The 144,179-nt window shown below is 40.7% G+C and overlaps 2 protein-coding genes and 2 pseudogenes across 2 annotated transcripts; all 4 read left to right on the top strand.

Annotated features, from left to right (window-relative positions):
* Nucleotides 1–28,849: 28,849 nt before the first annotated feature.
* On the top strand, nt 28,850–35,639 carry LOC145802752 (protein AE7-like; the record flags this gene model as incomplete). The annotated part of the gene is made up of 4 exons (XM_082895520.1): nt 28,850–28,973; nt 34,539–34,644; nt 34,751–34,850; nt 35,598–35,639. Coding segments are annotated over exons 1-4 (372 nt in total), but the record flags the coding sequence as incomplete, so codon positions are not given.
* Nucleotide 35,640: 1 nt separating this feature from the next.
* On the top strand, nt 35,641–37,312 carry LOC114305787 (protein IWS1 homolog 1-like; annotated as a pseudogene).
* Nucleotides 37,313–58,112: 20,800 nt separating this feature from the next.
* On the top strand, nt 58,113–61,992 carry LOC145802751 (putative LRR receptor-like serine/threonine-protein kinase At3g47570; annotated as a pseudogene).
* Nucleotides 61,993–79,849: 17,857 nt separating this feature from the next.
* On the top strand, nt 79,850–88,340 carry LOC145802750 (putative LRR receptor-like serine/threonine-protein kinase At3g47570). Its single transcript, XM_082895518.1, has 3 exons — nt 79,850–80,070; nt 80,161–81,253; nt 88,107–88,340. Exons 1-3 carry the CDS (start codon nt 79,850–79,852, stop codon nt 88,338–88,340), a joined length of 1,548 nt encoding a protein of 515 aa, XP_082751644.1.
* Nucleotides 88,341–144,179: the final 55,839 nt, after the last annotated feature.

Genomic DNA, 144,179 nt, shown 5'->3' with positions numbered 1-144,179 from the left:
TAGGTTCCCACCATCTTCTACAGTATATGTTTGATATTCTTGTTGGCAGCCTCGATCGCTCCGTTGGTTTGCGGCCGGTATGTAGATGACTTATGGAAAGCCACATTGTATTTTTCCAACAAGTTTATCACTTCCTTCTTGAAGTGGGAACCATTATCTGAAATTATCTCGTTTGGCACCCCGTAGCGACAGATGATGTTGTTTTTGATGAACTTTGCGACGTGCGACGCCTTCAACACCGCGTACGATTGGGCCTCGACCCACTTTGTGAAATAATCTATCGCTACCAGGATAAACTCATGCCCGTTTGACCCCTTCGGGGTAACAGCTCCGATCACATCAATTCCCCAAACTGAAAAAGGCCATGGCGAAGTCATGTTGTACAGCTTTGACGGCGGGATGTTCATGCGGTTTGCATGAATTTGACACTTGTGGCATCGCCGAACAAAACTAATACAATCCTCCTCCATGGTTGACCAGTAGTAGCCCTGTCTGAGGATTTTTCTGGCCAGCATTACTCCATTCATGTGTGCACCGCACTCCCCTCCATGGATGGCCTCCATCAGGCGCTTCGACTCTTCAGCTTCTACACAGAGCTTATGCATTCCCAGATGACCCCTTTTGTACAGCTTACCCCCGCAGATGATAAACTGAGCAGCCATTCTTCTGATGGCCCTCTTATCCTTGGCATTTGCCCCTAGTGGATACGTCTCCTTTTCCAAGAAGTTCCAAATGTCGTAATACCAGGGGTTGCCGTCTTGAGCCTCATCTATGGCGGAAATCGACTCGTATGCTGGCGCAAACTTTTGATCAATAATGACTGGACGCATCCGGACTCCGGACGGGATGTCTATCATGGAAGATAGAGTTGCTAGTGAATCTGTGAACCTGTTGTTCTCTCTTACGAGGTGGGTGAAATTTAGCTTCTCAAACCGAGGAATTAACAAATCCAAGGTTTGGTGGTAAATTATCATCCTTTCCTCCTTGACTTTCCAATCTCCTTTTGCTTGAGATACAACAAGGTTTGAGTCCCCAATGACGTCCAACCGTCTTGCCCCTAGTTCTAGGGCTGCTTCCAGGCCAGCAATACATGCCTCATACTCTGCTTCATTGTTCGAGACTTTGAACCGGAGCTTGAATGCTAAAGGGATACGGGAATCGTCAGGCGCTATCAGCAACACCCCTATCCCATACCCATACTGGTTTGACGCACCGTCAAAGTACATCGTCCAAGTTTCATCTTCGATATGCAGAATGGCTTCATCTGGGAATAGGTACTCAACCGCTTCATCCCCCTCAACCGGGTGGTCGGCAAGGAACTCTGCTACCGCTCTTCCTTTTACTGACTTGCGCGTTACATACTTCAAATCAAATTCGGAGAGCAACAACAGCCAACGAGCTAGCCTACCCGTAAGTGCTGGTTTCTCGAAAAGATATTTGATGGGATCCAAACGTGAAACCAACATTACAGAGTGAGCTAACAGGTAGTGCCGCAGCTTCCTGGTAGCCCATACCAAGGCCAAACAAGCCTTCTCCAGCGGTGTATAGCGGGTCTCGTAATCCAGCATCTTTTTGCTCAGATAGTATATGGCCCTTTCCACTTTGTCTTCTGACTCCTGTGCGAGCATGCAGCCCATGGTAGTCTCAGTTACCGAAAGGTACAATATCAACGGTCTCCCTGGCTCTGGTGGTGACAACACGGGCGGGTTCTGTAGATACTCTTTGATCTGTTCAAAAGCTGCTTGGCATCGGCCGTCCCATTGGAACTTCTTTCCTTTCTTCAGGAGACCAAAAAGTGGTTCACAAGTCAAGGTTAATTTAGAGATAAACCGTCTTATGAATTGCACTTTACCTAGAAAGCCTCGCACCTCCTTTTCAGTCCTTGGTGGTGGCATTTCTAAGATGGCCTTGATTTTGGAAGGGTCGACCTCGATGCCCCTTTGTGTAATCAGAAACCCTAGCATCTTCCCTGCTGTAACACCAAAAGTACACTTCTAGGGATTCAACCGCAGCCGAAACTCTCTGATCCTTTGAAAGAATTTTTGTAAGGCGGTGTAGTGGCCTTCTCTTTCTTTGGACTTGACAATCATGTTGTCCACATACACCCCGACCTCTTTATGGATCATATCATGCAATATTGTAGTTGCTGCCCGTTGATAAGTAGCTCCAGCGTTTTTCAACCCGAATGGCATCACTCTATAACAATATGTACCCCACGGGGTAGTGAATGCAGTCTTCTCCCGGTCTTCGGGTGCCATTACTATCTGATTATAGCTTGAGAAACCATCCATAAATGAAAGCAAGGCGTGTCCTGCCGTGAAATCTACCAATTCATCAATGTGCGGCAAGGGAAAGTCGTCCTTCGGACTGGCCCTGTTCAAATCTCTGAAGTCTACACAGACGCGAATTCTGCCATCCTTCTTTGGCACCGGAACAATGTTGGCCAACCAAGTTGGGTATTCGGATAATAGCAGGAAACCTGCGTCAATTTGCTTGGTGACTTCTTCCTTAATCTTGAGGGCCCAGTTCGGGCGGATCCTTCTGAGTTTTTGTTTGACAGGTCGGGCCTCGGGATCAAGAGGGATCCGGTGCTGTACAATCTCAGGATCGATTCTAGGCATGTCTTCGTAGGACCACGCGAAAACATCTTTGAAGTCTTTTAATAAAGCGACTAAGCGCTCGCGTTCCTCCGAAGACAACGTGGACCCGATCTGGACCAGCCGCGGGTCCTTCTCAGTACCAACATTCACGGTAGTGATTTCATCCATTAAGGGTTTAACAAATCTTTCCTGCTCTTGATCAATTAATCGTTGCAAAACCGGAGGAATTTCTTCCTCGTCGTTTTCATCAAAATTTTGAAAATCCTGATTTAAGCAATAAATCAAAGGCACAGAAAAATACTCAGAAACCACATCCACGTCGTTCTCATTAAATACTTCCAAGCCGTCAGATTCCTCTGTTACAACAGACTCAAAAGAAAATGAAAATGACGACCTAGACAGGACTGTGGCATCTGGGTTATCACCCCCAGGAATATCGGACTCTGACTCAGTCGAGCTGGAACCTGATTCCGACGCACAAGATTCGGTGGAATCAGATTTCGGCTCACTAGCTGACCCGGTGCTGCTAGATAAAAAGCCTTCTTCATATTGCCAGATGAGAGAAGGTGCGATAGATGCATCCAAGATAGGCGCTGGAAAGCCCGCAACTATTTCATCTCCAATCATGGAAATCGAAGAGTTATCCCCCAAGCACTCTTGGTCGATCGGAGGATCTGAAAGTAGACATGCCAGTGCTACCCCCATTTCAAGCTCGGTGCTCTCAGAATCCACTGCTTTACACTGCTCAACCTCAGTCGGTGGGTCTGTCTGTGCTTCGGCAACGTCATCCCCAGGTAATTGTAAGTCGAAGAAGATTTCGAAACCAGGCACGCGCTTCCTCTCCGCGTTTAGCCATGGTTCTGGGAAGCCGCAGAATGGAAAGTCTTCCCCCTCCCGGACGAAGCGTCCGTTTAGGGTACCCCAGATGGGCCTATGCATTAACTCAAATGGCTTCCCAGCCTTCTTTGCTCTGGCTCTTCCGGCCATCTCTTTCCCCTTCCTCACCCAGTCTTCTTTGGTGGGCAGATAACCCAATCCAAAGGTGTGAGGGTTGTGTGGCACTTCGGCCAATACTGCGACGCCTTTCCGGCCGCTTCTTCCTAATCCCATTCCGGGGATATGTTGTAGCTTGTTCATGAGGTAGACAGATTGAGCACTGACGTACATACCCTCATTCACAGCCATGACATTCTGCACAATTCAGGCCTCTGCCAAAGTGAACCCCGATAAAAACACATCCTCCGTGCCGTGCTCGATCTCCAAGACAGGTGTGGACACTTCCGGCGGCGGATGGATTGATGAATTCCCAAAAACGATCGCTACCCCTTTCCCGTGAGGGTACTTTAGCATCTGATGTAGAGTGGAAGAGACTGCTTTGACCTGGTGCAACCACGGTCGCCCTAAAAGTAGGTTAAAGGTTGCAGGAACGTCCAAGATATGAAATTCAATGCTTTGTTGTCCTGGACCAACCTTGGTTTGAATTTTAACAGTCCCCATCACTTCTCTGCTGGTATTGTCGTATGCTCTGATTACTTGAGTGGTTGGGACGAAGTCCGCGGGCTTCAACCCGATTGCATACGCCGTTCTGGTCGGGCAGACATTAATAGCAGACCCGGTATCAACAAGTACCACCGGTATCCACTTATCTCTACATTCCACGGAAATATAGAGAGGTTTGTTATGATTTGTGCCCTCAGGCGGTAGTTCCTTGTCCGAAAAGGTTAATGTCGGGGAACCTCCTCCCGGAAAAACCAGCCCGACCAGCTGTTCAGGGGTGGTATCTATGGAGAGTTTGGACTTGTCCATAGCAGACAGGACAGCTTCTCTATGTACTCGCGATGCCATTAGCAGTCCCCAGATGGAGATGTCTGCTTGTATCTTCTTTAACTGTTTCAGCACAACTTCCTCCTCAATCTGCTTCTCCTTCTGCTTCCCCGCTTCTCTATCCTTCCCGGATGCCTCGGGTTGGTCTAGGTGTGGGGGTTTAAAGTACCGCCCACTTCTCGTCATATGGTCAACCTCATCGAGGTACCAAGTTTCATCCGGTTGATTATTTCCCCAATCTTCATCCGTGTGGGCAAGACATAAGTCATCGTCTTCCCACCACATTCCGTCGGCAGCCAACAGACACCTGTCTGGCTCCGGTTCAGTTGCACTCGCAGTACTCTCTGTCCACATGTTCGCAGCATTCTCTATCTTCGTGCACACAGCACTCTCAGTCCCCTCAGGGCCTTTAGCTTTCCTAATTCTCTCGGCGTCCTCAAACTTTTCTCGTTCCAGCTGCGTCAGTACAGTAGGTTGTTCAACAATTCCTGTATCCATAATGCCCAAGTCTCGAGCGGAATTCTTAGCACCGGCGCTCTCCGGCGATATAACTTGACTTCCGGCCCTTCCGGCCACAGCTGATACTCCTGCCCCTGCCGGGCTCTGTTCTGGTTGGGATTCCCCCACTTCATCTGGTTGATCCTCGAGCCATCCAGTGGCCTCCGCCGATTCCTCATAGTCGAACCAATTGATTGACGCATCCCCCAATTCCTGGTCATCGAAAAATTGCAGGTTGGCAAAGTCCTCCTCTACGGCTGTCAGATCATCTGCCCCCAGCCCAGATCCATCCCCCCAGATCATGCACAGCTCTCCTGTCTCTGGCAATTCTATACCTAGCCCAATCCGGCTCGTTGATAGGATGTACTCGCTTGGATCATAGGCTCCCCCAGCAAAACTCTGTTCAGCCCCAGATTCAACAATCTCATTCTCTCCTGAAGTTTGCTCTTCCCCATCTCCGATGGCCACCACTGTCGGCTCTGGTTGGGTTGTGGAGATGTCCAACACGCACAAAAAGTCAGTGGAGTCGGGGAGGAACACCTCCGGCTTGGGTAGGTGGGTGGGAGTAATATAGATGCTAGGATCGTAAGACACGACCCCAGTCTGGATAAAATTGATTCTATTGGGAGGGGGAGCTTGGTTATGTGGTGGGAGAGGGTTGGTTGTGACATTGGGTTTATCGGGAGGCGCGATCACCTGTTTGTCAATAAGATCCTGGATCTCATGACGCAATCTGAAACAACGGTCGGTGTCGTGACCGTGTTGTTGGTGATACGCGCAGTACTTTGCTGGGTCATGAGAGGGAGGGAGTGGGTTCGGTAGTGGCTTCGGCTCCAGGGGTTTCAAATGCTTTTTCCTGATCAATACCCCTAGAGCTTTGGACAGGGGCATGTATAATGGGGTGAAGGTTCTTTGGCCTCGAGGTTGGAATCTGGTGGTTTGTGTGTTGCTTCCGGACGCGCCGGAGAAGGGTGTGGCAGCCATGGGCCTTGGAGGGGGAGGGGGAATGGTGGTGACCATACTGACTTTCGAGGCTCTTGTATTTGCAGCGCCACTCAGGCCCGCATTGCTGTTACGGTTGAAAGTCCTCCTCAGTTGTTCCCTATCGTGGTCAAACAGACCTTGTTTCATTGCATCTTCGATTTGCACCCCCATCTCGTGTAAATCAGAGAAAGTAGGAAAGGGGATTACAATCATTCTCTGCATCAACTTTGGGTGGAGATTGCGCACAATCATCCGGATTTGGTCCTTATCCGTGGGCCTCAAAGTCATCATTGACGCCTTTGCCCTCCATCGGATTACAAAGTCTGAGAAAGTTTCCTTGGGCTCTTGCCTCGTCGTTTCGAGATCACGAGTTGTAATCTCGATCTGAGTGTTGTATGAATATTGCGCGACAAAGGCCTCAGCCATTTCATCCCAATTCTTCTTCACTTCATCCTCTAACTTTGCGTACCAGTTGGCGGCCACACCCAACAGGGTTCGGCCGAATAGTGAAAGCTTCTGTGGTCAAAGCGGTCAATTTGAGGCATTTTGAACCTATCGGGCAATGTTACGGCCACGTCGGTATATCAATCTCCGATATCCGGGATAGCCTTGACCCCTTGGGATTTCTTGAAGAGCTTCTCAAGTTTGCTCAATTTCAGATCTGTATGATCAACTTCGAACTCGAAGGGAGAGTCCGGGTGATTAGGTGTATGGATCTTGGACAGTTGTGGCGGAAGCGGGGGCGGAGCTGGCCCCGTTGGAAGATTCGTGTCCTCTTGTAAGTTTTGGAGATTTGGCACAGCGTTCTGGGTGTTAGGTAGAGTGTTCTGAACAGTAGGTGTTTGCTCAGGTAATGGTGCCCCTGCCGGTGGAGGAATTTGTTGTGAAGCAGATGCCGCATTCTACTATTGCAGTCTGGTAATCAGTTCGGCCTGCTGGGCCATGATCGTGGCCTGCTGTTTGGAGAACTCTGCTTGACGGCCGGCATCATCATGCATCTGTCTCATGCTCTCCTGCATCTGGCGCATTAGAGCCTCCATCCCTGATGTATTTTGCTAATCCATCTGACTAACTGGTATGTCTATTTCTACAGCAGTAATTGAGACCTCAGTCCTATAGTCCTCTGATGAAGTAACCCACTGCTCTAACAACCTCTGTTCTGACACACTGCGCTTTTTCGACTTTCTTCTGGTAACGGGGGGTAGAGAATGGAACACTGGCTGTCCGTCTATTAGATCCTCAGATCGATGGAGTCGACGACCTCGTGTCCAAAGTGCTTGGGGAATGCCTGCTGGGTTGGAAGCAATTGTGCTAGAACTGACCTAGCAAAAGATAAATAAAGCGAAAAGGAAATAAATAAACAGATAAACGGACAGCATAACAGCTTAAAATAAATGCATGACACACATCCTGGCATAACAATACACAGTTGATAAGCTGAATACACACTGTCCTCAAACACTGGTTATTATCCCTGAATCACTGTTCCCAAAAGTTGAATCTGATACCCGCAGATAACTGATTCTCAAATGCTGACTGATGCCCGCAGGCCTGATACCCACAATACTGAACTGATGCCCGCAGGCCTGATGCCCAAACTCATACACTGATACATGCATTCCTGTAGAGACGCACTCTAAAGCACATAACAGATAAGTGAGAGCCAAAACACCCCTATGTTGGGGTAGGGTTTCCCTGTCCTATTTTGTTAGGAGCTAGGGTTTCACTACGCACCCAGCGGTTTCAAACAACCTATAAACGGGTAAGCAACCTGTCCTAGTTTGGAATGGTCACTATGGATCCGAATATGCACTAGGTCGAATGCTCAAAGAGAGTGCCCCGGTAAAACCGGGGTTTGTGTTCCCATACTGGCAGAGCCCACAACCGGTCAGCCTTATGGTCATGCCTTGACAAGACAAGCCTCCGGCAAACCGTTCAGGAATAGCAGATGGCACACACGGTGTCCTAGGCGCACCAATGCAAATGCAATGCAAAGAATCACACAAGTGTAGTCAAAAACAGATATCACGAGTTCGAGTCAAGTTCTCTAAATCCCCAGCAGAGTCGCCAGAAACTGTAGACGTCCCCGAACGCCCCGGGAGGAACGAGCTCCCGTTCTGTTCATTTGGGGTCACTACAGCTCAGGACTCTCAAATTTGTCACGGTTCTAAATCTGAACCAAAGAGCCCAAATCCGGTAAATTGTTTTGAGAAAACAGATTTTGAAAGAAGTGCCAAACATGGACTGCTTTGCCAGATACAGAGTCGCCACCTAAATGTTTTTTAATGGGAAATTTAGGAAACCCTGACTCGGCGCCAAAGGCCACGTGTCCGTCATCACCAAAGTTGCCTCGGCTCGGGAACTTGGGTACGATTAGGGAAGGTCACTTCGTGAGCACCCCCGCTCGCCCGATCAAAGATCGGCCTCTACTAACCATGATATCTATTTTTGAAAACTTTGTGTATCCTTATTCCGGTTATTAGCCTAGGTTACTATGTGATGTACACAACATATAAGTATAGACCAGGTCGCCTGAATTGAAACAAAACATTTCATGTTTATTTTTGAAAGATGGTTTGCTACTCGCAAGTAGGCTTAAAATGCAGATTTTGCCACCTTCAGGTGGGCTTAGGAAAAGATGTTTTTGCCACTATCTAGTGGGCCTAAAACATTTGATGATTTATTCCAATTTAAGTAACCCACCTTTCACCCACAGGCATTCAGGCAGTTATATCACATAAGCAATTAGCCTCATAGTAAGCATGCTATTCATGGCAGTCACTCACATGCATGCAAGGATGCTAAAGCATAAAACTTACCGAGTACTCCAAGCCAAAAACAGAAAATACATTAGAAATCATGCATGATCCTAAGTATACAGAAATGCCCAATGCAGCGCATGCAAAATGCAAACTATAGCAGGCTCGGCTATTCTAAACATGGCATATGGAATGCTACAGCTAACACGTATTCAACTTTGAAATTGAAATACAATGCAGTTAGTATGATGCGCCAAGCCCGGTGCATGCAAAACAGATGAGTGATGCAAACATGCTGTCATACTGTATGCTAATTGAAATATGCCCTAATCTAACCATCATAAGCAGGTAAATAAAAGGGAAGAAAGACGTGGGGTTGGAAGACATACATCACACTCACCCACACTTATTACAATTATGCCCTCGCACAGAGGGTCCAAATAAATAATACAGTCTCGAATAAAAGAATATTACAGTCCAAATATTACAGTCCGAATAATATACAAATTCCTAATTAATTAATCAATTAACTAAGAAAACTGTAAAACTGGCGTGCAAGCCAGGGACTGCCTTGCTTCTGATGAATGATGCATGTCTGGCCTGCCTTGCGCCGAAATCCACTGGGATGCCCCGATTAGCCTCTGTTTTGTGATTTTTCTTGGAAAGCGCGCCAAACTCCGGAAGTTTGCTGATTCTTCATTTGCTGCAACAGAGAGCAGGAAAGGGGCATAGCAATGTATTTTCACAGATATATGCATGCCTCGATCCTCGTGCCACCAATCACGCATATCGATGCATGATGGCCGAGGGGTCGAAATGTGCAACTCAATATGGAATGAATGCACGTATAAACACAACAAAACCTAACTCCATCATGGGTAATCCGGAGTGTCGGTGACTGGGGAATTGAGACGCGTTCCGTCACTCGGAGTCCGAAACGCACCTCGTTTCCCGCGTCCGGGCTAACTCCTATTCCGAACGCAATGCAATATGCATGACATGCATGAATGCAACTAAGATACAGCCTAGTATGCACTATATTGTAAAAATGAGATGCCTCGAAATGCGTGCACACGGGCACGCAAACCGAGGCAATGGCATATGGAATGCAACATGGACTTATACTAACATGAGAGAGCCTCAGCCACACTCACATAAGAGGCCGATGGATGAAAATGAAGTGCCTCGAAATGCGTGCACACGGGCACGCAAACCGAGGCAATGACAAATGCAATGCAATGGCATGGAAGATGATATGCAAACATGCTAATGGAATTTCGGCACTGAAATGTGGCGGAAAACAGCCCCGAAATGAGGCGAAAACACACTCGATGCATGGAATAGTCCCGAAACATAGACTTTGGCACTCGAAATGGCCTATAGCTATACCAAACATGCACAATATGGACATGAAATGAATAGACAGTAGCAAGGCAGCCCCAAAATTAGCATTTTACTAGTACAAATCATGGCCAAACAGCAAGCAAAGATAGGGCAACAATGGCATGCAAAAATGGCCCTAAACATGAGATTATGAAGCAACTCACAGCTGCTGACTCCAAATGGGTTAGGGCCCTTCAAAAACATTGAAGAGGGGCCCAAAATATGCACATTTACAGAACTGTAAAAACCCTAAAAATAAACATAGATATGGCTAAGCTTTTATGCAAGAAAATGGGCCAAAAGGTGGCCAAAGAGGCAAGTGGTATATGCAAAGCCCAAACTGAAAAATTCCCTTCTACAACATTGAAGAGGGACCAAAAATATGAATATTTACAGAACTGTAAAAACCCCAAAACAGTATACAAACATGCTAGAAATGCAATGCAAAATGAGGCTCAAAAGTGGCTATAACACAAAGTCTACAAAATATTCCACAAACGGAAAAAGACCCTAAATGAAACATGAATAATGGGCCAAAATAAGACTATTTTTAGTACTGTAAAAAGGCCAAAAACCGAAGCATAATAGGCTACCAAAACATGCAAGAATGGGGACCAAAAGAGAGATATAACATGAAGTATATAAAATATACCTCAAATCATGAAAGGACCTTAATGAAACATGAATAATGGGCCAAAATAAGACTATTTTTAGTGCTGTAAAATGACCAAAAACCAAAGCACAATAGGCTGCCAAGACATGCAAAAATGGAACCAAAAAGGGAGTATAAAGGCAAGTATAGCATGGAGGTCCCAAACAGTGTTGAGCCCTTCTTCAATGTTGAAGAGGGGCTTAAAATAAGCCTATTTAGAGTTTACATCATGCTCCAAAACAAATCACACACAAGCTAAAAATACTACGCAAGATAACGGTATTTAAGAAGGGTATTGAAGCAAGTGCAATATGGGGGGCTCAAACAGTGTTGAGCCCTTAAGAAAAAGTGAAAATGAGATCAAAAGAAGGCCACTTTCAGTTAGGGCCGGAGCTCAAAACAGCAAGCATATATGGCTAAGAAATGTTGCAAAAATAAGCTCAAAAAGGGGGAAATGGCAACTCACCCTTGTAGACCAATCTTTGGTTGCTTCTTGGACCAAGTTGCAGCACCTTTAGCCTCTGAGAAGCCCTCCTTGTTGCTGGAAATGGAGTGGTGGTGATGGTGTTAGATGGTAGTGAAGAAAAGGGGATGAAACTTGGGTGTTTTAGGGTAGAAATGAGAGAAGGAGAGGGGAAGCAATGCAAGACTTGAAACAATTTTTTTTCTCACCCCTAATACCATTGCTTGCAGCTGGTTATAAGGACCAAAAGGAGGGGGAGCATGGAAGGAAAGGGTGGGGGAAAAGGACCAAGGCTTTCCCCCACAAAATATCCCCCGGATTGAGATATTTTCTGGGGGATACAGCTATACAGCTGTAAAGTGTGTATTGCAAGGAACATGGCCGGCCAGGTTTTGGAGCTGCAGGTGGTCGGCCGGCCACCCTCCCTAGCCGGCCGGCTAGGGGTCAAAAAGGTCAAGTTGAAATAGTGGCCGGCCACCACAAATTGCTGTCCTCCTACGTGTCCTCAACACAACCCTGTGGTTCAAAATTGGAAACTGTAAAACAGGAGGGGCAACAAGCCACTTTCAAGGGGGGGTCAAAAGGGTCAGATGGAATTAATGGCCGGCCACCAACTTTTAGGATCCTCCCATGTGTGTACAACACAGATATGTGGTTCAAAGTTCAAGAAAAAGGGGCTAGGTTGTTCAACATTAGCTCGGAAGTGAGGAAAAAGGGGCATCGGAGGGCGAAAATGGAATATAACTGGTTGCTAAGATAATTGCTGGCCTCCCACCCTCCAGTGACCTTCCCGGTGATGAAACAGAGGTACCTGCCAAAAATGAACGAAAACCTATGCAAAACGAATGCTCGGGGGCCAAAACACGCAGTTCGGGGTCCGGAAAATGGGCTGCCAAGCACCAAAAGTGGCGTTCGGCCACGAAGTGGGTTTCTCGGACCTCAGTGTCCCTCAAAAGGGAGAAAATAAGATGTATGCCAAAATTTAGAGCAAACGGAGATGGTTAGGCGGTCCCGAACCGAGGCACACGGCCAACGGTCCCGAAAAGCCGGAAACCGGACTCCGAAATGGGAAAAATGGCCTACAGCCACAAAATGTAGCCCACGGCCATTGAGAGATGGTCTACGAGACCTCTCCCTCCCCTCGGGAAAAGAAACAGAGAAAATCGAGTCTGGTTCTCAAACCGAGGCAAGGCACAGAAGAGGGTTCGGAAGTCCGTAGGCAGGGCTCACGGCCGCGACTCTGAAACTTCTGAACGAGCACATTATGCAACATCACCAAGCGCTTAATTGGTGACGTCTGAGTCTTAAGGTCGGTCAAAAATGGGGTGTCTACAGATGGTTCCTTGTTTTGAGCCAAACTTAGGCTTCCTTTTCGGCAGATTTCTCACCCTATAATAATTAGGTGACCTGGTTTCATGCAAGGGTCTCTTCCCCTTTGATTGCATCCTTGCGTTTGATGAACCAACCAAAGATGAGCACTGTCTGGGGCTAGTTGGATGTGGCCTTCTGTCATAGGTGCTGGCTGGTTTTTGGTCTTTCTACACATCTTTGTAATACTGCTTCCCATCAACTAGGAGCCCCTTCAACCATTTGTAACTCATTCTGCACCTGGGGCACATTCTCTGCACCACAGCTACTTCGAGGGAGTCATCATCAAGGATCTCTTCACTAGGGCCATCTCTCTGTCCTGCAAAGTTTTGTCCACTAGCTGGTGAACTTCTAGTATCCTTCTTGAAGGTAGCTTGGCTGGCCACATTCATCTGCATGTTAACCTCCTCAAATTCCTTCAAAGATAGATTTTGAAAATCTGGCATGCCAACATTGGCTGTAGCCTTCCCAATTTCTGGAAACGGGTTGGTGTCAATTTCCATGACTTTCTCAATCTTGGTTGGAAACTTTAACCTCCCCTTTCCAAATCTGTTCTTGGATCCTGTCTCGAAAAACAATATAGTTTTTAGTGGAATGAGACCAAGAATTGTGCCATTTACAGTACATTTTCCCTTTAAGTTCTTCAATAGTAGGGATCTTAATCCCTTTTGGTAACTTCAGGAAGTGTACTACAAGTAAATGATCAAAAATGTCATCTACCTTTGTTATGTCAAAAGAATACTTCCTGTAAAGGTCTTTCTTTTTAAATTGTTGGTCTATTCTACTGTCTTTCTGAATTAATGTCTTACATGTCATAGGCTCATTTCCTATAATCTCTGTTGCATCAATCTCATAGTTAGTGTCCCTATAGTAGTTTTTATAGGATGCATTATTTCGATCGTGTTCCTCTTCCAGCAAGGTTTCATATCTAGAGACTTTATAAGTTAACTCCATTAAGTCTCGAAATTCAGTTGCATCAAACTTCTTTCGAAGCCTAAATTCCAACCCATTTTGAGCAAATCTCAATAATTCAGGCTTAGGTAACATAACCCTGCATTTATTTCGTGCCCTTTTAAATCTGGCAATGAATTGAGCAGCCTTCTTTAGCCTAACTATCACGCCCCAAAATTTGGAAAATTAAATATTAAATTAAGACTAAACTCTAGTCAATATTCCATCATCCAAATCCTATGGGTGAAATAAAATCAAAACGTTTTCGTCTCCATAAGGTTTAAGTAAATCTCCATGCTCAAAAGATTACAAGGGATAAAAAAAAAAAAAAAAAAAACCTAACAAAACGCCAACCAAACCATCCACCATAATTTCATAACTATCCAATACCTTCAATATTAATATAACAACAAATAGTCAAAACAACTTAAATAATGTAAAGTTACAAACCATGCTAAATTATTATAATACTAAGATCAAAAAAAAAATAATAAATACATAAACTAATATCAACCTTAAGCTCAAGAAAACAAAAGAAGTCCAAACGACATGTCCAACAACTATAGTTATTTCTCATCACCACTGTAGCCCCAACTAATCCTGCAAAGGAAGCTCGGTTGCGCTCAAATAGAACGTACCCGAGATGCCAAGAGCCAAAACGGGTCAGTATACAAGTATACTGGTATGAGTACAAATATTTGACACCCACGTGTCCACCAAACACAAACAAAAGTACATTTAGTTCTTGTTATGGGACAAGACAAGTAGTTCGACCCGCACCGAGACGAAGGGATAGTTTCCCAAGATACGGTGGCATTTAGTTTCTTGCCCGTACACAACTAAATATAAATTGAGTTAAAAATAAATAAAATAAAATAAAAATATGGTGGATCAGTCCTGCATAAAAAGTTAGTAAGACCCACCATTTTGTAAAAAAATAAAGTTAGTATAATTTAATCATAAGTAACTTGCTGAAAAAAGTATAAAAATGCACCGTTTCATGATTAAATAATTCGAATTGAACAAAACCTCAAAGAACAAAAGTTGGACAAGATTAAATTTCCTAAAAGGTAACATGAACGAATTTAATAAAAACTGAATAGGTTGGGTGAAAAACTTGATAGAAGAACCCAGACGGAATTCAACCGAAAAATCTGAAGCTGAAAACGAAAAGAAACTTCCCTAAGATGATTTTTTTCGGAAAAGTTTAAAACACAAAAAGTGTTCAGATAATGTTTTACTTTGGTGCATGCAAAACCAATAAAAATGAGCTCCTTTCGTGGGTTAAAATATCATCTAAAATCTGCATTGCTAAAATGAATAAAAACTATTATAACCAAGAACATCTGATTACAAGTTCTAATCGATCTTTTTAGTACAAAGTTAAAATACAAAAGTTGTCTAGCATTACATATACATGCCTCAGCCCAAATTTCATAATTTATCAAGTGTCGTTTACTATTTTTCAAGATGTATAAATCAAAGCAATTCAAACCATACCAATAAGTTCATAATTAATTCTTTGTACCTTAACTCCACCACTCTTGCCTTTCACTTCCGGCCTACACATATATCTTATGTGCTTCCCGTATACCTAACACTGTTCTGAAGCCAAACTTGCATGGGGATATCGTCCCGAGTTTGACACACACTCCTTGGATGGTTAGCATATACGTACGCCCGTAAATCAAAGCACTTGTCTACTCTTGAGAACGAGGCAACAATATATATATATACACAATCTCTCATCTACTCATGAGAACAAACATAGCAATGCCAAGCCTAAAGCATTCAAATAAATTTCATAATCCTTACTCTTTTTATTTTTTATTTTTTTATACACTCTTTCTCACCAACACTAAAATAAAACAACAATTCATGGAGTCATGGTGGAGTGTAAGGAATTTATGTATGGTTTCTAAGTTTATTTTAATTTCATATAACCATGAGTGTGGTTACAACCACAAAATAAATATATACAAAAATCATAAACCTTGCATACACAACTAACTAAAATAATTAAAATCAAACCATCATTTTCATGCAAATACCATATCAAACTAACATCAATTAAATAAAAATAAATAAACATATATCAAGGGAAGTGGGTTTTGCACTCACAATATTTTTTTGAAGATCAAAGAATCACTTAGAGAATTAATGGAGCCACCAAAATAAAACTCTAACCCTTTTTTTCCCTTCACCTCTCTCTCTCTCCTACAGTCTCTCTCTCTCCGCTGCACTCTCTTTCTTTCTTTTCTTTTCTTGCTGATTACCTAATAACTATTCTAACCTAATTGATAGCCCCCTCATGATATAACACCCCTTTTTCTTTTTCTTTTTTTTTTCTTATATATATATATATATATATTATATTATATTACAAATACAATATAAATACAATATATATAAATTGAGTATAAAATAAACAAAATAAAAATAAAAATATGGTGGAGCAGTCCTGCATAAAAAGTTAGTAAGACCCACCATTCTGTAAAAAAAATAAAGTTAGTATAATTTAATCATAAGTAACTTGCTGAAAAAAGTATAAAAATGCACCGTTTCACGATTAAATAATTCGAATTGACCAAACCTCAAAGAACAAAAGTTGGACAGAATTAAATTTCCTAAAAGGTAACATGAACGAATTTAGTAAAAACTGAACAGGTTGGGTGAAAAACTTGATAGAAGAACCTAGACGAAATTCAATAGAAATATCTGAAGCTGAAAACGAAAAGAAACTTCCCTAAGATGATTTTTTTGGGAAAAGTTTAAAACACAAAAAGTGTTCAGAATAATGTTTTACTTCAATGTACGCAAAACCAATAAAAATGAGCTCGTTTCGTAAGTTAAAATAGCATCTAAAATCTGCATTACTAAAATGAATAAAAACTATTATAACCAAGATCATCCGATTACAAGTTCTAATCGATCTTTTTAGTACAAAGTTAAAATACAAAAGTTGTCTAGAATTTCATATATATGCCTCAACCCAAATTTCATAATTTATCAAGGTCGTTTACTATTTTTCGAGATGTACAAATCAAAGCAATTCAAACTATACCAATAAGTTCATAATTAATTATTTGTACCTCAACTCCGCCACTTCGGCCCTTCACTTCTGGCGTACACATATTATAGCGATCCCGGTTGTCTCTTTACTGTTCTGTTGTATTCCGGACTCGGTTCCGTGGAGTTGGTAGTTGTATCTATCTTGTTGTCGTCCTTTAATTCCATTTGTTTGAGTTTTAGGATGTGTTGGGCATGTTTCGAACAGGTGGGTTGAACCTTGGTCTAAAATCTTGTTGCCAGGTTTTTGGTCGTTCCGCTCGAGCGGGCCTTGTTGCGCTCGAGCGGAGATTGCACACTCCCAGTATTTCGTGTCCCTGCAAAACTTCTGCAGGTGTGATTTTTACGCTCGAGCGGGTTTCTTTACGCTTGAGCGGTCACGCTCGAGCGGATACTCTGGCGCTCGAGCGGGTAGTACTTTTTGGTGTAAGTTCTGGGAGGGGGAAATCTACGCTCGAGCGGACTGGTTTTCGCACTCGAGCGGATGTACTTTATTCTTGTGTCTTGGCGCTCGAGCGGGCCTTCTTGTGCTCGAGCGTACCTATTTTTTTATTCTTGACGCTCGAGCGTTGTGTTCTCCGCTCGAGCGGGAATGTCGTATATCAGTTGGCAGCTAGGCATTTTAAAATCACTATTTACATTCCCTCTCTCTCTCTTACTTTCTAAAACGATATTTTGAGAGGTCCTCTCTCTAGAAACTCCCTTCTCTCTAGGGTTTGATCTAGTTAGAGTGTCTCTCTATCCTTCGGCCTTTGTAAAAAGTGTGTTGATCGTCGAGGGCTCCATTTTGATCCGTGGATCTTTGAGTTTGGAGCATTTTGGTTTTCTTCAACTTTTCGATTTGAGCTCTAACTTCGAGGTAGGGATATCCTACTCCTTCTCATGAGTTTTGTCTTTGAATTTTAGTATTTTGATGAGTTGGGGGTTGTTGGGTAATTTTGAGAAAGTTTGGGCCTTTGTGTAATTTTATAAAAGTTGGGGTTTTGTTTATATAAACTTATATGCATGTTTGGCATAGAGAAATGAGATCAATATCGGTTTATTGATGAAAATGGAACCTTAGGGTTGTGATGTTAATTATGGGAAATGCTCTAATTACATTGATAAATTAATTGGTATAATTAATTTGAAGAAAAGAAGAATTAAATTGAGAATGTTGGAATTGGATGTGTATGGGATTAAAGGGTGTAGTTTGATTTGTTCATCGCTCACCTAGTTGAAATGTTGATTATATATCCATTTGGTGCATTTATTTTTAGCATAGAAATAACTGTTTTGGGCTATCGGTGGAGGATAGTCTTGATTGTTGTAGACACTACATGATGATTAGGCAAACTAAAACTAATCGATTGAGTATGCTATTGAATATAGCAATTGGAATAATACATTAATTCTATGTATTGATTGATTGTATATGATCTATGTTTATATACATGTGTTGTGTGGGAGGAGATGGGGGATGTACTCCACGGTTTAGGGGAAGATAGAGGATGGACCTCTAAACCGGATTTTGTGTGACATTGATACAGCACTACAATGTGTATCAAGTGTTGATTATGGAAGTGTTTGAATTGATTTGATATAGCACTAAAATGTATATCGTTATCAATTGTAAAGTATAGAAGTGATTCTATGTTATGTTGATACAGCACCGAAATGTGTATCTTTCGCAAAGTGTGGGAATGGTTTATGTGTTATTGATACAGCATTAAAATGTGTATCCCTCATAAATTTTGAAAGTGTTTTAAAGATGAGTCTAAATCTCATTAAGTTATTTGGCTAGGTGTTGAGCCTTGTTTTCAAACTCAAAGTTGGAAAGACATGGGAAATGAAATGTTACATGGACTTAATGTCATGAAATCGAAATGTGATATATGTGGATGTATCTGTGTTGACCATCTATCAACTGCTAATCTTTTAGTCATTGTTCATGGCTGGTTTAGTGTATTTCTACTGGGCTGTGGCTCACCCTTTATGGGACATTATTTTCAGGTACAGGTAGCATGCCACCTCCAAGGACATAGCTTGGGAGGCTAGAGGCAGACAGACTGTTTTGTTATTTGCTTTCTTTTGATGTATTACATGTAAATTCAAGCCAAGGGTTTAATATGTATTAAGTTAGTACTCTTCTTTTTGTAACCAAGTGTTAACTTGGAAAGCTGTAAGCCCGTAGAGCGTTTGCTTTTGTTGTTAACATGTAATACTTTTGTAAGAACTACTTAGATTAATGGAAAGATGGTTGGTTTCTTTCTATCAATGCATGTCTAAAGAGATGGGTTTTATGTATTGTTTTTGAAGGCGTTACAACTTGGTATCAGAGCGTACCGGGTTCGAATACTTTGGGTACGTGGGAAGTGATTAGTATCACAATGGGTTTGTCTCGCTTGTTAGAGACGTATGTGTGACATTATGTGTTTATTTGATAACATGTTTATGTGACTACTTGGGTATGAGATTTAGTTTCTAGGATGTTAATTGGATCCTTGGGTTTCTGTGAGTCTTGTTGGAAAAGCACTTGATCAATGCTGTTTCTAACCGGAACTCTAGTAACGCCTCGGGACTATCATTATCCAGAAATGAAATTCGTAAGTGCTTATGTGTTTATGTGCTTACGTGGAGTGAATTACAGTTGTCCATGTATTAGGACGCGAGTGTTTAGTTTTGGCACATTTATGAATGTGCTAACGCTCTTCGTTACCTTTATTAGGATGTTAGGATGAGGACGTGGTAGACGTGGCAGACGTGGTAGGCAGGAGATGCCTTTACCGGATGATATTCCGGTACAGCAGGAGGGGTTTGGTCAGGCCAATGTGGCCGAGCCAGCAGGTCAGGAGGCTATGGGCGCTTTAGCCCGAGGAATAGCCGATGCTTTGAGGGAGTCCATGGGAATTCTCAGAGCTGAGAATCCAGTTCAGGCTCTAGTTCAGGCCCAGGTTGTTGAGGCAGGGCCTTCCTTCTTGAAAAGGGAGTTTTTTCGGTCCAACCCAGACGAGTTTATTGGGGATCCAAAGGAGCCACTGAAGGCTGACGAGTGGTTAGAACAAATGAGTAAGACGCTCGAGATGCTTGGCATCAAGGACGGAGTGTTGAAAGTGACCTTGGCATCCTTCCAGCTTAAAGGGGGTGCGGGTCAGTGGTGGAAATACATGAGGGGTCGTATTGCTGGCACGTGGGAGGCTTTTGTGGAGGCCTTTCAGGAGAAGTATTTGTCTCCAGCCGTCAGGGAGAAGCTGAGAGACCAGTTCTGTCAGCTTTTGCAGTTGAGTTCTTCAGTAGCCGAGTATGAGGCTGCTTTCACTAGTTTGTCCAGGTTCGCACCTGAACTTGTGGCGTCCGAGGAACGCCGATGTATTGAGTTCGAGAAGAGTTGAGGCGCGGCCTCAAGATGAGAGTTGGAGGTTCGATGATCCGAGATTATGGGCGCTTGGTTGATGCTGCAACCCATATGGAGATCATGATGCAGGAAGAGGAGGGACAGAGAGGCTCCAAGAGGAGCCAAGATGGTCAGGGTGATGGCAGGAGACAGAGGGGTGCTAACCCTCAGCAGTCTTAGGGTGGTGTTGCTAGGTTGACCTTTCCAGTGCCGAGTGCAGGCTCGGGGAGAGGTAATCAGGGAGAGTTCACCTGTTACAAGTGTGGTCAGTTGGGCCACAAGGCTTCAGTTTGCCCACAAAGGGGAGGAGGTCAGAGAGCTGCTTCATCTTCAGCTAGACCGCAGAGCCAGAGTCAGGGCAGGGGTCAGCCCTTGTCTTGTTATCAGTGTGGTCAGCCTGGGCACCTAAAGAGGTTTTGCCCACAGTTGAGTGCCACTTCGAGCGCGTCTGGTTCTAGGCAGACGCAGGGTTTTCAGCCAGCTCAGTCTGTGCAGGCCTCGAGAGCCAATCTGGGAGCTTCGTCGTCCCAGTCAGTGCAGCAGTCGTTTGCTCTGAGGGGTGAGCAGTTGGATCAGGGGCTTACAGGGCGCGCGTATGCTATTACCGCGCAGGACCTAGTACCGGCTCCATCAGTAGTGAGAGGTACCTTTCTGTTTTGCAACTCGGTTGCTAGTGTATTGATTGATACGGGTGCATCTCATTCTTTTGTATCTGCTGTATTTGCATCTATTTTGGAATTGGAGTTGGCACAGTTAGCATCTCCTATATGTGTACTATCGCCTGTTGGTGGTGAGTTGATCTTGAAACAAGGTGTTAGAGGTTGTGATATAGAGGTCGTCGACCATAGGCTTCCTTTTCTTTTTGTTGTCATGCCCATGAAGGGTTTTGATGTTATTTTGGGTATGGACTGGCTATCGTCATACCGGGTTGTTATTGATTGCTACCGCCAGAGGGTCACAGTTTGTACCTTGAGCGGTGAGTGTTTCCATTTCTTGGGGGATCGGGTTGGTAGTGTGTTGCCACCGATGTATGATTCGCGTGGGCGAAATAAGCTTAATGGTCTACTTGCTAGCTTTTATGAGTGGTGAGTGTGATGAGACCCAAATTGTATTGCCGAGGGTGGTTTGTGAGTATTCGGATGTTTTTCCCGATGATCTCGTTAGCTTGCCACCTCACCGAGAAATAGAGTTCTCCATTGATTTAGTGCCCGGCACAGCGCCGATTTCTATGGTACCTTATCGTTTTGCCCCAGCCGAGTTGAGTGAGTTGAAGACTCAGCTCCAGGAATTGCTAGATAAGGGTTTTGTTCGCCCTAGTGTTTCGCCGTGGGGAGCACCGGCCCTCTTTGCTAAAAAGAAAGATGGTGCCTTGAGACTGTCTATAGACTACCGGAAGTTGAATCGGGCTACGGTCAAGAATAAGTACCCTATGCCCCGTATAGATGATCTGTTTGACCAGTTGAAGGGTTCCCGTTGTTTCTCTAAGATAGACTTGAGATCGGGTTACCACCAGTGGAGGGTCAGGGAGGAGGATATTCCGAAGACAGCATTCCGTACGCGGTATGGCCACTATGAGTTTCTGGTGATGCCGTTTGGGCTCACCAATGCACCGGAAGTATTTATGGATTTGATGAACCGGATCTTCCGGGAATTCTTAGACCGTTTTGTAGTCGTTTTCGTGGACGACATTCTGATTTATTCGCCTTCAGAGGAGGAGCACGAGGAACACTTGAGAGTGGTGCTTGAGTTGCTTAGAGCCCATAGGCTTTATGCCAAGTTTGAGAAGTATGAGTTCTGGCTAGGAGAGGTCAAATTCTTAGGCCATGTGGTATCCGGGGAAGGGGTGTCTGTTGATACATCCAAGGTAGAGGCAGTGCAAGATTGGGCACAGCTTAAGAGTGTGTTTGAGATCCGCAGTTTTCTGGGATTAGTTGGGTATTACCGTCGGTTTGTGAAAGATTTCTCCAGGCTAGCTTCGCCGTTGACTAGATTGACGTGAAAAGGGGTCAAGTTTGTGTGGAGTGAGACTTGCGAAAAGTCGTTCCAAGAGTTGAAGGTTAGATTGACCACCGCTCCGGTCTTGATTATTCCGGAGAGAGGGTTGGGTTATGCAGTTTATTGTGATGCCTCACGAGAGGGTTTGGGTTATGTGTTGATGCAAGAGGGGAAAGTGGTATCTTATGGCTCACGTCAGTTGAAAATACACGAGAAAAAATTACCCTACACACGACCTAGAGTTAGCAGCAGTGATCTTTGCCTTGAAGATTTGGAGGCACTACCTTTATGGTGAGAGGTTCGAGGTGTTCTCGGACCACAAGAGTTTGAAGTATCTGTTTACACAGAGGGACTTGAATTTGAGGCAGAGGAGATGGATGGAGTTCATTGAGGACTATGATTTTGAGTTGCACTATCACCCGGGGAAGGCCAATGTTGTGGCCGATGCCCTTAGTAGGAAATCCATTAGTGATGTAGCTTGTATAGCCATCCGGGAATGGGAGATGTTGGGTGCACTTGGCGAGTTTGATTTGCTTCTGGGCGAATCTGTTGAGGCTGCGGCCTTGTTTTTTGTTGTTGCGCAACCTACACTTGTGACCCGAGTATTAGAGGCACAGAGAGGTGACCTTAAGGTAGAGTCCTTCCGAGAGAAGATCTCCAGTGGGAAGGTTGAGAAGGGTTTGACGGTGTATCCCGACCAGAGTGTGAAATATCGAGACCGTTTGTTTGTGCCGGAGTCTTGCCGAGAGGAAGTACTCCGAGAGTTCCATCATTCACGCCTTGTGGTGCATTTCGGGAGGCACTAAGATGCATCGGGATTTGGGTCGCCAGTTTTGGCGGCGGGGTATGAAGAGAGATGTGGCTGTTTTTGTATCGAAGTGCCTTACTTGCCAGCAAGTGAAGGCCGAGCATCAAAGGCCAGCGGGTTTGTTGCAACCCTTGCCTATTGCCGAGTGGAAGTGGGAGCATGTCACTATGGACTTCGTTGTAGGTCTTTCGAGGACTCAACGGGGTAGGAATGCCATTTGGGTGGTTATAGACCGGTTAACTAAGTCGGCGCACTTCATTCCTATGCGCGTGAGAGATTCGGTAGATCATCTCGCCGACTTGTATATTCGGGACATAGTGAGATTGCACGGGGTCCTAGTGACGATCGTCTCAGATAAAGATCCTCGTTTTACTGCTAGGTTGTGGCAGAGTTTGCAGAGTGCCTTGGGCACTAAGTTGACCTTTAGTACGGCTTATCATCCTCAGACTGATGGGCAATCCGAGCGTACTATTCAAATCCTTAAGGATATGCTTCGAGGTTGTATCCTTGACTTTAGTGGGACGTGAGAGAGGCACTTGCCCTTGGTGGAGTTTGCCTACAATAACAGTTTTCAGTCTAGCATCGGTATGGCACCGTTTGAGGCCTTGTATGGCCGACTGTGTAGGTCTCCAGTGTGTTGGGCCGAGGTGGGTGATGCACCTTTGTTGGGTCCAGAGTTGGTTAGGGAGACGACGGAGAAAGTTGAGCTTATCCGTAGAAGGCTTGTTACAGCCCAGAGTCGCCAAAAGAGTTATGCCGACCGTAGGAGGAGGCCTTTGGCATTTGAGGTACGTGATCATGTCTTCTTGAAAATATCACCTAGGCAAGGTTTGATGAGGTTTGGGAAGAGTGGGAAGTTATCCCCTCGGTTTATCGGTCCCTTTGAGATCCTTGAGAGGATTGGGGAGGTCGCTTATCGTTTAGCTTTACCACCGCAGTTGTCCGGAGTGCATGACGTGTTTCATGTGAGTATGCTTCGGAAATATGAGCCGGATCCATCCCATGTGTTGGATTGGACTGACTTAGAGGTTGATGAGGATGCCTCATATGAAGAGAGACCGGTTCGGGTCTTGGATAGGAGGGATCAAGTCTTGCGAGGCAAGACCATTCCCTTGGTAAAAGTTTTGTGGAAACATCACGGAGTGGAGGAAGCCACTTGGGAACGTGAGGCAGATGTCCGTGAGAATTATCCGGACTTGTTTGTTTATGTGTAACCATGCATTGGTAATTTTGTAATATCGTTGAACTTTAAGAACATTATATATGTCTTAAGTTGTAAAGCATTGTGAATGTTTTGGTTAATGGAAGTTTGTTTTAACATTGCGTATGTTAAGTATATTGTGGAAATGCAAGCATGATATTAATGTTGCTTGTGTTAAGAAATTGTGGGAAACAGGTTGAAATTGGTAATTTTCAAAGGAATGCTTGTTGATAATGCAGGCTGTTATGTGTAATGTGAAATGTCTCTTGAAAGAGATGGGATTGACCGGTAATGGGTTGGATTGTTTAATATTATGTTGTAATATTGTTGAGAATGGAGAAAACCTGTTTTTGAAAAAAACTTGTGTTTAATTTCGGGGACGAAATTCTTTAAGGTGTGGAGGTTATAGCGATCCCGGTTGTCCCTTTACTGTTCTGTTGTATTCCGGACTCGGTTCCGTGGAGTTGGTAGTTGTATCTATCTTGTTGTTGTCCTTTAATTCCATTTGTTTGAGTTTTAGGATGTGTTGGGCATGTTTCGAACAGGTGGGTTGAACCTTGGTCTAAAATCTTGTTGCCAGGTTTTTGGTCGTTCCGCTCGAGCGGGCCTTGTTGTGCTCGAGCGGAGATTGCACACTCCCAGTATTTCGTGTCCCTGCAAAACTTCTGCAGGTGTGATTTTTACGCTCGAGCGGGTTTCTTTACGCTCGAGCGGTCGCGCTCGAGCGGGTAGTACTTTTTGGTGTAAGTTCTGGGAGGGGGAAATCTACGCTCGAGCGGACTGGTTTTCCCGCTCGAGCGGATGTACTTTATTCTTGTGTCTTGGCGCTCGAGCGGGCCTTCTTGCGCTCGAGCGTACCTAGTTTTTTGTTCTTGACGCTCGAGCGTTGTGTTCTCCGCTCGAGCGGGAATGTCGTATATCAGTTGGCAGCTGGGCATTTTAAAATCACTATTTACATTCTCTCTCTCTCTCTCTTACTTTCTAAAAAGATATTTTGAGAGCTCCTCTCTTTAGAAACTCCCTTCTCTCTAGGGTTTGATCTAGTTAAAGTGTCTCCCTATCCTCCGGCCTTTGTAAAAAGTGTGTTGATCGTCGAGGGCTCCATTTTGATCCGTGGATCTTTGAGTTTGGAGCATTTTGGTTTTCTTCAACTTCCCCGTTTGAGCTCTAACTTCGAGGTAGGGATATCCTACTCCTTCTCATGAGTTTTGTCTTTGAATTTTAGTATTTTGATGAGTTGGGGGTTGTTAGGTAATTTTGAGAAAGTTTGGGCCTTTGTGTAATTTTACAAAAGTTAGGGTTTTGTTTATATAAACTTATATGCATGTTTGGCATAGAGAAATGAGATCAATATTGGTTTATTGATGAAAATGGAACCTTAGGGTTGTGATGTTAATTATGGGAAATGCTCTAATTACATTGATAAATTAATTGGTATAATTAATTTGAAGAAAAGAAGAATTAAATTGAGAATGTTGGAATTGGATGTGTATGGGAGTAAAGGGTGTAGTTTGATTCGTTCGTCGCTCACCTAGTTGAAATGTTGATTATATATCCATTGGGTGCATTTATTTTCAGTATAGAAATAACTGCTTTGGGCTATTGGTGGAGGATAGTCTTGATTGTTGTAGACACTGCATGATGATTAGGCAAACTAAAACTAATCGATTGAGTATGCTATTGAATATAGCAACTGGAATAATACATTAATTCTATGTATTGATTGATTGTATATGATCTATGTTTATATACATGTGTTGTGTGGGAGGAGATGGGGGATGTACTCCACGGTTTAGGGGAAGATAGGGGATGGACCTCTAAATCGGATTTTGTGTGACATTGATACAACACTACAATGTGTATCAAGTGTTGATTATGGAAGTGTTTGAATTGATTTGATATAGCACTAAAATGTATATCGTTATCAATTGTAAAGTATAGAAGTGATTCTATGTTATGTTGATACAACACCGAAATGTGTATCTTTCGCAAAGTGTGGGAATGGTTTATGTGTTATTGATACAACATTAAAATGTGTATCCCTCATAAATTTTGAAAGTGTTTTAAAGATGAGTCTAAATCTCATTAAGTTATTTGGCTAGGTGTTGAGCCTTGTTTTCAAACTCAAAGTTGGAAAGACATGGGAAATGAAATGTAACATGGACTTAATGTCATGAAATAGAAATGTGATATATGTGGATGTATCTGTGTTGACCATCTATCAACTGCTAATCTTTTAGTCATTGTTCATGGCTGGTTTAGTGTATTTCTACTGGGCTGTGGCTCACCCTTTATGGGACATCATTTTCAGGTACAGGTAGCATGCCACCTCCAAGGACATAGCATGGGAGGCTAGAGGCAGACAGACTACTTTGTTATTTGCTTTCTTTTGATGTATTACATGTAAATTCAAGCCAAGGGCTTAATATGTATTGAGTTAGTACTCTTCTTTTTGTAACCAAGTGTTAACTTAGAAAGCTGTAAGCTCGTAGGGCATTTGCTTTTGTTGTTAACATGTAATACTTTTGTAAGAACTACTTAGATTAATGGAAAGATGGTTGGTTTCTTTGTATCAATGCATGTCTAAAGAGATGGGTTTTACGTACTTTTTTTGAGGGCGTTACACTTATAACCCATGTGCCTCCCGTTTACCTTACACCGCTCTGAAGCCAAACTTGCACGGGGATGTCGTCTCGAGTTTGACCCACACTCTCAATATTGGATAGTTATGAAATTATAGTGGATGGTTTGGTTGGTGTTTTGTTAGTTTTTTTTTATCCCTTTTATTCTTTTAAGCATGGAGATTTACTTAAACCTTATGGAGACGAGAATGTTTAGATTTTGTTTCACCTCTAGGATTTGGATGATGGAATATTGATTATGGTTTAGTCCTAATTTAATATTTAATTGTTCAAATTTTGAGGCCTTGCCAAGTCTGCCATGGAAACCTCCAGTTCCGTTTGGAAAAATTGGACATGAAATGCTTCCCCCATTTGTTGCCGCTTTGGATGGAGCCAGGTGTAAGGTTTATATACCATACGAAGGCTGCCCCAGTTAGAGAGTTTGGAAAAAGTCTCAGTTTTATATAATCATTATTAGCAAACTCACTAGACTGGCCTATAAGCCTAGCAATGTTTTCTATAGTTAACTGATTTCCATTTCCATAAAAGAGGGCGAAGTCTGGTATTCTAAACCCCTTTGGATATTCGTGTACCCTGTCTACCCATTATGGGTAAGGTTTTTTGTACACTAGAGTTTGTACACATTTCTCTAATGATGTCAACAATCTAGTCCCTATGAACCATATTTTGTGCTGGCTAAACCACTACTAAAGGAACAAACATAGGGTTTAGAGGAACTCCATGTGCTTGTGGGCCTCTTAGTCCATATATGGGTACATTTAGGGCTGGCTATCCCCGCTGTACTGGCTGCTGTTGAAGTTATGGCTGGCCTCTTGGGGCCTGCCTTGTGAAAGGTCTTGTGAAAAGTACCACAAGAGGAGAAGCAAGTGTTACTTCTCTTCTAACTTCAGGAAATCCTTCCAACCCCCCACGTGCAAACTCAAACACAGGGTTGGTGAAACCCCTTGTGTTAGGCTTGTTTTCAAACATAGGATTTGGAAATGCCCTTATGCCATTACCCTGGGTTAGCCTAGATCTACCAAATTGTATGGTTTCGCAGGAAGAGAATGGTACATTCTGAGTGGCCATTGGTCTTGAAGGAGTTTCATACCATGACTAAGGCACAGTACTGGTCTTTCATGGTTGTGACTACTAGTCTGACCATTAACGTGTCCATTATTTTGCATAGGCTGTTTATCTCGAGCCAATCATTGCTGAGGACTATTTACATTTTCTTCAGTTTGTCTTACAACAGTTGGTTGATTAGAATTCATTCTATCCAAAAAGGATGTTGCCCACCTTTCCATTGTATACATTAGTTGTTGTCCCATAGTATCTACTAAATCTCCCCACGAATTCAGTGGTTGGGCAGAAGGGACATTTGAGGGCCCAGTTTCTTGGCCCTGTCTAGTATGTTGGATGTGTGTTGCATACTTTGAAGTGCTAATCTGTTCGACCATTTGCGGAGGATTTGATGGGATGGGCATATCAATAGGATGGGACACTACAGTATCTTCTAGGTTAGATATTTCTACATCTCCTTTCACACCCTCTTCCAGGCGTTCATTTTCTCCTCTTACTCTACGTCTAGCCATTTTTAATAGTCCCACTGGGCGTGCCAAAAAATATTTGTTGGCTTTTTTTGGCTTTCGAGAGTTAATAATGTAAATTTAAGCATGCTAATAAGAATCAATCAGTCCTTATAGAATTTTAATTGCCAACCAATTATCAGTCGATTGTGTTGAAGTTCTTTCAGCCTCAATGAAGATGAATTTTAATTGCCAACCAATTATTAGACGATTGTGTTGAAATTCCTTACAATTGCTTCCCCTAATTTTTAAATGGACAAAATTAAAAACTTAGGTTTTTATTTTGTTACAAGAGTCAAACTCTGGGTTGCTTTTTGTAATTTCCCCATCGTTCTTTCTTCTTTTGCTTTTCTATGAGTTGATTATAGAAATCATTAGATATCCCTGCTTCAACGTGCTATTTTTTACAATTTGGGGTTAATGATGTATCGGTGGGTGATCATGTATTATAATAAAGGACGATTTGTTAAGCAGATTTAGGCTGTGAAGAATTTCAATCGGAATTGAATGTGTAATCTGCTGGTTTATTGTTATTCTTTTTCCTTTTGCATATCATCCTATGATTTATAACAAGGGGACAATAGTATTCAATGCTTATGCAATAATTCAATATCAATTTGGCTTCAACTTGGTCGCTTTTGAGCGTGGACCATAGTTTTTAATGTTTTTGATGTGAAGCTTCTGCAAACTGCATCAGGCTAACTGAGGAAAATGGTTTCCGATTTGATTAATGCCAATCCCATTGTCTATGAAAAAAAGGAGCGTCGAACTAGAATTGCACTAGATGATGTCGACGAGTATGCTGTGGAGCCCATTGACCGACTAGAAATTTTTTATATCCTTTGAGTTTGATTAATACATTTGATGCTCTATCATGTCCACTGTGTTTTGTCAGGTATATTATATATGTCACAAATCGTAGGTTTCTTTGCAAATCTTGGTGTTGAAATTAAAATTCACATGTATGTAAGTGTATTAGAAAAGAATATGTAGTTTAGATTTGTTGATCAAATCAAACTACATGGGTTAAAGCTCCTATTCAGAGAAGTTTTGCTGCTTGTTCATATCTCTTGCCCTAAGAGGCATAACGAAGGGAGCAGAAGCAATTGTAAGGAAGCGTGTGCTGCTATGTGGTCAAAACTTTATGAGTATGTAAAACTTCTGTAACAACTTTTGAATATTAATGACATGTTATAGAAATTATCTTGAAATGCATCTTAAATTTAATATAAAATTTAATAAATGTGTGGTGACTATCTCACCGCAACTAACATTTGCAATCAATATGCATTACATTTGATTGTGTCTATATACAAAAAGTAAAAGAATACATTTTTTGTTAAGGAATTGAAAATTTTGTCAAAGTGGAGGAGGAAAGTACAAAAGGAAGATATAGTACGATATTCACTGGGTAAAAGAAGGCTCTTTAACAAAGAAAAAAACAAGCACAAGAAAATAAAAGCTATACACTTGTCAAAGAATTAATGGAAAATTTCTAGGGAAGGTGCTACTCTCCTTGGAAGCAAAACTGTCAAGTTCCCATCAAACAAGTGTGTCTTTTCATTGTTAGCAAAACTATATTTTTTATGGCATCTAGTTATTCTTTCTCTTCATATCATTTTGTTTTGAACTTATTTATTGAATAGATTAGATACTAATTCTTAACATCCGAATATGACAGATATAGTTTTGTGACAACCCCATTCTATATTATGTTTCTAGTTCCTTAATTGTGTGTGTGTTTATGTGGTAAATGTGAAATTTTGTTGATAAAAGTGTTATTAGTATATTATTGGCTTTATATCTGTTGACCGTAGGAAAATCTGTTAAGAATTCTGCTTTAATCTGAAAATTGAAGGCCTTAATGGCATCAAAAACGAAATTGGTTAATTTATTGTGATCAACATAATTTTTGGAGGAAGTTTGATTAAGACTAAATTAATTAGAATTAATTAATAGAATTGAGTATGATTAATTAAATTTAAGTTAGATTAATTAACCCCAAGCTTGATTAATTAGTCATCACTAATCTAGTCTATATATGTATGTGTTATAATTAAGAATTAAGCTCATAAAAATCATATCTTGGCTGAGATTATAAGTTTAGAGAGAGAGGGAGCTCAAGTTTAGAGAGAGAAAGGCTTAACTCTTAAAGATTTGGCTTGGAGATTATGGAATTGTGAGGAAGAACTCAAGAATTGACTAGAGAAAGCTTAGTTCAAGGCCTTAGGTAAGTGTAACGCCCTCAAAATTGTAACATTAAACCCAACAATTAAGACATGCGTTGATATATAAACTAACCACATTCCTTTATTCATTAGAGTTCCATTACATTAGTATTACATGTTAACATCAAAACAAAATGCCCTACGGGCTTACAGCTTTCCAAGTCAACACTTGGTTACAACAAAGGAGTACTAACTCGTACACATTAAGCCCTTGGCTTGAAGTTACAAGTAATACACCAAAAAGTAAAACGACAAAACTGTGTCCGCCTCTAGCCTCCCAAGCTATGTCCTTGGAGGTGGCATGCTTCCTGCACCTGAAAATGATATTCCCATATAGGGTGAGCCACAGCCCAGTAGAAATACACTAAACCAACCATGAACAATGACTAAAATATTAGCAATTGATAGATGGTCAACACTGATACGTCCACATAAATTACACATTTATGTCATACAACTTATGAGTCTAAGTTACCTTTCATTTTTCCTTTTCAACAGATAAGCATGCTAGCTCTAGCATCATTTCCACATATATGTATAAAAACTATATCCCACATTCAGATAAGCATATAAGCTATATCCACATTCTACAACAGATATGTATAACAACAATATCCACAGATAAGCATAAAAGCTATATCCACATTCTACAACAGATATGTATAACAACAATATCCACAGATAAGCATATAAGCTATATCCACACATCACAAAGATAAGCATATGAGCTCTATCTTCACTTCTCTAGACAAGCATATGAGCTGTGTGTACGGAGTTCATCCCCTATCTTCTCCCAATACCTATCCGGTTTAGAGGTACATCCCCTATCTTCCCCTAAACCGCGGAGTACATCCCCTATCTCCTCCTCTACACATAACGTATACAAACACAATGGTTCTATATACAATCACTCAATACATATAATTAATGTATTCTATCAACAGTCAAGTGCCATGACACATTTCATTGATTAGTTTCAGTTTGCCTAATCATCATGCATTGTCTACAACAATCACGACTATCCTCCACCGATAGCCCCAAATAGATATTTCTAAACAGAAAATAAATGCACAATGGATATTCAATCAACATTTCATTTCCTCATTTCTCACAATTAATTATCCCAATTAATTAAACAATGTAATTAGGTCAATTCCCATAATTAACATTTCAACCCTTAGGTCCCATTTTCATCAATGATTTAACATTAATTCCATTTCTCTATGCCAAACATGCATCTAGGTTTATTATGAATAAAACCCCAACTTTTGTAAAATTGCACAAAAGCCCCAAACTTTCACAAAATTACCAAACCAAGCCCAACATCTCAAAATGCCAAAATTTAAAGACAAAACCCATAGAGAGGAGTAGGATATCCCTACCTCAAATTCGGAGTCCCAAAGGAGAAGACGACAAAACCCAACGTGCTCCAAAACCCGAGATTTTCAGATTAAAATGAAGCCCTCGACGATCAACAACTTTTTTGTAAAGGCCAAAGGTGAGTAAATCACTCCTACTAGATCAAAACCTAGAGAGAAGGTAGAGTCTAGAGTGAGAGGCTCAACAATGGTGATTTTGGAAAAGTAAGAGAGAGAAGAGAAAGTGAAAAAGTGATTTGAAGAGTCACAACTTCGGGACTTTAACCCAGGTCTCCGCTCGAGCGTAAAACACCCCGCTCGAGCGTCCACTCACAGACTTCCGCTCGAGCGGCCACCCTCCCGCTCGAGCGCAGAATGCACTCGCCCAGTACATTCGCAGAACCAGGCCTCCGCTCGAGCTGCCAACCCTACGCTCGAGCGTACAACACTGCACACCAAAATACTGGATGGGCGTATTCCCCGCTCGAGCGCCAACACCTCCGCTCGAGCGGACAGGCCAAAAATCTGGGCAACTAGTTTTGGTTTCTAAACTCAACCAACCTGGAACAAACCTGCCCAACACATCCTATAACTCAAATACAAAGTAAAAAGGATGTAAACGAGATGATAACCAACTACCAACATCTACGGACACATGTCCGGATCACTGTACAACAAGGGTAAACCCGGGATCGTTATAGTAAGAGTTTGAACCAAAATTCAAAATTTTAAATCATCTAATATGTGAATTCAAGGAGCTTATGTGGTTAAATGAAAGAATTGAGCTAGGATTGTTAGAATCAAAGTCAATTTGCACATGCATGTATAGTTTGATAGAGTTTCATGAGTTTGAACATGATACATGACATCTACGTTGAGTTTTGAAGCCATATTTTACATGCACTCGTGAATTATGAAGATTAATTGCATGGTTTCGAAGTTTTGAAGTTCAATTTTATGTTTTAAAAGCCAAGAAAAGGAATTTGGTACATGCATGAAAGTTAAAGTTTCAAATTGCTTTGACTATGAAGTTTCAAGTCCAAATTGTAAGTTAAAGGTTGTGATTGATGATGGTTCATGTCATCTAAGCTTGAATTGAAGATTAAATCATCCATGCATCCTTGATTCATGAAGTTTTGAAGTTAAATTCCATATTTTGAGCTTTGATCTCTTCAAATTGTTTATGTATTCATGTTTTTGGAAGATTTTCAAAATGTTTTCAAAGTGTTGTCAAGCCATGCAAGAATGGTGTTTGAAATTATAAGTTTTGAAACTCAACCTTGTTATGGAAATCCCTAAATTATGTCTCCTCGCTCGAGCGAACAATCCATCGCTCGAGTGCACTTTGCGAGCATCTAGTACTTTTATAGACATTTAGCCATTGGCTCGAATGACCAATTGTGCGATCAAGCGAACCCACTTTTGTTCTGCACTTGGCTCGAGCGACTATTGAGTGACCATCGAGTGTAAAAATCGAGAATCCAGTACTTTTGCAATCTTTATAGATGGCTTGAGTGACTAAGTGTGCGTTCAAGTGAAGACCCTGTTTTTAGCAAAATTTGGCCAACATATATAAGTGCATATTTGCATCCTCATACTCTCTTAAGCATTCTTTTGCACCATTTGAACATTTTAAGTGAATTAAAAGGATAGAATGAAGCCTAAGAGAATTGAAAGACTTAAATAACAATTCGGTTAAACAATGTGATTCAACGCGCGTACGTTACTGTTTATGTAGGACCATCCGCAAGGACAAGTTGACAACCGAATCACTGTGAGTAATATCTTAGTAAAGATATTTTCTTAATTACTCTATTTTCTGTATGTCCTATTGTGATAAACTTTCTGAAACTGTGAGTTTACAAAAGTGAATGAGTTTCTATCTATCTGATCATTATGAAAACTGTAAATGTGATCGATGAGACATAAATGTGCTTGATGGACCCAAGATCGCTCTGTATATTTGAATTTGACCTGAGGTCGTTCAGTACAATTGACAAGATGGACCCAAGGTCATTTCGAGCATCTGATAAGATTGACTTTCTGTTATGAGTTGATCAAATAATTATTATATAACTGTAAATGAATGGACCCAAGGATATTTCGTTATGATATGATCAACTCCACACTGTACATCTGATATCTGTTGGACTTGAGGTTGTTCCATCATCTGTTGGATCCAAGGTTGTTCCGTTATGAAATGCTTATGATACAGAAATACTTATATCATGTACTAGATCTCATTCACATAAATCCTTTACTCTTAAGTTATTCACCGGCCGTTAAGTTACTCTGTTTATATATATGTACGTCGGTGAGCAGTGGGATGTCCAACCCTAGCCTTAGTGAACCTGATAAGGATACCGAGTTTTGAGTAGTCTGTTATGAGCGCCTCACAAGCAAGGCTTTTGCTCTTTTGTCTTTTGGCTTTCTGTTTCTTTCTTTTGTCGGTCATACCTAACCATTTTTGTATATAAGTTTTGGCTATTATGGTAGTGATGTTCGGAAGATCTTGGACACATGGAATCTTATTATGTTTACATGAGTGTGAGTTATTAATGTTTGAAAAGTTTTCTATTTATGCCATTTATGCACAGCTCATTAGACAAAATTTTATAATTCTACTTCTGCTTCTGACCCCCTTATCATTAAATATGTCTGTAACTTGACTGAGGCCATGGGTAATCTTATGATTACTAGTCGGTTACGGTCAAAACCCTTAGGGGCGGGTTTGGATCGTGACAAGTTTTGTACCAAATTATACAAGAGAGCTAAGTAGTTTTGGAAACTCTGTACTTCTCTTAGCATTCTTACATCATCTTAGAGACATAAAAGATCCTAAGAATCACTATTCCTTGGAAGAGCTAAAAGTTATATCAGAAAATGCAATTAAAGTAGATGACAAGCATAACTGTGTGAGGTAGAGACAAATCCTTTTGTATTTGTGGAATTTTCAGTTCTTATACTGGTCTCATTCTCTAGTCATCTAAATAAAATATGTTTTTATTTATTTTTTATTTATTCAGGGTGACATTCACTCCAACAGTTGAACATTGTAGTATGGCAATGGTGATTGGTCTTTGCTTGCGAGTGAAACTCATGCGCAGCCTACTTATGCGGTATAACGTATGAGCTTTTGTTTGGTGATGGTACCTCTTTGTTTACAAATTACATATTCTATATGAATCTCATCATAGAGGATTGGAAGATGATATGGATGTGGTATGTTTCATTAATGTTTGTAGTGGATCCTATTGTGGATAAAATATTATATCTTCAATGGTTTCTTTAGTAAGGTCTGATGTCAAAAATGGATACATATTTAAGCCAAAATAGAAATTAAGAAATTGTAGCTACCTAAAATTTTAGAGACCATAAAGCATATCTAGGTTAATAATTGTAAACCATGGTTCTGAGAACTTCTTTGTTATGTTGATAATATGAAGGAATGGTCTTCACTATAACTCTGGTTATGAATTTCTACTGATCTCAGCAAGGTTGATGTCATTTTGAGATGAGTAATATAGATATAATGGGGAAGTTTTGGAAATGTTACTTCTAAACATGATTACTGAAGCCACTTTGAATTCCTTTTTTGTGAAGTGTTGGCTTTATCTCCCCGGATGTCGAGCTAATAATTGGTTTTAAAAAATGTTTCCTATTTATATTTGGTTATATATCATTAATTACATGTATAATCTGGTCGCACACCTCTCTTTGATTTAATGTGGAAGCACACTTCTACTTGAGGGGGGCTGAATTAAATTTGGTTTACTTGTGCTTCACTTCAATTAAAATATCTAACAATTGCTAGTGGTTGTGATTTAATTTTGTTGTCTTTCTATTTCTTGACATCTCTTGTTATTGTTACAGGTGGATATCAGGGTAGCGCCTGGAACTCATGTAACTGAAGCTGTATGGATTTGATAATGAACCACAGTCTCCTGGTGATGCTCCTCAGGTTAGGATTTCATCTTTCTTTGAAATTTATTATTGTGACAATTCCAATTGTGTCGGTTTCTTAATAATGACTATTAATATATATTTTTTTGAAGATTTACAAGATCTATCACAATTTTTCCAAGTAGAAAAGGGCAAAGACAATGAAGAAATCAATCTGCTCTTCTAGTCAGGCAAGGAAAAGAAGAACAGTGAGTAGAGATAACATTGCTTGTTGAAAATGTTATGACTGAGCTTGAAGTGGTGGCTGAAGAAGATGCAAAATTGAATAGACAGTCAAAACCTGCTATAAATAAACTCAAAATGCTACCTCTCCTTATAGAGGTTCTCTCAAAGTAAGATGATTTTCTCTCACTAGTTTCTTTGGCATCATGTTTCCATTTTATTATTTATGGTTCTTATCTTGTTTCCTACATCAACTGTTGATTGGTGCAGGAAACAACTTCATCACGGAGTATTAACTCTCCTAAAAACCCGACTCCAACCCCTTCCAGATGGAAGCTTATCGAATATAAACATCCATGGGGCAATATTGAGGATCTTAACTAATTTATAAAAAAACGTTTTCTTCATTTCTTTAAGTGAGATGAATGAAACTTATGTGTGTACTGATTATGTCTTGCACTTCATACAGTTTTCCATTGATTTAGAGCATTATGATAGGAGAGAGCAACTGAAGAAGAGTGGTCTTGGGAAGGTCAGGATTCTCTTTATGAGGCGACACTGACATATGAATAAGGTTATGGCTTGGCTGTGGAAGGAACAACTCTGCATATTAATTTTTTGTGTTATGTAAGTTATTATGTTTATGTCGAAGTCTGATGAGGAGACCACAGCCGACAGAAGAATGGCAAAAGACTAGGTTGATAAATGGGTAATGTTATTCATTTTTTTTGACTTTTGGCACTCATACATGTATTGATCACTCTTCATGGTTCCCCTTTGTACTTGGATAAATTTTATGGTATTTGTCTGCTAGAACATATAGTGTGAAAGTGCGTGTGGTGGATAGACTTCTTTCATGCTCAATGATCAACCCAAGATCTATTTTGAAGACGTTGATGAAAATTTGTCTTGAAAATCTAGATCCATTCCCGTTTCATTTTATTCTGTACTGAGCTATCTTCGCATGATGTTTGGTCATGGGGGATCTATTTACATTGATTAAATTTATGAGTTTTGAAGATGTGCTCTCTGATATTGTTTGTTCTCCCCTTCTAATATTGTTTGATTAGTATGTGAACCCTTGTATGTAGGTATTGTTTGGAACCTCGAGAGTTTTTTTATTTTATTTTTTATTACTGATATGGGTACATGGTTTCTATTCGTTCATATTAATATTTCCTTATCATTTAAAATTTGAAAATAAAATGCAGAGTCGACCAATATTCAATAAGAGCACACGGTTTGAGGACATGAGAGACTTTGATGATGAGAAGGTTCCATTTCGGAGGCCATCTGTGAAAAGGTATATATTATATTTGTTCAATTTGCTTACACATGTATTTTGAGCGATTTAGTCATCTTGACCTTGTTTCCATATTAATATTTCCTTATCATTTAAAAATTTGAAAATAAAGTGCAGAGTTGACCAATATTCAATAAGAGCACATGGTTTGAGGACATGAGAAACTTTGATGATGAGAAGGTTCCCTTTCGGAGGCCGTCTGTGAAAAGGCATATATTATCTTTGTTCAATTTGCTTACACATGTATTTTGAGCGATTTAGCCATCTTGACCTTGTTCCCATAAATATCTAGTCTTACTCATGCATGGAATGTCTTGTTTATTTTTCAATAGGCCAATGAATAAAGCTTCAGGAATGATGATCATGATTTGCCTGAATTTTCACAGTATGATGTCGTAACAGAATTAATCCATTGGGTCCTAGTCAGTCAGCCAAGTTTGATTTATTATATGGGTTATGTGCACCGTGTTTTGAATGTATATATTCAAACACTTCAATTTTATGAGGGATGTGCAGGGAATCGAAGTCTGGCCAGTCATCTTCTATGTGTCTTACTTAAAGGCCTCAAGTAATGCCAATGGATTTTCTGGTTTGCCCCCAATCCAAGATTGAACCAATTGAGGTTAGGGCCCGTGCTACAAAGGTTGTGCAAGATCAGCTCTGTCTAAAGGTTGGTCTTCCTCTCTTGGACATTTAAAAATGAAATAGATTACGATAACTATGACAAACTCTTAAATTTAACCATCTACTATTGCAATCAGTTTCTTTCATTCATAATATATATAAATATTATACATGTATAAATGTATGTATGTATGTATGTATGTATGTATGTATGTGTAGCTCGGCTTTTCGCGCCCCCTTTCGGAAGAATGAAATAGCCCTACAGTTCAGACTCCACTTGTGTTGGTTCTGAATTTGATTTCACTAGTGCAATGTGAAGCAGTGGAAACACAAAAAGAGTCCAAATCCGATAATTGTTTTTGGAAAATCGATATTTGAATCAAATGCCAAAATGGGCTACTTTGCCAGATTTCAGAGTCGCCACCTAAATGTTTATTTTGAAAAATTTAGGAAACCCGTGACTCGTGCCAAAGGCCATTAGTCCGTCGTTACCAAAGTGTCTTGGTTCGGGAACTTAGGTATGGGAGGGGAAGGTCAATAATGAGCACCCCACTCACCCGATCAAAGATCAGCCTCTACTAATTATGATGTGATTCTTATGTACAGTATATGTTCTTATTTTATCTTTAACATACAAGTATAGACTAATTTCATGAGTAGTTGGAACGTTTGATTTTATGTTTGTTTTGAAAAAGTGTTTTGAATATGTACTACTTGAAAAAGTGATCTCATAGATATATACATTAATCAAAGTATACCAATGTCAGTGAATAGCCTTCATCCACAGGCATTCAAACAGTTTATCATTTAACCAATTAGCCTCATGATAGTATGTTTGGTACGACAGCAATCACACTTATGCAATATGCTAAAGAATAAAAACTTACTTCGTACTCCAAGCCAAAAAAAGAACCGGTTAAAAAAAATGCATGATCCTAAATATGTATTATGACTAATGCAACACATACAATATGCAATTAATAAGCTCGGCTACTAGCATGGCATGCGAGTCAATTCAAGGCATGTGATAGTTCACGTATTCAAGTAAAGAGTTTGAATTTGACATTTGAATAATATGATGAGCCAAACTTTTATGCATGCAATACAAGTGGATGCAAACATGAGTATGCTAAATTAAACATGATGTCCCTATACTAACCATCATAAGCTGGTAAATAAAAGGGAGAAAGACGTGGGGTTAGAAGACATACAACTTATTACATATTTGTCCTCGCGAAGGAGGGTCCGAATGCCCAAGTGTCTGAATAAATAAATATTACAAATCCGAATGAATAATAATGAAGAGGGGCTGTCTAATTTATTACAACAAATAATATGTAATGATCGCACGATGCTCCTCAGGAAGTACTCTGTCTGCCTTGTTGAGATTTGTTCTGCTTCACCTTATCATTGCGTTCGAGCAAAAGTGTATTGTTTGCAATTTATTGGAGCCTTGTCGACCCAAAACAAGACTTGGTCGAGCCCCAAATAAATCCAAGCATACCTTGTTTTCTTTGCGGAAATCTGTTTTCTGTACCTGAAGTGAAACAGTGCAAACATGCAGACAGGGTATTCCTAGCCATGTTTGTCTTTCTACTCTTCTCTATCATGGAAAATACTCAAGGGATGAGTGAACTCGGTTCCCAAACCATCTATGGTTGCAAGTTGATTTGCATGATGATTTTGGACACGATATGACAAAGATCAATAAATTCAATGCATAACAACCACCCCTCCCTCCTATCATGAAGCAAATTCAAGAAGGGAAGTAAAGACGCTTCAAGATTCACCAAAGCATTATGGATTAATGTAAGACAAGCCTTGACACAATAAACTTGGTATAACATCCGACCGAATTCAATCGGTCATATTGGTTCTTTATGTTGGTTGATTCATTTTAAGCTCAATTTTATTAGCCTCTTTTATATTACATTCCTTTTTCTTTAATCCATTAAGTCCACAGTGATATTTACATCGACTAAGTCTAAAATACAGTAAAGGAAAATAAGTGTCGACTTAACCTGAATAAATTAACCTTATTTCTTCGGAGGAAATTACAAAGGAAGAGTCAAACTTATTTACAAGTTAGGGATTTCAAGTCAGACTCCGGATGCGCAACAAGAAATAGTCAAACTCAGAAGAGTGCTAATGACTTAGAAAAACCCATAGTGGGCGATAATGACTTGAAATCCAAACTTGATAATGAGTGATAATGACACTTTCCTTGGCGATTTCCAAGGGTCAATTAATCCCTTAACAGTAAACACACTGATGATAAATTCTTCGGGGGTAAATTACAAAGGAAGAGTCAAACTTATTTACAAGCGATAAGGCATTTCAAGTCAAACTCAATATGCGCAACAAGGACTAGTCAAGCTCCAAAACAGTCCCAAATCAGCCCCAAAAACAATGGCAAAAATGGACGAAAGCGAATGGGAAACACAAGGATTTAAGCTAGGAGTAAGGTTCAAGCAAGGGGGATTAACCCTTCCATCTTTGGGTAGCTTTGAATCACAAGTTTCAGCCCTCAAAATAGTCCAAAAATAATTTGAAAACATCAGAAAAAGATGAACAAAGATTGAAATAAAAGCAAGAAGGCTTTACCTCTTGTAGAGAAGGTGTTCTTGTTGTAAACCAAACTTGATTCTAAAGCACCCTCAAGTTTGAGTATGATTTTCAATTCTCAATTCCAGTTCAAGTTCAAGTTCTTGTATGGTATGAATGGATGATATGAGAGCTTCAAGGCTTGTCAAAGAACAAGAAGGGTGATAGCTTTGATCTTTTTTATCTCTTGAAATTTCTAACTCACTCTTGATATTTCTAACTCACTTGGTATTGAATTGATCTCTCTAACCAAATTCTATATGTGTTTTTCAACCTCTATACAGTAGTCTGAACCCTGCTATATATAGGCCCCGAGCAGGTTTGAGCAAAATATCTGCAGAATTGGGCAACTAGCAGTACATTGCTGAATCTGTGTGAAAAGTTAAGATGTTCGGCCGGATGTTGGTATATCCGGCTGAATATCACTTAGGTCCAGCCGGACTTCAATGTATTTCCACTATCTCTCACTTTCAAGTTCAATACAAGTTGATACAAGGTGCAATACTAAATTTTCGGAGTAGAAATACAGTGGGTATGGCAGGTTGGAATTGTCTAGAGCTCGAACTCAGATACTTTTATTGAGAATTTAAACCACTGACTCAATGTAATCGTCATCACCGAGTGCTCGGAATCAAGCGCCTATTAGGGTGTCTACAGTATGTATGTATGTATGTATGTATGTATGTATGTATGTATGTATGTATGTATATGTACATGGTAACGAAGAGAGTGCTGAAATGTCCATAGGATACATGTTCAAAATCTGGCTTCTATCTGTCAGAAGTCTTATTGATTTGAAGTTGATTTTTCCAATCCATTTGAACTCAAATGATGCTAGTTTAATTTTCATTTGAACATAACAAAGCTAAGAAGTGGAAGTATATGGAATTTAATTTAAATCATGTAAATGACCTTGATAAAATTTAATTTAAGCTGTTGTGGAATTTCAATTTTTATCTAATAATAATGATAAACAGATTTTTTTTTGATGGAGGCCTTTTCTCAAGCTTGCCGTAAAAGATTTTCGAATGTGCACAAGCTGTGTTGCTTTTGTTTGACCTATTATTTTGGGGACATGAATCCCCTAGGGTCAGAGCATATATATATATATATATATTTTATAAACCCCTTAGGGTCAGATCTCATGTCAACATGCAACTGCAATATGGTATGTACAACCTTTTCTCTTCTGTGAATCAAAAAAATAAACTAGAAGATAGTTTTTGGTTCACTGGAATGAAATTGAATGGTTATTGGATCAAAATATTCATTCTCATGTTTGGTTGATGGAAAAAATAACGAAAAATGCATAGCATATGAAATTGTCATTTAACATTGTATGGGAATGATCATTTTACCGACAAATCTAAAGAATGATCATTTCACTCCATCTTATTCCAATGAACCAAATAAGAGCAGATGAGTCCTAGGCCCTCTTTTAGAAAGGAGGAGACCAAAGAGCAAAACAAAGAGTGAGAAAGAGCTAGTTTCACAACTCACCCAGCCCCCCCCCCCCCCAAAAGGTATGCACTGTCACTCTGTTCGAGTCCACAAAGTTGGTGATAAAATGGTGTTTCATTGAATAAGCAAGAACCTTATATTGAATTCTGTTTCATAGTAGTAGCTAATTTTAGAAATTAGTCTGGCTAGCAGCGTTTATTTATTTCTAGTACTAGTATATTTGAACACCAAGTCATGCATCTACTCTTATTTATTAAAAAAAAAAAAAGAAAAAAAAAATTGTACTTACTACTCATAGTTTTACTTGATTATTCTTTTATTTTGTTATAAAACAAAATAGTTATTATACCATGTCCACTGCATTTTAACCTATTTTTGGCAGTGTGTTTTTGCTGTTTCTATAACTAAGAAGCACAGATACGTTATACGGAGCAGACATGGACACATGTAGTTGACATGTGTCGGACACATGTCTAGCCATGTGTTAATATATATATATATATATATATATAAAATAAAGCAGGATAGTTTTTGAATTTGTCCTATACACATTTGTCCTATTAAGACATTTGGACTGCTCAGATCTATTCAAATTGTAAAACAACTGCTGAGATATATTTTCCAAAAAATATCCTACATGCACATTTTCTATTTTCTCGCTTCTCTCTCTCTTGCTTTTTCCTTTTCTCATCCATCCTTCTATGATCCTATGATCCCACCTTCCTCTCTTTCTTTTTTTTTTCTTTTTTTTTTTTGTATTTTCTCCCATTTTGATTTTTCTCTCTATTTGTATATATATTTTTTTATTTTCTCCTTTTTGTTCACTTATTTTTATTCATATTATATGAAAAAGTCTGTGATCCGAGAATTAGGAGCCAGATTTTACTGTGTGTAGTGGAGCTTAAATTAATGAATTTTATAGTCCACAAATTAAATGAATTTGAACAATTAATTATTATTTTTAAATATATTGAATACCTGATAAACTTCATAAATTTAGACCTCATAAAAATCTTCAACATCTATATAATAAAGCAAGATGATGTTTTGAATTTATCTTATACACATTTGTTCTACTATGACATTTAAACGACTTAGATCTATTCAAATTATAAAACAACGGCTGAGATATATTTTTCAAAAAATATCATACACGTACATTTTCTATTTTCCCGCTTCTCTCTCTTACTTTTTCCTTTTCTCACCCATACTTGTATGATTCCACCTTCCGTTTTCTTTTCTTTTTATTTTTTTTATTTTCTCCCATTTTTATTTTTCTCTCTATTTGTTTATTTTTTTTATTTTCTCCTTTTTGTTCACTTATTTTTATTCATATTATATGGAAAAGTCTGTGATCCCAGAATTAGGAGCCAGATTTTACAGTGTGTAGTGGGGATTATATTAATGAATTTTTTGGTCCACAAATTAAATAAATTTGAACAATTAATTATTATTTTTAAATATATTGAATACCTGATAGACTTCATAAATTTAGATCTCATATGAATCTTCAACATATTTTTGTCCTATTAGGACATTTGGATGGTTCAGATCTGTTCAAATTATAAAACAATGATTGAGATATATTTTCCAAAAAATGTTCTACATATAAATTTTCTACTTTCCTGCTTCTCTCTCTCTTACTTTTCCCTTTTCTCACACCCCTCCTTCCATGATCCCATTATCCCTCCTTCCTCTCTCTATTCTTTTGATTTTTTGATTTTCTCCTTTTTGTTCAATATATTTTATACATATTTCCATACAATGTATGTATGCCCGTAATACACTAGGACATTACGGGCATACATACAATTTCCATATAATTATATAAGCAAAAGCAGTATTGTATGTATGCTCGTAAAAATTGTATGTATACTAGGCACATCTATCTATCTAGCTATATATTATATAAGCAGAAGAGAGTTTTCGTGAGGAGTTTTGTGAGAACTCCAAAATTTTATAATAAATTTGTGATTTTGTCAAATTAAAAAATAAATTTAAATACTGTTGGGATTATAATTATATTTTAATCATAATATTATTTACACCGTGCCTTCAGGCACAGGTATGTGCTAGTATATATATTTTTTAATTCTTTTCACTGGCCACATTATGGTTACGGATATGTCACACGTGTCCTATTTTTGGACACCCACCTGAAATGAAGGGTCAGACAATATTTTTGAAAATTTTTAATGAGGGGACAAATTAGAGAAAGGAAAACTTTTCTCCTTTTAGAAGAAATAACTTCTTTTGGCCACTTTCTTATCCCCATCATTCCCCTCCCCTCTCTTAGAATTATTAGTGAAGGCTATTTGAAAGTCAGGTCAAACCTGAGCCATGCCTATTTACCTGCTGAAGCAGAAGATGTCTTCTCGTAATAACTTTGGCTGTGTTAACCTAAGAGTTTTTTTTTTGTTAGCTATTGATGGGAGGGTATATGCTGGTATTTGTTAGTTTTTGCTGGTTTTTGATATTGTGTTGGGTTTGGCTGAGTTTAATCCCATTGGTTCCTTAACCATACTTCTGGTTTTTTTGTCTACTAGCTGATGTATTGCTCTGGCTTCTTGCTGCTCCAGAGTTGCTGCCCTTGAGACCTGATTGATCACCAGTTTGGAGTCACTAAATACCATAAGCTCTGATGCCTTCATCCGTAGAGCACTTTTTAGGCCGGCGAAGAGGGCCTCTTATTCCGCCTCATTGTTGGACACTAGAAACCCAAGCGTGATAGTATGCTCAATAGTTAGCCTATCCAGCGAGGTTAATACCACTTCTGGCCTGGCGCCATGTCTATTGGAGGCTCTATCGACAAAAAGTTTCCACACCTCACCAATGAACAATTTCCAGTAGTCAGAGGGGTTTTGAGAGTTTCTCAAATTCAAGGCATGGTCTGCTTTGTGCGCAGCTTACCCGCGTGCATCCTCGTTTGGTCGGTTGGTAAGTTGGCCTGCTCTTGTCCCGCCAGCTTGATGTTGTCTTGTCATTCTATTGCTTGTTCCTCCCCCCCATCTTTGTGTCATTGAAACCATAGGTCGTGCAAAGTCCGTACTACCTAAATCATTAGGACAAACAGGGTGAGTGCTAGGGGCAAATTCCACCACGAAGTCGGCAAGGGCTTGAGATTTGATAGTTGTGCGTTGTTGGAACTTGATGTCGTATTGCCCCAGCTTTACTACCCATTTCAAAATTCTACCCGTGAAATTCGCCTTCTCAAAGTGCACCTTAAGTTGAAATTCGGTTAGCACTACTATTATGTGGGCATGAAAATTGTGCGCTAACTTTCTAGAGACCATCATGAGAGCTAGAGCCAATTTTTCAAGCGGCAGATATTTCGATTCGGCCTGGACGGTGTCTTGCAGACTTAGAAAATAGGAAGGTGCTGAATCCCCTCAGCACGGATGAGAACTGCGCTTACCGCATGCTGAGAAACTACCAAGTAGAGATATAGCTCTTCGCCCTGCCATGGTGTGACCAGGATTGGGGCCGTGGAGAGATAAGCTTTTAGATCCGCCAACACGCAGTCGCACTCTGCATCCCAGAAAAACTTGGCTTTCAAAGTCTTGAAAAAGGGCCTGTAATGATCTGATAATCGGCTGATAAATCTGTTCAGTGCTGTCGCCATTCCAACGAGATATTACACGTCCTTTGTGGAGTTTGGCCGCTCTAGTTCTTGTATTGCCTTGATCTATGAAGGATCGACTTCGATTCCTTGGTTGGTGACCAAAAGATTTAGAAATTTTCCAGTTCCGACTCCGAAAGCACACTTGGAGACATTCAAGCGCAGCTTGTAGTCCTTGAGTACGGCAAACATCTTTGCTAGGTTGGCAAAATGTTAGGATTTATCCTTGCTCTTTACTACCATATCATCAATATAGGCCTCCATAGTGCGGCCAAGAAGAGTAGCGAACATTTTGGTCACTATCCTTTGAAAAGTTGCCCCGGCATTTTTAAGACCAAACGGCATGAACTTGTAGCAATACAAGCCTCTCAGAGTAGTGAATGAAGTGATCTCTCGGTCTGGTTCGTACATGGTGATTTGGTGGTAGCCGCGATATGTGTTTAGGAAGCTAAACCTTTGATGGCCGGCGGTAAAATCCACCAGCTGGTCGATTCTTGGGAAGGGGAAGCTATCCTTGGAACAAGCGTGGTTGACCATTTTGTAATCAACGTACACTCGCCATTTTTCATTTTTTTTCGGCACCACTACTGTGTTAGAAATCCCTTTGGGATAATGCACTTCTTCAATCGCCCTAGTCTCCAGCAAGTTTTTGACCTCCTCCGCCACCACCTCGGCATGGCGTAAGGCTGAGCGCCGAGTTCTTTGAATGACCGGCCCTGCGTTGGGAAAGACATTCAACTGGTGGCAAATGAAGCTAGGGTCGACACCAGGCATATCATAAGGCATCCACACAAAGACTTTAACGTTGGAGACCAGGAAGTTGACATAGTCCATCCGTTTAGTGCTGGACAATGATGAGCCCAAGAGAAAGAATTTGCATGGATCATTCTCATCAATCCGAACCTCCACCAAGTCTTTAACTAATTTCTCTTTGGCTTTTCTTCCCACATCTTCTAGAACTTCCTTTCCTTCTGGCCTTTCCATCATTTGGACAAAGCCTTTGGCAGCCCGACTGCTATTTTACTACGATGAAGCATTGCTTTGCCATCACTTGGTCCCTCCAAACCGCTTCAATTTGCCCGACTCGAGCAGGAAAGTGCATTACCTAGTGGTAAGTCGACGCTACTGCTTGCATGGCGTGCAACCAGCCTCTCCCCAAGATCAAGTTGTAGGTTGATGGAACCTTCAGCACCCAAAACTCCACTTGCTTCGTGACTGACCCAGCCTTGACCCACAATATGATCTTCCCGATCGGCCATTCTAGTTGAGAGTTGAAGCCGACCAAAGGAGACGTTGTTGGAGTCAGGTCTTTGTCCTCTAACTTTATCTGCTTGAATGCATCGTAGTACATGATCTCGACCAAGCTCCCTTGGTCGATCAGTATTCTTTTGATGTCGAAGTCCTTGATGTGAAGTGTCACAACTAAGGCATCATTGTGAGGTGTTTGAATTCTTTCCAAGTCCTTGCTCAAAAAGGTGAAGATGTCTTTTACCTCAGCCTTCCCTTTCTTCAAGGAGGGCTAAATAGAGAGTACTTCCCTCATGTGCTCGGCCTTCTTGATCATCCCCCTGAGTTCGCAAACCCGTGTCGGCTCGATAATATGTGAATAACATTGATGACTCCATGAGGTGTCACATCTAGGATGGCAAGGCTGCTCGGTTCGGCTTGTCCTTGCGGAGCGGCCCTCATGGCTCCATCTATGTACTGATCCAAGTGCCTAGCCACAACCAGCTCCTCCAAGTGTTGTTTCAACAGCACGTAGTCCTCCGTTCGGTGCCCCATTTCTTCATGGAAGGTGTAGCGGTACCTTGAGTTGAAGTCCCTCTGTGTATCTCCCAATTTTGCCGGCCAATAGATGTATGGCTCACCTCGAATTTCACTGAGGATGCGATAAATTGGGATCTTAAAGACTGTGGTGATGCCGATTCGTGCCTTCAACTTCCTCTTGGCATCTTCATCTTCATTGTGAGGAGCATTAGCTCAGTCATTCCCATGGCCTTTGTTTATGTCGTTGCGGTTTGAACTGCGATGTTGTTCTCTAGCTTGGTTATTAGGGCCGTTATCCTCCTACCCCACCGAGTGATCCTTTCCAGCCACACGTCTATCCAACGTAACCGGATTTGCCTTCTCGGTTGTGGTGGCATCATCTTCAACTAGAATGTGCTCGTTGATCCGCTGCATTAAGGATTTCATGGTTGTGGGCTAATGCATCATGAGCGAGTCTCGTAGCTTATACCCGACTGGTAGACCTCGCTTTTATTAGGCGATCGCCAAATTGGTGGGGCAATCGAGGATCTCATTGTAGGTCTCCCAATACTTGTTATTGTATGCCTTCAAAGAACCGCCCAACTCCATCTTGATGCTCAAGAGGTGGTTGATCTCTTTTGGTGATCGGGTATTGGTCTTGAACCTGGTGACAAAGGCCTCTGCTAGTTGTTGCCACCCCTCTATACTCCCCTCTGAGAGACTTTCGAACCACTTCAAGGCCAGTTCTCCCAAACTTGCTGGGAATATGAGACACATCAAGGTGTTGTTGCGCCGATGGCCAACCATTACTTGCCGATAATGACTAACGTGCATGTACGGACCCGTCTGGCCGTCATTCAGCATGAACTTAGGTTGGTGGAATCCGGCAGGGAGTGGTGTGCTCTCTATCTCTAGAGATAGTGGGGTAGTGGTAAGTCTTTCCAACTCTCTATCCATCAGTGCTGGAACCACCATTCTAGGCGCCGGCATGGCCACCTCCTTGCTGCAACGGATTTGGGGGCTCAGCCTTTGTAACGCTGACCATTGCTTCACGTGGATTTATCTCGTGTGTCTCTGGACTGCCCTTTAGAGGAGGTCTCCAGGCCCGCCATGGTCGAAATATCAGGAAGGCCATCTTTTCTTCAGACCGACTCTGGTGTGATGCCGTCGGCAATGGACAGCAGTGTTTTGTCGTTGTTTGCTGTGGAAAACAGTTGAAAAAGCTTGGAGAGCAAGGTTTGTCTGTCAAAGATTCCTACAGAAGGCGCCAATTATGCGGAGGAGAAATATTTGCCTCACTCCGTACCTCCTTGCTACCAACCTCGATTTACTCCGTTGGAACTCTGTGACACTGTGAACAGAACAAAGGTGAGCTACTCGGTGGGTGGGTTTGCCGAAAAACCCTTTCGACAGTCAAGTTAGCTTTCTGGGAGAAGAGAGAAGGCAAAGAGCACTGTAGAGAGAGAAACATAGTTAGAAATTCTTTCTAGTTGCTTACCTCTAACGTCTGCATGTTCCTCATTTTCAAGGTTAGCCATGCAGCCCCAAAGATTATGGGCGCACTACCTCTGTTGTCCTTCTCTGGGCAGGTGGCTGTGTTTGTCTTTACATTTCTTACACGTGTAGAGACCAAAACCTCCAAATAGTGTTTGTCGCACTGCCAAAAGGTATTGACGCGTAACAGGAATGGATTCCCCTCTTCTCGTCATTGGACCATGTGGAATGTCGAACTGAGCTATTACTTGGTAAACCATAGATTACATTAGACTGCGCAATGCCAAGCTTAACCAATCCGGTCCATCAGAACCGACCGAAGGTGAGCATGTCATACGACATCTTGGCTACTGACTGCAATCTTATGAACCATCTCTGCCCCCACTATTGTGGACCGAACTATCAATAGCCTGGTTATCAAGTGGTTCAGCTACCTAGAATCCCAATGCCAAGGCAGTTCTGCCCATCGACACCAACTTGGGTAGGTCTAGTAAGATATATCATTCAGTGTGAGTCCAGCTCGGCCCAATACCAGATGCCTCGTGGATGTAGCTCGACAAAATGCATCTCAAGTAACCTTAGTCCGGTTTGGAAATACATTTAGTGCAGACCTGGTTCTGCCAAATAGTGCGCTCTAGGTTCCCCTTACGCGACCCAACACCACATTCCGTGCCGGCGCAGCCCGGCCCACTGTTTAGCGCAAATCTCCCTCTCAATTCTCTTTGTTGGTCTCTCACCAACTAGGTGGTTGGAGCTTAAACTAGCTCCAAGCTCCTCTTTATTGATGTAATTTATCATACTTTGTACGTGTTTTTCATCAATAAAGTCTTTTATTTGCCGATCAAAAAAAAAAAAAAAAAGTGGACTTACATCAGCTTACTTTTTCTTGGGTCCTGCTTATTGTGGCTCTATACGCATCTTTGTGTGTTTAGACGTGTCTGTGTGGGCATATTTTGGAGGTATTAATATTATTTTTTCTAGACAAGCTCTGAGCAGTGCACTTGCTTCATTTGTCGACAGATACAAAAGAAGTTGTAACAATTAAAAGCTCCAAAAAAGAAGCAGCTTCAAGCTACAAAACTTAACGTGAAGGGTCATGGCATGGTCAAATACTTGTAGTTCTCTCCATGGGCGGAGCTATGCATGTCGTAGTGGGTTCAATTCAACCCACTTAACCTTGAATTTTTTTTAAGAATTATGTAGTATTATATAGAACTTTTGACAGGTTTTCATAAATTGTTCCAAAAAATATATTTACCAATTTTTTATTAAAAAAATGATTAATTCTATGTTTATCATATTTTTATATGTTTAGTGCGCATATAATTATTAATGGTTGAATCAATGAGGGTAGACAAACAACAATATACACACATATACAACTCATAACTACGGTGCCTTAGCATCCTACAGCACACCGATCAAAAACAAAAGCTTCACAACTTATAACGTAGATCTCTAAAACAAAAGTCCCTCTTAAGGGTGATACTACCGCGCTGGTTGAAAAGTCGACCCTCACAAAGCTCTCAAAGCCTGGCCTTTTTGGGTCTGGTATCGATATCGTCACTGACTGGACTGATGGAACAGAGTCCGACTAGATTCTGAAACACCCAAAGAATTTACACGCAAAGGGCAAAAACGTCGAACATGGCCCTGCTGACCAGAATTAAAACAAAAACCAGTCTCCCAACTCTGAACCTGATTTGGAGCCCTAACCTCACTGGATCCCTCAACAGGCGAGCTCGAAACCCTCGACGAAAACAAGGACCGAGTCTGGAAGTGGGCATGCGCTCGCTTCCACCTCTTACTAAGTCTAGAGTGCTTATGAACTGTAGGAGTTACCGAAGTGACCTCCTCCCCAACCTGACCAACACTGCTAACCAGGCCTCCACACGGGCAGCCGCCTCAACTAAAGCAAAATAATCCTTTCACATGGATCCAACCACCTTCTCCTGGATATCATCACATAACCGCCTCTCAAACTCATAACAACGGCTCTCCTCTGTTGCCACCAACTCTGGAGTAAACCTCGACAAACTAGTGAACCTCATCTCAAACTAAGCCAAAAGAGTAGCATCCTGGGGCCACTCAACAAACTGTTCCCTCAACCTTTCCCGAGCAGAAGGAGGGAAATACTTGTAGTGACCCTCATTCCCCACCTTAGCCTCGGGCATGAGCATTTGTATAATCTTGTTTTGCTAAGTTGCAGTAGTGAATTTTCTTGACTTGTCTTAACTAGAATGAGATTTTTGTCTTGGTTTGTACTTATGTGAAATTTACTTGTTGAGTCTTGTTCTTTTCTGGTGAGTCTAGCCGAGGTCACCTTAAAAGCCAGAACCATCTTGAAACCACTTTGGTTGACCTCTACCTTCGTCCTGGCATATTGGCCGAGATGTCATTTTCTAGGCCAAGGTGTATCATCAAGGCCGAGAGGTGTATCATCTAGGTCGAGATGTTATCCTTGAACCCAAGTGATCTTGTTCCGGATTGGTGCGACCTAGGCCGAGGTGTGGCACATCTAGGCCGAGGTGTGGCACAACTAGGCCAAGTGTTGTCCGTCCTAGCCGGGATCATAGATACCTCACCTACCAGAGCCGATGTTTTCACCCGATGTCAGTACCTTGTCAGAGTGCCATGCCGCTTTACTTGTTAAACACCCTTTCGCCATACCTTGTCTGATCTGTCAGCCACCTTTTCGGGGAGAACCAACCAGCCGTTGCCACGTGTCCGAGCTGAGTGTTAAATCAGCCGGCAGTGAGTAGAACCTATCATTTTGTATCATATCTTTGCCTTGAGAGAGAGAAGCTCTAGAGGGAAGAAGGAGTTTTAGAGTGAAGGAGTGGATCTTCGAGCTTGATTCTTAGGCCCCGTTTGTTTGGGGTTATAACAAGGGGATTAGGATTATTAATACCTTGGGACTAATATATGGAGTGTTTGTTTTGAGAGATAGGCTTAGGACTACTAATACCTTGGGACTAACTAATACCTTGGTATTACTAATACCTTGTTTGTTTTGAGAGATGGGGAGGGTACTACTAATACCTTGGTATTACTAATACCCTTGGGGAGGGGATTCATAGTGAGGAGGTAGAGATGGTATTAGAAAAATAGTGAGGGGATTAGAAATTTTTTTATTTTTTTATTTTTTATATATTGGGAATTTTTTTTAAAATATTAATGCTTAATTTTTTTATTTTTTTATTTGTTTTATTATTTTATATAAAAATAATTTAACAATTTCTCACTATTAATCCCCTCACTATCAATCCACTCACTATTAATCCCCTCACTATCAATCCCCTCACTAACAATCCCCTCACTATTAATCCCCTCACTATCAATCCCCTCCATTCTATCTCTGAAAACAAACGACCCTCACTAACAATCCCCTCACTATTAATCTCCTCACTATCAATCCCTTCCATTCTATCTCTGGAAACAAAAGGGGCCTTAGAGATCTAACCGTTAGATTCGTGTATTAAGGTTAGATTCTTGACCTACTCTTGTTGTTCTTGTTAATCATCTAGCTGCATTGCCTGATCGAACCTGATTTGCAAGCCATGCATTGATTGAAAGTTTGGTTTTAGAAAGAGAAAGTGGTATTCATGTGTTCTTGAATAAAAGCCTTGTTCGATCCGAAAGTTTGCATTAAGATTCATGCTTTTGTGTTTGTTTTCATAAGATCTTCGAGTATGGGTACCCAGGACCATGTTTTTAAATTCATAGCATGAAGTTCTAGATTTCGTAGTGACAAGTTAAGATTGAGCATTCTTGTGTTTCATGTTCTTCAGCAGAGGGAAACCCAGATTTTCCCGACTTCATTTCCTTGTGCGTGGCCACCGGGACCACACCTCGGCAAGAAGGTGTGGGACCTCGGCAATAGCCTGGTTGGTACCCAGCATGTTTTCCCCGAGAGGAGAAACAGTGTTTTGTCTTTGGTTCGACTTAGTTTTGAAGGAATGCCGAGATCATTTGCATCCATGTAAAGCTTGTTTGAAAGTGCATTCAATAGACTTTGCCATGTGTTTGTAGGACTTGGACTGTCGCTTGACCCCGACGTTGAAGAACTATGTGAGTGGTATTTTTGATAAATCTATGTTATAAAGTTTTGATAAAGTTTTGCTTTGTTTTGAAAAGTATTTGCTAAGCATGAATGACTATCCCTATTTGTGTATCAAGTATTAGCTTTGATCTTGACAACCTTGAAAGTCCGTACGTGCTAGGGGACTATAAGCATTTGTAGCACAATCTTGAAAGTCCGTACGTGCTAGGGGACTATAAGCATTTGTAGCACAACCTTGAAAGTCCGTACGTGCTAGGGGACTATAAGCATTTGTAGCACAATCTTGAAAGTCCGTACGTGTTAGGGGACTATAAGCATTTGTAGCACAATCTCGAAAGTCCGTACGTGCTAGGGGACTATAAGCATTTGTAGCGCAATTCTTGAAAGTCCGTACGTGCTAGGGGACTATAAGCATTTGTAGCAAACCTTGTTAATGTCACCCATGAAACTTGAAAGACTTTGATTGATGAAGCTCGATAGATTTGTTAGATGAACTCGATTTATCCCACGTTTGTCATAAGCTATGATTATGCATTGTTTTGTTAAAAATCTCGGATGTCATACATGCAAACCCTTTATTACTTGTACCATTCACTGAGTATCCAAGCTCACCCTCTCTATATATATGTAGGTGATGAGCAAGAAGGTGTTGAGGCCTAGATGTGTTGCCGATATGTTTTCAGATGCATTTGCCGACGTGTCTCGGATTCGTATTTTTGTAACATCTTGAAGATCGTGCTTCTCAGCTTATATTTCATTGTGTTTTGTATATGTCGGCTTGAGAAGCCTTTTAGTCAAGATGTATTTTATATTTCATTTCTTCTTGTACCCAAGTTGTAAGACCTTCTAAAGACGTATGCCATTTCATTTGACTCATGCACGGCTCTTATGGACTAATTAGATTTGTACATATACTGCTTCCGTACATGTTAGCCCCATATGTATTACTCTGATTGCGAGCAAATTTTGAAAGTTGGCCTTCGGTACACTCGGATTACTGGCCATCACGGCACCATTCTACTAGGGACGGAATGGGGTCGTGACAATACTTTGCCAAGAAAGCCTCGGTAAATGCAACCCACATGGCACCAACAGTACCCTACATATACTTCCACCAATAATTCACATCTCCCTTCAATTGGAAGGTCACCAAAGAAATCCGCAACCCCTCATCCTCGACTTTGAGCATATCAAGAGTCTTGGTAATCTGTTCCAACCATCTCTCCGCCTCTAGCGGCTTTGCCTCCCCCAAAAACTCCAGCGGATAGGAGCGAGAAAAACCCCTTAGTAAGCTTGAGGGTACGCCTGTTGTCTTCCTCATTGCGAGCTAGAGCATCTTGCACCCCTCTCACAATCTCGCATGCAACTTCCTCGCTGACAGTTGATGCTACAACGGTAGGTGGTAAGGGAACCGCCATGTCCCTACCGACGCTCCTACTACTCATTCATCCTCTATTCCCTTGTATGGACATCCTATAAAATCCCAAAACAAAATCAAACTTAGTGCACATCACGACAGCCTCCCTAAGCATATACTCACCACTACTAAGCAACAAAACACACTTAATTCCCAAAACATACAATTCCTAATACATATAAACAATTTAAACATCTAAACACATAATCGAATTAAGTCCACAAAGATAGCCACTCATCCCGAAACTCTCAAAGAATTCCTATTAGAAACCACGTTGATCAGGCTTGTTTCCAATAGGGCCCCAAAGCATGTTCACCAGCCACAAGTACTATCCAAGAAACTTAATCCCATGCTCACATAAATGCAACACATAAGTCCTAACACTTATCCCAACTATATGCAACGTCCTCGCCAAGCATAGCAAACCCCTTGTGGTAAAAACCACTTCCCACGAGCCCAAAGTATTCCAACCCGGCTCGCTCTGATACCAAGTTGTCACGCCCCACTTTTTATTACTCGGAATCCATTACCAAATTCATGAAGTTTGTTCAATTTCAGAGATAACATATGGAAACTCTTTACATCAAGTGTAAGAATAAATAAAGATTCTCTCATTCGAAACACAAATAAAATACAACATGTACAAAACTAAATAAATTGCCCGCAGGCTTACATCTTTAAAGTAAAAGAAATGGGTTTAACCCTTTTACATCAATGGCATTCTTCCCACAAATAAAAGGCCCCGTGGCCAACAGTTAAGGAAGATCCATGACCTTTAACACTTCTCGAGATACACCTGAAAAAGATTAACAACGTGGGATGAACATAAAGTTCAGTAGGGATCTCAACATGATCCTCAACAATAACAACCTACAGATAACTATGATCATGAATGCTTAGTCTCATACTGTATAAGTAATGTGAAAATTCATAACCGAAGTATACTTACATATATTTATACTTTTCTCAAAAACATTCATTTAATTCATTAATGTAGACAACTCACCTTTCCTTCCTCTTAACACCATTTTACCAAATTTCATATGACAAATAACAAATTCTTGAAAGAAAGACTTCCACTAAAAACCTTTTACATTTTATCACCCTTTTTAAACTTGCACTTGATTGATTTAAAAAAAAGAAAACATGTTTACGAGTATCCAATAACTTTCACATTTCTTACAATCCCAACACGTTACTCACGTCTACTACCCACACACCCACGCCCATGCAAGTATACTTTTAGTACGAAAGGAAACACGACTAGCATCCAACAATTACCTACTTGTACAATTTAAGCAATTTGACCTTCCAATAGCCACAAGCATATAATACATGACATACTCAAATACACTGAAGCAATAATAACAAATAAATTCTACTCTACCTGCCTCTAGCACGGTAAACCAATAATACATCTTTTCATAATGAAATGCCAATTTACCAGACACCGGCTGGAAGGTAATGGTACCTCTGCCAATTCTCCAGGCGCTAGCTGGAAGGTAATGGTACCTCTCATTCTCAGCACAGCCAATTCTCCAAGCGCTAGCTAGAAGGTAATGGTACCTCTCATTCTCAGCGCATTACTCATTTTCCAACCATCACTTCATACAACATTCACAGATAACACAAATACACTACAGACACATAATCGTTTCAACATTCACAATGTCATCCTCCACCGATGACCAAGGACAAAACCTTTAAGCAATATGTATTAAATGCACGAAATACAATCATCCAATTCTTATAAGGAGTTAGGTCCAACAACAACAATGATGTTCCACGATTTTCAACTTTTACCAAGGTTTTTTCTTAATTTGCAAAAGAGTCAATTTCCAAATTCAATTTCCAAACTCAATTTCCAATCTTCCAATTCACAATACATCAATTATATGTGTGTGTGTGTGTGTGTGTGTGTGTGTGTGTGTAAAATAAATGAGACTCACTTCATTCGTTTAACCAAAAACTTAACCCACGGATAACAAGCCATAATCCTCTCCGTTTCAACTCAACAAGGGTATTACTCAAAAATTCTAGTCCTATGATTAACTCCTCATTAACACTTAACAAATTATCCATCTGTTACATTCAAATATAATCAATCCAAGACAAGGTAATTACCAAAATCATAAGGTCCAATTTAATCTCAATTCAATTACCAACTCTTTATTAAATTCCTCCATTCATAACATGATTATTTATCAATTTCAACCCTTTTTATTTATTAGGTATTATATAAAAAGAAAATTTGGGCTTTATTTCTCTCCAAACGTGAATATATTAAACCACACCTCAAATTAACCCAAGAACAATTTATTTCACAAAATCTCAACCTCAACATCAAACCATAGATCGCCTATCATGATTTTCAAAGAAAAATCCATAACAATATGGTTTTTATGCAAATAAAACATACCACATGTCTATCTATAAAAGAGGTATTGAAAAAAGATCAAAGAAATCCCTACCTCAAGAGAGAAGAGGAGAAAGAGCTCAAAAATCAACTTCACCGGAATACGATCTCCACCGGTCAAGACGAAGTCCTAGACGAAGCCCTCAACATGCTCATCATTTTGATATAAAGAACTAGTACCAAAATCCCAATGGATTCTTAGAATCAAAACAAAATGCAAGGTTTTGAGGGTTTGGGTAGAGAGAGATGAGAGAAAAAGAGAGAAATATTGTATAGAGAGAGAGACATTCATCAAATGAAATGAAAAGGGGCAAGGAACAAAACATAGCTAAAAAGCACGAAATTCGAGACAATTCAGTTGCCTAGTCGCACGTGCGGCGCCCTCTCCCGCACGTGCAACTCTCACCCCCGCACGTGCGGTCCTCCCCCGCACCTCCTTCATGCACCTACATATATTGCAGTGTGCACATAGACTTCCCCCTGCTTCCCACATGTGCGGCCTGACCTCCCGACCCTCCAGCTCCGAAAATCCATGGCTTCTCTCCCAACGCACCGGAACTGACCTCGCACCCTCCAAAGTAAGTGGAAACTCAGAATTTAAGCAAACAAGAACGGAAATTTTTAAAGAGAAGTTTTCAAAAACAACAAATTCAACTGTTGGCAGGACCACACTTTGAAATCTGACATTTTGACGAAGGTAAATCCAACTTAACTCAAAAGAACAAGGCAAAATACGCACTGATCATCACACCTTACCAAACAACTCAACGCAATAAGGACAAATGTTGCCATACCTACCACAATGATGGCAAACAAAAATAGGTTTTACCTCTCGTTTGTTGATCTCACCCCCGTTAGGTAGATGAAGAGAGGGATCACCCTGGTGCACCTTCAGCTTTTCCTTTGCTTGAGTCTTCAGGTCATGTGATGTAGATGTCTGTCCCTTGTGAGTTGTCGCATTCCCATAGCCTGGCCCACTTTTGTCACAACCCATTTGTTGAGACCCAAGGATGTCTTCTAATGGCTTGGAACCTTTGTTCCACATGGCAATTATGGCTCTAACAATTCTGAGTTTTTCATCTTTATGATAGACCATCTCCTCCAATGTAGCTTGTGACATCTCAAGGCTTTCAATCTTCTCTTCATATGTGGAATATATTTTCAGGAGTTCATTCCTTTCAATCTCACAAGATAGAAGTTTCACACATAGGTCTTGCCTATCACTAGAGATCTTGATGACATTCTGCTTTGCTATTGCAAGTTCTCTTTTTAGCTTGACATTCTCGCTTTCACATGCTTTGAGCTTGAGAGTGAGTTTGTCATTGATCTTGGACAAATTCAGAAATTCATCGTAAAGCTTTTCGTAAGCTTGTTGTAGATCATCACCATCAATCTCATCATTGTCTTCTGATGTTTCATCATTTTCTTTTTTCTCCTCTTTCTCCCAGACCTCATCCAGTCAAGCAATTAAGGCAGGAAAGGTAATAGATGGTGGTAATGATGACTCTTCTCTTTCATGAAATTGGCTCAGAATGTCCTATGCGTCTTTGGCCTTTGTGCAGTGAGCAACCCGTTGCTGTTTTTCATCAGAAATTGCTTCACGAATAGTAATCAAAACTCTCTGATTACTTGGATTGTTAGTATTTTCAACATCCTCTTCAATGGCTTGCCGGCCTTCAAGGTCGAAAGCTCTCAGAAACACCCTCATTCTGATCTTCTAGTACAAATAATTACTCCCATCAAAGGTAGAAGCACGGTGCAGATTCTGACCACGAGAAAATTCCACTGGCTTCGGAAGAGGATGAGTGAAAGTCGACCAGAATGCTATGAAAGCACTATCTCCATCTTCACCGGATTCAGTTTCTTCGTGTTCTTGCTCCGACCCGCTTTCATCATCCCAAGTCACTGTATAGACTTTCTCCCGATTCTTTTTCGATGGACATTCAAGAGCAATATGTCCAAACCCTTGACATTCATAACACTTGACCCCTTACCCCTTTACAATCTTCTTTTTAGTTTTTAGAGCAAGTTTTGGTGGAAAAGTTTTGGGTTTATCATTACTCTTGTCTTTTGAAATAGGGTCTCTGAAATTCAGCTTCTTTTTCTTTGAATTTTTTTTGAATTGTTTAGTAAACATAGCCGTCATCTCGGACTCTAGATCAAACTCAGTCTTAGGAGTTTCTGCAGTCTCATGAGCACTAGTGAAAGCCACACTATGTTTTTTTTTTTCTTAAAAATCTGGTGGGCTTCATAAGTCTGTAAGTTTCCAACCAACCGATCAAGCTTGAGGGTATCAACATTTTGAGCCTCCTCAATGGCTGTCACTTTTGATTGGAACCTCTCGGGTAAAGACCTCAAAATTTTTCCAACCACCTTAGCTTCAAGGATTTTTTCACCGAGTGTGAAACAGGAATTCACGATGTCACTAAGTTTAGCATAGAAATCATCAAACGTCTCATCATTACACATAAAAAGGGTTTCCAAGGTAGAGGTGAGACGTTGAAGTTTTAACTTTTTAACAGAAGTAGTACCCTCGTGAATTGTTTCATGAATGTCCCAAGCCTCCTTTGCTACCTCACACGTGCAAATATGACGAAACTCTTCAGGTGTAACGGAGCAAAAAAGGGAATTGAGAGCCTTACTGTTCCAACTCAAGTTTTAATAATCGAATGCGTCCCATTTATCAAGGGGTTTGGGAATACCAACACCATCAATGGTGACAATACATTCACTCCACCCATAGATCACACAGTGCCAAACTTTCTCATCGATAGATTTTAAAAACGCTCTCATACGAGCTTTCCAATAGGAATAGTTTGTGCCATCAAGTAACGGAGGTCTATGGGTCGAGTTACCTTCGCGAATTGAATCCATATCACCGATCACACAAAATCACACTCCTATAGTTTTGATAAAAACAAAGAGTGACCTACTCTGATAACAATTGAAAAACCTAAGTGATTCGTGATTAGATCAAGATTTAGTTATTCTAATTCCAAATCAATTAAAACTCACAATCTAAATCATCAAGAACGTACGAAAGTGATTTAGATTGTTATTTTCGTAAAACAATAAATCGACACAAATGATTTTTATGTGGAAAAACCACAATTGAAGCACCTTCCAATGTGATCAAAAAACCACGGGTGAAATGTCATTAATCAATCCACTACTGAAGAAAGAAAGATTACAAAGATAACAAACAAATTACCAGAACCGCTTCCAATTTGTCTTCAAATCTTCTATATGTCTTTTACCTCAACCTTCATATGGAATTGATTAGCTTGATGTTGAATCCACAACATCTATTGTCGAATAAACGACTACACAACATCAAACTCCTTTGATTACTTTGTGCTTGAATCTTCGGATTCCACCAAAGAAGAATACTCTCAAAGAATGATCAAACAAACTCCTTGATGTGTGCTTATAAGAACATGAGTTAAAAAACTCAATCAAACATCAAGGAAAACCCAGAAAAATATCCCCAAAAGAAACCCTAAAACTCTTAAAGAAGATCTAGAAAAAGTAACCCTAGAGTTGGACCAACATGAGTTTTTATAGAGGTTGAGATCGCGAGGTCCGCTCGAGCGTGGGAATTGACGCTCGAGCGGGGACTCTATATCGTGTGTTTCAAACCAGGGTTCACGCTCGAGCGGAAGATCCCACGCTCGAGCGTAAAAACACATCACTCAGCATTTTTGCAGACACATAAAATACTGTGAGAGTGTAAACTCCACTTGAGCGCCACTTTGCCTGCTCAAACGAGAAGACCAAAAACTGAAAAATTACAACTCGATTTAAACCCAAGTTTGTCCATGGAATTTGATAACAAGTAGGGTCCTAACAAAAAATATTAGTGCCTTCTCAATTATTGGAAATAACAAACTTTGTGAAGGAATTAAAGCATTGCAATTGCCAGCATGTCCAACAAAAGTCTTAAAGGAAAGGAAACGAACATTCACCCCTAGAGTAATAGCTCTAGTAGCCACTCTCAGTGTTGTTTTATTGTTAGTGTGCTTTTTATCTATTCTTTATCGAACAAGAAGGTCCAGACAACAAGCCCCTTCAACTTTGGCCTTCCAAAATCAATTTTTACAACTCTCTTATAGAGAACTTTTTCAAGCAACCAATGGGTTCTTTGCAGCCAACTTAATAGGCAAGGGAGGATATGGTTCTGTTTATAAAGGTTTTCTCAACTCTGGTGAACAAATTGTCATTGTGAAGGTACTCAACCTTCATGAGCATGGAGCAACCAAGAGTTTCGTAGCTGAATGTGAAGCACTGAAGAACATTCGCCACTGAAATCTTGTCAAGATAATCATATCTTGCTCAACCATTCATTTTAGAGGCAATGATTTCAAGGCATTGGTCTTCGAGTTCATGGAAAATGGTTGTTTAGAGAGCTGGTTACACTCAAGTCTTTTAGAACAGCAGGAACCTAAGAAATTGAACTTTGTTCAAAGGCTAAACATTGCCATTGATGTGGCCTTTGCTATGGCCTTTGCTATGGATTGTCTTCATAACCATTGTGAAATGACTTTCATTCATTGTGATTTGAAGTCAAGTAATATTCTTCTTGATGGTGATTTGTGCGCCCATGTTAGTGATTTTGGCTTGGCCAAGATTTTTTTAGCAACGACCAGAATATCTAATCATCAACAATCAAGTTCAATTGGGATCAGAGGAACAATTGGCTATGTTGCCCCAGGTAATTGTTTATATTTATTGTTCTTTGCACTGAAATTGGTCAACAAATGTTATTTAAGTTTATTTATTAGTGTTTCTTTGTGGCAAACTAGAAACCAAGTACGAGTTTACATAGAAATCTAGTCACATATCAATGGTGATATAGATGATTCCCCTTCGCTTTACTATGTTGTGTGTTTTGCTACCACGGCAAACTAAATCAACACTAGTCATATATTTGTGCCATCCCAACATATACAATTGACTAGTTCAAATATCAAACCAAAATTAAAAATATTGGGCACTTCTTTCATTGTTTCATACTGCAGAGTATGATATGGGTGGAGAGGTATCCACACAAGGTGATATGTATAGCTATGGAGTGTTACTACTGGAAATGTTCAAAGGAAAAAAGACCAACTAGTAACATTTTTACGGGCAATGTAAATCTCCATAGCTACATAAAAATGTGTCATCCGGAGCAAGTAATGCAGATCGTTGATCCCCATATCATATTGGAAATGGAAGAGGAGCCAAGTAGGAGCAGGCAAAGTAGTACGACCAACATTTCTAATTTGGAAACTTGCCTTGTACAAGTCCTTCAAATTGGAGTTGCATGTTCTACTAAACTACCAAGTGAGAGAATGAATGCTAAAGATGTTCTTATGGAACTACACAAGATTAGAAATGCATTTCTGCAGGGTTAAGGGGACAAGGGCATCATAATGGGACAGGGAATGATGCTTAACTATAAAGCCCCACATGTGTAGCTCAATTAATTTGGTGTTGTAGAAATCTCCCTCCTCCTTTTGTTTTCTGAATTTGTAATTGGAAATATGTGAAATGGGTTTAGTGTGGTATTGTCACCAACATTCATAACTATTTCTGATTGCTTTATGTTATATATACCTTTTCCATCTCATTTTTTCGTTTCTTATATTTTTGTTTTCTACCCTCACATAGTTATATTATTAACCCAAAAGAAAAATGGGTATTGTAAGAGCTAAAAGGGCATACACACACACACACAAAAGAGAGAGAGAGAGAGAGAGAGAGAGAGAGAGAGAGAGAGAGAGAGAGAAGAAGAAGAAGAATAAGAAGAAGAAGAGGAAGAGGAGTTTATTTCACTCTCATCAGAAATTATTTCCACCCAGTTCTGGCCTAATGATGTCATGGTAATAGTAACACAACCTTATTAAGTCCAATGTATGGTCCTCTAATGGGGAAAACAAAAATTGACAAATACAAAGACTAAGATCACTCATGGCATGCCAATTTGGCTTAATTCATCCCAACAACAAGATCTGAGATAGATCTATTTTTAGACATAAACTCATAAAAATTGGAACTAAACTAATAGACCACTCAAACATAATATTCGTCACACGAGATTAGGATTTATTTGGAGTCCTAGCACAATGTGAACATTATTATATATTTATTTTTGGTTATTTACACATAAGTCTTAATTTATAACTTATACTCCATCAATTCCTAAGTAAAATTTTTTGGACTTTCAAGTCCCATTAAGTTTTTAATAGTTGGAATTACCCTTCAAACAATGATTGTTCATCATTTATGATTATTTATAAAGGAACATGATGATTTGGCATTTATTTTGATTTTCAAAACTTTAAAACATAAACTTTCAAATTGAAAAAACTAAAAATATATAAGTTTTTTTTTTTGAAAAATTTAAAAAAATTGAATTATTTTTTTGTGCAAAACTGAAAATTTTGTATATATAAAGGAGTATAATGATGGAATATTGATGCGCAAAAAACAAAAAACAAAAAAATTAAAAATTTAAAAAATTGATAATGTTCTTAGTTTTTAAATTGAAAAAAACTGATAATTTTCTCGGTTTTATTGGATAGCTGAATCAAACCAATAAGTAGAAGTTGAAAAACGTTTAATCTCATACTCTGTTTTTTTTTTATCAGTTAATGAAACAATTATTTTGAACATTACTATGCAAAATTGGTAATGTTCTTAATTTTAAAAATTAGAAAAAACTGATAATATTTTCAGTTTTAATAAATAAGATTTATTGGTTCAATCTTAGATAAGACCTGAGTTACCAATATTTTTAAATAGGATTTTTAAGTAATTAACTCTTTATTTTTAATGATATATTAAATATAGTTTCATTAATTTATTTTATTTCTCTATTTGTGTTTGGTGTTTGTGCAAACAAAAAAGAGCAAATAGCAATTAAGTGGATATTTTAAAAATTAATTACAAATTAGCAATAATCTATATAAATATTAATAATTAAAATTATAAAAAATTTCATGAATTTATAATAATTTTGTCAAACCACCACCGTGCGGTAATTTTCCCAACAAAAAAATGGAGGTACAAACTAATTCATCAATTTTTTTTAGCCAATTACTTACATGTCTATAGAATCTATGGGTAAAAAATCTAGTAGATTAATTTGTAGCAATAACAAAACTATTTACAGTTTGCACCCCACTCCCACCAACAAAATCAAGCTATGAGAGAGCAACCTGACATGTTTAGTGCCATTAAAACAATAATGTGACATTTTTTTGGTCTAAACTATTGACTTGGCTAATTTTTGGAGGGATAACATTTTTTTATTCGTATTTGGATTTTAGGATAGGATAATTCTATAAACCCAGAATTTTATCCAAAAATATGATGTGTGATTCACACTCACTCTGACAATGAGTCTCACAATGCATCAATTTAATTGTAATTACACACTATATTTCTTGGTTGTTTTCCCGGTGACAGTGACTTTTTGTTTAGGGTATGGTCCAAGAAGAATAGGTCAACAACATTAAGAAAAAAGATCTAGAAGGAGTTAAAATTATCCTTTGAACACATTTAAAATAATAATTAAAACAATCGATGTTGAGTTTCAATTTTATAAATTCAATTTTTTAGAAGTTGATTTTTTTATTTTGCGTATTTTTTTTTATTTTTGGTGAATATTTTTAAAATTTTAAGCAATTTTTTTACTTTTTTAAATGCATCTTACTTAAATTTATCTAAATAGTAAAATATTTGTGAAAAAATATTTTAAAAATTAATAAATATACAAAAATACGAAAAATGTACTAAATTTTTATTTTTATTTTTTGTATTTTTTGTATTTAGTGAATTTTTTAAAGATTTTTTCACAAATATTATACTTTTTAAGTGTATTTATGTTAGGTGTGTTTAAAAATTAAAAAAATTGCTTAAAATATTAAAAAAGATTAGTAAAAATAAAAAAATATGAAAAAAGTAAAATTTTTGAAAAAATAATTTATGAAAACCAAACAGAGTGAATACTCTCCATTCAATGATAATTGCGGCCAAATGAATTTCTGATCTATTTCATGCACTACTACAAAAATAGATAAAGATCACAATTTTTTTTGTGTGATGTATGTTATTTAATCACACCTTTTAAGTTTTATTAAAATGTGATCTTTGGGAGTGTGATTAAAAGGAGTCATTTTTAATCACACCTTTTAAGTGTAATTAATAACATTTAGATCACACTTTTTAAGTGTGATTAAAAATATTTAGATCACACCTTTTAAGTGTAATTAATAACATGTAGATAAAAAAAAAGTATTACACTCACTAACTTCTCATTTACTCTTGTGGAGATTCGAATCATCAACCCTCTCACACCATAAACCTTATGCAATACACTCTTTCCACTACACCTCTATAGCACCATATAATCATATATGCAACATATATTATTTATATAGTACATAGACCCGTATTCATATAAAAGTATATATATAAAGATAATTATTTTTTATTGAACATAATTTATGTAAAAATAAATTATTTACTAGAAAAAACAAAGAGACCACTTTTGCGACTAAACATAATTTTAGTCGCCAATTCTATACTTTTGGCTACTAATTATTTTTTAGTCGTTAAAAAATTTAATTCCCGGGCTAAAATTACCACTTTTGGCAACTAAACTTCTTTTTAGTCGCCAAAAAGTTTCACTTTTGGCTACTAAACATCTTTTTACTCGCCCAATGACTCAGTTTTGGCTACTAAATTTTTTTTAGTCGCCAAAAAATCTCACTTTTGGCCACTAAAATTTTTTTAGCCAGTAAAAGCCTCACTTTTGGCGACCAAACATCTTTTTAGTCACCCAATACCTCCCTTTTGGCTACTAATTTTTTTTAGTTGTCAAAAAGCCTTACTTCTGGCTACTAAAATTTTTTTAGTCGGTAGAAGCCATATATGGGCAGCCAAACAGATTTTTAGTCGCCAAAACCTATACTTTTCGCTACTAAATTTTTTTAGTCGCCAAAAATCTTTACTTTTGACTACTAATGCTTTTTTAGTCGCCAAGACTTATACTTTCAGCAATCAAATGTGCTTTTTTAGTCGCCAAAGATGTTTTTTCTTGTAGTAGAGTGTGATTAAAAAGTAGTAATGTATATATAATCACAATTTAATTAGAAGGTGTGATTAAAAAATATATAAATAATCACACTTTAATTAGAATGTGTAATTAAAATATACATACATATATATATATATATATATATAATCACACTTATTTAAAAAGTGTGATTAAAAAGTAGTAGTGTATATATAATCACACTTTAATTAGAATGTGTGATTAAAATATATATATATAATCACGCTTAATTGAAAAGTGACATAAAAAATGAATATTATCACACTCAATCAAATTAAGTGTGATTAAAATATCAATCTAATTTTTTTTATCACACTTCCAATAAAAGTGAGATATTTTTTTTGTCAAAGTGTGATCTTTAATTATTTTTATAGTAGTGATGGTGTGCCCACCAACAGTGCAAACAAACATATTGGGACACGAATAATAATAGTGATTATAAAAAAAATATATATCATAAAATGTTTCATAAATTTTTTTTATCTTCTGATTAGTGTGTAGTGTTTTATTATATTTGTAATTTAAGGGTGAATTTTTTTTTTTTTTTTATAATCATCTTCATAATATTTTTTCATGATCCCTAACATTACTCTTGGGACACCAAACAAAGGAGTAATTTGTTTAGTATTTAAATTAATTATGTAGTAAAAATTTTTATGAGTTGGATTTCATGATTTATCTTTATTAGGTAGTTAGGAGTATGAGAATAACTTATAGCATGTTATGATTTTTCATTGATCAAAAGTATAATACAAACAATCCCATATAATATTTTAAAAATATCTAATAATTTTTCATCAATAGAATACATTTTATTGGGCCTCATACAGATATGACTAGATAATATGTTTGATAAAATAAATGGTTTGTATATGTGGCAAAGTTGTAAAGAAGAAAATGGGGCTAGAAATACCGTCTACAATCTTTTTTTTTTTTTGGTCTCTCCTTGATACACTATTAATTATTGAATTATATAAAAATTTTGAAATATTAGAATCTTCCAATAATTAATATGTATTTAACCATAAAATTAAAGAGAAAATTATTAGATACTCTCAAAGTATCAATGTCATGTAACATTGGTTACGTGCTACAGCACATACTAAGTGTGTTATTCTTTGCTTTTCAGTTATCTAACAAACGTGAGTCAATATATTCCATATATAAATTGTTTTGCTACATTATTAGTTTGGAATACTACATTAATAGTACCACAGGATGGTCAAGAACTTCTGAATAATTAGTATAACAAATTAAATTTTTAGGAATAATTAAAATTTAGAGACAACATCACTTTTTGTCAAAAGTGTCATTGTTACATTTTTAGTGACAAAAGCGGAGATCTAATAATGAATTACTAATTTTTGGGGGGAGAAAACAACTTTGGGCATGAAATTATTTTATTCTTAAAAATGTATTTATTAGTAACATTTTTTAAAATTGTCACTAAAAGTTTTTTTTTTATAAATTTTCAGAATAACTTTTTTGTGACAATTCACACTACGACTAATTTTTTTTTTTTATGCAACAGTATTTTCACTTTTATGACTGAAAAAGTTTAGTTTGTAAAATCTTTAGATATCATAGTGAATTACTTTAAAAAAATTATTAAATAGGATCCTTGTGTGAAAAAGGTTTTACATTATTATATGAATTAGAGACGGGAGAGCAAGCAAGAGGGCAGAGTAAGCAACTCTCAATAAAATATTCTTTTGGGCGGCCAAAACGAATCTAAAGAAGAAAAAACATAAGTAATCATATTCACACTGGGCTGACCATGTCACCCTATATATATATATATATATATGTTTTTTGGTACATCGGAAAGTGAAAAAACAAGCAAAAGAAACAAACAGCAAAACAGACTAAGGTCCACTGGAACCCTTCCTATGGTAGCATTGCCCAATCATATCAGCCACAACTTAGCTTCGGATCCCAATCATATATCTATACTTGTGTACATAAATATGTGACATACATGTGCCTCTATTGGGTGTGTTATTACATTAGCCCATTTTCATTCATGTGTTTTTTATTTGACAACAAATGTCACAAATAGATATGTTTTCAACACAAACAAGATCACCTCTCTGTTCCATTTTTTTCTTCATTATGATCTCATTGGATCATCGAAAACTTTTCCCTCTCCCTTCACAAATGAAACAGACCGTCAGGCTTTGTTTTCAATCAAAGACATGATATCAGGAGATCCTCTTGGTATCCTCAACTCATGGAATCATTCTATCCACTTTTGCAATTGGCATGGAGTCTCATGCGTTCGTCGACATCAGCATGTGACCGATCTAAACCTGCCATCTCTGGGATTGGTGGGTCCTCTATCTCCTTTGAAAAATCTAGAAATTCCCTAGATGTTGATTTGTGATTATGTATTAATTTTAAGCAGTAAACAACAATCCCAATCAAACAATCAAGACAAATCAACACAACGATTTTAACGTGAAAAAATCACAATTGGACACCTCCAACTGTGATTAAAAAACCACGGGCAACAGCCACAAAACAATCCACTAAAAAGATTTAAAGGAATTACACAGGTATACTCTCAATTACCTAGCGAATCCACGCCTAATTGAACCAACCTCTATGTGCCTCTTCCAACCCTGTCTTTACCTCGGAATTGTCTTTACGATGAGCCACTCCAGAATCCACAAGAACTTCAGGCTCGAATTCTTCAGAATCTACCGAAGAACAACTCTCTCTCTCTCTTGAGTATAACAAACAAAACCTTTGATGTACTCTCTTTAAACCATGAGTTGAATACTCAATAAAACATCAAAGAAAACTAACAAAATATCCCCAGATATAAACCTTAAGAACCAAAAAGAAAATCTGGAGGAATTAAATAGTTTTGGGAGAAAACTAACTACTTATAGAAAATTCAAAAGTAATCCTAGTTTTGGAAGAAATCCAATTACTTATAGAAATCCAAAAGTAATCCTAGTTTTGGAAGAAAATCAACTTCTTAAAGAAATCCTTGTCAAACGGGATTGCTAATAATAAAACCTAACAATCTCCCCCTTTGGCAATGCCGTGACAAAACACACCTAACAAATAAAATCCTAATCACTCCAACCCATTACAACCAACAAACACAAACTTCTTTCTCAAGATTAAGATCTGCAAAACAGCTATTAGTGCCACAATCTCCAAAACAACTATTAGTCTCACAAGAGTATATGAAAAAACAATAAACATATGGCTAGATTATTTTGAAGCATTTGAAGCATGAGATGAAAAATATGAATAGATGCGACTTGGAGATTTTAAGAACATGTAATATGAAAACCTGAAAACTTTAAGAACATGTAGCATGAAAACCTGAAAACTAAGACACATACTTCCCCTTTTTTGTCACGAATTGACAAAGGAAGCGCAATCAACTAAAGTCATATCATAAACCACACAAGCAATGATATGATGATGTAAATATCAGGAGCATGCAAGAAGGAAATAATAAGCAAACAGTGCATAGCAACATGCAAAACAACTAAAGCCAATCTCCCTTACCAAACAAAACAAAGTGTTCGTGCTAACAAACTCTTGTAATGATAAACCAAAGTCCGCCTTACTAAAAACAATGAACAAGAAGAAAACGACAAAAAATAATATGGTGGAGCAAGCAAGAAATCTCAGATTTGTACCTTAAAACACACAAGATTATCCAAGAAGCACAATTACTAGTAAACACAATGTGCACAGTCTGTAGAATATTCCTCATGAAAGAAAGTGATGCATTATGTGAAAAGCATAGATCCCATAAGAAAAGTGTGTGTGTGACTCTTGAAGTTCGACAAACACTAGATTCAATCCTAGTAGTAATATGAAAGCTGGACCTCTGGCAAGAGAATCTAAGCACAACAAAGGAAAGTCAAGCCACTAGGAATCAAGGGGTATTTGGTGAGTAAAGGCGGAGGCTCCCCCTCAATCAATGAATCTTTTCTTTTTCTTTTTTTTCTTTCTTTTGCACATTTTTTCTTTCTTTTGCATATTTTTTCTTTTTCTTTTTCTTTTTCTTTTTCTATTTCTTTTTCTTTTGCACAATCATTGGCGGCTGACACGCTCAAGAGTATGGAAACCGAACCAGAGAAGCATGGATATAATAAGGATGGCCTGGTTAGTGACTCTGAGGTAGCCTTTTCCTCATGGCTAGACTGCAAAGAATTAAGGGGAAAGCCGTGGAGGTGCAGAAAGATGGAAGGTGGCTAAGAGACTCAACATCACCCATGATATGCTAGTATAGGTCAATTCCTCTAGAAACGCAAAAGATCAATGACAGAAGTCCATAGAGAAAAAATAATCACTAAGACAGAAGATTCCAAAATTTGCTAATCCAAGAGTGTGTACAGAATGAGACATACTAATAAAAAAACACACACTCCAAAACAAGTAATGACCACAGAAAGCACACATATATTAACATGTAATGGATATTCTCATCAAATCCAATATGCACCAAGGACCACTCAAAAATTTCAAGCTTGCAAAACCATACTAAGAAAATCTTTTTGGAATTTTTTTTTTTTTCAAAAATAAAGCAAGACAAAAAAACGAACAAGCACACATTTTTTTTTTCATTAAAAACAGCACACAAAAACCCAAAAGCTAAAATAAATAAACAAATTAACACAAGTCAAGTTTTCCCACCCAAACTGCTTTAGTACAAACAAAGTTGTGAGAATTGCAGTTCTTGGGTGGTGTCTTGACGTTGTAGTTCCTTTTCCCTGCAATGGGAACCCGTCTCGACTTGGCTTCCAACTTCCAATTTTTAGGTCTAGGCAAATACACTCTCCTATGCAACTTATAACAATAAGGGCGAATATGACCATGCATACCACAATGATGACAAATAAAAACAGGGTATACCTTCTTTTCTTTTACCTTACCAACTCTAGGAAGTTTGAGAAGTCCATCTTTATGTTGAATTTTTTGTTCTCCCTTCCTTGAGTTCTTGTATCATAAGATGTTGATGCACTCTGTTTTTGCTCTTTCTTACCACCAAAGCCAATGCCACTCTTGTCAGAATAGATTTGTTGAGACCCAATGATATTGTCCAAAGTCTTTGATCCTTTGTTCCAAAGACCAATGGTAACCATGGCACACTTGAGTTCTTCCTCTTTCTTGATCATTAGTTCTTCCAAAGCAACTTGAGACATCTCGAGAGTTTCAATTTTTTCTTCATATGTTGCATAGATTTGCTGTAGCTCATTCCTCTCTGTCTCACAAGTCAAGAGTTTTGCACACAGAGTTTGTCGATCATTAGAAATCTTGATGACTTCAATCCTAGCCTCGGAAATCTCCTCCTTTAGTTTGACATTCTCACTTTCACATGCTATAAGTTTCATAGTGAGTTTGTCATTCAATTTAGATAGCTTAAGAGATTCCTTATACAACTTTTCATAAGCTTGCTCAAGCTCTTCATCATCACTCTCCGAGGATACGTCAAGTAGGGGTGGTCGAACCATAGAATTTCCCTCATGAATTGAATCCATTATCACAAATCAATCAAGATCTCGTTCTAAAAGAATTTTTTTTAAAAAAATAGAATGACCTGCTCTGATACCAATTGAAAAATCTAGAAATCCCCTAGATGTTGATTTGTGATTATGTATCAATTTTAAGTAGTAAACAACAATCCCAATCAAACAATCAAGACAAATCAACACAACGATTTTAACGTGAAAAAACCACAATTGGACACCTCCAACTGTGATTAAAAAACCACGGGCAACAGCCACAAAACAATCCACTAAAAAGATTTAAAGGAATTACACAGGTATACTCTCAATTACCTAGCGAATCCACGCCTAATTGAACCAACCTCTATGTGCCTCTTCCAACCCTGTCTTCACCTCGGAATTTTCTTTGCGATGAGCCACTCCAGAATCCACCAAAACTTCGGGGTCGAATTCTTCAGAATCTACCGAAGAACAACTCTCTCTCTCTTGAGTATAACAAACAAAACCTTTGATGTACTCTCTTTAAACCATGAGTTGAATACTCAATAAAACATCAAAGAAAACTAACAAAATATCCCCAGATATAAACCTTAAGAACCAAAAAGAAGATCTGGAGGAATTAAATAGTTTTGGGAGAAAACTAACTACTTATAGAAAATCCAAAAGTAATCATAGTTTTGGAAGAAATCCAATTACTTAGAGAAATCCAAAAGTAATTCTAGTTTTGGAAGAAAATCAACTTCTTAAAGAAATCCTTGTCAAACGGGATTGCCAATAATAAAACCTAACATCCTTACATTGGAAACCTCACCTTTCTTAGGATGATTGATTTTAGTAACAACAGTGTGTTTGGTTTGACTTTTTTAAATTAAGTTTTTTGAAAATTGAGTTTTTTTGTTTTTTTATTTTTTGTTTTTAGTGAATATTTTTAAAATTTTAGACATTTTTTTAAAACTTTTCTAGATGCACCTTACTTAGATGTATCTAAAAAGTAAAAAATTTGTGAAAAAATATTTTAAAAAATTAATAAATACATAAAAATACAAAAAATATACTGAATTCTCGTATTTTTTTTTGTATTTTTGGTATATAGTGAATTTTTAAAAGGTTTTTTTCGCAATTTTTTTTACTTTTTTGGTATATTTATGTTAGGTATGTGTAAAAAGTAAAAAAAAAAAATTACTTAAAATATTAAAAAAATTCAATAAAAACAAAAAAACACGAAAACACAAGAAAGTAGAATTTTCTAAAAAGTGTTTTTGGAAAAACGGAACCAAGCAAAGTGCAATTCCACTAGAAATTGGCAAGTTGTTTCGTTTGCAATGTCTTCAACTTTTCATGAACACTTTTGAAGGTGAATTTCTTGCCAATTTGACTCATTGTTCAGACTTGAGAGTAATCAGCCTAGTTGATAACAATCTAGGAGGTAAAATTCCTGCTGAGTTGGGTTCTTTGTCCAACCTCATTAAATTTAGTGTTGCTAAAAATCATTTCACCGGACCTATCCCACTTTCGCTTGGAAACCTTTCCAATTGTCGGGCTTTCTCTATCGCACAATAATCTAGAGGGAAGCATTCCATTCAAACTTGCTCAACTCTCAAAGCTGCAAATTCTTATTCTGGGCTTTAACAATTTTTCCGGTATAGTTCCTATGTCTCTTTAGAATAATATTGTTAGAAAAATAGTACCAAACTATTGAAAAATATAATTTAAAAAATATGCAAACGATTTTTGGGCAAAACCAAAACTAAAATAAATCGACATACTAACTTGATAAAACTATAAATAGATTAAACCTGATCGAGTCGAGTGTGTGACACTCTCTCCTTAAGACAGATTCGTCCTCCCACCGGTGCTTAGGATTGAATGGGCATCTATCTCCCAGGATACAATGATCAATATCTTACACTAGCTGCACTACTATTGCAAGCCTAACGAACTTCGTTGTGCATATACTCTCTTTATAGGAAAATTAGACTCAGGAAATATGAAGAATAAATGCAAAGTGAAGAAGAAAATGAAAATTCTCTTTTTAAAATTGAAGTGAGGGAGATGGAATATATAGACTTCTATGTGACTCTTCAGAAATGTTGTGACCCTTCAAAAGGACACACCCTTCCATCTCAAGAGACACAACCATTGGAGTAAATTTAAATTCAAATTTTCCAAAAATCCCCCACATGAATGAAATTTACGGAAAGGACATGCAACAACATGCAGACAAAGAGAGAGTATATTAAGGAAATACCCTGCATCGGGATAGGTAGCTTTTGGCTTTGAACCTTCCCTAGTGAAAGCCTATCGGACTTACTAGCTAATCAATGGACGTGATGCCTTGAACTGTTCAGCCGTTTGTGTAAGCCAAGACAATAGAATTCACACAAAATATCTCCAGACACAGTTTAGTTCTCATGGTTGTGCCCGTTTTGGCCTTGGGCAAGTCCTGGTGTTTCATGAGTGCTTTAGAAAATTTAGCCTTATCAATTCTCATAGAAGCGGTCCCTTTCACACTCATATAGGTGATCCTTATTTCGAGTCTCTTAAATACTCCTCTTGAAAGATACCCATCTAAGGTTTTCAATATATAAGTGATCATTAAAAGTATAGCTTACCCCAAGTTCCCTGCATACAACACATGTTGCAGATATTACTCTTATCATAGGAATGGACAGGAGTTAAGACTCCTTTAGTGATTTCTGGCGAGCCACACATAACTTAGTTGTCCCTTTGAACTTAGTTCTTGGGATCTCTAGTCATCTAAGTAGGGTTACCATTATGATGACTCTAATGTAATAGGCTTTAATCACATTCCCCTCGATGAACTTTTTCTCATTTACTCTTTAGTCAAACCTTTTGTTTAGCGACTGCTATTTTTCTTTTGACCTTCTCAGTTACATATCATAGAGCAGTTAGTGAATCCATTATATTATCCTTAGACAATATTCACAACTGAAAGCAAATGTCCTACGGTATTAAGTCTTTGATTACATTGAGACTTACCATTATTCTATGTCACTCCCATTTTCAAATTTAAATAATAAACATAGAGTTGTTCCTTAGGAGTTGATGAAATCATTTTTGCTTCTACTCCAACTTTGTCCTACATAAAGAATTGAGATTCTTTGTGGACCTATTATCGGAACCGTTACTGTGGTAAAATTCTCCAAGCACCCCCACATTTTAAGCATTCCACGGAAACTTAATTTTTCTTGCTGGTGTATAATTACACAAAAATATTAATACACCCCCACAATTCTGAGATAAATCAGAATATATCATTAGTTAGCGTGCTTGAACTAAATAACAAGATGTAAATTGCTTTGTGAATATAATCACAATACTAATTTGTCTAAAAACAATTAGGCTTCATAACTTGCTTTTGCAGTACAGAGAAGAAATGACTAAAACCGGTTGTGGCCACAACATTTTGTCAAATAACATTTCTTTAGCCATGATTAATTTCTTTTTGATTATTGTAACCCTTAATTCCAATCTCAACATGGAATATAAATATCACTGTATAATTATATTTACATCTTATTTGTCTTATCCAGTATTGATGACTACATTGACAATTACCAAAGCGTCTTTCACCCATAAAATATTTTAACTCATATAATATTTCATTACGGAGTTATCGGTCACCATACCAATTTCACAGTCATTAATCCAAAGAATATTAAAATTCATCTTATGTCAAAATACATAAGTTTACATTTTTATTAACACTTTGATAAATAATTGACATCCATTAATAATACACCACATATCAAATTGATATATCAAACATATCAATTAATGACATCAAATTACATTCTGAAAATTTTCCCAAGTACATAACATATACTCTATATTTTCTTAAGTTTCAAGAATTCACAAATCAAAAATCAGACCAGATTTTAGTAATTAAAATCAGATCTTGATTTTAAAAACACATTCTTGAAAACTTCCACAAAAATATTTGTCAAATATTTGTGTCTTTCCTTAAGAAGAACTTGAGAAACTAACTTATAAACAAATATACATAATTGAAATTCTAACCATTATAAAAATTTAAACAAAACTTTCCAGAACTAGAAATACAGAAAAACAGTTTAAATTTCAGAACTGAAAAAATCAAAAAAATAAACTGTTCAAAATCAGTTTAACAATTTCCAGAATAAGAAAACAAATAAATAAACTGTTAAAACTACTCCACTTCACCTACTCCACAACTACTCTACTTCACCTACTCCACTACACAACTCCACCTACTCCACTACACCTATTCTCCACCCACATCTCCTATATAAAGGAGACCAACCATGTACATATCATCAATCATAATACATACAATTTATTCTCTCTCTATCAATTTATCTTACATGGTATCAAAGCTAGGTTAACAACCTAGTCATTCTGCTTCACCGGCGGACGGCAGTCTCGCCTTGGCCACCCGCCAGACCTCTACACATACCTTCACTCCGCTGCCACAAATTCCATAACTGAACTGAACTCTTGTCTCTCTGAGAAAAAAGAAAAGAAAAGAGGACTCCTCCTGTCTCTCTTTTTCTCTCGGTGTGCAGGGGAGGGAGAACAACTCATACAACACACACACAAGAGAGACTGATTACTCCTCCATCTCTCTCTAGCCTAAAGCCAACCCATCTCTCTCTTTCTCGTCGATTTTGACCTCACTCTCGGCACCTCCTCTTTCTCTCTCGGCATGCATCTCTCTCTATCTCTCATAGAGCTTTATACACACACACCACAACGCACACACACACAGGGGGGCTCTGAAATACATTTTCAGAGAGGTTCACAACCAAGAAGTGAGAAGAAAAGGGCAGTCGCTGCTCTTTCTCTCTTTCTACATAATTCTATCAACTCAGGGACAAAGTTTTCACTTTTTGAATAAAGCCACAACATTATACAAAACCAATTTTTTTATTCGTTTTATTATTATTATCATCATCATCATCATGTACCCCACTCTCTCTCTCTCTCTCATTTTTTCACTTTCCAACCCACCAGGGCACATGCTTTCGCCATTAATATATTATTATTATTATTATTATTAAACCAAAAAAAAAAAAATACCAAACACCATTGCAGGTTTTAACAAAACCGTGGGCCAAGAAACCCACGTGAACCAATCTCCTTTTTTCCCTCACTCTCTCGTTTTGATTTCAAATATATTATTATTATTTCTTTCTTTTTTTTATTTTTCTTTCACTTTATTTTTAATCTTTTTTCCATTATTATTTCTGCTCCGTATTATGTCATTCCTGCCATACGATTTGCACAAAAAAAACAAAAAAACAAAAAAACAAACAAAAACAAAACAACCACACCCACAGTGGGATTTTTCTTCTCTACTCTACTGCGGGTCTCTTCTTTTTGCTTTTCTCTTGGGTGTCCCTTACCGGCGCTGCCTCCGTACTTCCCAGTTCACCGAGCACGTTCCCTCCCCGCTGCTCCTCAAATGCCACATATGGCGGACCTCCAAATCGGAACATCACGGTAGCCTTCCGCTTCAGCTCCTTGTTTTCCGCTTTTAGCACACATATCTCTGCTCGCGCATCCTTATACATGCGCTGGAGCAGAGCCAGTTGGGCGTTTAACTGCTGCACCTCATTTGTCCTACTTTGAAGCCGGTGCGACAAGTTTGTGACCGCAGTCATGGTCTCCACACATGACTTCAATGTATACTGATTGACCTCAATATCCGATTGCACTGCCATTTTTTGCTCCACAGACCGCATCGGAAAGTTCAACGGAGCAAAACCAGAGGAGCTTGGTTGAGGTTCAAGGGCAACCGCACCGGTTATCTCTCTTGTGGACTCGTTGAGGTCGGGAAAGAGAGTGAGCAGACCACGGGAAAAAGAGGCCATGTTTTGGGTTGCTGAGTGTTTCAGATGTTACAGAGTGTTTCAGGGTTTGCAGCTCTTAGAGAAAAGCTCTCCGAGAACGAAGAGGTTTCAACTGGTTTGTTCTGCTTCCAAGCCTCAGGCTTCGCTTTGGTTTATATCGCCAATGCCGAAGAGGACGACACGACACTCTGTCGGTCACGTGCTTCGCCGCGTGTCCGGCGCCCCTTTTGATGGCTCGACGCTTTCCGTCGGGCACGACTTTTGATGAAGTGGGCGCGCCTTTTGAGGGCGCGCCTTTTGAGGGCTTGATATATATATATCCATGTATATATATATTTGGGCAGCCTATATATACCCTCATACAGTGTCTTCTACAACGGTCCGGAAACTGTCCCGACATTGATTCCGGTTAGCTTTTACAACGGTCCGGCATGACCCCATAAACTGTCCCAACATTGATTCCGGTTAGCTTCTACATCGGTCCGGTGTGACCTCGTAAACTGTCCAGACATTATCTTCTCCTACAACGGTCTGACATGACCATACCGTGTCTCCTATCCTATTTTATTTTATTTATCAGTTTACTTTCCTGTTTTGTTCCTCTCTCCAAACTCAAGTTGGTTAGTATTTATCCTCCTTGAGTTTGAGGGGGGTTGTTAAAACTACTCCACTTCACCTACTCCACAACTACTCCACTTCACCTACTCCACTACACAACTCCACCTACTCCACTACACCTACTCTCCACCCACATCTCCTATATAAAGGAGACCAACCATGTACATATCATCAATCATAATACATACAATTTATTCTCTCTCTATCAATTTATCTTACATAAACAGTTTTAAATAAACTAATCCAGCACCAAAGAAGACAAAACCCCACAAAATGCATTTGAAAGAAATTCAAAATTTGAAAGTCTGAACACCACGAACAAAGAGTCGCTTCTTCGTGTGTATTAACCATTGCCTACTATTCGTAAAAGCAGATCTTGTGGCTTTATACTTTGTTCATAGTTGTAAATCAACAATAGTCAAATCACTTACGACAAATAATTTAATCAGAAAAAGACTTGATCAATACACCATTAGAATGGTTTTTATTTTCTATTTATTATCATTATAAAGAGAATAATTTTTTATAGTATAAAATAATTAGAAATCTGTATAACAAATCACACAAATTGAAACCGAATAGTTCACAACAGATTAACAAAAATACAGAATACAAAGTCTATATAAATTCAACCCAGGACAAAACAGATTAAAACTTCTATATTAAACAGAATTAAAAAATAGTAAACAAAATTTGTTTCACTCTCTCATATCAGTAAACTATTGAATACCAGCATTGGAATAAATCAAGGATATCGCAATTAAAATTATGCATCAACCAACAAAAAAAAAACAATATATCTTCAAAGACAACAAATTGATTCGGAAAGAACAACAACCGAATTACTACGGTAGGTTGTCTTATTGGCCTATTGAACTTTTAGAAAAGAAAAGAAAGAATAGGGTCAAATATATAACATAATCATGTTATATCAGAAAGTTGCAGACAATCTCCTATCTACGTAATATGAAAGAAGAGTATCATATTCACAATAGACATGAACAGCATACCAAGACCTAGAATTTGACTCAATCACAGATTCAAGTAGGAAAAATATTTGAATTAGAATAGAAATGATAACAATAACAACCTTGAGATTCAAACGCCTGTAACAGACTTTAACTGTTATTGTTCATTATAGCCAGAAAACCCACTTACATAAACCATGTGAAAGTAGTAAAAACACAAATAATTCTATCTATCATTAATTAAACTACAATCTATCATATTCTATTCTGAATATAAAATAGAAACAGTTCTAATTTGTCATAACCCATTAGTCAAACCACAAATTCAAATATGATCCAATTAATAGAACATTGCAATTAATCAATTATATTTCCCGAAAAAAAAAAAGGGAATCTATCTTAAGATTGTTGGAAAAATAGTACCTAACTATTAGGAAAATATAATTTAAAAAATATGCAAATGATTTTTGGGCAAAACCAAAACTGAAATAAATCGACATAATAACGTGATAAAACTATAAATAGATAAAACCTGATCGAGTCGAGTGTGTGACACTCTCTCCTTAAGACAGATTCGTCCTCCCACCGGTGCTTACGATTCAATGGGTGTCTATCTCCCAAGATACAACGATCAATATCTTATACTAGCAGCACTACTATTGCAAGCCTAATGAACTTCGCTGTGTATGTACTTTCTTTATAGGAAAATTAGATTCAGGAAATATGAAGAATAAATGGAAAGTGAAGAAGAAAATGACAATTCTCTTTTTTAAATTGAAGTGAGGGAGATGAAATATATAGACTTCTATGTGACTTTTCAAAAATGTTGTGACCCTTCAAAAGGACACACCCTTCCATCTCAAGAGACACAACCATTGGAGTAAATTTAAATTCAAATTTTCCAACAAATATCTCATCCATTACTTACTTTTCTGTAAATGACGACCAATTGCATGGATACTTTCCCTCCAATTTGGGCTTGATCCTTCCAAAGCTACAAGCTTTTCCATGTCGGAAGCAATCAATTCTATGGGCCTATTCCCTCATCGATAGCCAATTCTTCGGGACTTGTAGAAATTGAGACTAGACAAAATTCTCTTACTGGAACCCTTTATGAGCTACAAAAGTTAAACAGTCACCCTTAGAGACTAGGAACGAGAGGAGATAGGAAGGGCAATGAGTTGATGGACTTTCTCACTTCTTTATCTAATTGTTCCAAGCTACTGCAGTTGGACATGGGTATAAATGGTTTCAAATGTTTATTGCCCGATACCATTGCAAATCTCTCCACCACAATCACTTGGTTAACTCTAGATGGCAACTATATATTTGGTAGCATACCTCTTGGTATTGGAAACCTTGTAAATTTGCGTACGCTCTATTTAAGTACCAACATGCTCGTTGGTAGTATTCCTGATTCCATTGGAAAACTCTTCCAACTTGGAAAAGTTGCTACGTCAAACAAATAACATATCTGGAGAAATTCCATCATCTATTGGAAACATTACTCGGCTTGGTATTCTTGACTTATCAATAAATATGATAGAGGGAAGCATACCAGTTTCTTTAGGTCATGGCACAAATCTAAAGGAATTTTGTCTTGGAGACAATCACCTCACTGGAGATATACCTCAAGAAATCTTTGGTCTTTCTTCTCTTACTATTCTAATCTTGAGTCAAAATTACCTAACGGGATCCTACCACAAGAAGTGGGTAACTTGAAAAATCTTGAAAGATTGGACATATCAGAAAACAAGCTGTTTGGAGAAATCCCTGCTACTCTCAGCAATTGTCAAGTTTTAGAATTCCTCTACATGAAGTGTAACCTTTTTGAAGGTACAATTCTGGAATCCTTCAAACAACTAAAAGGTATTCAAGTTCTTGATGTTTCTCGCAATAACTTGTCAAGACAAATTCCAAGCTTTTTAAGCGAGTTACCTTTTTTACTAAACCTCAATCTTTCTTACAATATGTTTGATGGCAAAATTCCAAATGGAGGAGTTTTCAGAAACATTAGTGCATTCTCAGTTGTTGAAAATAAAAAGCTCTATGGAGGAATTAAAGTATTACAATTGCCTACATGTCCTGCAAAAGACTTGAAGGAAAGGAGACGACCTTTTAAGCGTAGAGTAATAGTTGCAATAGTTACTCTCACTATTTTTCTATCAATAGTTTGCATTTCAGCTATTATTTTTATAATCAGAAGGTCCAGACAACAAGCCTCTTCAACCCTGCCTTTGCAAAACCAACTTTTACAACTCTCTTATAGAGAAATTTTTCATGCAACCAATGGATTCTCTTCAACCAACTTAATTGGTGAGGGAATATATGGTTTGGTTTATAAAGGGATTCTTAAATTCGGTGAATTAATTGTTGCTGTGAAAGTACTCAAACTTCATGAATGTAAAGTAATCAAGAGTTTCAAAACAGAATGTGAAGCACTGAAGAACATTTGCCATCGCAATCTAGTCAAGGTACTCACATCTTGCTCAAGCATTGATTTTAAAGGCAATGATTTTAAGGCATTGGTCTTCGAGTTCATGAAAAATGGGAGTTCAGAGAATTGGTTACATCCAATTAGTTTTTTAGAGAAACAGGACCCTAATTACTTGACCTTTGTTCAAAGGCTAAACATTGCTGTTAGGTTTTATTTCTTGGCAATCCCGTTTGACAAAACTTCTTTGAGTTGTAATTTTATTCGCATTTATATTTCAGTGAGGCTATGAGTTGTTAGAGGCGAATCCAACCCGAATCGTGCTTTGCAGAGAAGTTTGTGATGTCAATGTATACAAGTTTGCCACTTCGCTGATTATTACGGGGGTCGAGCTGCCCGGTCAGCTAGCGGCCCGAAGCAAAATGCAAAAATGCATTCAAAGTTGCCTGTCCGATCATGTTATATTTTTCCAGTTTTTCCAGTTTTGGCCTTCCCGCTCGAGCGGGGAAAAGGGCGCTCGAGCGGGGTTTACAAGCTCACAGTATATCTGCTATGCCTGAAAAAGTACTGGATGGTGTGATTCGACGCTCGAGCGTCAAAACCGACGCTCGAGCGTGGAGCCTGTATGAAATCACAGAATTTGAAGTCTCAGCTCGAGCGGGAAGACCCACGCTCGAGCGGACCTCGCGATCCCAGATTTCCAGATTTGTTAACGAGTTGGTTTTCTTCTGAAACTAGGATTGCTTTGGTTTTCTATAAATAGTTGGTTTTCTCCCAACACTAGAGGAACTTCTCCAAATCTTATTTTTGGATCTTAAGGTTTATATCTGGAGATATTTTGCTAGTTTCTTTGATGTTTTTATTGAGTATTCAACTCATGGTTTAAAGAGAGTACATCAAAGGTTTGGTTTGTTATACACAAAAGAGAGAGTTGTTCTTCGGTGGAGTCTGAAGAATTCGAGCCTGAAGCTTCGGTGGATCCTGGAGTGGCTCTTTGGAAAGACAATTCCGAGGTGAAGATGGGGTTAGAAGAGGCACATAGAGGTTGGTTCAATTAGGCGTTGTGGATTCGCTAGGTAATTGAGAGTATACCTGTGTAATTCTTTTAAATCTTCTTAGTGGATTGTTCTTGTGGCTGTTGCCCGTGGTTTTTTTATCACAGTTGGAGGTGTCCAATTGTGGTTTTTTCCACGTAAAATCGTTGTGTCTCTTTGTCTTGATTGTTTGATTGGGATTGTTATATTCTGCTTAAAATTGATACATAATCACAAATCAACATCTAGGGATTTCTAGATTTTTCAATTGGTATCAGAGCTTCCTTGTATCTTTCCTATCTCCTTCTTGGCTATAGAATTAATTTTGAGTTTATCTTTGCCTTTAGATTTATGAGAATGAGTAGATTCCAAAAGATTAGGATTCTTTTTCAAAAAAGATTTTTTAAATTGTTTAACAAAAGCAGCCGTAATCTTGGAATCTATATCACAACCCTCATCAGAATCCTCTCTAACTTTATGAGCACTACTAAAAGCAATATCTTTTTGTTTCGTTTTGAAATTCCTATGTGCCTCATGAGTTTGGAGATTTCCAACCAACTGATCCAGCTTGAGGTTGTCAACATCTTGAGCCTCCTCAATAGCCGTAACTTTTGGTTGGAACCAATCGGGCAAGGATCTCAAAATTTTTCCCACAACTTTGGATTCTGGAATTTTTTCACCTAAATTGAAGCTGGAATTTACAATGTCACTCAACTTCGTATAAAATTCATCAAAGGTCTCACTATCTTTCATTGAAAGGTTTTCGAAACTAGATGTGAGCCTTTGAAGTTTTGAGCGTTTAACAGAAGGAGTGCCCTCATGAATAGTTTGTAAGATATCCCAAGCCTCTTTTGCGACTTCACAATTACAAATACGACTAAACTCTTCAGGTGTGACAGCGCAAAAGAGAGAATTGATAGCTTTACTATTCCAGCTACTATTTTGGTAATCAATTGTGTCCCACTTATCAATTGGTTTGGGGATTGTAACTCCATCAACGGTAATTGTTGGTTCAGTCCACCCATTCATGACGGATTGTCAAACTTTTTCATCAATAGATTTTAAAAAAGATCTCATCCGAGCTTTCCAAAAAGGATAATTGGATCCGTCAAGTAGGGGTGGTCGAACCATAGAATTTCCTTCACGAATTGTATCCATTATCACAAATCAAACAAGATCTATCAAAAATCCCCTAGATGTTGATTTGTGATTATGTATCAATTTTAAGTAGAATATAACAATCTCAATCAAACAATCAAGAGAAATCAACACAACGATTTTAACGTGGAAAAAACCACAATTGGACACCTCCAACTGTGATTAAAAAAACCACGGGCAACAGCCACAAAACAATCCACTAAGAAGATTTAAAGGAATTACACAGGTATACTCTCAATTACCTAGCGAATCCACAATGCCTAATTGAACCAACCTCTATGTGCCTCTTCCAACCCCATTTTCACCTCGGAATTGTCTTTCCAAAGAGCCACTCCAGGATCCACCGAAGCTTCAGGCTCAAATTCTTCAAACTCCACCGAAGAACAACTCTCTCTTTTGTGTATAACAAACCAAACCTTTGATGTACTCTCTTTAAACCATGAGTTGAATACTCAATAAAAACATCAAAGAAACTAGCAAAATATCTCCAGAGCCATAATCTCCAAAACAACTATTAGTCCCACAAGAGTATATGAAAAAGTAATAGACATATGACACGATTAACTTGAAACATGAGATGAAAAATATGAATGGATGAAAACTAAGACTCATGAACAACAACTCTCAAACAACAAAAGCAAGATCATAAACCATACAAACAATGATATGACGATGTAAATATCAGGAGTATGCAAGAAGGAAATAATAAGCAAACAGTGCATAGCAACATGCAATACATATAGCCAATCTCTCTTTCCAAACATATCAAAGTGTTCATGCTAAACAACTCTTGCAATGAAAAACCAAACTCCCTTACCAATGCAAATCAAGATAAACCAAACTCCCCCTCACTAAAAGTAACCACAAACACTGAAAACAGTGAACAAGAAGAAAACAATAAAAATAATATGGTGGAGCAAGTAAGGAATTTCTGATTTGTACCTTGAAACACACAAGACTATCCAAGAAGCACCATTACAAGAAAACACAATGTGCACAGTCTGTAGAAGATTCCTCACGCAAGAAAGTGATGCATTATGTGAAAAGCATAGATCCCATGATAAAAAGTGTGTGTGTGACTCTTGGAGTTCAACAAACACTAGATTCAATCCTAGTAGTGATATGAAAGCCGGACCACCGACAAGAGAATCTTAAGCACGCCAAAGGAAAGTCAAACCACTAGGAATCAAGGGGTATTTGGTGAGTAAAGGCGGAGGCTCCCCCTCAATCAATGAATCTTTTTTTTTTTTTTCTTTTGCACATTTTTTTCTTTCTTTTGTATATTTTGTCTTCTTCTCTTTCACTTGGGATGATGAAAGACTCCAATGCTATGAATGCCAAGGATTTGGCCACTTTGCTCAAGAATGCCCCACTCGGTTGAGGAAGAAGAAAGCCCTCACTATCACTTGGGATGATGAATCAGAATCTGATAAAGATGAAAGTGACAATGAAGATCAAAGTGAAGAGGGACATAAACAATTTCTTGCTTTCATGGTGGCTTCAGAAGCTGAAGGACAAACAGATTCTCCGAAGATGTCAGTTGAGAATATCACTGATGATGAATCCTCGGAGAGTGATCATGAAGAGCTTGAGCAAGCTTATGAAAAGTTGTATAAGGAGTCTCTTAACTTATTCAAATTGAATGACAAACTCACAAAAAAACTCAAAGCATGTGAAAGTGAGAATGTCAAACTTAAGGAGGAGATTTCCGAGGCCAGGATTGATGCCATCAAGGTAGCTGATGATCGACAAGTTCTTTGTGCAAAACTGTTGGCTTGTGAGACAGAGAGGAATGAGCTACTGCAAACCCATGCCATGTATGAAGAAAAGATTGAATCTCTCGAGATATCACAAGTTGCTTTGGAAGAACTAATGATCAAGAAAGAGGAAGAGCTCAAGTGTGCTATGGCTACCATTGGTCTTTGGAACAAAGGATCAAAGACTTTGGAGGATATCATTGGGTCTCAACAAATGACTTGTGACAAGAGTGGCATTGGCTTTGGTGGTAAGAAAGAGCAAAAACAAAGTGCTTCAACATCTCATGATACAAGAACTCAAGGAAAGGGAGAACAAAAAATTCAACATAAGGATGGACTTCTCAAACTTCCTGGAGTTGGTAAGGTAAAAGAAAAAAAGGTACACCCTGTACACCTTGATTTTATTTGTCATCATTGTGGTATGCATGGTCATATTCGCCCTTATTGTTATAAGTTGCATGAGAGAGTGTCTCAAAAGGGTAGAAATTCGAATACTTTTTGGGTTAGGAGACAACCTTACATGTCCAGGCAGAATACCAAGATTCATGAGGGTGTTCACAATGCCATGACATTTACCAAGACCGCTAGACCTAATTTTGTGAAGATCAAAAAGATTTGGGTGAGGAAACTTGACTTGTGTTAAATTTTTTTTTTTTTTGTTTTAGCTTTTGGTTTTTTGTGTGTCGTTTTTAGTAAAAAAAAAAAAAAGGAAAAAAAAAATCCCAAAAAGATTTTCTTAGTATGGTTTTGCAAGCTTGAAATTTTTGTGTGGTCCTTGGTGCATATTGGATTTGATAAGAATATCCATTACATGTTAATATATGTGTGCTTTTTGTGGTCATTACTCGTTTTGGAGTGTGTGTTTTTTATTAGTATGTCTCATTCTGTACACACTCTTGGATTAGCAAATTTTGGAGTCTTCCGCCTTAGTGATTATTTTATTCTATGGACTTCTGTCATTGATCTTTTGCATTTCTAGAGGAATTGACCTATATTAGCATATCTTGGGTGATGTTGAGTCTCTTAACCACCTACCATCCTTTTGCATTTCCATGGCTTTCCCCTTAATTCTTTGCAGTCTAGCCATGAGGAAAAGGCTACCTCAGAGTCACCAACCAGGCCATCCTTATTATATCCATGCTTCTCTGGTTCGGTTTCCATACTCTTGAGCGTGTCAGCCACCAATGATTGTGCAAAAGAAAAAGAAAAATAAAACGGAAAAAAGGAAAAAGAAAAAGAAAGAGAATAAGACAAAATATGCAAAAGAAAGAAAAAAAAATGTGCAAAAGAAAAAAAGAGAGGAAAAGATTCATTGATTGAGGGGGAGCCTCCGCCTTTACTCACCAAATACCCCTTGATTCCTAGTGGTTTGACTTTCCTTTGTCGTGCTTAAGATTCTCTTGTCGGAGGTCCAGCTTTCATATTACTACTAGGATTGAATCTAGTGTTTGTCGAACTCCAAGTTTCACACACACACTTTTCTCATGGGATCTATGCTTTTCACATAATGCATCACTTTCTTTCATGAGGAATTTTCTACAGACTGTGCACATTATGTTTATTGGTAATTGTGCTTCTTGGATAATCTTGTGTGTTCTAAGGTACAAATCTGAGATTTTTTGCTTGCTCCACCATATTTTTTTTTATTTTTTATTTTGCACTGTTTTCAGTATTTGTGGTTGCTTTTAGTAAGGGGGAGTTTGGTTTATCCTTGTAAGAGTTTGTTAGCATGAACACTTTGATATGTTTGGTAAGGGAGATTGGCTTTAATTGTTTTGCAAGTTGCTATGCACTGTTTGCTAATTATTTCCTTCTTGTATGTTCCTGGTATTTACATCGTCATATCATTGCTTGTATGGTTTATGATCTTGCTTTTGTTGTTTGAGAGTTGTTGTTCATGAGTCTTAGTTTTCATCTATTCATGTTTTTCATCTCATGTTTCAAGAAAATCGTGCCATATGTCTATTGCTGTTTCTTATACTCTTGTGGGACTAATAGTTGTTTTAGAGATTGTGGCACTAATAACTGTTTTGCAGATCAAGACCTTGAGAAAGAAGTTGGCTTTTGTTGGCTGTAATGGGTTGGGGTGTTTAGGATTTTATTTGTTAGGTGTGTTTTGTCACGGCATTGCCAAAGGGGGAGATTGTTAGGTTTTATTTCTTGGCAATCTCGTTTGACAAAACTTCTTTGAGTTGTAATTTTATTCGAATTTATATTTCAGTGAGGCTATGAGTTGTTAGAGGCGAATCCAACCCGAATCGTGCTTTGCAGAGAAGTTTGTGATGTCAATGTATACAAGTTTTTCCAGTTTTGGCCTTCCCGCTCGAGCGGGGAAAAGGGCGCTCGAGCGGGGTTTACAAGCTCACAGTATATCTGCTATGCCTGAAAAAGTACTGGATGGTGTGATTCGACGCTCGAGCGTCAAAACCGACGCTCGAGCGTGGAGCCTGTATGAAATCACAAAATTTGAAGTCTCAGCTCGAGCGGGAAGACACACGCTCGAGCGGACCGCGCGATCCCAGATTTCCAGATTTGTTAAGGAGTTGGTTTTCTTCTGAAACTAGGATTGCTTTGGTTTTCTATAAATAGTTGGTTTTCTCCCAACACTAGAGGAACTTCTCCAGATCTTATTTTTGGATCTTAAGGTTTATATCTGGAGATATTTTGCTAGTTTCTTTGATGTTTTTATTGAGTATTCAACTCATGGTTTAAAGAGAGTACATCAAAGGTTTGGTTTGTTATACACAAAAGAGAGAGTTGTTCTTCGGTAGAGTCTGAAGAATTCGAGCCTGAAGCTTCGGTGGATCCTAGAGTGGCTCTTTGGAAAGACAATTCCGAGGTGAAGATGGGGTTGGAAGAGGCACATAGAGGTTGGTTCAATTAGGCGTTGTGGATTCGCTAGGTAATTGAGAGTATACCTGTGTAATTCCTTTAAATCTTCTTAGTGGATTGTTCTTGTGGCTGTTGCCCGTGGTTTTTTTATCACAGTTGGAGGTGTCCAATTGTGGTTTTTTCCACGTAAAATCGTTGTGTCTCTTTGTCTTGATTGTTTGATTGGGATTGTTATATTCTGCTTAAAATTGATACATAATCACAAATCAACATCTAGGGATTTCTAGATTTTTCAATTGCCATTGATGTGACCTCTGCGTTGGATTATCTTCATCATCATTGTGAAGTGGCTATCGTTCATTGTGATTTAAAGCCAAGTAATATTCTTCTTGATGATAATTTATGTGCCCATATTGGTGATTTTGACCTCACAAGGATTCTTTCAGCCACCACAGGTATATCCAATCATCATCGATCAAGTTCAATTGGGATTAGAGGAACAGTTGGATAAGTTGCCCCAGGTAATTGTCTATATTTATTGTTCATTCCATTACATTGATTAAGAAATGTTATTTTTATTTTGTTTTTATATTATTTATTTGTGGTGAACTACAAACTACGACAAGTTCATGTACAAATTAATCCTCGTTTAAGTTATGCTATAGATGAGTACTCCCCTTCACATCACCAAGCTGGGTGTTTATCTACTGTAACAAATTAATGTAACTCTTGTTATATCCATTGGCAATTTATATTTTTAAATATTAATGTTCTTTTACCAAAAGAAGGCATAAAAATAATTTGCTAGTTGAAAGATCATACCAGAATTTACTAATTTGGATTCTTCTTCATCATTTCATACTACAGAGTATAGTATGGGTGGAGAGGTATCAACCCAGGGTGACATGTTTAGCTTTGGAGTGTTATTACTGGAAATGTTCACAGGAAAAAGACCTACTGATAACATGTTCATTGATAATATCAACCTCCATATCTACGCAAAAAGGTCCCTTTCAGATCAAGTAATGGAGATTGTTGATCGCCGAATCATATTGGCAGAGGAAGAGGAGCCAAGTAGGACCCTGGCAAAGTAGCACAAACAACATTTCAAAATTGGAGGTCTGTCTTGCATTGGTCATTCAAATTGGAGTTTCTTGTTTTGTTGAACTGCCATATGAGAGAATGAATGCTAGAGATGCTCTTATGGAACTACAGAAGATTAGAAATGTATTTCTTGGGTTTAGGGAACAAAACTAAAGGCACACATGTAGCTTATTTTGATGTTCTTGTTCTCTACTACCAATTGGTTCCTATCTTGTGCTGTAAATATTTTTTTTTTATGGTGCCCAAACTTTGATCAGTTTTAGAGTTTTTTGGGATTTCAAATCTGGTTCAGATCTAGGATTTTTCATGCGATGTTTGAACTAATCTAATCCAAGATCAAATTGATTAATGTGAATTCAAAAACTTTCACTAGAACTTTGTGATTAGAATTTCCAATTACTTTGTCGGGCTTAACTTGTACATTGTGATCCAACAGAAGCTGGTTAGTTCTTGGACAGTTTCACTATAATGTATAGGAGTTTTAGGAATTAAAATTTTCCATCCTAAAATTAAATTTTTTTTTTTGGTTAGAAAAAACATTAAGAAATTAATTCTTGTTGTCATGTGAGTCGTCACTAAAAAACTAGCCCAAAAGGTATTAAAAAAAAGGACCTTTACTAACAAAATTTTGAAAATATAACTAATAAATGCATTTTTAAGAACAAAACAATTTTGTGATTTTTTTTTTTTTTAATCTTCTAAGTCCAAAAAAATTGGTCCTAAAAAGGACAATAATTCATCATTAAATGTTCAATGACAAAAATGCTTTTTTTAATAGTTAATATATTTCGTAAATAAAGTGATTTTGTTCCAAATTTTTTTTTTCTCTAAACCTTAAAAATTTTCTCTCTAAACCTTAATTTTTTGTAATGATGTCACAATATATTGATGAAAGAAAACTATCATAATAGGTTTATTGCAACGAAATAATTTTTTTTAATTTTTTTATGGGAAAAAAAATACAAAATGAAGTTTTCATCTTGACATATATAGTGAGAAAGGATCTTGATCTCTCCATTTCAAAGAAAATATTCCATTACATATTTAATCGTTTTAAAATATAATCATTTATTTGTTTATTTTACTTTGACAAGAGATTACAATAAATTTTTAGGCACTGGGTCCATAAATTTAAATTAATTTTTTTTTACCTAAAAGTCCACGTCTTAAAATATTTTATCCATGAGAACAAACTCATACAAAATGACCAAATTACCTATATATATATATATTTTATGCAGTCAAAATGCAAACCACCACCATACTCTCTCTCTCTCTTCATCTCCGACAATCATTCATGAGATCATGGAAGGATGTGTGAGAAAAGGAAAAGGTAAGAGAGAGAAGCAGGAAAGTAGAAAATGTACGTGTAGAATATTTTTTAAAAAATATATTTCAGCCATTGTTTTATAGTTTGAGCAAATTTGAGCTGTCCAATTGTGCTAGTAAGACAAAAATATATTAAAGATTTAAAAACTCTCCTGCTTTATTATATAAATATATATAAATTATATGTATTTTTTTGTTTCGGTAGTGGCACAAAATGAAAGAGACTGAGATGGGAATTGAGGATGCAACAACGGAGGCTCTCAAGATGGAATCTGTGGATTTGGGAATACTGCTGTGTTGAAGTGCACTTCTGTTGAATCCACTTTCATCACCAATAACCATGTTGCACTTGTGAATCTATGTAGGCAAGTCTCATTTGTGGATCTATATACATATATATAAGTTTTGTAAATATGAGATTTGAAAATCTGTTGAATCTAGTTTATATTCTTTGCTTTAATCAAAAGTTTGTATTTGAATATATATATATATATATATATATATATCTTTGGTGCTAGAAATCAATTGAACTGGATTTATTTATTTTTCGCTGGAATTGAATTGAATTGATTTTTATTTTTTATTTTTTGTGCAGGAAAGAATACTGATTGAAGCGGTTTTTCAGAATCAGAGATGTAATATAGAGGGACTCATAGCTGACGATGCTAAACGGAGGCTAGCCATTTTTGGGCATGGAAGCTGCCAAGGGCGAAAAGGGGGGGGGGGGGGGGGGGGGGGGGGGGGGGGTTGTGGCCCCTACAAAAGATTGAGAACCCCCTTATACATGTGTGGGGATATATTTTCTAAGTACCAACACGTGGCATGGTGACGCCGACGTGTCAGCCGAGGTGCCACGTGTCGTGGTAGTTATGCCGAGGTTATCTTTGGGGAGGCCGAGGTGATCTCCGAAGATATCAGAATCCGAGATAAGCGGATAAGGGACGAGAGTCCTAGAATAAAGAGAAGACTTAGCCAAGATAAGGATAAAACTCTTAGGGAGTTTATCTTTATCTCTTGAAAAGTCCAAAGTCAGTATTGAATTGGAGTCCATAAAAGTCAGGCTTCTAGTGGGACTAGGATTGAGTTGGCTATAAAAGAGAGGCACCCACGTGGGTCTAAGGTACGCAGTTTTATGCTTAAGCTTGTGAGTTTAGCACTTGATTATCTTTGAGAGATATACTGACTTGATCGTCGGAGTGCCCCCGGGTGGAAGAGCCACCGCCGGAGCCTTTTCTTTCTGTTACAGGTTTGCTAAAGCCATCTATTCTGCCGATGCTCTCCAGCTAATTACTAGGCGGGCAGTGTGGTCAGAAAATTATCCACACAATTTGGCGCCGTCTGTGGGAATCTTAGAAGAATAGATGGCCAGTAACGGACAGAAGGAAAACATTGGGGGCGACACTCCTGCTGGGAGTGGCAGACCAATTGACCTTGATGTTGAAGGAGACAACCACAATGCAGAAACTCATGACCAAGGCCACGTCGAGAAAGACGTCGGCCAGGAGGGCAACACTTCAAAGAAGACAGACCAAGGCAAGTACTATAACGAAGATAACCTTCAGGTATGGAGGGATAGGTGCCTACGGAGGGATGAGGAAGTAAAAGACTTGGCAAACAAGTTGGCGGACCTACAGTCGGTCGTCAACTTCATGATGCAAAATAATGTCATGTAGCCACCATACCCGCTGCAGGACACACCGATGCCAGCAACCAATGCCTAGAAGGGAGGAAGAAGAACAATCCCCGAAGTCCCTCAGCACACCAGGAGTGGAAGGCACTCTCACCGACCTTCCAAGGAAGGCGGACGAGTGGAGCCGAGGCGAGAAGAGTCCCGAAGGACGTCTCACACGAAGGATCCAGAGCCCAAAGAACATCGCCATGTTCAAGGGCAGGCGCTTTGCTTTGACACAACACATGGAGAGAGATCAAAACGAGCCCACTACGAGGCCGAAAGTAGTGTGCCGAAGAGATTGAAATCAAAAGATAGCTGAGCTCCAGGAAGGAGTAAAAGAAGACTTGAGAGATTACCTCAAGAGGAGGCAACAGAATGTTGAAGCCGAGGTAACTTCCCCAGTTAAGCCGAGGACACCATTTTCGGTGGAACTAGACAAATTTAAAGTGCCAAAGAGATTCAGTATGCCGAGGTTCCAAATTTATGATGGTAAGTCAGATCCCAACTTTCATGTTGGACTATACCTGAACTCAATGGCATTATACAATGGGAACGAGCCGTTGCTCTGCAAAGTATTTCCCTCATCCTTTGGGGAAATTACATCCGATTGGTTCCATAAACTACCGAAGGGAAGCGTAAAGACATGGGAAGGCCTAGCCGAGATGTTTGTGGCCAGGTTTGTAACGAACAAACTACAGCCCTTGAGGGTCGACGCCCTGATGGCTTTAAGAATCACCAAGGAAGAAGGCCTTAGGGCCTACGCGAAGAGGTACTACGAGGTGTTCAATCGAATACCCGAATGCAACCAAGAAGTGGCGGTCGTGTCTTTCAAGAACGGCTTGAAAGATGACTGCCCACTACGGAAGTCTTTGGCAAAAACATTGCCAAAAAGCATGGAGGAACTCATGGCGAGAATCGAGAAGTACGCCAGAGCTGAGGAAGATACGTCGGGAAACAAAGAGATGAAGCAGGAGAAGGGAAACGGCTCGCCGAAGCGAGGCTGAGGTAACAACGGGCCGACCAAACAAGAAACAAAATTGAAAGGTAAACAGGCAGTGACGACAGTGTTCCGAATCCCTATCCATAAAGTCCTGGATCAAATACGAAATCAACCCTATTTCAGGGCACCGGCAAGAGCACCAGGGGATTTATGAGAAGAAACGTTGGTAGGCGCTATGCTTACCACAATGAAGAAGGACACCCAACTCAGGGTTGCAGAGCCTTAAAAGCACACTTAGAAGACCTAGTAAGGCAAGGCCATTTGAGGGACCTTGTTGATGAGGCCAGGACAAGAGAAGAACAGGCAAGATTACCTCAAGCACCTGCAGCTCCGCCTCCCGCAGCATTACAACCATAGGCAGGAGGACCACGGGTGGTTAATGTCATTCACTCAAAGGTGAACGAAAACGACATTCGGGAAGAAACCCAAAGAGTAAAACACCTGCAGCACATGAACCAGGTCAGACACAAAAGACCTCAGCCTGAAGAATGCCAAAGACCGATGATAACCTTTACTGAAGCCGACTTAGAGATGGTCCAGCATCCGCATAATGATGCCTTGGTAGTATCCCTCCAGGTTGGAGAGTGCCAAGTAAAACGCATCCTAATAGATCAAGGCGGCTCTTGTGACATCATGTACGTCAGATGTTACAAGGAGCTGGGCCTTCATCCTGACGACCTGGAACAATCCAGCAACCCGATGGTCGGCTTCAATGGAACGCCGACATGGCCACTGGGCGCAGCAAGCGTGGAAGTACAAGCTGGTACTAAGAAGATCAAGACAGAATTTATGGTGATTGACACACCCTCGCCATATAACATTATCTTGGGAAGACCATGCTTGCATGCAATGGGGGCAGTTCCCTCAACATTGCATCAACTACTACGGTTCCCAACAGAGCATGGGATTGAAGAAGTCAGAGGAGATCAACTGCAGGCAAAAAGTTACTCCATGGCAGCAATAAAGTCTACTTGCAGCGTTCGAGAGCCAAAAGAGGCAGAAATTGAAAATGAGGACGTGGAAGTCCTAGAAGACGTCGGCAAAGAAGTAGCCGAGAAAAGCGAAGAGACACTAAAGAAAATCCTCATCCAGGAGGGCGACGAAGAGCGCTTCTTTCTTCTCGGCTCAGGCTTAGCCAAAGAAGAGGAAAGAGAACTGGAAGATTTTTTGAGAACAAACATAGAGGTGTTCACCTGGACACCTTACGAAATGCCTGGTATTGATCCCGAGGTCACTTGCCACAGACTGAATGTCGACAGGTAGGAAAAACCTGTGATTCAACGAGCCAGAAGACTGACGTTGATGCACGTTGAAGCAATAGAAGAAGAAGTAGATAGACTTCTGGAGGCCAGGGCCATCCGAGAAGTTCACTACCCAACATGGCTGTCCAACACAGTAGTGGTAAAGAAGAAGAATGGAAAATGGAGGGTTTGTGTAGACTTTACCAGCCTCAACAAAGCCTGCCCCAAAGACAGCTTTCATCTGTCCAAGATTGACCAGCTAGTAGATGCTACTTCAGGGCATGCAAGGATGAGTTTTTTGGATGCATACAGGGGGTACCACCAGATTGCCATGTACCCTCCAGACGAGGAGAAGACCGCGTTTATCACCCCTAAAGGCCTGTACTGTTACAAGGTAATGCCTTTCGGGTTGAAAAACGCAGGAGCAACTTACCAAAGGTTAGTAACAAAGATGTTCAAGCACCTGATTGGCAAAACGGTAGAAGTCTACATCGATGACATGGTCGTGAAGACCAAGGAATGAAAGGGTCATCTTGCCGACCTAAAAAAGGTCTTTGATATACTCAAAACATACCGGCACCGACTCAACGCATCAAAGTGCGCGTTTGATGTTGGATCAGGAAAGTTTTTAGGGTATTTGGTAACAAGAAAGGGCATTGAGGCCAGCCCAGACCAAATCAAGGCCATCCTAGAGCTGAAGAGCCCGACGTCGGCAAAACAGGTTCAGATGCTTACTGGAAGGGCCGCAGCCCTAAACAGATTCATCAGCAGAAGCTCAGATAACTGCAGACCCTTCTTCAACTTGGTGAAAAAAGCCACAGACTTTCTGTGGACAGAAGAATGCGAAGCCGCTTTGACCGACCTGAAGAAGTACTTGACCACAACTCTGGTTCTTTCCAATCCAGAACCAGGGGAGGAACTGTTTTTGTACTTGGCAGTTTTAGAACACGCTGTCAGTGCAGTACTAATCCGAGAAGAAAAAGGGGAGCAAAAGGCTGTTTACTATGTAAGCAAAACCTTGGCCGATACAGAAACAAGGTATCTACCACTAGAAAAATTAATGCTAGCCTTAATAATGGCTTCAAAGAAGTTGAACCATTACTTTCAGGCGCACAAGATTGTGGTCCTAACAGAGCACCCACTGAAGTCCTTGTTACAACAAGGAGACTTAACAGGAAGGATAGCAAGATGGGCAGTAGCCCTGGGCCAGTATGACCTGGAGTTCAAGCCGAGAACAGCAATTAAAGGCCAAGTTTTGGCAGACTTCGTGGCAGAATTCACGCCTGAAATCATCGAACATCGGGCTCCGTCGAGCCAGGATGAGCATTGTCCCAGCAAGCAAGGAGAATCCCAGCCTAGGGCAAAAGAGCAAAGGAAGGAAAAACTCAGACCCTGTAGCATCTACATCGGCAATTCATTCAGAATGTTCGTCGATGGAAGTTCGAACCGACAAGGAGCGGGGGCAGGAGTACTGCTGATATCTCCAGATGGAGAAATAATAGGACAGTCCATCCGTTTGGGGTTCAAGGCATCAAACAATGAAGTGGAATACGAAGCATTAATTGTAGGGCAAAAACTGGCAGCAGCAGCAGCAGTAGAAGCAGATGAGGTAATAGTTTTTTGTGATTCACAGCTTATTGTTAACCAGTCAACAGGAGAATTTGCAGCCAGGGACGAAAAGATGTCAGCATATGCAAAAGAGGTCATCAGATTGGCAGCCCTATTTCAAAACTGCCGACTACTCCAAGTTAGCCGAGATGACAACACCCACGCCGACGCGTTGGCTAACCTGGCAAGTTCAATACAGACTGGAAAAACAAGGACAATCATGATCGACTATATGTCGGGCCCGAGCATAGAACCACAGAGCACAGAGCAAGAAGCAATGTGCGTGGACTTGGGACCAAGATGGATGGATGCAATCGTTGTATTCCTAAAAGAGGGAAAGCTGCCAAAAGACCATAAGGAAGCACATAAAATCAGATTGAAGTCGGCCAGATTCAGTCTGACAGCAGAGGGCCATCTCTACAGAAGGTCCTTCACTGGACCCCTTTTAAGGTGCGTACACCTTTTGCAGGTTGAAGATTTTCTATACGAGATTCATGAAGGGATTTGTGGAAGCCACGCTGGGGGCAGATCATTAGCCCACAGGGCCATTACCCAGGGGTATCGGTGGCCCTACATATAAAAGGATGCTGAAGCCTACGTAAAGAAGTGCGAACAATGCCAAAGGTTTGCACCTTTGATATATCAGCTAGCTGCTGACCTGAACCTAGTATCCAGCCCTTGGCCGTTTGCCCAATGGGGGATGGATCTTGTTGGGCAACTTCCCCAGGCAACTGGGCAGAGAAAATACTTGTTGGTAGCAACAGATTACTTTACGAAGTGGATAGAGGCAGAACCTCTTGCCAAGATCCGAGATGTGGACGTCAAGAACTTTATATGGAGAAACATCATCACCAGATTTGGGATTCCAAGAGCAATAGTTGCCGACAACGGAACACAGTTTGACAGCAAACTCATCAAGAACTTTTGCGCGAAATTCAAGATCAAGAATTACTTTTCAACACCAAGTTTTCCCCAAAGCAATGGGCAAGCAGAAGCATCCAACAAAGCAATTTTGGATGGAATAAAGAAGAGGCTGCAGGCAGCAAAAGGAAAATGGGTAGACGAGTTGCCCAACGTACTTTGGGCATATCGGACTACGCCGAGAAGATCAACAAGGGAATCCCCCTTTGCCATGGCTTATGGCACAGAAGCAGTCATCCCATTGGAGATCGGCATCCCAGGGATCAGAACCCAGGGAGTAGAGAATGGCACCAATGACATACTCTTAGCCCGAGATCTGGATCTTTTGGAAGAACGAAGAGAGAAAGCTACAATTCAGCTCGCAGTATACCAGCAACAGCTTGCTAGAGCTTACAACAAGAAGGTCAATCCAAGAGATTTTCAAGTCGGCGATCTAGTCCTAAGAAAAGTCGTCGGCAACAAGAAGGATCCCAGAGAGGGCAAGCTTGGCCCAAACTGGGAAGGACCCTACATAATTACTTCGGTATTAGGCAATGGAGCTTATCGGCTTGAAGATAACGAGGGCAAAGCACTGCCAAGACCTTGGAACACTTGTAATTTAAAATTCTTCTATCATTAGATGTGCAGTATTATTGGCCGATGTCATCAATAAAATCTTTTCCCTTTTCTTTGAAACACATATGATTGATAAAGTTACATATTGGTGTATTTGGAGACATAAATAATGAGAACCCAAGTAGAACTCAGGTTCACATTGGGGGCAGAGAGAAGACAGAGACACTTAATTCACTTGTTGAAATTTGTAGCAATTTACAAGTTGGAGTTAAGCTGATTCCTTATCTTCACTTGTTGAAATTTGTAGCAATTTACAAGTCGAAGTTAAGCTGAGATTATTCCTTAATTCACTTGTTGAAATTTGTAGCAATTTACAAGTTGGAGTTAAGCTAATTCCTTATCTTCACTTGTTGAAATTTGTAGCAATTTACAAGTCGAAGTTAAGCCGAGATTATTCCTTAATTCACTTGTTAAAATTTGTAGCAATTTACAAGTTGGAGTTAAGCTGATTCCTTATCTTCACTTGTTGAAATTTGCAGCAATTTACAAGTTGAAGTTAAGCTGAGATGATTCCTTATCTTCACTTGTTGAAATTTGTAGCAATTTATAAGTTGAAGTTAAGCCGAGATTACTGTTTCTCTTCACTTGTTGAAATTTATAGCAATTTACAAGTCGAAGTAAAGCCGAGGTTATAATTTGCACACTTATAGCAATCTACAAATTGATCGAACCAAAGAAGATGCTTAACACTTGTTGAAATTTGTAGCAATTTACAAGATAATGTTAAGCCGACATGTGACCATCTGTTGAAATTTGCAGCAATTTGTAGGTTGAGGTAAAAGCAAAGTATATTGTTTAAACACTTGTTGAAATTTGTAGCAATTTACAAGTAGATCATTGCTTAAACACTTGTTATAACTTGAAAAAAATTTACAGTATATGATAACACTTGTTGAAATTGGTAGCAATTTACAAGTAGGTTAGAATAAGATCACTATCTAAACACCTGATTGAAACATTGAGAAATGTTCGCAAAGTTGACATTGAATAATATATGTTTTACACTTATTGAAATTTATGAAAAGTTTGCAGGTCAGTATCTTGCCAAAGTAAAACTTGTAGTTATTATGCCCGAGATATGTGACCACCGAGAAGATTGCACAAAGGTGGAAAGATATGAGAGGCATACAAAATATTCTAAGTATAGAACCACGCAGAAGCAAATCAAGAGAAATTAAAAGATTGAAGCATCAATAGAAAAACAGTTGCAGTTGTATACAAAAGAAGGCACATCGGCCATGAAAGGAAGCTTACATTGTCTAGAAAACAAAACAAAGTACAAGGGTGCAAAAGAAAAGACATGAAAGTTAAGACTTTTTAACATCAGCATCTGGCTGGATCTGAACCTCAGAAGTCTCCTGAAGAGATACCTCGGCTTCCTTATCTGCAGTAATTTCGACATCAATCTCGGCAAGGGTTTCGTCAATACTCTTGTTGACCTGAGGAACGTCGGACGAACCCTGCTCCGGGGTAGCTTCCTTAGCAACTGCATCACCATCATCATCTTGAGTCAGGTCCAAGACCCGCTCATTCAGAGAAGGAGATTTAGCCCCAACAGCCTCCCTGGATTTCCTTACCAGAACTTCAGCCTTATCCTCGTCCTCACCTCCATCTTCATCCTCAGATTCAGAGGCATCCTCAGGTTGACTTGGAGGTAGAGGTGGTGGGAAAGGAAGAGGGATAGCATCGGCATTGCGGAAGGGTGAATCAGCAGGAAGATCAAGTTTCTTTATCAGGGACATCTAACCAAGGGAGAAGCCCCTGTTGCATGCCTGCCTGACCTGAAGTTTGTATTCTTCAGTGACATCAGCCATACCCTGGGCGTATGCCTTTTCGTCGGCTTCCTTAATTTCAACATCCTTGGTGGCCAGGGCCTCCTGTAGTTCCTTTTCGGCTTGGGCCTTTCTGTCCTCGGCCTCTACCTTCTCTGCTTCGGCGACCTTCCTTATGGCCTCGGCTGATTCAACTTTTTCCTCGGCTATCTGTTGGGCCTTAGTTACAGCCTCGGCCTGGTCTTCCAGCTTCTTCATTTTTAGTTGAAGACCTTTGTTGATCTTCTGCAGCGTAGAAAACTCCTTCTTCATCTCGGTCATCCTTTCCCGGTTCTTAAAAGACTGCACTGAAAACGAATGAGCATGCTGGATGGCCTGAGAGAAAACAGAAGTGTTAGAAAATATTTTAAGTATGAAACAGAAAGAAAGTCAAAAAATAGGAACACTTACTTGAACGGAGTGCTGGAGCATTAAGGCGTAGTTCTCATACTCACTCATCTTGGCATTTCGCTCAAGATCGCCTGGGAGGAGTAGAGCAGTACTGAGTGCCACGCCAACGTTTATATCATCGGCGTTGTCGCTGGCAAGGACATGCTTATCTTCTAGAGTAATCTCAGGTGTCCAGGGGACTTTTGGTATTCTGGAACCCGAGGTCGTCGCAGACGATGACCTCGGCTTCTTTGACTGTGTGGACTCAGAGGGTTGGTGTAGACGTCCCCGAACGCCCCGGGAGGGTGAGCTCCCGTTCCGTTCATTTGGGGTCACTACAGCTCGGACTCTCAAATTGTCACGGTTCTAAGTCTGAACCAAAGAGTCCAAATCCGGCAAATCGTTTTGAGAAAAACAGATTTTGAAAGAAGTGCCAAACATGGACTGCTTTGCCAGATACAGAGTCGCCACCTAAATGTTTTTTAATGGGAAATTTAGGAAACCCTGACTCGGTGCCAAAGGCCACGTGTCCGTCATCACCAAAGTTGCCTCGGCTCGGGAACTTGGGTACGATTGGGGAAGGTCACTTCGTGAGCACCCCCGCTCGCCCGATCAAAGATCGGCCTCTACTAACCATGATATCTATTTTTGAAAACATTGTATGTTCTTATTCCGGTTATTAGCCTAGGTTGCTATGTGATGCGTACAGCATACAAGTATAGACCAGGTCGCCTGGATTGGAACAAAACATTTCATGTTTATTTTTGAAAGGTGGTTTGCTACTCGCAAGTAGGCTAAAAATGTAGATTTTGCCACCCTCGGGTGGGCTTAGAAAAGGTGGTTTTGCCACTATCTAGTGGGCTTAAAACAAATAGTTGATGATTTATTCCAATTCAAACAACCCAACCTTCACCCACAGGCATTCAGGCAGTTATATCATATAAGCACATAGCTTCATGGTAAGCATGCTATCATGGCATTCACTCACACGCATGCAAGGATGCTAAAGCATAAAGCTCACCGAGTACTCCAAGCCAAAAAAGGAAGCTAATTAGAAATCCATGCATGAATCCTAAGTATACAGCAATGCCTAATACAACACATGCAAAATGCAACTATAGCAGGCTCGGCTATTCTAAACATGGCATATGAGATGCTACAACTATCACGTATTCAATTTAGGATTGAAAAATACAATGCAGTTAGTATGATGCGCCGAGCCCGGTGCATGCAAAACAGATGAATGAATGCAAACATGCTATCATACTGTATGCTAATTGAAATATGGCCTAATCTAACCATCAAAAGCGGATAAATAAAAGGGAGAAAGACGTGGGGTTGGAAGACATACAACACACACACGCACACTTATTACAGTTATGCCCTCGCGCAGAGGGTCCAAATAAATATACAGTCCCCAAATGAAAGAATAATACAGTCCAAATATTACAGTCCGAATAATGTACAAATTCCTAATTAATTAATCAAATCAACCGAGAAAATAAATAAAACTGGCATGCAAGCCAGGGACTGCCTTGCTTTTGATGGATGATGCATGTCTGGGCTGCCTTGCGCGGAAATCCACCGGGATGCCCCAATCAGCCTCTGTTTGCACCTTTTCTTGGAAAGTGCGCCAAACTCCGGAAGTTTGCTGATTCTTCATTTTGCTGCAACAGAGAGCAGGAAAGGGGCATAGCAATGTATTTTCACAGATATATGCGTGCCTCGATCCTCGTGCCACCAATCACGCATATCGATGCATGATGGCAGAGGAGTCGAAATGTGCAACTCAATATAGAATGAATGCACATGAAAACACAACTAGAACCTAACTCCATCATGGATGATCCGGAGTGTCGGTGACTGGGGAATTGAGACACGTTCCATCACTCGGAGTACGAAACGCACCTCGTTTCCCGTGCCCGGGCTAACTCCTATTCCGAACACGATGCAATATGCATGACATGCATGAAATACGACTAAGATACAAACCTAACATACACAATGCTATGGAATGACATGCCTCGAAGTACGTGCACACGGGTACGCAAATCGAGAAAATGACATGAATGCGATCTAAGATACAACCTAGTATGCACTATGCTACGAAAATGAAATGCCTCGAAATGTGTGCACACGGGCACGCAAACCGAGGAAATGACATACGCAATGCAAATGATATGGAAATGCGATATGGGCTTACACTAACATGAGAGAGCCTCAGCCACACTCACATAAGAGGCCGATGGATGAAAATGAAGTGCCTCGAAATGCGTGCACACGGGCACGCAAACCGAGGCAATGACATATGCAATGTAATGGCATGGAAATGGCATATAATGCAACATGGAGTTATACTAACATGAGAGAGCCTCAGCCACACTCACATAGGATGCCGATGGATGAAAATGAAGTGCCTCGAAATGCGTGCACATGGGCACGCAAACCGAGGCAATGGCATATGCAATGCAATGGCATGGAAATGTGATATGGACTTATACTAACATGAGAGAGCCTCAGCTACACTCATATAAGAGGCCGATGGATGAAAAATGAAGTGCCTCGAAATGCGTGCACACGGGCACGCAAACCGAGGCAATGGCATATGCAATGTAATGGCATGGAAATAGCATATAAAATGCAAAATGGACTTATACTAACATGAGAGAGCCTCAGCCACACTCACATAGGATGCCGATGGATGAAAATGAAGTGCCTCGAAATGCGTGCACACGGGCACGCAAACCGAGGCAATGGCATACGCAATGTAATGGCATGGAAATGGCATATAAACATGCTAATGGAGTTTAGGCACTGAAATATGGGGAAAACAGCCCCGAAATGAGGCGAAAACACACCCGATGCGAGGAATAGTCCCGAAACATGAATTTTGGGACCCGAAATGGCCTATAGCTATACCAAACATGCACAATATGGATATGCAATGAAAAGACAGAAGCAAGGCAGTCCAAAAATTAGCATTTTTCTAGTACAAAACATGGCCAAACAGCAAGCAAAGATAGGGCAAAATTAGCATGCGAAAATGGCCCTAAACATGAAATTATGAAGCAACTCACAGCTGCAAACTCCAAATGGGTTAGGACCCTTCAACAATATTTAAGAGGGACCAAAAATAAGCACTTTAACAGAACTGTAAAAACCTCAAAAATAAACATAGATAAGGCTAAGTTCTTACGCAAGAAAACGGACCACAAGGTGGCCAAAGGGGCAAGTGGTATATGTAAAGCCCAAACTGAAAAATTCCCTTCTACAACATTTAAGAGGGACCGAAAATAATCATATTTATAGAACTGTAAAAACCCAAAAACAGTATACAAACATGCTAGAAATGCAATGCAAAATAAGGCTCAAAAGAGGCTATAACATGAGGTATGCAAAATATTCCACAAACGGCCAAGGACCCTTAATAAAACATGTTAAGAAGGTCAAAATAAGGCCATCTCTAGGCCTGTAAAAAGACCAAAAACAGAAGCATGATAGGCTGCCAAAGCATGCAAAAATGGGGACCAAAAGAGAGATATAACATGAAGTGACACATGGAGGTCCTAAACAGTGATGAGCCCTTCTTCAATGTTGAAGAGGGGCTCAAAATAAGCCTATTTGAAGAACTGTAAAAAGCCCAAAAATGGAAGCATAATGGGTTGCCAAAGCATGTAAGAAAATTGACATTCAAGTGGATATTGAAGCAGGTGCAATATGGGGGCCTCAAACAGGGTTGAGCCCTTAATGAAACAAGAAAATGAGCTTAAAAGAAGGCCACTTTCAGTTTTGGTCGGAGCTCAAATCAATAAGCATGTATGGCTTAGAGATGGTGCAAAAATGAGCTAGAAAAGAGGGAAATTGGACTTACCTTTGAAGACCAACACTTTTGTTGCTTCTTGGACCAGATTTGGTGACTCTAAGCTGCTGGAATTCTTCCCCTTGCTGCTGGAATGGAAGGGTGGTGGTAGAGCTTGAAGATGATGGAGAAAATGGAACCCAAAACTTGAAGAAAATGGGGTGCTATGTATGTATCTCCTCCAAGCAACCCTTGTAACCCCTTTCTTTGAGTTGGGAGGCCAGCAAAATTCCAGAGAGAGGGAGAGAATAGTCTAGCAAAGTGTAGGGGAAAATCAAGCCCCTTGTTCCCCCACAAAATATCCCCCGGATATCGATATTTTCTGGGGGAAACAGCTGTACAGCTGTAAAGTGGATGGAGAGAGGAACATGGCCGGCCACCTATTTTTGTTGTAGGTGGCCGGCCGGCCACCCCCCCTAGCCGGCCGGCTAGGGGTCAAAAAGGTCAAGAATAATTAATGGCCGGCCACCACATATTGGTGGCCTCCCAGGTCTCCTCTTCACAATCCTGTGGTTCGAATTTGAAAATTCTAAAACAGGAGAGAGAACAAGCCATTTTCAAGAGGGGTTCAAAAGGGTCAAATGGAATTAGTGGCCGGCCATGAACTTTTTGGGTCCTCCCATGTGTGTACAACACAAATATGTGGTTCAAAGTTCAAGAAAAATGGCCCAGGTTGTTCAACATTGGCCCGGAAGGAGGGGTTCAAAAGGGTCAAGCAACATTAGTGGCCAGCCATGAACTTTTAGGGTCCTCCCATGTGTGTACATCACAAATATGTGGTTTGGGGTTGAAGAAAGTGGCTCCAAGGTGTTCAACATTGGCTCGGGAGTGCGAAAAACGGGTGTCGGAGGGCGAAAATGGAATATAACTGGTTGCCAAGATAATTGCTGGCCTCCCACCCTCCAGTGACCTTCCCGGTGATAAAACAGAGGCACCTGCCAAGAATGAACGAAAACCGATGCAAAACGAACCCTCGGGGGCCAAAACACGCAGTTCGGGGTCCCGAAAATGGGCTGCCAAGCACTGAAAGTGGCGTTCGGCCACGAAGTGGGTTTCTCCAACCCCAGTGTCCCTCAAAAGGGAGCAAATAAGATGTATGCCAAAATTTAGAGCAAACAGAGATGGTTGAGCGGTCCCGAACCGAGGCACACGGCCTGACAGCTCCGAAAACCGGGAACCAGACTCCGAAATGGGCAAAATGGCCTACGGCCACGAAATGTAGCCCACGGCCATTGAGAGATGGTCTACGGGACCTCTCCCTCCCCTCAAGAAAAGAAACAGAGAAAACCGAGTCTGGTTCGCAAACCGAAACAAGGCACAGAAGAGGGTTCGGAAATCCGGAGGCAGGGCTCACGGCCGCGACTCTGAAACTTCTGAACGAGCACATTTATGCAACATCACCAAGTGCTCAATCAGTGATGTCTGAGTCTTAAGGTCGGTCAAAAATGGGGTGTCTACAGTTGCCCCTCTTTGACAGAACTCGAAAGTCACAAGTGACGGGAGTTAATGTCAAAGCCCAGAGACGACCCATTTTTGACAAGGCCGAAGACTTAGACAAACGTACAAAGTAAACAGAGATGTGCCCGCAGGCAGGCCCGCAGGCAGGGGGGGCAAAATGCAAAGCGATATGCACAGAGCCGGAGGTAACTCAATGGTCATGCAAATACAGCAAGCTGTAATGAAGCAAGTATTCACAAATAGATGCAACAGTTTTAAGCAAGAATGCAAGGCAACAACTACATTTCATGCAGTTAAGAATGCGGAGGATTATTCAATCCCCACTACGTCTCACTCGGAGAAGATACGATACCTGCGCGATTCGTCTGGTCGCACCAGCCTCAAATGAACCGTACAAACAATATCGTGCCTGAAGGTGCTGGGGATCTCTCGCTTCTTCTTGGTTGAACCACAGGTACTACTTTTCCCCTGACTATGGTCGCAGCTTTCCCTATTCTCCAACGGGGTGACAGACTAGGTTGGATCAGTATCCAGAATTGAGGTGCATACAGATGCTATCTCAATCTATGGGGCTGCCATACAGATTTCAAGCCGAGGATATACCCCTGGGTATTTAAACCAGACTTTAGTCTCAAAAATCCCGAACCTTTGCGTTCTAGGCATAAGCCATTCGAACTCTAGTTTCCACCATCTCAGTTGGTCTCCTAGGAACTCACCACGAACACAGGCAGGTGGCTATACCAGACCACCGGAAGTCGTTCGGGCACGACAAACACCAAAGGAATTGCACCTTTAGAGGATTTAAGGTCTCCTAGACCAGAGGATTTAAGGTCTCCTAGACCGAGGTGAGTACACAGGACAGTGCGATTAAGGTGCACGAAATAGCGCAAGGAGATGCATGCACAATGCAAGGCTTAGCACACAGCTTACGACATAGCATTCCATTCAATTGGCACACGGCTCACAACACAATACTCTGTTTAATTTGGGCACACAGCTCTTTCGGGCACACAGCATATTTTGGGCACACAGCTCGTTTTGGGCACACAGCTCGACTCTGAGCACACAGCTCATTTCGGTTTGCATTTTTGAACACACAATTCAAGCACTTGAATTACTGAACACGCAGCTCATACTCTTTGTCGTGATCACGCAGCCCATACAGATTGAGAGTTGAACACGCAGTCCAAACACTGATTTTCTGAACGCACAGTCCGAATTGAAGGTGAACACGCAGCCGACACTGATTGAGAGTTGAACACGCAGCCCAAACTCTGATTTTCTGAACACGCAGCCCAGATTGAAGGTGAACACCCAGCCCACACAGATTGAGAGTTGAACACGCAGCCCAAACTTTGGATTTTCCGAACACGCAGCTCGAATTGAAGGTGAACACGCAGCCCACTCTGATTGAAAGTTGAACACGCAGCCCAAACTTTTGAATTTCCGAACACGCAGCTCGAATTAAAGGTGAACACACAGCCCACTCTAATTGAAAGTTGAACACGCAGCCCAAATTGATGGTGAACACGCAGCCCACTCTGATTGAAAGTTGAACACGCAGCCCAAACTTTTGAATTTCCGAACACGCAGCTCGAATTGATGGTGAACACGCAGCCCACTCTGATTGAAAGTTGAACACGCAGCCCAAACTTTTGAATTTCCGAACACGCAGCTCGAATTGATGGTGAACACGTAGCCCACTCTGATTGAAAGTTGAACACGCAGTCCAAACTTTTGAATTTCCGAACACGCAGCTTGAATTGAAGGTGAACACGCAGCCCACTCTGATTGAAAGTTGAACACGCAGCCCAAACTTTTGAATTTCCGAACACGCAGCTCGAATTGAAGGTGAACACGCAGCCCACTCTGATTGAAAGTTGAACACGCAGCCCAAACTTTTGAATTTCCGAACACGCAGCTCGAATTGATGGTGAACACGCAGCCCACTCTGATTGAAAGTTGAACACGCAGCCCAAACTTTTGAATTTCCGAACACGCAGCTCGAATTGATGGTGAACACGCAGCCCACTCTGATTGAAAGTTGAACACGCAGCCCAAACTTTTGAATTTCCGAACACGCAGCTCGAATTGAAGGTGAACACGCAGCCCACTCTGATTGAAAGTTGAACACGCCGCTCAAACATTGAATTTCCGAACACGCAGCTTGACTTGATGGTGGACACCCAGCCCACTCTGATTGAAGGTTGAACACGCAGACCAAACTTTTGAATTTCCGAACACGCAGCTCGAATTGAAGGTGAACACGCAGCCCACTCTGATTGAAAGTTGAACACGCAGCCCAAACTTTTGAATTTCCGAACACGCAGCTCGAATTGATGGTGAACACGCAGCCCACTCTGATTGAAAGTTGAACACGCAGCCCGAACTTTTGAATTTCCGAACACGCTGCTCGAATTGATGGTGAACACACAGCCCACTCTGATTGAAAGTTGAACACGCAGCCCAAACTTTTGAATTTCCGAACACGCAACTCGAATTGATGGTGAACACGCAGCCCACTCTGATTGAAAGTTGAACACGCAGCCCAAACTTTTGAATTTCCGAACACGCAGCTCGAATTGATGGTGAACACGCAGCCCACTCTGATTGAAAGTTGAACACGCAGCCCAAACTTTTGAATTTCTGAACACGCAGCTCGAATTGAAGGTGAACACACAGCCCACTCTGATTGAAAGTTGAACACGCAGCTCGAACTTTGAATTTTCGAACACGCAGCTCGAATTGATGGTGAACACGCAGCCCACTCTGATTGAAGGGTGAACACGCAGCCCAAACTTTTGAATTTCCGAACACGCAGCTCGAATTGAAGGTGAACACGCAGCCCACTCTGATTGAACGTTGAACACGCAGCCCAAACTTTTGAATTTCCAAACACGCAGCTCGAATTGATGGTGAACACGCAGCCCACTCTGATTGAAATTTGAACACGCAGCCCAAACTTTTGAATTTCCGAACACGCAGCTCGAATTGATGGTGAACACGCAGCCCACTCTGATTGAAAGTTGAACACGCAGCCCAAACTTTTGAATTTCCGAACACGTAGCTCGAATTGATGGTGAACACGCAGCCCACTCTGATTGAAAGTTGAACACGCAGCCCAAACTTTTGAATTTCCGAACACGCAACTCAAATTGATGGTGAACACGCAGCCCACTCTGATTGAAAGTTGAACACGCAGCCCAAACTTTTGAATTTCCGAACACGCAGCTCGAAATGAAGGTGAACACGCAGCCCACTCTGATTGAAAGTTGAACACGCAGCTCAAACTTTGAATTTCCGAACACGCAGCTCGAATTGATGGTGAACACGCAGCCCACTCTGATTGAAGGTTGAACACGCAGCCCAAACTTTTGAATTTCCGAACACGCAGCTCGAATTGAAGGTGAACACGCAGCCCACTCTGATTGAAAGTTGAACACGCAGCCCAAACTTTTGAATTTCCGAACACGCAGCTCGAATTGATGGTGAACACGCAGCCCACTCTGATTGAAAGTTGAACACGCAGCCCGAACTTTTGAATTTCCGAACACGCTGCTCGAATTGATGGTGAACACACAGCCCACTCTGATTGAAAGTTGAACACGCAGCCCAAACTTTTGAATTTCCGAACACGCAGCTCGAATTGAAGGGGAACACACAGCCCACTCTGATTGAAAGTTGAAAACGCAGCTCAAACTTTGAATTTCCGAACACGCAGCTCGAATTGATGGTGAACACGCAGCCCACTCTGATTGAAGGTTGAACACGCAGCCCAAACTTTTGAATTTCCGAACACGCAGCTCGAATTGATGGTGAACACGCAGCCCACTCTGATTGAAAGTTGAACACGCAGCCCAAACTTTTGAATTTCCGAACACGCAGCTCGAATTGATGGTGAACACGCAGCCCACTCTGATTGAAAGTTGAACACGCAGCCCAAACTTTTGAATTTCCGAACACGCAGCTCGAATTGATGGTGAACACGCAGCCCACTCTGATTGAAAGTTGAACACGCAGCCCAAACTTTTGAATTTCCGAACACGCAGCTCGAATTGATGGTGAACACGCAGCCCACTCTGATTGAAAGTTGAACACGCAGCCCAAATTTTTGAATTTCCGAACACGCAGCTCGAATTGAAGGTGAACACGCAGCCCACTCTGATTGAAAGTTGAACACGCAGCTCAAACTTTGAATTTCCGAACACGCAGCTCGAATTGATGGTGAACACGCAGCCCACTCTGATTGAAGGTTGAACACGCAGCCCAAACTTTTGAATTTCCGAACACGCTGCTCGAATTGAAGGTGAACACGCAGCCCACTCTGATTGAAAGTTGAACACGCAGCCCAGACTTTTGAATTTCCGAACACGCAGCTCGAATTGATGGTGAACACGCAGCCCACTCTGATTGAAAGTTGAACACGCAGCCCAAACTTTTGAATTTCTGAACACGCAGCTCGAATTGATGGTGAACACGCAGCCCACTCTGATTGAAAGTTGAACACGCAGCCCAAACTTTTGATTTTCCGAACACGCAGCTCAAATTGATGGTGAACACGCAGCCCAAACTTTTGATCATACAGGATGCGATAACGGAACTTGCGAGAGTTGAAACAAACTCAGATACCCGACATCTTCCTCTTTTTCTTTTGCTTCGAAGTTTGGAACCTATATAGCTTCAGATGGGTTCTAGCTTTACTGTTCCCACTTGACTCGGGTTGAACCCTGCGGTTTTTGAAAGAACAAAAATCTTGTTTTGCACAGATGTGGAGAACGGCACGGCACTCGGAGCGCAAAATGATTTTATTTTTGAATTGATAAATGAGCTTTTGACCGGGTATCGAGCCTACGACTGAACACAGCAAGACAACTCAACAAGAAAATAAAAGGCACACAACCTAGACACATCGAGTAACACTCGAAACGACTCAAAAGAAGAATCGAGATAAAACAAAAGACACGACACTCAGACGTGCACAGGGAGCCTGTTTCACCGGGTAGTATTTCCCACCCTCTCTCATTTGTGATCCCCACATCACTCGGCCCTCAAGCTCTATTTTTCTGAAAAAGCCCTTTTCTCACTTTTTCTCTCATCGCACATCTCTCTATTCTTCAATCTCTCGTTTTTCATCCCTCCCCTGGGTGGTTGATGGATGAACAGGAAGTTGCGGGCTCACACCCAACATAATCAGCTTGCGGCTATTCCCTCCGGTGACATCTGTTGATGCGTCGGATGAGGGAATGGGGCATCTCGATCCATTCCAATTCGTGCTTCGCACTCAGCTTGATACCTCGCTGCTTGGAGGATGAAAGAGCTTTCAACCATTTATTGTTAACTTCAGCTATCCCCTTTTCTGGCGGGTAGAGTGTCCTTTCTGGCAAGTATGTTGACAAGGGAAAGTCAAGAAGCCTGACTCAACTGTGCCCCTAGTTCATTATTTTGACCATTTTTGTTTTAGTTTTCTCCTAAAAAATTTTGACCAAAACGAGAGTCAGATTAACGCGCTTGTTCGATTTTCTGATTTAAAATCATGCAAGTTAGGCTGTGAGCACTGAAAATTTTCCTCTTTTGGGTCCAAGAAATGGTCCAGTTTTTTGGAAAAGATGGAACACTTTTCGAGAAAATTAGTCAACCTCAGTAAAAATTCTAAAAAACTATTTTTGCAAACGACCACTGCTCAACGAGCACGGAACCTACTCTTGAAATGCACAACTTTGGATTCGAAGGAAGATTGCCCCTTGCTTGAGGGGACCTGCATGGCAACGGAAAGTTGCCCCTTGTTTGAACGGCACCGCGGCGCATTGAACGGCAACGGAAAGTTGCCCCTTGTTTGAACGGCGCCACGGCGCACTAAATGGCAACGGAAAGTTGCCCCTTGTTTGGATGGCGCTACGGCGCATTGAATGGCAACGGAAAGTTGCCCCTTGTTTGGATGGCACCGCAACGCATTGTAGGCAGTCCTCAGAGCGATGATTGCAACCGAACTCCCAGATACAGAGAAGGCAAAGATTATCAGAACCGTTACATGGACATGATCGAATTGTTTTACGACTGGACTTCAGAATGAAGTTGCCTACGTATCCCAAAGATGGGAATCAAGCCTTACGTAGTTCGGGGTTAAGGTACACTCGGGTATTAACCTCTCCTTTTTAGGCTCTAACTTTTGCCAAGGCGCCCGTTGCGGGTTTTCGACCTTGCGAGCTTTGTTTTTCTTTTCTTTTCAATTCTTTTCATTTCTTTTCTTTTTTTGATTTTTTTTGTTCTTTTCCTTTGCATCTTTCTTTTTTGTTCTGTTTTTTTCTTTTCTATTGCATTTTTTTTTTGCTTCTTTTTTTTGTATTTTTCTCTTGCTCTAACTTTTGCCTGGGTCGCCCTTCCGGGTTTTCGGCCCAGCGAGCCTCTCAAAGGGTAAAAGTGTAACGAGTCCATGCCAAATGGTTTTGAGATCCTGAAGTCATCTGAATCTAGGAGAATGGCTGCTGTTTTGCTTTGTAAGCTTCTTCTGATGAGATCTGATCTTCTTGACTTGACTTTGGTGCCTCTTGCTCGAGGGCTGCTTCAAATCTAGCCACACAGGCCTCACATTGTAGTTGACCGTTGAACGTTCTGAATGGGCCCAAGGTTTGAAAGCAAGGACTCAAGTCTCGAGGCTGAGAGCGATCCTAAGCTGCACAATCTCAAGAGCGATTCCACACAGGTCTTCGCGGGACCGCGCAAAATATCTTGTTTTTGAAAATTTTTAAGAAAGCGACAAATCGCTCGTGCTGAAGATAGTGTGGAACCAGTCTGGATCAAGCCAGGGTCCTTCTCAGTACTCACGCTAACAAGCATGATTCCATTCATTAAGGGCTTAGCACGCCTCTCTTTCTCTCAATTTGATCAAAGTTTTGCAAATCCCGAGGAATTCATCCCTCTTTGTTTTCACCGCAGTGTTTAAAAAAGTTTTTGAAAAACTTAGGTCAATGCAATGATTTTGGGGTGCAGAAGAGTAGGCGAAAAGTACTGCCGTTTCATTCAAATCCCGGCACAACTAGCACATGGCAGAAGCAAATATGAGAGTGTGGAAATCACTGCTGTTTCATTCAAAATCTGTCGGTACAACTGGCTCCCTGGCAGAAACAGACTCAAAACAAAACGAAAAAGACAGACACAAAATGAAATGGTGATGCCCGAGGTAACACCCCCCGGAATCACCCGACTCCTATACAACAGGACAGACCCGAACCAAAAAGAGACTGACTTAAAACAAAAAGACAGTCTCAAAACAAAACAACAAAACTGACCTAATATCCAAGTCAGAAAACACAAAAACTAGTATTTGCAAATGTTCAAAATAGTGTGTGCTATACGCCACATCCGAGGTAAACCGCGCGCCGCCCGCAGGTGTTCCAACCCCTGATCACATACTTGCATTATCCTCGAAATCCACCAACCTGGTGGTGACAGACTTTGCCGAGCTTGAAGGGAGGATAACTTCATTGTCAATCAAATCTTGCACTTCGTGGCGAAGACGGAAGCAATTGTCGGTGCTGTGACCGGTTTGCTGATGGTATGCACAGTACTGGGTACCATCATGCTTAGCTGGAAGAGGACTCGGGAGAGGCCGAGGCTCAAGGGGTTTGAGATGCCCTTTTTTGACAAGGATTTGAAGGGCCTTAGACAAAGGCATATAGAGGGCATGGAAGACTCTGCGACCCCGGGGCGGATAATTCGAGGCTTGCTGACTTTTGCTGGACGCACTCGAAAAAGGGTCGGCAGGTGTTGCCTTGGCTCTCTGATCTCTTCTAGGTGCAGCGTTAGGATTGGAAGGAACTGTTCTGGCACGACGGTCCCCATCTTGATTTTCCCTCTGGCTTAAACTGCTGTCGGCCTGAGTGGGGAAGATGTCATCTACAGTTTTTACAACAACAGCGAACACCTGCTGTTTATTCAATCCTCCGGCTTTCAAAGCCTCAACAGCCCACAGGAGTTGTTCGTAGGGATCGGTGTCCACCTTCATCTTGTTCTTACCACTCGCCTCGGCTTGGTAGAAGGTTTGAGTTGCTACATCAGAGCGGAGCCCCGTTGTTGTCGACATGCCATTACCGGAACTTGGGATGGCTTCAGGTTGGCTAAGTTGATTACAATTCGTACCAATAGCGGGGGCTCCTGCGGTATGAAATTTCCAGCATACGATGCATTTGGCGGCAGAACCGACATTCCGCGGGCTAGATCCGCCACGGATCTTTGAAGGTCACCAATCATTCCCATCAACTCGAATGTGGTGGGCTCACGGGTTTGAAATAACTGGGGTTCCCAGATCGGATGTGCGGCAGGTGACCTGGGTGGGTGTGGCACATCACCATCGGTATAACCTTGCGATGTGATTCCTTGGTCCAATGTGGCTTCCATAACCACAATTTCTTCCGAATTTTGCGCCATCACGAGTTTTGCTGAACTGAACAGAGGTGATGTGACTGGTGACTGACGGATCGGATGGACCAGGTTGGTGACTAATGAATCTGAAGAACCGGTGAGCCTTTTCCTGTCTTGCCTCAGCAAAGGGGAACACCGGTTGCTCTGAACCGAGTCTTTCAGCTGAAAGAGAAAACACGCAGCATCTCAGCCCAATCTCACCAATACAGACATGAATATAACTGAATAACTGCATTCGACCACTGGTCACGGCTCCCAAAATTACTGTCCCCAAAACTGAACCTGATACCCGCAGATATAACTAATTTCCGAAAATACTGAACTGGTGCCCACAATCCTAATACCCAAAATACTGAACTGGCGCCCGCAGGCCTGATGCCCAAACTTGCAAACTGATACATGCATTCCTGTAGAGACGCACTCTAAAGCACATAACAGATAAGTGAGAGCCAAAACACCCCTATGTTGGGGTAGGGTTTCCCCGTCCTATTTTGTCAGGAGCTAGGGTCTTCACTACGCACACATCGGTTTCAAACAACCTATAAATAGGTAAACAACCTGTCCTAGTTTAGAATGGTCACTATGGATCCGAATATGCACTAGGTCGAATGGTCAAAGCGGGTGCCCTGGTAAAACCGGGGTTTGTGTTCCCATACTGGCAGAGCCCACAACCGGTCAGCCTTATGGTCATGCCTTGACAAGACAAGCCTCCGGCAAACCGTTCAAGAATAGCAGATGGCAAACACGGTGTCCTAGGCGCACCAATGCAAATGCAATGCAAAGAAACACACAAGTGTAGTCAAACACAGATATCATGAGTTCGAGTCAAGTTCTCTAAATCCCCAGCAGAGTCGCCAGAAACTGTAGACGTCCCCGAACGCCCCGGGAGGGTGAGCTCCCATTCCGTTCATTTGGGGTCACTACAGCTCGGACTCTCAAATTGTCACGGTTCTAAGTCTGAACCAAAGAGTCCAAATCCGGCAAATCGTTTTGAGAAAAACAGATTTTGAAAGAAGTGCCAAACATGGACTGCTTTGCCAGATACAGAGTCGCCACCTAAATGTTTTTTAATGGGAAATTTAGGAAACCCTAACTCGGTGCCAAAGGCCACGTGTCCGTCATCACCAAAGTTGCCTCGGCTCGGGAACTTGGGTACAATTAGGGAAGGTCACTTCGTGAGCACCCCCGCTCGCCCGATCAAAGATCGGCCTCTACTAACCATGATATCTATTTTTGAAACCATTGTATGTTCTTATTCCGGTTATTAGCCTAGGTTGCTATGTGATGCGTACAGCATACAAGTATAGACCAGGTCGCCTAGATTGGAACAAAACATTTCATGTTTATTTTTGAAAGGTGGTTTGCTACTCGCAAGTAGGCTAAAAATGTAGATTTTGCCACCCTCGGGTGGGCTTAGAAAAGGTGGTTTTGCCACTATCTAGTGGGCTTAAAACAAATAGTTGATGATTTATTCCAATTCAAACAACCCAACCTTCACCCACAGGCATTCAGGCAGTTATATCATATAAGCACATAGCTTCATGGTAAGCATGCTATCATGGCATTCACTCACACGCATGCAAGGATGCTAAAGCATAAAGCTCACCGAGTACTCCAAGCCAAAAAAGGAAGCTAATTAGAAATCCATGCATGAATCCTAAGTATACAGCAATGCCTAATACAACACATGCAAAATGCAACTATAGCAGGCTCGGCTATTCTAAACATGGCATATGAGATGCTACAACTATCACGTATTCAATTTAGGATTGAAAAATACAATGCAGTTAGTATGATGCGCCGAGCCCGGTGCATGCAAAACAGATGAATGAATGCAAACATGCTATCATACTGTATGCTAATTGAAATATGGCCTAATCTAACCATCAAAAGTGGATAAATAAAAGGGAGAAAGACGTGGGGTTGGAAGACATACAACACACACACGCACACTTATTACAGTTATGCCCTCGCGCAGAGGGTCCAAATAAATATACAGTCCCCAAATGAAAGAATAATACAGTCCAAATATTACAGTCCGAATAATGTACAAATTCCTAATTAATTAATCAAATCAACCGAGAAAATAAATAAAACTGGCATGCAAGCCAGGGACTGCCTTGCTTCTGATGGATGATGCATGTCTGGGCTGCCTTGCGCGGAAATCCACCGGGATGCCCCAATCAGCCTCTGTTTGCACCTTTTCTTGGAAAGTGCGCCAAACTCCGGAAGTTTGCTGATTCTTCATTTTGCTGCAACAGAGAGCAGGAAAGGGGCATAGCAATGTATTTTCACAGATATATGCGTGCCTCGATCCTCGTGCCACCAATCACGCATATCGATGCATGATGGCAGAGGAGTCGAAATGTGCAACTCAATATAGAATGAATGCACATGAAAACACAACTAGAACCTAACTCCATCATGGATGATCCGGAGTGTCGGTGACTGGGGAATTGAGACACGTTCCGTCACTCGGAGTACGAAACGCACCTCGTTTCCCGTGCCCGGGCTAACTCCTATTCCGAACACGATGCAATATGCATGACATGCATGAAATACGACTAAGATACAAACCTAACATACACAATGCTATGGAATGACATGCCTCGAAGTACGTGCACACGGGCACGCAAACTGAAAAAATGACATGAATGCGATCTAAGATACAACCTAGTATGCACTATGCTACGAAAATGAAATGCCTCGAAATGCGTGCACACGGACACGCAAACCGAGGAAATGACATACGCAATGCAAATGATATGGAAATGCGATATGGGCTTACACTAACATGAGAGAGCCTCAGCCACACTCACATAAGAGGCCGATGGATGAAAATGAAGTGCCTCGAAATGCGTGCACACGGGCACGCAAACCGAGGCAATGACATATGCAATGTAATGGCATGGAAATGGCATATAATGCAACATGGAGTTATACTAACATGAGAGAGCCTCAGCCACACTCACATAGGATGCCGATGGATGAAAATGAAGTGCCTCGAAATGCGTGCACACGGGCACGCAAACCGAGGCAATGGCATATGCAATGCAATGGCATGGAAATAGCATATAAAATGCAACATGGACTTATACTAACATGAGAGAGCCTCAGCCACACTCACATAGGATGCCGATGGATGAAAATGAAGTGCCTCGAAATGCGTGCACACGGGCACGCAAACCGAGGCAATGGCATATGCAATGCAATGGCATGGAAATAGCATATAAAATGCAACATGGACTTATACTAACATGAGAGAGCCTCAGCCACACTCACATAGGATGCCGATGGATGAAAATGAAGTGCCTCGAAATGCGTGCACACGGGCACGCAAACCGAGGCAATGGCATACGCAATGTAATGGCATGGAAATGGCATATAAACATGCTAATGGAGTTTAGGCACCGAAATATGGGGAAAACAGCCCCGAAATGAGGCGAAAACACACCCGATGCGAGGAATAGTCCCGAAACATGAATTTTGGGACCCGAAATGGCCTATAGCTATACCAAACATGCGCAATATGGATATGCAATGAAAAGACAGAAGCAAGGCAGTCCCAAAATTAGCATTTTTCTAGTACAAAACATGGCCAAACAGCAAGCAAAGATAGGGCAAAATTAGCATGCGAAAATGGCCCTAAACATGAGATTATGAAGCAACTCACAGCTGCAAACTCCAAATGGGTTAGGACCCTTCAACAATATTGAAGAGGGACCAAAAATAAGCACTTTCACAGAACTGTAAAAACCTCAAAAATAAACATAGATAAGGCTAAGTTCGTACGCAAGAAAACGGACCACAAGGTGGCCAAAGGGGCAAGTGGTATATGTAAAGCCCAAACTGAAAAATTCCATTCTACAGCATTTAAGAGGGACCAAAAATAAGCATATTTAAAGAACTGTAAAAACCCAAAAACAGTATACAAACATGCTAGAAATGCAATGCAAAATAAGGCTCAAAAGAGGCTATAACATGAGGTATGCAAAATATTCCACAAACGGCCAAGGACCCTTAATAAAACATGTTAAGAAGGTCAAAATAAGGCCATCTATAGGCCTGTAAAAAGACTAAAAACAGAAGCATGATAGGCTGCCAAAGCATGCAAAAATGGGGACCAAAAGAGAGATATAACATGAAGTGACACATGGAGGTCCTAAACAGTGATGAGCCCTTCTTCAATGTTGAAGAGGGGCTCAAAATAAGCCTATTTGCAGAACTCTAAAATGCCCAAAAATGGAAGCATAATGGGTTGCCAAAGCATGTAAGAAAATTGACATTCAAGTGGATATTGAAGCAAGTGCAATATGGGGGCCTCAAACAGGGTTGAGCCCTTAATGAAACAAGAAAATGAGCTTAAAAGAAGGCCACTTTCAGTTTTGGTCGGAGCTCAAATCAATAAGCATGTATGGCTTAGAGATGGTGCAAAAATGAGCTAGAAAAGAGGGAAATTGGACTTACCTTTGAAGACCAACACTTTTGTTGCTTCTTGGACCAGATTTGGTGACTCTAAGCTGCTGGAATTCTTCCCCTTGCTGCTGGAATGGAAGGGTGGTGGTAGAGCTTGAAGATGATGGAGAGAGGGAGAGAAGAGTCTAGCAAAGTGTAGGGGAAAATCAAGCCCCTTGTTCCCCCACAAAATATCCCCCGGATATCGATATTTTCTGGGGGAAACAGCCGTACAGCTGTAAAGTGGATGGAGAGAGGAACATGGCCGGCCACCTATTTTTGTTGCAGGTGGCCGGCCAGCCACCCCCCCTAGCCGGCCGACTAGGGGTCAAAAAGGTCAAGAATAATTAGTGGCCGGCCACCACATATTGGTGGCCTCCCAGGTCTCCTCTTCACAACCCTGTGGTTCGAATTTGGAAATTCTAAAACAGGAGAGAGAACAAGCCATTTTCAATACGGGTTCAAAAGGGTCAAATGGAATTAGTGGCCGGCCATGAACTTTTAGGGTCCTCCCATGCGTGTACAACACAAATATGTGGTTCAAAGTTCAAGAAAAATGGCCCAGGTTGTTCAACATTGGCCCGGAAGGAGGGGTTCAAAAGGGTCAAGCAACATTAGTGGCCGGCCATGAACTTTTAGGGTCCTCCCATGTGTGTACATCACAAATATGTGGTTTGGGGTTGAAGAAAGTGGCTCCAAGGTGTTCAACATTGGCTCGGGAGTGCGAAAAACGGGTGTCGGAGGGCGAAAATGGAATATAATTGGTTGCCAAGATAATTGATGGCCTCCCACCCTCCAGTGACCTTCCCGGTGATAAAACAGAGGCATCTGCCAAGAATGAACGAAAACTGATGCAAAACGAACCCTCGGGGGCCAAAACACGCAGTTCGGGGTCCCGAAAATGGGCTGCCAAGCACCGAAAGTGGCGTTCGGCCACGAAGTGGGTTTCTCCGACCCCAGTGTCCCTCAAAAGGGAGCAAATAAGATGTATGCCTAAATTTAGAGCAAACGGAGATGGTTGAGCGGTCCCGAACCGAGGCACACGGCCTGACAGCTCCGAAAACCGGGAACCGGACTCCGAAATGGGCAAAATGGCCTACGGCCACGAAATGTAGCCCACGGCCATTGAGAGATGGTCTACGGGACCTCTCCCTCCCCTCAAGAAAAGAAACAGAGAAAACCGAGTCTGGTTCGCAAACCGAGACAAGGCACAGAAGAGGGTTCGGAAATCCGGAGGCAGGGCTTACGGCCGCGACTCTGAAACTTGTGAACGAGCACATTTATGCAACATCACCAAGCGCTCAATCAGTGACGTCTGAGTCTTAAGGTCGGTCAAAAATGGGGTGTCTACAGTTGCCCCTCTTTGACAGAACTCGAAAGTCACAAGTGACGGGAGTGAATGTCAAAGCCCAGAGACGACCCATTTTTGACAAGGCCGAAGACTTAGACAAACTTACAAAGTAAACAGAGATGTGCCCGCAGGCAGGCCCGCAGGCAGGGGGGGCAAAATGCAAAGCGATATGCACAGAGCCGGAGGTAACTCAATGGTCATGCAAATACAGCAAGCTGTAATGAAGCAAGTATTCGCAAATAGATGCAACAGTTTTAAGCAAGAATGCAAGGCAATAACTACATTTCATGCAGTTAAGAATGCGGAGGATTATTCAATCCCCACTACGTCTCACTCAGAGAAGATACGATACCTGCGCGATTCGTCTGGTCGCACCAGCCTCAAATGAACCGTACATACAATATCGTGCCTGAAGGTGCTGGGGATCTCTCGCTTCTTCTTGGTTGAACCACAGGTACTACTTTTCCCCTGACTATGGTCGCAGCTTTCCCTATTCTCCAACGGGGTGACAGACTAGGTTGGATCAGTATCCAGAATTGAGGTGCATACAGATGCTATCTCAATCTATGGGGCTGCCATACAGATTTCAAGCCGAGGATATACCCCTGGGTATTTAAACCAGACTTTAGTCTCGCAAATCCCGAACCTTTGCGTTCTAGGCATAAGCCATTCGAACTCTAGTTTCCACCGTCTCAGTTGGTCTCCTAGGAACTCACCGCGAACACAGGCAGGTGGCTATACCAGACCACCGGAAGTCGTTCGGGCACGACAAACACCAAAGGAATTGCACCTTTAGAGGATTTAAGGTCTCCTAGACCAGAGGATTTAAGGTCTCCTAGACCGAGGTGAGTACACAGGACAGTGCGATTAAGGTGCGCGAAATAGCGCAAGGAGATGCATGCACAATGCAAGGCTTAGCACACAGCTTACGACATAGCATTCCATTCAATTGGCACACGGCTCACAACACAATACTCTGTTTAATTTGGGCACACAGCTCTTTCGGGCACACAGCTTATTTTGGGCACACAGCTCGACTCTGAGCACACAGCTCATTTCGGTTTGCATTTTTGAACACACAATTCAAGCACTTGAATTTCTGAACACGCAGCTCATACTCTTTGTCGTGATCACGCAGCCCACTCTGATTGAAAGTTGAACACGCAGCCCAAACTTTTGAATTTCCGAACACGCAGCTCGAATTGAAGGTGAACACGCAGCCCACTCTGATTGAAAGTTGAACACGCAGCCCAAACTTTTGAATTTCCGAACACGCAGCTCGAATTGATGGTGAACACGCAGCCCACTCTGATTGAAAGTTGAACACGCAGCCCAAACTTTTGAATTTCCGAACACGCAGCTCGAATTGATGGTGAACACGCAGCCCACTCTGATTGAAAGTTGAACACGCAGCCCAAACTTTTGAATTTCCGAACACGCAGCTCGAATTGATGGTGAACACGCAGCCCACTCTGATTGAAAGTTGAACACGCAGCCCAAACTTTTGAATTTCCGAACACGCAGCTCGAATTGAAGGTGAACACGGAGCCCACTCTGATTGAAAGTTGAACACGTAGCCCAAACTTTTGAATTTTCGAACACGCAACTCGAATTGATGGTGAACACGCAGCCCACTCTGATTGAAAGTTGAACACGCAGCCCAAACTTTTGAATTTCCGAACACGCAGCTCGAATTGATGGTGAACACGCAGCCCACTCTGATTGAAAGTTGAACACGCAGCCCAAACTTTTGAATTTCCGAACACGCAGCTCGAATTGATGGTGAACACGCAGCCCACTCTGATTGAAAGTTTAACACGCAGCCCAAACTTTTGAATTTCTAAACACGCAGCTCGAATTGATGGTGAACACGCAGCCCACTCTGATTGAAAGTTGAACACGCAGCCCAAACTTTTGAATTTCCGAACACGCAGCTCGAATTGAAGGTGAACACGCAGCCCACTCTAATTGAAAGTTGAACACGCAGCTCAAACTTTGAATTTCCGAACACGCAGCTCGAATTGATGGTGAACACGCAGCCCACTCTGATTGAAGGTTGAACACGCAGCCCAAACTTTTGAATTTCCGAACACGCAGCTCGAATTGAAGGTGAACACGCAGCCCACTCTGATTGAAAGTTGAACACGCAGCCCAAACTTTTGAATTTCCGAACACGCAGCTCGAATTGAAGGTGAACACGCAGCCCATTCTGATTGAAAGTTGAACACGCAGCCCAAACTTTTGAATTTCCGAACACGCAGCTCGAATTGAAGGTGAACACGCAGCCCACTCTGATTGAAAGTTGAACACGCAGCCCAAACTTTTGAATTTCCGAACACGCAGCTCGAATTGATGGTGAACACGCAGCCCACTCTGATTGAAAGTTGAACACGCAGCCCAAACTTTTGAATTTCCGAAGACGCAGCTCGAATTGATGGTGAACACGCAGCCCACTCTGATTGAAAGTTGAACACGCAGCCCAAACTTTTGAATTTCCGAACACGCAGCTCGAATTGAAGGTGAACACGCAGCCCACTCTGATTGAAAGTTGAACACGCAGCTCAAACTTTGAATTTCCGAACACGCAGCTCGAATTGATGGTGAACACGCAGCCCACTCTGATTGAAGGTTGAACACGCAGCCCAAACTTTTGAATTTCCGAACACGCAGCTCGAATTGAAGGTGAACACGCAGCCCACTCTGATTGAAAGTTGAACACGCAGCCCAAACTTTTGAATTTCCGAACACGCAGCTCGAATTGAAGGTGAACACGCAGCCCATTCTGATTGAAAGTTGAACACGCAGCCCAAACTTTTGAATTTCCGAACACGCAGCTCGAATTGAAGGTGAACACGCAGCCCACTCTGATTGAAAGTTGAACACGCAGCCCAAACTTTTGAATTTCCGAACACGCAGCTCGAATTGATGGTGAACACGCAGCCCACTCTGATTGAAAGTTGAACACGCAGCCCAAACTTTTGAATTTCCGAAGACGCAGCTCGAATTGATGGTGAACACGCAGCCCACTCTGATTGAAAGTTGAACACGCAGCCCAAACTTTTGAATTTCCGAACACGCAGCTCGAATTGAAGGTGAACACGCAGCCCACTCTGATTGAAAGTTGAACACGCAGCTCAAACTTTGAATTTCCGAACACGCAGCTCGAATTGATGGTGAACACGCAGCCCACTCTGATTGAAGGTTGAACACGCAGCCCAAACTTTTGAATTTTCGAACACGCAGCTCGAATTGAAGGTGAACACGCAGCCCACTCTGATTGAAAGTTGAACATGCAGCCCAAACTTTTGAATTTCCGAACACGCAGCTCGAATTGATGGTGAACACGCAGCCCACTCTGATTGAAAGTTGAACACGCAGCCCAAACTTTTGAATTTCCGAACACGCAGCTCGAATTGATGGTGAACACGCAGCCCACTCTGATTGAAAGTTGAACACGCAGCCCAAACTTTTGAATTTCCGAACACGCAGCTCGAATTGATGGTGAACACGCAGCCCACTCTGATTGAAAGTTGAACACGCAGCCCAAACTTTTGAATTTCCGAACACGCAGCTCGAATTGAAGGTGAACACGGAGCCCACTCTGATTGAAAGTTGAACACGTAGCCCAAACTTTTGAATTTTCGAACACGCAACTCGAATTGATGGTGAACACGCAGCCCACTCTGATTGAAAGTTGAACACGCAGCCCAAACTTTTGAATTTCCGAACACGCAGCTCGAATTGATGGTGAACACGCAGCCCACTCTGATTGAAAGTTGAACACGCAGCCCAAACTTTTGAATTTCCGAACACGCAGCTCGAATTGATGGTGAACACGCAGCCCACTCTGATTGAAAGTTTAACACGCAGCCCAAACTTTTGAATTTCTAAACACGCAGCTCGAATTGATGGTGAACACGCAGCCCACTCTGATTGAAAGTTGAACACGCAGCCCAAACTTTTGAATTTCCGAACACGCAGCTCGAATTGAAGGTGAACACGCAGCCCACTCTAATTGAAAGTTGAACACGCAGCTCAAACTTTGAATTTCCGAACACGCAGCTCGAATTGATGGTGAACACGCAGCCCACTCTGATTGAAGGTTGAACACGCAGCCCAAACTTTTGAATTTCCGAACACGCAGCTCGAATTGAAGGTGAACACGCAGCCCACTCTGATTGAAAGTTGAACACGCAGCCCAAACTTTTGAATTTCCGAACACGCAGCTCGAATTGAAGGTGAACACGCAGCCCATTCTGATTGAAAGTTGAACACGCAGCCCAAACTTTTGAATTTCCGAACACGCAGCTCGAATTGAAGGTGAACACGCAGCCCACTCTGATTGAAAGTTGAACACGCAGCCCAAACTTTTGAATTTCCGAACACGCAGCTCGAATTGATGGTGAACACGCAGCCCACTCTGATTGAAAGTTGAACACGCAGCCCAAACTTTTGAATTTCCGAAGACGCAGCTCGAATTGATGGTGAACACGCAGCCCACTCTGATTGAAAGTTGAACACGCAGCCCAAACTTTTGAATTTCCGAACACGCAGCTCGAATTGAAGGTGAACACGCAGCCCACTCTGATTGAAAGTTGAACACGCAGCTCAAACTTTGAATTTCCGAACACGCAGCTCGAATTGATGGTGAACACGCAGCCCACTCTGATTGAAGGTTGAACACGCAGCCCAAACTTTTGAATTTCCGAACACGCAGCTCGAATTGAAGGTGAACACGCAGCCCACTCTGATTGAAAGTTGAACACGCAGCCCAAACTTTTGAATTTCCGAACACGCAGCTCGAATTGAAGGTGAACACGCAGCCCATTCTGATTGAAAGTTGAACACGCAGCCCAAACTTTTGAATTTCCGAACACGCAGCTCGAATTGAAGGTGAACACGCAGCCCACTCTGATTGAAAGTTGAACACGCAGCCCAAACTTTTGAATTTCCGAACACGCAGCTCGAATTGATGGTGAACACGCAGCCCACTCTGATTGAAAGTTGAACACGCAGCCCAAACTTTTGAATTTCCGAAGACGCAGCTCGAATTGATGGTGAACACGCAGCCCACTCTGATTGAAAGTTGAACACGCAGCCCAAACTTTTGAATTTCCGAACACGCAGCTCGAATTGAAGGTGAACACGCAGCCCACTCTGATTGAAAGTTGAACACGCAGCTCAAACTTTGAATTTCCGAACACGCAGCTCGAATTGATGGTGAACACGCAGCCCACTCTGATTGAAGGTTGAACACGCAGCCCAAACTTTTGAATTTTCGAACACGCAGCTCGAATTGAAGGTGAACACGCAGCCCACTCTGATTGAAAGTTGAACATGCAGCCCAAACTTTTGAATTTCCGAACACGCAGCTCGAATTGATGGTGAACACGCAGCCCACTCTGATTGAAAGTTGAACACGCAGCCCAAACTTTTGAATTTCCGAACACGCAGCTCGAATTGATGGTGAACACGCAGCCCACTCTGATTGAAAGTTGAACACGCAGCCCAAACTTTTGAATTTCCGAACACGCAGCTCGAATTGATGGTGAACACGCAGCCCACTCTGATTGAAAGTTGAACACGCAGCCCAAACTTTTGAATTTCCGAACACGCAGCTCGAATTGAAGGTGAACACGCAGCCACTCTGATTGAAAGTTGAACACGCAGCTCAAACTTTGAATTTCCAAACACGCAGCTCGAATTGATGGTGAATACGCAGCCCACTCTGATTGAAGGTTGAACACGCAGCCCGAACTTTTGAATTTCCGAACACGCTGCTCGAATTGAAGGTGAACACGCAGCCCACTCTGATTGAAAGTTGAACACGCAGCCCAGACTTTTGAATTTCCGAACACGCAGCTCGAATTGATGGTGAACACGCAGCCCACTCTGATTGAAAGTTGAACACGCAGCCCAAACTTTTGAATTTCTGAACACGCAGCTCGAATTGATGGTGAACACGCAGCCCACTCTGATTGAAAGTTGAACACGCAGCCCAAACTTTTGATTTTCCGAACACGCAGCTCAAATTGATGGTGAACACGCAGCCCAAACTTTTGATCATACAGGATGCGATAACGGAACTTGCGAGAGTTGAAACAAACTCAGATACCCGACATCTTCCTCTTTTTCTTTTGCTTCGAAGTTTGGAACCTATATAGCTTCAGATGGGTTCTAGCTTTACTGTTCCCACTTGACTCGGGTTGAACCCTGCGGTTTTTGAAAGAACAAAAATCTTGTTTTGCACAGATGTGGAGAACGGCACGGCACTCGGAGCGCAAAATGATTTTATTTTTGAATTGATAAATGAGCTTTTGACCGGGTATCGAGCCTACGACTGAACACAGCAAGACAACTCAACAAGAAAATAAAAGGCACACAACCTAGACACATCGAGTAACACTCGAAACGACTCAAAAGAAGAATCGAGATAAAACAAAAGACACGACACTCAGACGTGCACAGGGAGCCTGTTTCACCGGGTAGTATTTCCCACCCTCTCTCATTTGTGATCCTCACATCACTCGGCCCTCAAGCTCTATTTTTCTGAAAAAGCCCTTTTCTCACTTTTTCTCTCATCGCACATCTCTCTATTCTTCAATCTCTCGTTTTTCATCCCTCCCCTGGGTGGTTGATGGATGAACAGGAAGTTGCGGGCTCACACCCAACATAATCAGCTTGCGGCTATTCCCTCCGGTGACATCTGTTGATGCGTCGGATGAGGGAATGGGGCATCTCGATCCATTCCAATTCGTGCTTCGCACTCAGCTTGATACCTCGCTGCTTGGAGGATGAAAGAGCTTTCAACCATTTATTGTTAACTTCAGTTATCCCCTTTTCTGGCGGGTAGAGTGTCCTTTCTGGCAAGTATGTTGACAAGGGAAAGTCAAGAAGCCTGACTCAACTGTGCCCCTAGTTCATTATTTTGACCATTTTTGTTTTAGTTTTCTCCTAAAAAATTTTGACCAAAACGAGAGTCAGATTAACGCGCTTGTTCGATTTTCTGATTTAAAATCATGCAAGTTAGGCTGTGAGCACTGAAAATTTCCCTCTTTTGGGTCCAAAAAATGGTCCAGTTTTTTGGAAAAGATGGAACACTTTTTGAGAAAATTAGTCAACCTCAGTAAAAATTCTCAAAAACTATTTTTGCAAACGACCACTGCTCAACGAGCACGGAACCTACTCTTGAGATGCACAACTTTGGATTCGAAGGAAGATTGCCCCTTGCTTGAGGGGAACTGCATGGCAACGGAAAGTTGCCCCTTGTTTGAACGGCACCGCGGCGCATTGAACGGCAACGGAAGGTTGCCCCTTGTTTGAACGGCGCCACGGCGCACTGAATGGCAACGGAAAGTTGCCCCATGTTTGGATGGCGCTACGGCGCATTGAATGGCAACGGAAAGTTGCCCCTTGTTTGGATGGCACCGCAGCGCATTGTAGGCAGTCCTCAGAGCGATGATTGCAACCGAACTCCCGGATACAGAGAAGGCAAAGATTATCAGAACCATTACATGGACATGATCGAATTGTTTTACGGCTGGACTTCATAATGAAGTTGCCTACGTATCCCAAAGATGGGAATCAAGCCTTACGTAGTTCGGGGTTAAGGTACACTCGGGTATTAACCTCTCCTTTTTAGGCTCTAACTTTTGCCAAGGCGCCCGTTGCGGGTTTTCGACCTTGCGAGCTTTGTTTTTCTTTTCTTTTCAATTCTTTTCATTTCTTTTCTTTTTTTGATTTTTTTTTGTTCTTTTCCTTTGCATCTTTCTTTTTTGTTCTCTTTTTTTCTTTTCTATTGCATTTTTTTTTTGCTTCTTTTTTTTGTATTTTTCTCTTGCTCTAACTTTTGCCTGGGTCGCCCTTCCGGGTTTTCGGCCCAGCGAGCCTCTCAAAGGGTAAAAGTGTAACGAGTCCATGCCAAATGGTTTTGAGATCCTGAAGTCATCTGAATCTAGGAGAATGGCTACTGTTTTGCTTTGTAAGCTTCTTCTGATGAGATCTGATCTTCTTGACTTGACTTTGGTGCCTCTTGCTCGAGGGCTGCTTCAAATCTAGCCACACAGGCCTCACATTGTAGTTGACCGTTGAACGTTCTGAATGGGCCCAAGGTTTGAAAGCAAGGACTCAAGTCTCGAGGCTGAGAGCGATCCTAAGCTGCACAATCTCAAGAGCGATTCCACACAGGTCTTCGCGGGACCGCGCAAAATATCTTGTTTTTGAAAATTTTTAAGAAAGCGACAAATCGCTCGTGCTGAAGATAGTGTGGAACCAGTCTGGATCAAGCCAGGGTCCTTCTCAGTACTCACGCTAACAAGCATGATTCCATTCATTAAGGGCTTAGCACGCCTCTCTTTCTCTCAATTTGATCAAAGTTTTGCAAATCCCGAGGAATTCATCCCTCTTTGTTTTCACCGCAGTGTTTAAAAAAGTTTTTGAAAAACTTAGGTCAATGCAATGATTTTGGGGTGCAGAAGAGTAGGCGAAAAGTACTGCCGTTTCATTCAAATCCCGGCACAACTAGTACATGGCAGAAGCAAATATGAGAGTGTGGAAATCACTGCTGTTTCATTCAAAATCTGTTGGTACAACTGGCTCCCTGGCAGAAACAGACTCAAAACAAAACGAAAAAGACAGACACAAAACGAAATGGTGATGCCCGAGGTAACACCCCCCGGAATCACCCGACTCCTATACAACAGGACAGACCCGAACCAAAAAGAGACTGACTTAAAACAAAAAGACAGTCTCAAAACAAAACAACAAAACTGACCCAATACCCAAGTCAGAAAACACAAAAACTAGTATTTGCAAATGTTCAAAATAGTGTGTGCTATACGCCACATCCGAGGTAAACCGCGCGCCGCCCGCAGGTGTTCCAACCCCTGATCACATACTTGCATTATCCTCGAAATCCACCAACCTGGTGGTGACAGACTTTGCCGAGCTTGGAGGGAGGATAACTTCATTGTCAATCAAATCTTGCACTTCGTGGCGAAGACGGAAGCAATTGTCGGTGCTGTGACCGGTTTGCTGATGGTATGCACAGTACTGGGTACCATCATGCTTAGCTGGAAGAGGACTCGGGAGAGGCCGAGGCTCAAGGGGTTTGAGATGCCCTTTTTTGACGAGGATTTGAAGGGCCTTAGACAAAGGCATATAGAGGGCATGGAAGACTCTGCGACCCCGGGGCGGATAATTCGAGGCTTGCTGACTTTTGCTGGACGCACTCGAAAAAGGGTTGGCAGGTGTTGCCTTGGCTCTCTGATCTCTTCTAGGTGCAGGGTTAGGATTGGAAGGAACTGTTCTGGCACGACGGTCCCCATCTTGATTTTCCCTCTGGCTTAAACTGCTCTCGGCCTGAGTGGGGAAGATGTCATCTACAGTTTTTACAGCAACAGCGAACACCTGCTGTTTATTCAATCCTCCGGCTGTCAAAGCCTCAACAGCCCACAGGAGTTGTTCGTAGGGATCGGTGTCCACCTTCATCTTGTTCTTACCACTCGCCTCGGCTTGGTAGAAGGTTTGAGTTGCTACATCAGAGCGGAGCCCCGTTGTTGTCGACATGCCATTACCGGAACATGGGATGGCTTCAGGTTGGCTAAGTTTGATTACAATTCGTCCCAATAGCAGGGGCTCCTGCGGTATGAAATTTCCAGCATACGATGCATTTGGCGGCGGAACCGACATTCCGCGGGCTAGATCCGCCACGGATCTTTGAAGGTCACTAATCATTCCCATCAACTCGAATGTGGTGGGCTCACGGGTTTGAAATAACTGGGGTTCCCAGATCGGATGTGCGGCAGGTGACCTGGATGGGTGTGGCACATCACCATCGGTATAACCTTGCGATGTGATTCCTTGGTCCAATGTGGCTTCCATAACCACAATTTCTTCCAAATTTTGCGCCATCACGAGTTTTGCTGAACTGAACAGAGGTGATGTGACTGGTGACTGACGGATCGGATGGACCAGGTTGGTGACTAATGAATCTGAAGAACCGGTGAGCCTTTTCCTGTCTTGCCTCTGCAAAGGGGAACACTGGTTGCTCTGAACCGAGTCTTTCAGCTGAAAGAGAAAACACGCAGCATCTCAGCCCAATCTCACCAATACAGACATGAATATAACTGAATAACTGCATTCGACCACTGGTCACGGCTCCCAAAATTACTGTCCCCAAAACTAAACCTGATACCCGCAGATATAACTAATTTCCGAAAATACTGAACTGGTGCCCACAATCCTAATACCCAAAATACTGAACTGGCGCCCGCAGGCTTGATGCCCAAACTTGCAAACTGATACATGCATTCCTGTAGAGACGCACTCTAAAGCACATAACAGATAAGTGAGAGCCAAAACACCCCTATGTTGGGGTAGGGTTTCCCTGTCCTATTTTGTCAGGAGCTAGGGTCTTCACTACGCACACAGCGGTTTCAAACAACCTATAAATAGGTAAACAACCTGTCCTAGTTTAGAATGGTCACTATGGATCCGAATATGCACTAGGTCGAATGGTCAAAGAGGGTGCCTTGGTAAAACCGGGGTTTGTGTTCCCATACTGGCAGAGCCCACAACCGGTCAGCCTTATGGTCATGCCTTGACAAGACAAGCCTCTGGCAAACCGTTCAGGAATAGCAGATGGCAAACACGGTGTCCTAGGCGCACCAATGCAAATGCAATGCAAAGAAACACACAAGTGTAGTCAAACACAGATATCATGAGTTCGAGTCAAGTTCTCTAAATCCCCAGCAGAGTCGCCAGAAATTGTAGACGTCCCCGAACGCCCCGGGAGGGTGAGCTCCCGTTCCGTTCATTTGGGGTCACTACAGCTCGGACTCTCAAATTGTCACGGTTCTAAGTCTGAACCAAAGAGTCCAAATCCGGCAAATCGTTTTGAGAAAAACAGATTTTGAAAGAAGTGCCAAACATGGACTGCTTTGCCAGATACAGAGTCGCCACCTAAATGTTTTTTAATGGGAAATTTAGGAAACCCTAACTCGGTGCCAAAGGCCACGTGTCCGTCATCACCAAAGTTGCCTCGGCTCGGGAACTTGGGTACGATTGGGGAAGGTCACTTCGTGAGCACCCCCGCTCGCCCGATCAAAGATCGGCCTCTACTAACCATGATATCTATTTTTGAAAACATTGTATGTTCTTATTCCGGTTATTAGCCTAGGTTGCTATGTGATGCGTACAGCATACAAGTATAGACCAGGTCGCCTGGATTGGAACAAAACATTTCATGTTTATTTTTGAAAGGTGGTTTGCTACTCGCAAGTAGGCTAAAAATGTAGATTTTGCCACCCTCGGGTGGGCTTAGAAAAGGTGGTTTTGCCACTATCTAGTGGGCTTAAAACAAATAGTTGATGATTTATTCCAATTCAAACAACCCAACCTTCACCCACAGGCATTCAGGCAGTTATATCATATAAGCACATAGCTTCATGGTAAGCATGCTATCATGGCATTCACTCACACGCATGCAAGGATGCTAAAGCATAAAGCTCACCAAGTACTCCAAGCCAAAAAAGGAAGCTAATTAGAAATCCATGCATGAATCCTAAGTATACAGCAATGCCTAATACAACACATGCAAAATGCAACTATAGCAGGCTCGGCTATTCTAAACATGGCATATGAGATGCTACAACTATCACGTATTCAATTTAGGATTGAAAAATACAATGCAGTTAGTATGATGCGCCGAGCCCGGTGCATGTAAAACAGATGAATGAATGCAAACATTCTATCATACTGTATGCTAATTGAAATATGGCCTAATCTAACCATCAAAAGCGGATAAATAAAAGGGAGAAAGACGTGGGGTTGGAAGACATCCAACACACACACGCACACTTATTACAGTTATGCCCTCGCGCAGAGGGTCCAAATAAATATACAGTCCCCAAATGAAAGAATAATACAGTCCAAATATTACAGTCCGAATAATGTACAAATTCCTAATTAATTAATCAAATCAACCGAGAAAATAAATAAAACTGGCATGCAAGCCAGGGACTGCCTTGCTTCTGATGGATGATGCATGTCTGGGCTGCCTTGCGCGGAAATCCACCGGGATGCCCCAATCAGCCTCTGTTTTCACCTTTTCTTGGAAAGTGCGCCAAACTTTGGAAGTTTGCTGATTCTTCATTTTGCTGCAACAGAGAGCAGGAAAGGGGCATAGCAATGTATTTTCATAGATATATGCATGCCTCGATCCTCGTGCCACCAATCACGCATATCGATGCATGATGGCAGAGGAGTCGAAATGTGCAACTCAATATAGAATGAATGCACATGAAAACACAACTAGAACCTAACTCCATCATGGATGATCCGGAGTGTCGGTGACTGGGGAATTGAGACACGTTCTGTGCCCGGGCTAACTCCTATTCCGAACACGATGCAATATGCATGACATGCATGAAATACGACTAAGATACAAACCTAACATACACAATGCTATGGAATGACATACCTCGAAGTGCGTGCACACGGGCACGCAAACCGAGAAAATGACATGAATGCGATCTAAGATACAACCTAGTATGCACTATGCTACGAAAATGAAATGCCTCGAAATGCGTGCACACGGGCACGCAAACCGAGGAAATGACATACGCAATGCAAATGATATGGAAATGCGATATGGGCTTACACTAACATGAGAGAGCCTCAGCCACACTCACATAAGAGGCCGATGGATGAAAATGAAGTGCCTCGAAATGCGTGCACACGGGCACGCAAACCGAGGCAATGACATATGCAATGTAATGGCATGGAAATGGCATATAATGCAACATGGAGTTATACTAACATGAGAGAGCCTCAGCCACACTCACATAGGATGCCGATGGATGAAAATGAAGTGCCTCGAAATGCGTGCACACGGGCACGCAAACCGAGGCAATGGCATATGCAATGCAATGGCATGGAAATGTGATATGGACTTATACTAACATGAGAGAGCCTCAGCTACACTCACATACGAGGCCGATGGATGAAAAATGAAGTGCCTCGAAATGCGTGCACACGGGCACGCAAACCGAGGCAATGGCATATGCAATGTAATGGCATGGAAATAGCATATAAAATGCAACATGGACTTATACTAACATGAGAGAGCCTCAGCCATTCTCACATAGGATGCCGATGGATGAAAATGAAGTGCCTCGAAATGCGTGCACATGGGCACGCAAACCGAGGCAATGGCATACGCAATGTAATGGCATGGAAATGGCATATAAACATGATAATGGAGTTTAGGCACTGAAATATGGGGAAAACAGCCCCGAAATGAGGCGAAAACACACCCGATGCGAGGAATAGTCCCGAAACATGAATTTTGGGACCCGAAATGGCCTATAGCTATACCAAACATGCACAATATGGATATGCAATGAAAAGACAGAAGCAAGGCAGTCCCAAAATTAGCATTTTTCTAGTACAAAACATGGCCAAAAAGCAAGCAAAGATAGGGCAAAATTAGCATGCGAAAATGGCCCTAAACATTAGATTATGAAGCAACTCACAGCTTCAAACTCCAAATGGGTTAGGACCCTTCAACAATATTGAAGAGGGACCAAAAATAAGAACTTTCACAGAACTGTAAAAACCTCAAAAATAAACATAGATAAGGCTAAGTTCTTACGCAAGAAAACGGACCACAAGGTGGCCAAAGGGGCAAGTGGTATATGTAAAGCCCAAACTGAAAAATTCCCTTCTACAACATTTAAGAGGGACCGAAAATAAGCATATTTACAGAACTATAAAAACCCAAAAACAGTATACAAACATGCTAGAAATGCAATGCAAAATAAGGCTCAAAAGAGGTTATAACATGAGGTATGCAAAATATTCCACAAACGGCCAAGGACCCTTAATAAAACATGTTAAGAAGGTCAAAATAAGGCCATCTCTAGGCCTGTAAAATGACCAAAAACAGAAGCATGATAGGCTGCCAAAGCATGCAAAAATGGGGACCAAAAGAGAGATATAACATGAAGTGACACATGGAGGTCCTAAACAGTGATGAGCCCTTCTTCAATGTTGAAGAGGGGCTCAAAATAAGCCTATTTGAAGAACTGTAAAATGCCCAAAAATGGAAGCATAATGGGTTGCCAAAGCATGTAAGAAAATTGACATTCAAGTGGATATTGAAGCAGGTGCAATATGGGGGTCTCAAACAGGGTTGAGCCCTTAATGAAACAAGAAAATGAGCTTAAAAGAAGGCCACTTTCAGTTTTGGTCGGAGCTCAAATCAATAAGCATGTATGGCTTAGAGATGGTGCAAAAATGAGCTAGAAAAGAGGGAAATTGGACTTACCTTTGAAGACCAACACTTTTGTTGCTTCTTGGACCAGATTTGGTGACTCTAAGCTGCTGGAATTCTTCCCCTTGCTGCTGGAATGGAAGGGTGGTGGTAGAGCTTGAAGATGATGGAGAAAATGGAACCCAAAACTTGAAGGAAATGGGGTGCTATGTATGTATCTCCTCCAAGCAACCCTTGTAACCCCTTTCTTTGAGTTGGGAGGCCAGCAAAATTCCAGAGAGAGGGAGAGAAGAGTCTAGCAAAGTGTAGGGGAAAATCAAGCCCCTTGTTCCCCCACAAAATATCCCCCAGATATCGATATTTTCTGGGGGAAACAGCTGTACAGCTGTAAAGTGGATGGAGAGAGGAACATGGCCGGCCACCTATTTTTGTTGCAGGTGGCCGGCCGGCCACCCCCCCTAGCAGGCCGGCTAGGGGTCAAAAAGGTCAAGAATAATTAGTGGCCGGCCACCACATATTGGTGGCCTCCCAGGTCTCCTCTTCACAACCCTGTGGTTCGAATTTGGAAATTCTAAAACAGGAGAGAGAACAAGCCATTTTCAAGAGGGGTTCAAAAGGGTCAAATGGAATTAGTGGCCGGCCATGAACTTTTAGGGTCCTCCCATGTGTGTACAACACAAATATGTGGTTCAAAGTTCAAGAAAAATGGCCCAGGTTGTTCAACATTGGCCCGGAATGAGGGGTTCAAAAGGGTCAAGCAACATTAGTGGCCGGCCATGAACTTTTAGGGTCCTCCCATGTGTGTACATCACAAATATGTGGTTTGGGGTTGAAGAAAGTGGCTCCAAGGTGTTCAACATTGGCTCGGGAGTGCGAAAAACGGGTGTCGGAGGGCGAAAATGGAATATAACTGGTTGCCAAGATAATTGCTGGCCTCCCACCCTCCAGTGACCTTCCCAGTGATAAAACAGAGGCACCTGCCAAGAATGAACGAAAACCGATGCAAAACGAACCCTCGGGGGCCAAAACACGCAGTTCGGGGTCCCGAAAATGGGCTGCCAAGCACCGAAAGTGGCGTTCGGCCACAAAGTGGGTTTCTCCGACCCCAGTGTCCCTCAAAAGGGAGCAAATAAGATGTATGCCAAAATTTAGAGCAAACGGAGATGGTTGAGCGGTCCCGAACCGAGGCACACGGCCTGACAGCTCCGAAAACCGGGAACCGGACTCCGAAATGGGCAAAATGGCCTACGGCCACGAAATGTAGCCCACGGCCATTGAGAGATGGTCTACGGGACCTCTCCCCCCCCTCAAGAAAAGAAACAGAGAAAACCGAGTCTGGTTCGCAAACCGAGACAAGGCACAGAAGAGGGTTCGGAAATCCGGAGGCAGGACTCACGGCCGCGACTCTGAAACTTCTGAACGAGCACATTTATGCAACATCACCAAGCGCTCAATCAGTGACGTCTGAGTCTTAAGGTCGGTCAAAAATGGGGTGTCTACAGTTGGGTTTCAACAGACCTTTTTGCAGGAGCAGAAGGAGTCTTCTTACTCCTAGCCAATTGTGAAATTGGCAGAGTATCTTCAGTCTCAACTACAGTGGCTTTGGCCTTGGGCTGAGCCTTTTTGATTCTTTTTGGCTTTGGTGGGGGCATGGATTGAGTTGGAACAGCATCAACGTCGGCAGGTAGGTCGGCTAAGAGATCTACAGCAACAGGCTTCGGGCGACCCATTTCAGCAGTTTTGACAAGTTGTCGCCGACGTTTTCTTTCTGGTATTGGGATTAAGTATGGGACTGAAGTAGATGGCAGATCAGCTGGGTCAGAAGTGGATCCTTGGTCTGCTCGTGATGTGGAAGCAGTGGGAAGAGTTGTGGCAGAAGGTGGAGAAAGACTCTTCTTCTTCTTCTTCGGGACGTCGGGCAGAGTGGATTTGTATGTGGGAATAAAGTTTAGAAGAAGAGGTGCTTTTCTTTTGTGGATAGGCAAGTCCAGGAGCTTTTTCAGGTCCTTGCTAGGAACGTAAGATTGGCGAAAGTCTTTTGGTAACTTACGAACGTCTGCAAAAAGAAACAGACATTAGAAACAGATAAAATATTGAAGACTTGAACAGAAACAACTAAAGTATTGACACTGGGCTCTTACCCTTGCCCTCTTTAACTGATCGGGGAAGAGGGTAGAGATGGGCGTCCTCGTCTGCGCCAAACTCCCAATTTCCTGAAGCAATAACATAGTCATCTCCAGTCCCCCTTGTTGGAGTCTGGAAGGTCGGCTACGATTTTGAATTCAGTGGACCTCGGCTTGAGGTAATAGACGTAGCCTTTTTCCTTCAGGTTAAGGGGGCACATGGTATAACAGTACTGGATGTCGGCAAGGGTGATCCTAGCGTTCTCCTGCCTAGCTAAAACTATGATGCCATTGATCACTCGATAAGAGTTTATGGCAAGTTGCATAGGGCTCAACTTGTAAAAGTGAAGAATTTCGTGAAAGAGAATGTTAAGTGGGAGACGGAGTCCACACTCAGTAAAAGCTACTATAGGAAAGGGCATTGAATCATCAGTGGGCATGATGGAATCGTTATCTTCAGCCAGCCTCAGATGGACATCGGCAGGAATAGAGAACTCTTGCCTAAAGTACTCAAGTTTGGTCGGGGTGTCTACCCTATGTCTCCACATACCCATAACGTCGGCCTAAAATCAAAGGGCTAGGTTTCCGAAAAAAGATCCTCTTAAGGGGTTATCGGGACCTCGGCGAAACACTAGGTATATGCTGGTACGGATTGTTTCAGTTTTTCCTAAGAATTGATAGGTTCTATAGACAAATCCCAAACCTAAATCTATGAAGGCAAAGATTGAAAGTAAAAATTGAAGGTAGAGATCTGGCAAAGACACAAAAAACAGAAAACAAAGACGAAGTTTCAGAAACAAGAACAGGGATGGGCTATCAAGAACATGAAGAATACGAGAAATAGAGGACCAAGATCAATGGCAAAAATACAGTAAAGTGGTGCAACGGTGCGTGTGTTCAAGGTATAGACAAGGGCCAAATCAAAGAATAAACACATTCAGATGAATGATTCACAAGATACATATTTGAGCAAGACAGTAATAACCGAAGATTCCAGAAATGGTCAAGAATTGAAATCGGAAGAAAAAGTTGCTTACCAGAAAAAAAAAGAAGTCGGTGTGAGGACTGCCGAAGTCAGTCGGTAGATACGGATGTGGCAGAACGACGAAAGTTCCACCAGGAAGACGAATACAGAGCTTGGAAGCTTCAGCAATGGCAGATTCGAAAGAACGAGTTTAAAGAGAGAAACAACAAAAGCAATAGTGAAAAAAATGAAAGAAGAAGGAAGCGTTTTTGTCAAAAACCAAAAACGGCGGCAAAAGATAATCAATGCGCCTGGAACAGCGCATACGTCAGGCGGCGTACGTAGGAAAAACGTGGTTTATAGGCGCGTCACAAACACGGACCAATAAGGTAAAGACGCGTAAGAGAAACGGTTGAGAAGTAATGCATGACAGCTCATGCGCGTGGAAAAGTTCATTGGAATTCTTGTTCTCCGAAGAGAACATGTTGGCTTGAAATAAATGATCTCGGCTGAAGAGTTTGTAAGCCAATGTGTAGAAAGAGATATCGATATAGGTTCCATCACCTCAGAATGCCGAGGTAATAGAACCTAGGGGGCAGTTGTGGGGATATATTTTCTAAGTACCAACACGTGGCATGGTGACGCCGACGTGTCAGCCGAGGTGCCACGTGTCGTGGTAGTTATGCCGAGGTTATCTTTGGCGAGGCCGAGGTGATCTCCGAAGATATCGGAATCCGAGATAAGCGGATAAGGGACGAGAGTCCTAGAATAAAGAGAAGACTTAGCCAAGATAAGGATAAAACTCGTAGGGAGTTTATCTTTATCTCTTGAAGAGTCCAAAGTCAGTATTGAATTGGAGTCCATAGAAGTCTGGCTTCTAGTGGGACTAGGATTGAGTTGGCTATAAAAGAGAGGCACCCCCGTGGGTCTAAGGTACGTAGTTTTATGCTTAAGCTTGTGAGTTTAGGACTTGATTATCTTTGAGAGATATACTGACTTGATCGTCGAAGTGCCCCCGGGTGGAAGAGCCACCGCCAGAGCCTTTTCTTTCTGTTACAAGTTTGCTGAAGCCATCAATTCTGCCGGTGCTCTCCAGCTGATTACTAGGCGGGCAGTGTGGTCAGAAAATTACCCACATGTATGTTTGATGTGTTGCTTTGCTGCTACTTGTATGCTTTTGGCCCCTCCAAACATTTGATGTCCCTGCCAACAGCAGCATACCAATCCCACTTAGATACAATTCAAAAACAATAGTGTGCCCAGCTGCTTATAATAGCGTAGCCAATGAAATAATTTCAAGTATGGGTTTTTAATTGGGATAATAAAAAATTGACTCTAAATATGATCATCATATATGAATTTATTCAATATCTCTTAATAAATTTACATATATAAACCAAAAAAAAAGGAGGATTTTTTTTAGGGTCCCTGCTATTAAGATTTTATAGCATAAAGGACATCCAATATTTTCATAATATCTAAGGTCCCTCACACATTGATCTAGAGAAATTTCAATCCCTAGAGAAATTCTCTCCAAATTTCTCTAGGCTTCCCACTTTCCAGAGAAATTCTTTCCAAATTTCTCTAGACTTCCCTCCAAATTTCTCTAGACTTCCCACTCTCCAGAGAAATTCTCTCCAAATGTCTCTGGACAAAGTAAGTTCAAGTCTCAGCTTGGCCTAAACTCTCTCTCTCTCTCTCTCTGTCTCTCTCTCTCTCTCTCTCTCTCTCTCGTCTTTGGATGTATGGTTGCAGAAGAAGAGCAAGAACCAAGGAAACCAAGGCAAGAATTTCTCTCCAGAGAAATTCTGGGAAGGCCAGAGAAATTCTCTAGATTAAGTCTAGAGATTTTCTCTGGATTTCCAAATAATTTCTCTGGATTTTCTCTGGATTTTAAGAAACAATAATGAAGAGTTCAAGGAATTTGCCTTCCTAATCATGATGTGCAATACACAAATCGATCACCCAAATAAGTAACAACAACAACAACCAATATATATATATATATATATATCCAGAGAATTTCTCTAGCTTTCCCAGAATTTCTCTCAAAGAATTTCTCTCCAGAGAAATTCTGGGAAGGCTAGAGAAATCCTCTAGATTCCAATATAGAGATTTTCTCTAGATTTCAAGAAACAATAATGAAAAGTTCAAGGAATAGAGGATTTGGCTTCACTGTGATTTGCATTTGTCCATATACATAATACATATAGAACTCCTCAAACCCTAAAACTTTAAATCATAAATTCAAGAACTCAACATCCCCAAATCCTTTAAAATCCATCAACACCATACAAAATTGTCAAACAAACTGTAATCACATTGTTCATGAGACAGAGTTTCAAGTACATACATAAACATAAGGATATTCAAGAAACATATATTTGCATCAATTATATTGTAGAAAATGAAGAAAACAAATAGGGGGAAAAAATTACTTCAATTTCAGTTTTTTATATTATCTTTTTTATTATCCCTAGAAAAGGAAAAAAAATTAAAAAAACCCAAGCGGCATATAAATATATGTGCAACAAAAAGTTACTGTAACCTATGTTGTGTAGTTTTGATCAAAATTGCAATGGCGAAAGCAAGGTAGCAAAACCCAAGAAAGTAACCAATTTGAAAATTCTACCCACTTCAAAAACAAATTAATTAGTCAAGAACATTGCAGTAGCTCTAAAACAATTCTTTTGATACACTCAAAAGAGTAACAACAAAGTACTTAGCACTTCTGCAGCAATGAATCCATGCTTGAACACTTCATTATTGTTGATAATTCGGCTTTAAAACCTAAAAAGACCCATTTGAATATTTCTCTAAAGTGAAAATTGCCTTCAAACGATTGCGTCGTTGCTCGATGATTCTTCTACGCATTTAGGGTTATTGATCAGTTGGGAATTTATTGTTGAGCCGAACTTCCGACGAATATGAGGGGGTGCACCAACAGTTCTGGATCTCCTAGTCCAAGTTAGAACGGATATGCTTTCCTGGTTTTGAAGCATTCGTGATTGGCGTAATGCTTCTGCGATGGAGGTGGAGTTCGTTAGAGAGAGAAGAGCAGAGAGAGCGGAAGAGAGTGAGAGACCGGTTTGATTTGAGAGAATCAAATTCTCTGTGATATATGAGTGTTGGGGTTGAGGGACCTTAGACATCACAAAATAATATTGTGGATCTCTTTCATTACTAAAAATAGGATACGGACCTTAGACTAATTTTCCCAAACTATATATATATGTTATCAATTTGAATATACACCAAAGTATAGAATAAGTAATGAGTTTTTAGTATGTTATTAATCTTATTTGAGTAATTCAAAATTTATTGCATCCTAACCCAACTAATTTTTTTATTTCGTGGATTTGTTCTTTTTTCGGCTCCCTTACATCTACATTCCTAGCTCTGTCCTTGGAAGCTGCATATTTGGTTTTGTGTGTGTATGTGTATGTCTATATGTGTGTGTTTGTGTTTGTGTTTTTTGTTGGTGCGTTGCGGTTGCATTAGATAATTTCAATAGATAGAAAACATGTTTATGAAATTTTAAACAGATAGATCTAACCTTTGTATTTTTTAAATATATAGAGAAAGATATCCACAGATTTTAAACTAATAGAGAGAGATACCCACAAACAAATTTTTAACAGATAGAGAGAGAAACTCACGGATTTTAAACAGAAAAGAGAGAAATCCACAAATTTTGAACAGATAGGGAACAAAATTCAATAGATAGATATAAATTTGAACAGATAGTCAAAAATTTTGAACAAATAGATATAAATTTAAACAGGTAGTCAAAAAAAAGTGAACAGATAAAAAAAGTCAATAAAAAAAATTAAGGGGTAAAATTAGAAACAAAATATCCCTCAAAATCAACAAAAGGAGTTCTCATCAAACTATGTCACAAAAGGTGGATTTCTCACTAATAAAAAATATCCATTGAGCCTAATGCCTTATATCGATTGGACTTTTCAACATTGCAGATCTGCTAACTAAAGAAGTAAATTGATTGTTAGTAGAAAAATCATCAGAAGGAATGAGTTTGAGGCCTTTAGTGTAAGGTGTTACCGGAATGGAAACCCAACCTAGTTGACTAGAGATCCCAAGATCTAGGTTCAATGAGACAACCTAATTGTGTGTAAGGTTAAACCTCCAGCCATTCCTTTATCAATGATACCTGCAAGTGTAGAGGTTAAGCTAAGCTTTTAATGACTTTGGTGTGTTGAGTTGAGTACAGCTGGATACTCAAGTAGAGTCACCTATGTCAGTGTGAAGTGATGCCGTTTCTATAAGAGTTGACAAGGTCAAATTTTTTAAACCACTCACTGAACTAGGCTAGTGTTCCAGGGCCAAACTGGACACAACAATGAGAACAGAATGATGATTGGAGTAATACCTGTGTGAGGTCTGTTGTCTAGGTTTACATAAATGGTGGAACAGTTCAAGACTTCGTGTTCATTAGGCAGCCAGTAAATCCAATAAACTTCACTAGGAGGGGTTTAAAGCCAAAAACAACATTTTCCGATACATGGGTTATTCCATTGCACTATCTCTCCGAGTCTTTGTTGTTAAGCGTTGTCTATTTGTTGTTATTCAGTCAATTTTTATTCATGTGAGGGATTGTTGGAAAATAATGATTTTTCGATGACTTTAATGCGATGTTAAAATGGGTGCCAATCCTCTTTTGAGGTAGATTAAAGTGAGTTTAGATTCTTTGTAATGAGATCTTTACACCACAAAAAGAATGACAAAAAACCATTAGGATTTAAATGAGAAATTGACTCATTAAGTTGGCTTTATGAAAGAGGTGTTGGGAAATGTATGTAACCATCTATCTTGCATTAATTATAGAGGAGAGTATTGATGGGTATTTAAATCTCAATTTTTCCCTAAGGATGTGAGCCCTTTGGGGCATCCAAGTTTTCCGAAGGAAGGGAGTTATGGATGCTTCAAGGATGGACTTGGGCCAAGACTGTGGACCAAGTTGGTTATGTAAAAATTGACACGCGTGCGTGCGCTGCCAGTCCTTTCGAACCGGATCGGGCTAAGTCCGGGTTCGGGTCCGTGATCTGTGGGTTGTGGGTCGTGGATCTTGGATCTTGAATCTTGGGACTTGGGCTTGAGGCTTGCTGGAATGGGTTAAGTTTGGGTTGGGCCAAACTGGTGGTCCCCAAATCTAATCTTTTTAGGCCAAGCCAAGTTGGTGGCTACAGATATACCCATATGTGTATATATGAAGAGTGTAACTCACACACTTAAAGTCCTATCAGTTTTGCTGTATTTGTTGGGCAGTTTTGAGAGATTTATTTCTTCATTTATTGCAGGAAGCTCTTTCTCTCTTCCCCTTTATGTGTATAAAAGAATACCCATCTCCTTTAGTTTTCTACCAGAAAAATTCTTTTGTTTGAAAGTTTCTCTAGTTTATATTCTTCATAGTGTGAGAGAGTGATGCCTTAGTTTTGTTGGCCGAAGCTACTCAGTTGGTGTCTTGCTGTAGCTAGTCCAACCATCGTATCTTGGGAGATGGACGTTAAACAACCTCTTGCACCCAACCGGTGAGGCGGTGAATCTGTTTTAAGGAAACTATCTAGTGCAGGTTTCGGTTTGCTTTCTTTTGCTATTTTATTGGATTATGTACTTCTATTCAATCTACTTGTATTTGTTAGCATGTTCCTTGTTTTGAAATTGAAATCCTTGAATATGAATCTATTTGGTTTTATTTAATCACACATTTTTTACGACAGATATTAGCGCGAATTCTTTTACTTACCCCCCTACTAATGAATTTCGGAATCCTTCATGAGCTGCAAAGGTTATATTGTTTCAGTAATAATCTAGGAGAAGGAGATAGTGAGGGAAATGAATTGATGAATTTTCTCACTTCTTTAAGGGTTGGATTCATGGTTTTAAATCGCAGTATCACGTAACATAACAGTATTGATCATGGAGTGTCGGTATCGGTAGTATCGGCCAAGCCAATACGTATTGGGAATCAGGTGTCGCGACCGTGAAATTTTAAAAATCATTTACAGGTTTTTTAGCATTTTGTTTCTAGTACCGGTCCGAACCGGTGAGTATCGGCCCATTATGTCCTATGTAACGGCTTGTGTAAAGGTTAGAGACCATTACGTAATGGGAACTGGCCAATTCGCCAGTGATTTTCATTCTCGATGCAATGCCAGTGTGTATCTGTAACGATGCCTCGTTTTTCAGATATGAATTGTTTTTTTAGAACTATGGTTGGATTTGGCTTTTAATGGTTTCAAAGGTTTCTCACCCCATTTCATTTCAAATCTCTCCACCAACATCACATCGTTCGCTATAGACGATTACTATTTATCATACCTCTTGGGATTGTGAACCTTGTAAATTTGCGCACACTCGTGCTTTAGAACAACATGCTCATAGGTAGTATTCCTAATTCCGTTGGAAAACTCTCCAATTTAGGAAAGTTGTTGCTTGACATGAACAACATCTTTGGAGAGATTCCTTTCTCTATTGGAAACTCAACTTATTATTCTTTCCGTACTAGATAATATGATAGAGGGAAGCGTACCTACTTCTTTGGGCAATTGTTCCAATCTACTTGGAATTAACCTTGGATACAATCACCTCACTGGAACTATACCTCAACAAATTTTTCGTATTCCTTCCCTCGTGATTATTTTCTTAATAAATCAAAATTACTTAGGTCCAATATCACTACAAGTAAGTAACTTGAGAAATCTAGGGAAACTAAATGTATTACAAAACAAACTATTCGGAGAAATCCTTGCCACTCTCGGTAGTTGTCAAGCTTTAGAATTCCTCTACATGAAGGGTAACCTTTTTAGACAACTAATGTCACGACCCCAAACCGCCCATAGAAGGATGGTGCCGTGATGGCCAGTAATCCAAGATTACCGAAGGCCAACTTTCAAAATTCACACACAAACAGAGTATAAATATATGGGGCTCACAAGTACGGAAGCAATACATACAAATCTAATTGGTCCATAAGAGCTGTGCGTAAGTCAAATGAAATGGCATACATCTTCACGTGGGTTACAACTTATTTACAAATGAAGTAAAGTACACATTACACCTTGATCAAAAGGCTTCTCAAGCAGACGTATGCAAAATACTAGTATTACAAGTCGAGAAGCATAATTTTCAAGATTGCCGACATAACAAAAATCCAAACAAGCTCACGAATCACATCTAGGCGTCACCGCCTTCTTGCTCATCACCTACATATATATATAGAGAGGTTGAGCTTGGATACTCAGTGAATGATATAAATAATAAAGGGTTTGCATGAATAATAGCCGAAGTCTTTTCAAATGATACATATCAAAACTTTATATAACAAGGGATGGACCTCGTCCATCTAACAAATCTTCAAAGCTTCAAGGGATGCTTACTAGCATCAACATATTACAAATGATGACATTCCGAACAAACAAACCCATGCGGTAAACCGTCAGTGGCAAAACAAGACAAAGCAAGGGAGATATCTCAAACAATGGTGCAGTTGCATTATAGTCTCCTGGCACTAAGGACTTTCAAAACAAGATGTGCAGTTGCATTATAGTCCCCTGGCACTAAGGACTTTCAAAACAAGATGTGCAGTTGCATTATAGTCCCCTGGCACTAAGGACTTCCAAAATAAGATGTGCAGTTGCATTATAGTCCCCTAGCACTAAGGACTTTTCCAAGAATGTCATCAAAACAAGACAATACTTGATATACGAAATAGGGACAATCATTCATGCTTAACAAA

The sequence above is a fragment of the Camellia sinensis genome, chromosome 11, assembly GCF_055761805.1.
Source record: "Camellia sinensis isolate YWXY chromosome 11, ASM5576180v1, whole genome shotgun sequence".
Taxonomy (NCBI): domain Eukaryota; kingdom Viridiplantae; phylum Streptophyta; class Magnoliopsida; order Ericales; family Theaceae; genus Camellia; species Camellia sinensis.
Note: the sequence above shows the minus strand (reverse complement) of the source record. Positions and strands in the feature narration are given on the sequence as shown.

Coding starts and splice junctions, on each gene's coding strand:
- LOC145802750 (XM_082895518.1), top strand. CDS start 79,850: ATGGGTATAAATGGTTTCAAATGTTTATTGCCCGATACCATTGCAAAT. Junction 80,071..80,160: donor CAACTTGGAAAAGTTGCTAC/GTCAAACAAATA, acceptor TAAATATGATAG/AGGGAAGCATACCAGTTTCT. Junction 81,254..88,106: donor TTCAAAGGCTAAACATTGCT/GTTAGGTTTTAT, acceptor ATCAACATCTAG/GGATTTCTAGATTTTTCAAT.